The sequence below is a fragment of the Monodelphis domestica genome, chromosome 8 (assembly GCF_027887165.1).
Source record: "Monodelphis domestica isolate mMonDom1 chromosome 8, mMonDom1.pri, whole genome shotgun sequence".
In the NCBI taxonomy this organism is placed as follows: Eukaryota; Metazoa; Chordata; class Mammalia; order Didelphimorphia; family Didelphidae; genus Monodelphis; species Monodelphis domestica.
In genome coordinates, this window is record NC_077234.1 from 59,621,777 (window position 1) to 59,765,955 (window position 144,179).

General features: G+C 36.6%; 1 protein-coding gene and 1 pseudogene across 1 annotated transcript; both read right to left on the minus strand.

Moving 5' to 3' along the window:
• Positions 1-1,982: 1,982 nt before the first annotated feature.
• On the minus strand, positions 1,983-78,179 carry LOC130455951 (TBC1 domain family member 16-like; annotated as a pseudogene).
• Positions 78,180-78,803: 624 nt separating this feature from the next.
• On the minus strand, positions 78,804-102,452 carry LOC100021085 (thiamine transporter 2-like). The gene is made up of 5 exons (XM_007502144.3): positions 102,016-102,452; positions 97,274-98,093; positions 94,739-94,931; positions 91,308-91,449; positions 78,804-79,860 (listed from the first exon to the last, which is right to left on the minus strand). Exons 1-5 carry the CDS (start codon positions 102,160-102,162, stop codon positions 79,693-79,695), a joined length of 1,470 nt encoding a protein of 489 aa, XP_007502206.1. The 5' UTR covers positions 102,163-102,452; the 3' UTR covers positions 78,804-79,692.
• Between the last annotated feature and the right edge of the window lie 41,727 nt (positions 102,453-144,179).

Here is a 144,179-nt window from a genome sequence, read left to right on the forward strand (position 1 = left end):
TTAAATCAGGCATTTGGGCTCAAGCAGACCAACTAGAGATTAAGTTTCTCACAGCAGCCTCAGGCGGGCTCACTACTCTATCATTCTAAGGCAGATGAAAAGTCCTGCTATTTTTATAGTCTTCCAGAATCTTTTCACGCTTCTCAGAGTAACCCACTCAGAATTTAAAGAACTAGAACTGTTAGTACTTTTTTTCCCAATTAAGTTTTCACACCCAGTTTTCTTCTCCTTGGGTTAAACATTATACAAGTAAAATATACTTTGCACAAATTTTGGCCTTTTGGATCCACTCATATATTTAATTTTGTGTCTATGTGAATGCATTGATATGCACATATAATATATGTGGCATGCAGTTTTACTATATATAATATATGTTATACATTTATATGTAAGCATATAGAGATGTACATAAATGGTAGACATCTATATATCTATTGCCTATTTCTATATAAACATGTATGTGTAAACAACAAACTTGATGTAGCATCTGAGGGCTTGGGCTCTCTCAGATTCAAAGTGCTTTGTTAATACACTTCTATAGTTATAAACTCTAATTTATGTTCCCTTTTACTAGTCATTAATTTTACAATGAATATAAAGAAGTCATTAATGAAATATCATAGTTTGAAAAGAAACAATAGAGTATTTTCCCTTAAAACTTGGTTATATAGTAACACAAAAATCTTAGAGTAGCTTTAACCTAGTTGTGCATTATTTAATTAATTTATTTATTTTAGAATTTTTAAAATATTTTTCTATGTTTACAAGATTCATTTTCTTTCCCTCCACTCTTCCATCCCCACTCCCAGAGCCGATAAGCAATTCCACTGGGTTGTATAAGTGTTATAACTTGATAACTATTTCCATATTATTCATTTTTACCATAGAGCTGAAACCCCAAATCATATATCTGTATAAGCAAGTGATAAATAATAAGTCATAAGTTTTTCTTCTTTGTGTTTCTTCTCCCATACTTCTTTCTTTCAATGTGGTTAGCAATTTTTTTTTCATTAAGTCCTTCAAGAATGTCCTGGATTATTGTACTGTTACTATTTGTGCATTATTTAAATTATTAGAGTTTTAAAAATCTTATAGTGTTCTTGTGAAAAACCACATGACTCAGCATCCCCAAATCAACTGGATTATTTTTAATGGTAACTTTATTGCTCAGACTAGAAGTGACTTTAGGAGTAGATTTTGGTTTCAGGAGGGATAATTTGTACATGATGACTCTCTCTCTCTCTCTCTCTCTCTCTCTCTCTCTCTCTCTCTCTCTCTCTCTCTCTCTCTCTCTCTCTCTCTCTCCCCCACCCCCGTGTGTGTGTGTGTGTGTGACTGTGTGATGTTAGAATATATCTTCCAGTTTCACCTGAAGACTGCTCTTTATCCATGTACTTTCTTTCACTGAAAGTTAAGATTTCTTGGCCTCCCATATACATCTGTCTTCCGAAGTTTTCAAGTTTGGTTCTTAATTCATCTAGACCAAAGATGAACATAGAGGGGGATTACCCTTGAAAATTACTCCTTAGTCAAATATGCAAATAGACAACAAGAAAGGTTGAGGTAATTTGCTACCCTAGGAATGAGTTTACAGTTAGGTTCTCCATTAGAACTCAATTTTCTTTTTGCTGGTAGTCACTCTTCATTCTGTTTCTCCTATTTTTTTGTGCTGCCATTAAAAAAGAAAAAAATATTCTCCATTTTTTCAATGGTATTTTTGATAAATACTACCTCTTCTTTCTTTCTGGCCCACCCTATCCAATTCTGATGCCTGTTAATGAGAACAGTTCTCCTTGAAACATTCCCTCAACTCCTCTACAGCTCTATGAACTGGCCATATTGGCAGGAGTTGAAGGCCCTTATATCTTTGGGTCTCTCTAGCCTTTACTGACAAATTTTAGAATACTGTCTCAGCATAAGGACAACTCTTAGATTCTGATGATTTCAGAACACTCTATATCAAGAATATAACCTCTATTCTATATGCCTGCCCCACAGAGTTTCCAGAGGTCATGTAGACTACATATAGTATCCAAAGCAAGAGGCAAAACATATAGAGCAACTCCTCACCTTCTTGAGTATGAGTTCCCCATTCAAGCACATGGCCAGATTTCCAGTGTTCAGAAGCATCTGGTAGGTGACCAGCTGTTGTTCAATGACATCATCACTGTAGATCACCACAATGACCACATAGATGAAGAGATAGAAGTAGTGTGTCTATTAATGGACCCATGTGCACAGTTTTCTCTACATCAAGGAACTCACACTTAAAACACAGAAGGATTCATAGGGAGCAAAAAAAAAAAGCGTTTATGGGCCATCTTTCCTCTGAGAAACAAAGTTGCTGGTAAAAACATGGATGGGTCAGCTGAAGGTGCTCATGAAGGTATAGTAGTCATTTCTTCATTTCTTCATCTTGAAGAGAACTGACAAAGATCATATTCTGCATCAAACCTTTCAAATACCAGAAGGTGTTTGATTCATCTAGAACCTTAGCCAGGATGAAAGTCACTAGGTCTAACATACCCTGGGAGTAGCTGATGGTTGGTTTGTATATCACATAGTTCCATAAAATTCTCCTCATGCTCTCCATATTTGGGTTGTCTCTCCTTTGGAAGAATGAATGCTCCAAGCTGTCCAAATGATAGCTTTTCCAACAATAAACAACATATAGCATCAGGATTCTCTATGCTTTCATGGCATCATTGTGTTTAAATTAATTGTGGTTGAGACTGAAATATATGAATTAGGTGGTCGCCAGGGATTTTATTTCTAAATCCCAAAATGAATTACTAAAATAAATGGAATTTATAGTAGTTTATTTACAATAGAGGTAAGATATTAAGGAATGAAAGAGAGAGAGACAGAGACAGAGACAGAGACAAAGTCAGAGTCAGAGACAGAGAGAAAGAGAGAGCTCTGGTTTCCTCTGATACCAGTTAGAAATTCTAAGCCCCAACCAGGGGAAGAGAGTTTCAAGACGATGGGCCTTTCCTGGAGGCTTCATGCCTCCAAAAAGGCGGGGTCACTAAGTCAGCCTTTCACTCACCAACTGTGACTGTCTAAATGAAAGCAGTCTGAGGTCTCCTGCATATATTCCTCCAGGGGTCTAGTTCCTCCAGTCCAACCCCGAGTCAGAGTTATCAATCGAATATATCAGCATCTATCTGAGTATCTGAATGTCTGAATCTGACTGTCCAAATATCTGAATCTGAATGAATCTCCTTTTGCCTTTTGGTCCTCTTTTTAAAGATCTTTTTCTCTTGTGTCACCTCCCCTAAATTTCACATCTACCAATTACAGCAGATGATTTTCTCCAGGACTGCCCATTCTTTAGTTCTCACCTTCTCTGTTTAGATTATTTCTTTTGGGGTTACTTAACACCTCTTTTGGTAATGTCACCTTTTGTAGTTACTTAACATCTTTTGTGGTTAATTCACCTTTTTAGTTACTTAACACCTTTTTGTAGTTAAAATCTAAAAATAGATTGTAGCTTACAATTCTAGCTTCACTATAAAGGAAGAGCTAAGTATCTTCATTGTTACAATCAGGAGATAGCTAAATCCAATCTTCACAATTGAAAACCTTTTTTTCATGAACCTCTGAGTATTCCCTGCCTCTTCTGCAACTTCAGTTTGATGTAGGCTCATGGCTGTAATAACACTGCAGGATGGGCCAAATCTCACCCCAGATTGGCACATCAATGCCATCCAATAAAATGGCCTTATGTCGTTTATTTCCTCTTATACCCACCTGGATCACTCAAATGGTTAAGCCCTCAACTTTTCATATATGTTCTTCTTCAGATAGATCTCTGAAGACAGAAGCATGTGACATCAGATGCAGAACTGCATATAAATCTTTTCATTGGAGACCTTGTGTTTGAGATAAGCCTCAATATAATGTTTCCACTGCTGAAAAATTTCTGTTTAACCAAGCCACCATGATGAAAATAACCAGCTGCCCAGTGCTTCAGGCTTCATCATGAAAAGAAAGTTGGAGAGACCTCATTTGTCCCAAGTCAACCTGAAATATCTTGTAGATCTGTTCAATGACAAACACCATTCCCTTTTCATCCCATTGGGAGTGCTGCAATTGGCCAATGTTCTCAAGGAACTGAAGGTTGGTGTAAGGCTGGAAGTAAAGCTGGAAGAAGAGGTCATGTGGTTGTTATATATCCCTGTTTTCATTGTTCAGAAAAACAGAACTGCTACTTTCTGCAAAGGGCTTCACAAAAAGAGGCACAAGGGTAAAAAAAAAAGGCATCAGAATCATAATCAAAATTACTGTCCTGGCTCACATCAGCAGCAGAGAGCTGTTAGAAGCCGTCCTCTTCTCCACACTCTTGTCTTAACTCTTGGCCCTGTAAAGAGTAAATCCCAAATGATAAAATGTCCAAGGCAGCTGCCAAATTTTATGGTGATTTAATTGATATAGTAGAGAAGATTTTAAGAAGGAGGAAAGAAGGGGCTAATACTGGACAGGAAGATAGGAGAACTAGAAAGTAAGGGTTTGAGTGTGAAGGAGGAAAGAATCAGCCTGACCTCCAAAGAGGCTTAGCTAAGATGACTGAAACTGAAGACAGCTCCAGGGCAAACTCAACATCCAACACTCCAAGATGTTGGAATGCTTAGCACACTGCCAGCCAGAGTTGTCTCTCCAGGGAAAGAGACATGAGGCAGGAAGTGACGTCCTTATATGGATGTTTTTACATCATCTTTCTGCATCTCATCTGTAACAATGAGGACCTAGCTAGCTTGACTTAGGACAGCCCAGAGGTCTGTCTTTTATTTTGCACATGTCTGTTTAAGGCCCTCTCCTCAGACAAATTAAATCTTGAGTTTGATGCAGACTTTTAAAATCTTGTCAAACTGAGTAGGGTGGAGAATGCAGAATTTCCAAGACCTGATTCTGTTATTCCAAGTATCTCCATTGTTACTGATCAGGAAATGGCTAAATCACATCTTCTAAAGAATGGTCTGATTAAGGTGGAATAGTTTTGAAATTCACAACCCACCTCTGTCCCATCCAGTGACAATTTTGGCTCCTGAGAATTGATAGTAGATAAGATTCCTGAGTCACTTCAAACAGACTAGACGCCTGGGATGGGACCATTTGTCCCCAAGGCTTAGGACAATTTTTCCTCATCTTTTAATGAGGAGCTTCTGTGGATGTTGTGTTGGAAACTCTGGACCACCACTTAGATGTTCTAATTCTTATGAGTCAGAGGATACTTGGTTCTAGGCAGGAGTGCCGATGAGTCTCTCCAGGACCCTGAGTGTGATAGTCTCATTTTCTTGGATCCTTGCTTTCAGGGGTGATATAGCTTAGGGCTTCTTCATCTTGCCTTTGGCTAGAGCAAGGATGAGAGTGGTCCTCAAAAGTTTATCCTTTTCTACGTACAAGCACAAATAGCCTAGGTGATGCTCTGCAAGGTCTTATAGCACTTTCAGGAGGATAGACACAGACATTGTTCTTAGAGATTTCCTCATCTAGTTCTGAGGGACGGAGACTGCTGCCACTGGGATTGAAGGTCAGGATATCAAATGCTTTTGAGGAGGCTCCTCAAAGGGGTTGCTCTAGAGACATTGCCATGGGAATACTTCCATTATCCATGAGAACATGTGCCAAGTAAAAGGTCAACTTGTAGATGGATGTTAATTGTTACAAGGAATTTGTTGTTGAGATAGAAGGTCTGATGGCCCCTGAATTTATATACTTTAACATACCAAGCCCTATTGCTTTGCCTAGGACCCTGGGCATGTACTGAACTATTCTTCTCTTGCTCCCAGCTCTGAACATGGCCTCTTCCTGTAAAGATATGGTGTGGTCAGACAGGGAGAAGACCAGCACCTGGAGAATGGCAACCTGCTTTCTACCTCCAGCGTAAACTCATTTTTAAGTCAATTATTTAAACTAATTTTTGAAATTAAGTTTAAAACTTCACTAAAGTTTTTATACTCTCTCTAAATGATAGCAGTAAGAAGGAAGAATCCTAGTGATCACCTCAGGAAAGGTATCTACACAGAACACAGATGATGCTAGGATATGCATATGGTGGAACACTTGCAGAGGGAGTGCTGATAGTCAGAGTTCATGCTGTCTATAGCATCCATAAAAAGAGAACTTGGAATCATTTTGGGGGACAAAGAGAAATCCATGCTTACCAGATCTAGAACTAGCAGCAGGGTTATCAATGTGTATCTTTCTTCCCATTGTGACACCTACACTCTTTTGTTATTGTTCAGTCATTTTTCTGTTCAAGCACCCCTCTGCAAATGCCCTTTGTCTTACAGCTTGGTTTCTACTTCCCCTTGTAGATAGATAATTTTGGTATGGATTCTGACAGAGGAGACATCCGGTTCTTGTATACAGCCCAGTATCACAAGATGGAAAAATCAGCAGAGTCAAGGGAAGTCAGGACCTTAGATCTATGAAGTGATGTGAGTTTTACAACTAAGCAAGGAGCTGCCCCAGAAGTGGAATGAGAAAAGGAAATATGGGGAGGAGTGAAGGGCCAGTGAAGCCTACTCATTTGAATCAGCCTCTTCTTCCTGAGCTGTAAAAAGCTTTTTGAAGACTCAACACTCTCTGTCTTTACAATGAGGAAGGGAGGAATTCCTTTTCTAATTAGAGTGATATGTATTTTTTCAGTTCAAAGTAATCTAATTTGGAGTTGGCCCATATTTGAGATTTATGTTTGTTCTGGTTGAGAAATATTGACTTAAAGGATTTGTCACAATTCTTTTTTTTTTTTTAGTTTTTGTTATTTTTTTTAATTTTATAGTATTTTATTTGATCATTTCCATGCATTATTCATTAAAGACAAAGATCATTTTCTTTTCCTCCCCCCCACCCCCCGTAGCCGACGCGTGATTCCACTGGGTATCACATGTGTTCTTGATTCGAACCCATTGCCATGTTGTTAATATTTGCATTAGAGTGTTCGTTTAGAGTCTCTCCTCTGTCATGTCCCCTCAACCGCTGTAGTCAGGCAGTTGCTTTTCCTCAGTGTTTCTACTCCCACAGTTTGTCCTCTGCTTATGGATAGTGTTTTTTCTCCTAGATCCCTGCAGATTGTTCAAGGACATTACACCGCCACTAATGGAGAAGTCCATTACATTCGATTATACCACAGTGTGTTTATCTCTGTGTACAATGTTCTCCTGGTTCTGCTCCTCTCGCTCTGCATCACTTCCTGGAGGTTGTTCCAGTCTCCATGGAATGCCAAAAATTGGAAAACCAGGGGATGCCCATCAATTGGGGAATGGCTGAACAAATTGTGGTATATGTTGGTGATGGAATATTATTGTGCAAAAAGGAATAATAAAGTGGATTTGTCACAATTCTAAGGAGAGTAAGTCCTCTTAGAGCAGGTTGAAGAGGACTTAGTCAGCTAGAGAGGCAGAAGGAAATGAAACTATGACCAGGGAGGAGAATTTCACAGGTCAAAATCATGGAGGCGGAACATTTTTAAATGCTATTTGACCAGTTGTGGTGAAGCAGAAGTGATGGAGATCCTGGGAACTGCAAAGCTTCCCAAACTAAGAGGCCAGGATGCCAAAAATGCCATCAACACTGATCCCAGTCCTCTAATTGGTGAAATTTTTTCTATAATCAGCCCAAACCAGACCCCCTATGTTGAAAGTCTCTTAGATGTTTGTCCCATGTCTTCTATTCCCCACCTAAATCTATGAATACTCTCATTAGTGAAAATTCTCCATAAGTGGCCTAACCTAGACAGACTACTTGCTTTTCTACAGCTATCTTTATGCTCTGTCTTCATCCAATTACCTTTCTGGGGACTTTCCTTCTCCACAATTTTAACTTTGGGAATAGTAATCAGATCAACATTACAATTTTTGGAAAATTCATGACTATTCCCTATGGCTCCATATAGTCGACAAGCATTTATTATGCATTTTGCTGAGTATAGAGACATAATGAAAAATAGTAACTAACCCTGCAGGGGTTGGCATGCATGCCCACAGAGAGGTCTCTGTATGCCATCTTTGGCACACATGCCAACACAGGTTCACCATCATGGTTCTAGACTAAAATATTTTCCCAACTCCATGCATTAACTTTCCTCCTATGTTTGAACAACTAAGGAAATAAAAATCTTTCCCAAGAAATGTGGTCAAAGAGTTCCCCCTGGCTGCAAATCCAGCACTTAAATGTCAGACATATACAGCCCATAGATTACTAACATTTTCTCAAATTCATCAGATCATTGAGCATTAAGGAAATGTTCTGATATTTAAAGGAACATTATACTTTTGAACTGAAAGACAAAAAGTGTTTGGTCTTTTAAAAATGTGGCCATCCTATAGAGAATTAAGAGAAAAATAGTATTTTTTTACATATTCTGTCTTGCCTTCTCTAATTCTTGTTTAATATACGGCTTTGCTGGGAAATAAAAATAAAAGGTGAAGGAAATTTTCATTCTTTTAAAAATTAGTTTTAGCCCCAAAGAGCCCATATTGAAATAACCTCTAATTTTCAGCAGTTCTTTTAGGGCAAATCACTCCACTTCAGATGCTCAAGATATATGAACCCTAATCCACTTCAGAACTCATTGTACTATCTTTCTCAGCATTTCTAATTCTTAATAGAATTTCTAAGTGATCACTTCATCTAACTCATCAAGAAGTTTCCAACTCCTAGAAAATTCTTTGGGGTTTTATTGATTTTTATGTATATTTTTCTTTTTTATAAAGCACATCAGGGGCTGATTTAATATTAAGCTTAGAGGAATGTCTGATTGGCCCATTCTGAAATAGGCTAAAATACTCCCCAACTCCTTTTTATAAAATCATATACTTAGTGTTTGAAGAGATCTTAGAAATCAGCTAACCCATTCCCACCATTTTATAGAAGGTAAAACTGAGACATAGAGAAATTCAATAACTTGCCCAAGGACAGAGTAATAAATGTCAAACCTGAGATTTGAACCCATTGCTCTTTCCATGGCTCCAAACTGCTTCATTCAAAAAAATTAATTAACAGTGATGGTCCTTTGTTAAAAAAAAATCAAACTGCTCTAGGAAATCTAGGTACTCGATTATATGCCATATCACCACCAGCCTCGTAGCTTCAAGGACCCCTGGAGCAGCTAGGTATAATCTTCCTGGGGAACATAAATAACTTTGCTAAAAACAAAATCAAGGCACCCCAGCATATCTTTTCTCTAGGGATCGATGAAAAACAAACAGTAGCAGCCTTTGTTACTTTTGTTCTCTATGAAATACGTTAGCTTCTTGTTTGTTCCCCATGCTGAAAAGGATGATTTAATGGTATGTCTTCACCTTCCTGGCAGATGGTGCCAATTTTTAAATTAAATTGGTTCAATGGAGGTGTTGTATCTTTTGTGACAGCCTTAATTTGATGTTTCTTGGTGCGCCATCAGGTATCCATTCCTCTTGTGAATGTGTGTCCATGCATTCACATAGATGCGCACACACACACACATACATTCTGCATTTGCAGATGCTGGGATATGAGGGGTGACTATTTACTTATAAGACAAAGAAAAAAAACTTTGGTGAACTAGATGTCAATACATATCACTTGGATCACTCACATTTCTAAGTTGAGCTCATAGAAAAAATGCTGAATTTAGAGGCAAAATATTTAATTGGTTTAAATCTTACATTTTCTCCATGGATACTGATGGGCAAATTACTCCATCTCTGTATGACTCATTTTTCTTATACACAAAATGCAAAAAACTGGAAAACGAGGGGATGCCCTTCAATTGGGGAATGGCTGAACAAACTGTGGTATATGTTGGTGATGGAATACTATTGTGCTAAAAGGAATAATAAAGTGGAGGAATTCCAAGTGAACTGGAACAACCTCCAGAAATTGATGCAGAATGAAAGATGCAGAACCAGGAAAACATTGTACACAGAGATATTGTATTTAATTGTATTTAATTTAATTTGATTTAATTTAATTTGATTTAATTAATATTGTATTCAATTGTACACACTGTGGTACAATTGAATATAATGGACTTTTCTACTAGCAGCAGTGCAATGACCCAGGATGATGCAGAGGAATTTAGAAGAAAGAACATTATCCAGAGAAAGAACTGCGGGATGAAGTTATTTGCATGCAGAAGAAAAACATATGATTGATCACGTAGTTCGATAGGGATATGATAGGGGTTTGGCATTAAAAGATCACTCTACTACAAATATGAATAACATAGAAATAGGGTTTGAACAATGATGAATGTATAACCCCGTGAAAATGTTTTTCAGCTCCAGGAGAGGGGAGGAAAGGGGGGAATCATCAATCACATATCCATGGAAAAATATTCTAAATTAAAAAAAATGTTTTTAATTTACTAAATGATTTGTCAGTGTTGTTTTTAATGATATAGTATTTGATGTTATTAGAAACTTCCTCAAATTTGCCCCTCTCTACAAAACAATAACCTTTTCGTTTCCTTTTGTATTTCCTCATACCCACTGTGGAATGAAATTTACTGTAGCTTATGGCCTGTCCTAGAAGACCTAATTCTTTCAAGCTTTAATGAGAAAGTAGGCTGAAAAAATAATGTGATGGCAAATGTCCACTAAGCTTAGAATTTAATTAAGCCTCTGAAACTTATACTTTAGATTGGAGAAGAATTTAAAAAGCTAGACTGCTTCTTGTGGCCTGAAGGGCTAAGGGGATGAGAAAATTGGCTTTTGCTAACATCATACGGAACTAAATCATTATCATTAATACCTGCTGGCCACTTTAAACTTCAGTGAATTATGTATACAAAAGACTGACCCATTGAAAGCTTCTATGATAAAGAAATCATAATCTCCACAAGGTGGCACTACGTCCACACAATTATCCACTGTCTTTTTTCTTTTGAAAAATTCTTTAATAAGAAAAATGATATTTAGGAATTCCTGTTTTCAGTGTATTTGATTTTATAGTTCCCATTCAAAATTTCAATTGTATGTATCAGAAATCCTTTAAGATGTCCCCAAATATGCTTGGAGTACAGGGGGGAAAATTGTACATATTGCCATCTTTAGGGGATATTAGAGGTTATCTCATTCTAAACCTTTTGTTTGTTTTGTTTTGTTTTGTTTTGTTTATGCAGATTAAGAAACTGAAACTAAAACAACTGAACTGACTTGCCCAGGGTCATACGGATGAGCTGTGGTATAGCTAGCTGGGAATTAATCAATAGAAATTATAGCTGAGAGAATCTCCGTTCTCATGCAATTCAAAAGTTTCATTTTATAAATAAAGAAACTGACACCAGAAAGAAAAAGGACATGCCAGTATGACACAAAATAGGAAGCAACAAAGGTTAAATTTGAACCTAGACCCTCCAAAGCCAACACTCCTTCTATTGCACTAGACTGCCTCATACTGGGAATGGATGCTTTAGTAAGTCATTTTTAGGGTAAAATGTCTCCTACTTGACTATGAGTTGTACTGTGAATACAAATGCTTTTGCAAGTCTCAGTTTCTACCATCACATTTCCTTTTAATTACATTTTTCTTGATTTTTACATAATGAGGTTGAAATGGTAATAAATAGAACATCTATTAAACAGACAGCAACAGAAACTATCAAATAATTATCTCATTGGAAGCCGGTTTCCTACCCATCTAACCCATCTTAGAATCCCAGATAGATGCTATAAGGAATCATGAACTGCTTATTTTCTATAAGAACTGGAAAATACTTACATGAACTGATTCAAAGTGAAATGAGCAGAACCAGGAGAACATTGTTACACAGTAACAGAGACATGTGGGATAATCAAATATGATTGACTTTGCCACTAAAAGCAATGCAATGATCCAGGACAATTCCGAGGGACTTAAGAGAAAGAACTCAACTCATAGCTAGAGAAAAAACTTATTTAGATGGGTATATGATTTGGGGTTTTGTTTTTAAAAGATTATTTTATTACAAAAATGAATAATATGGAAATAGGATTTGGGTGATAATATATGTATAACCCAGTGAAATTGCTTGTCAACTCCAGGAGGGAGGAGGGCAGAGGGAAGGGAAACAACAAGAATCATGTAACCATAGAAAAAAACATTTTAAATAAGGTTTATAAATAATTAAAATAAAAAAAACACCTCAGAGCTGGAAAGTCATTTTGACTGAGGGACTATTGTGAAAGGAGAGCAGAGCAGCAGAACAATAATTTGGTCCAGAGAATATACAGAGGAAGCCAACCAAGAAGACTGAAGGGAATTAAAATTAACAGCAACAATAAGTGCTTTGAGGCTTGCAAAGAGTTTTCCAACTCTAATCTCATTTGATCCTCTCAACAACCTGTGAGATTTAAAAGAGTGGGAGCCATAAATTGTAAGAGTTAAAATGGTTGAGGTCTTAAACTGTAGTGATTACAATAGTGGAAGACTTAAATTGTGATAGATATAAGAGTGGATGAGTAAATTGTGACCACAGAAAATATGTTTACACTACAGTGTCTTGTTTAAAATCAAATATAAGGTGGTCGCCAGGGAAATATTCCCAATTATGAATATACCCAAGTCAACTGGGTTTTATAGAGACTTTAATTAATAATACAATGAGGAATTAAAGAAAGAGAGAAAGAGTAAGAAAGGAATAAGTATGAAGGGCCTTAAGCCAACATGGCCTAGACCTGAGTCTTAATAGAGAGATCAGTCAGTCTTTAATCACTCACCACAAGATCTGCGAAGCAAGGATTCTAGTGACATCAGGCCAGCTCCAACTCAGCTGACTTCACCAGCTCCAAGCCTCAATCTGAATGTTTCAGAATGAGTCCCTTGAGCTCCTATCTGAGCTCCTATTTAAAGGGCAATTTCTCCTATGTCACCTCCCCTAAGTTCTTCCATCTACCAATCACAGTAGATGTTTTCCAAAGGACTGACCATTCTTAATTCACATTTTGTTATCACCTTCTTAATTCACATCTTACTCTCACCTTTTCTGGGTAGACTAAAACTTCTGAGTAATTCACATCAGGAAAGCTCTGAGTAAGTTTCTCAGCTCTTTGTTCCTTGTAAACTCACAAGTTGCCTGACCTTTATAGGTACTTAGCACCCCCTTTGTATTAGTTCTAAAAAATAGGCATGACTTAAAGAACTTTTTGCCTCATTATAAGTATGGGTTTAAGTACTTTCATTGTTCAGAAAAGAGTTCACAACTTTATCTTCCCCTAGGGCAGACCCAAGTAGGTGAAGTAGAGTTCTCATATTCCTGCTTTAAGTAGAGTTCACTGCCCAAATGGGGAATGGTCTTGATCCAATCTTATGAAGTAGGGTCTGGGAAATTTTAAGGTTTACAAACCCTGGCAGATAGGTGCTATTCATATAGGTGCTGTTTTAAAGATGAGAAAACCTGAGGTAGACAAAGTAAAGTAGCAAGCAAAGTAGCTTGCCCTCACATTCAGTTAAGCATGACTTGAAGTTCGAGTTGAATTCAGGCCTTTGCTCATTCCAGGTCTAGCACTCTATCCATTGTGGCATTTAACTGTTTCACTCTACCTCAGGTGAAGATTGCAAGTAGGAGGTGAATGAACTGGGAATGTTTAGTCTGGAGAAGAGAAAAACATGAGGGCTGCCTTCAAGAACTTGAGGGTTATAATAAATAATTAATTTAATTACTAATTAAAGAGAAATGTTCCACTTGACATCAGAGAACAGAACTAGGAAGAAGGTGTGAATGGAAGTGGGGAGAGGCAGATGCAAATTTGAGGGAAGGAAGAACTTTATAACCCCCCTGGAGCTCTCCAGAAACAGGGAGTTTAGAGTTAACTCTCATTGGGAATTTTCAAACAGAAACTGTGCCATCGCCTTTCTAGGTCACTTCTAGGCTGCTGAAGAGGTAATCCTTGGTCCTGTGCCAATTGATTTCAGTGGTCTCTGAGACCCCTTCCCATTCAGTGAGCCCAGGACTATAAACTAATTCATATTCAGGCAGTAATAGTTGATAGAGCTTGACTTCTCTGGCCAGTTTGTACAGTTTATCAGAAGCACAAGACCACTGAGATGGAGTAAATCTGAGAGAGAGAGACAGAGAGAGAGAAAGAGAGAGAGAGAGAGAGAGAGAGAGAGAGAGAGAGAGAGAGAGAGAGAGAGAGAGAGAGAGAGAGAGAGAAACACAAAGAGAGAGACAGAGACACAGAGACACAGAGACAGAGACACAGAGAGGAAGAGAGAGACAGAGAGAGACAGAAAGAGAAACAGAGAGACAGAGAGAATGAGAGAGAGATAGGAAGAGAAAGAGAGGAGAGAGACAGAGAGGAAGAGAGACAGAGACAGAGACAGAGAGGAGAGGGAGACAGAGAGGAAGAGAGAGATAGAGACAGAGAGAGACAGAAAGAGAAACAGAGAGACAGAGAGAATGAGAGAGCTAGGAAGAGAGAGAAGAGAGAGACAGAGAGGAGAGAGACAGAGAGACAGAAAGAGAAACAGGGAGACACAGAGAGACAGAGAGAAAGAGAGAGGGAGGTGAATCTTTAGTGGTAGAATAGTTTGAAGTAGAGTGGCAGACTAATGGAGGACTTTTTTCTCCTGACCTGGGAACATTCTATTCTAATAATACACAATGATGGTGACATTCTACTCTACCTATTCAAGAGATCTCTGTGGACCATTTACCTTTGTAATGTTTCCTTTCCCTGACCTCATTTTAGCTCTCACTAGCTACCTCTTAAACATATGCTAGCATTCCTTGAGAAACTGGGTTAGCAAGTGTGACTTAAGCAATGCAAATCCTATTCTGGAAATCCTGAAGGGAAAATTTACTTCTGCTCTAGTCTTCAAAAATCAAATTTCCAGAATGACCAAGAGATCCCAAGTGCAAAGACAAAGGAATCTACATTACACATGCATACATACATACACATATCTATATCTATATATTCACATATCTATAGGCACATGCTTAGATATCTATCAATAAATAAATATTGATAGACATTTCTATATATATATATATATATATAGATTCAGATCTCTCATTTTCAACAGTGCTTGTCACATAATAGGCACCATATAAATTTTAGCTAATAGTAGTAGTAGTAGAGAATATATATTATATGTGTATATAGGTATATATAAATACATGTCTATATCCATCTATTTGGTAAAGCAATGGGGACTGGAAAATTCCACATTTACTCACAAATTATCTTCTATATAGTTTTTCGCCTTTTCCTTAAGCCCAAGATTTTTGCTCTTCAATGATCTTTGTTTAAGGTACTAAATCTAAAATATCTCTCCTATAAAAAAGGTAACATTAAATAATAATAAAACTAAGCTATTCAAATTTTTCAACAGCATGAGCATGTTTCCTTCATTAGTCCTATGAGAGAAGTAGAGATATCTATTGATTGATCAGTCCATTGAAAAGGGAGCAAGAATTACCTTGTTGATGGATGGCCATGTATTATCAGCTTTTGGGATCTTTGCTGTTAAAAATAGGGTTAAGAAATGTTTTCAATGGACAGCTAACCTTAACAATATGATGATTTGGTTTCATTAGAAGACAAGCAAATGAAAAGGTAGCCCATTCATTCAGCAAGCCCTTCCATTTTCCAGGACTTTCCTCAAAAGTTTATTTTATATTAATGTGTTGACATTTATTTTGGAGCATTTGTTTTCTATTTAATTTTTTAGGAATGGTTTTGGACTAGGAATACATTTAAAAGTAATCCCAGAAAGCTGTGCTTTTTTATGTTGATCAATGTGATTCACAAGGTTAATTGTATGATTCAGAAACAAAATAAAACCCAAATTTGAATTTAGGCAAGGTTAATCTATTCAGACTAAGATATGGTAAACTGTAGAGTATGTTGTCCCCAGACGTCATTCCTTCTATGAAAGAACATTATGGATATTTTCTTGGAGGTACAGCCTACTAAACAAATGATCCCACAAGGCTTACACCTCTGTAAATTGAATATTTTATATCAATACTGGTTCATGGATTAAAGTTTCACAGTTGACCACCACACCATGTTAGAAAAATCTTAAGGATCAAGAGTATAAACATGGAACAGAATAAAAATAATCTTGAACAAACTGAGATGAATCTATTAATAGCTCATTGGTTAGTAGCTTTAAACTGCAGTTTCAGCTGCGTTGCCTTGGTGGAATAAGAAATACAACAGTCTGGAAGAAGAGTTGTAGGTATCACAACTGCCTCTGCCATAGGTAGGTAGGTAGCCTTAATCTCAATCAGTATTAGGAAAGCATCTGACATTGTTGATTTCATGGGCATTTGGAAAACATTATTTAGAAATGGAAATAGTGAGATTCTACAAGTAAGATGTTATGTTATGCTCTGTAGGGCCTTCAGCCACAGAAAGTTCTATCCCTAGAGTGTGTATGCAACATTATAGTAGTCCATTCCACTTTGGGATTGCTCTAAACATTAAGAAATATTTCTTTACATCAAGATTGAATTACTTAAGTGAAATCTAACAAATGTTTCTAATTATTTTTTGTGGGGCTAAGTAGAACATTTCAAATTCCTCTATCACATGAAAATCTTCAAACATTCAATGGCATCTATCATGTTATCTCTTTGGCTTTAATTTACCCAATCATGTAAGAGGCATTCCCCATACCTCAATAATTATAAATACTTAATTTTCTCAATTGAATCACTTAGCAGAATGAACTAGGGGTAAGTCAAGATTAGACACTGCTATCTAATCCATCACTCAAAGACCAAGTAAGAAACAATATTTTTAAAAATCCTTACCCTCTGTCTTAAAATCAATATTAAAAATCAGTTCCAAGACAGAAAAGTGGTAAGGGACTTGCCCACGGTTACACCATGAGGAAAAATCTGAGGTCCTATTTGAACCCAGGATATCCCATTCCAGATCTAGCACTCTATTCACTAAGACATCTCGCTGCTCCTAGAAAAAATCTGATGTCAACTGGACAGACTGAAGGCCACTGGATGAAGTGAAATGATGTCACACAGGAAGTGTGTTGGTACTAGCTGAGAAGACTCATCCATTTCCTCTTGAGTATGTATAAAAGAGCGGATTGGTTTAGAACTCAAGAATGCCAGCCAGTGCCACATAAAATGGGTGATTTTTTCAATCATGCCCCTGGGAAGGAATCATGTGGAGCCAGTCTTGGCCATGACTCAAGCTTAGACTCCATCTCCTAAATTTTCCCTTTTCTCCAGCCCCCACTTTCCTTTTTTTTTTTCTGGAAGAAGACTTACGAACTTCAGAGGGCCAGATGATCTAGACTTTAGATGGCATTTATAATCATTCTGTTAATGTATAAAATATATATTGTGATTAGCTACAAATATATAACTTTGGCAATCATGCTCTGATATGAGTTCCCAACTGGTACATGCTATTAACCTTTACTAATTAATGAACATTCATGAAAGCTCTGACAATAGAAAGAACTCTGCATTTCAAGTCAGAGGACCAGGGTTCAAATTCATTTAAAACTTACCTAGCACTGGGCCAAACATTTAAGATCTCTTGGCCTTGGTTTCCTCATATGTAAAATAAGGGGGCTACACTAAAGCACATTTAAAGTTCTTTCAAGTTATATTTCTAGGCACCAATGATATCAATTGGTAATGATAAATCTCTCTAACTCTCTTCTTTCTCTCTAATCTCTCTTCTTTCTCTCTCTCTTCTATCTCTGTCTCTCTGTCTCTTTCTTCTTTCTCTCTCTTCTCTCTCTCTTCTCTCTCTCATCCCTCTTCTTTCTCTCTCCTATCTCTGTGTGTGTCTCTCTTCTCTCTCTCATCTCTCTCTCTCTCTAATCTCTCTTCTTTCTCTCTTCTCTCGGTGTGTCTCTATGTGTATGTCTCTCTGTCTCTGTGTGTCTCTGTCTTGGTCTGTCTCTCTGTCTGTCTCCCCCCTTCCTAACCTCCCCTCCTGTGTTCCAGAAGCAGTTCATGTATATTTGTATTTTCAAGCAGCTCATAATGTGTTTATGTTCTCATTATTCCAAGGAAGCATGAGGTAACTAACTTCAGGGGTTTGATATTTCAGTGGAACTTTTTTTTTCCACACACAATTAGATTTTCAACTTAGTTGCCAGCACTGACTTGTTGAGGTTGCTGAGGAAGGAAAAAATTCTCTGTAATCTCATCTAAAGGCTCTTCTCCTCCATATATTTTATTTCCCTTTCTCCTCTATCTAGGTCAGGGCTCTTTACCAGGACGCCAAAGACTGTGTTCTATGAACTTAGTTGGGGGGGGAGGGGGAAGCCTTTATTTTTCTCTAAACTTTAACTGAAATTTAGCATTTCCTTCCATTATTTTAAAAACATTATCCTGAGAAGGGATCCAGTAGCCTTATAGGACTGGCTGCCAAAAAAGATTCATGACATAATCAAATAGGATAAGAACTACTGAAGTAGACCTTTAAGAATGTTACCAAATATGTGAACCACAGATTATATGATTCCTTTCTCGGTTTGTTTTTGCCACTATTTTCAACCTCTTTTCTCAAAACTCACCTAAAAAAGACAGAATAAAGTGATTGCCCCTTTGTCCATCTGATATTGGCGGTGATTAGCTTCAACACTCCCAGAGGAAATAATGATATTGTGTGGCACAATCTGGAATCTCACAGATTAATCAATTAACATAATTCAGTGGAATACCTAAGCATGACCTATATCATATCATAATAAGTAGTAAACTCATTAAGTGAAGGAACTCCAGCTAATTTAAAGGATCTTAGATTTAAAACTAAAAGAACTTTATAGGTCATCAAATCCAACCTAGTCATTTTAGAGATAGGGAAACTGAGGCTTAGAGGATTAAGTGACTTGCCAACGATCATGGAGATAATAAGTCAAAGAGACAGAATTTGGACTAAGTTCCTTTGACTTTATATCTAGAACTCTTTCCATCCTACCATGCTGCTTCCTCAAAACTTGGGGTTTCTAATAATGCCTAATACTGAGCCCTGCAGTAGTAAAAGCTTACTAAATATTTGTTGAATGTTTCAATGATTTAATGAATGAGTAAATGAATTTTTTCTCAATGTTTCTATGAACAATGGAAAGAGAAATACTTGTATTCTTCTACTTACCAATTACTCCATAACTTTAAAATGAACCATCTTTTCATAATAATCTTGGACGATATAGAGATAGAAAGTCTCAAGAATACATAATGAGAACTAATGAAAACAAGAGTTACCATAAAGCGGAGAAAGTCTACCAGAGACATGTCGATTTTGACCTTGGAGTGGCTTTGAATGAAGAATTGTCTCTAGTCCTCCTACTGCAAATAAAGGGATAAAAGGGAGTGCAAAGGCAAACCCTAGGGGTTAAGCACACAGGCTTAGAAATGGGTATTATTCGTTCCTATGTTTGATAAGGAAGGAGATCATAAAGGCTGCCAATGCATTGGTATTGCATTTTCCTCTCCGTGCTCCAGCCACATAACTTCCATAGCACTTTAACTTTTGTGTCACTAGCATTCTAGGAGATATGTGTTTGAGAAGGGGAATGAACGGCCAGTGTTTCCATGTCTCCTGTCCCATTGCTGTTCTACACAGCTAGGGTGATGGAAGGGTAAGAGACGATGCCCCTTGGCATATCTCTAGCTCAGTCTCTGTAGGATAAACTGCCTCTCCTCTTAAAAGCAAAGCAAAACAAGCAAAAACCAACTCCCTCTTTGGTGGAAAAAAATGCTCTTCCACTCCGATTTTGTTTGCTTCTTCTTTTCCCTGGCTGGGAAGAAATATAACTTCAGAGTCTTGAGTGATTCAGCCCTACCTTGGAAAACAGTCGTTTGAAACTTTGACAGAAGGACTAATTTGTGTTACACTAATAATAGAGATGTGAAAGTAGTTTGGCTTGTTTACAATGAGGCAAAACTAAGCAATTTCTGATCCATAATTCCTCTTTATGTCTTCAGGAGCTAGCTACACAAAATATATAGCATGGTTCTTCCTTAAGACAAACTGTTCAACATTTCAAAAGAGCATTTTTCAGGCATATGCTGGTAAATATTTAACAGCTGGCTCTCTTAAAAACATGTGCACAGAGAATACTTTTAAGTTTAATCTATATTATTAGCATATTTAAATTACTTCTGTCTAGACAATAGAAAACAATAAATCGAGCTTTAGTTTGTAGCATTTGCTGATTTTTGAGGTGGAAATGTTTTCATTAAAATTTTAACAATTGACTTTTCTGAGTTTGTACACACTGACTCCATCATACCACTGGGAGCATCTTCCCAAATTATTTTCTTTATTGGATTAAGAATAATGACTACCTTTATTTTTTTCATTTAAAAATGTGAACTTAAATATCAATGAAAATGAGCATTTCTATATATACATAAAACAGAGGATTGTACATGAAACACTCATTCTTTTTCTAGAGTAATTGCTCTTATTTATTTCAGTATACATAAAATTCAATATATAATTTTCTTTTTTTTCTTTTATTTTTTTTAAATCCTTACCTTCCATCTTAGAATCAATACTGGGTATTGGCTCAAAGGCAGAATAGTGGTAAGGGCAAGGCAAATGGGGTTAAGTGATTTGTCCAGGGTCACACAGCTAGAAAGTTTCTGAGGTCAAATTTGAACCCAGGACCTCCTGTCTCTGGGCCTGACTCTCAATCCACTGAGCCACCCAGCTGCCCCCTCAATATACATTTTTCAAAGCTATCTTGTTTTACTGTGATTCCTTCTGGACTTCCTTTTGTTTTCTTCTATGCAAAAAACAAAAACAATCACAAATGTCAAATGAACCTATTTTCGTTCTTTTCTTTTTCACAGCTTCTTTCATTCCTATACCTCCTACCCAATTTGCCAAAAAAAAGGGGAAAAAGTGAAACCTTCATAGGACTTAGCTAATCAAAATAGATCCCAACACTGGTTATGCTTAAAAATCTATTTCTCATTCTGTGACTTGAGCATTTCATCTCTCTTTCAGGTGGGTAACATGTTTAAATCACTAATTAGTCTTCTGAAATCATGGTTGGTCATAGCATTGCTCATAGTTTTTCAGTTTTTCAAAGTTAGCTTTATAATTTTTTATTATATGAATTATTTTCTTGGTTCTGTTCACATTGTTTTGTAGCAGATCATAAAAACCTAAAGTTTTGGGGGCATTGATTCCAAGACAGGTAAGGGTTTAAAAAAATATATTAGGTTTCTCTGAAACAATACTTTTTGTCACTTCTTATAGTGAAATAATATCCCATTATATTCATATGCCTTAATTTCTTTAGCCATTCTCAATTAATGAACTTATCATTATATTCAACCATCTGATCACTTTTACCTATGACTACTTGGCCTCCTTCTTAAATATCTCTTTTCCCTCTACCTTTCCCTATTTCTTTCCAAATAATAAGTGGGTCCATCCCACTTATCTTTCAATACTTTGCTATAATAAAATCATTTGCTATAAATATTTATTTACATATGTATCCTTTTCAACTTTGATCTCTTTGGGGTAAAAGCTAAGTAGTGGTATTACTATAATCAAAAAATATGCACCGTGTAGTAGTTTTTTGGACTGTTTCAAATTGCTTTCCAGAATGACTGGACCAATTCACAGTTCTCTCCATGGTGCACTGTTTTATTTTGGACTTTTTGCTAATGTTATATAATCGTCAATGTTCACTAGTCTGTTGTTCTTGTTTCTTTCTGAGCTTTGTCTCTCCCCACGTTAGGTGTGAAGAGTTATTTGAAACATAAGGATGTTGGAAGAATCCATTATCATTCTATTTCTGGTCTATGCATTATTACAGTTAATTATTCTTGGAATGTTTTATAAAATACAAAGTGTAAATGCATCTAGTTTTAGGCTTTCCCCCCTCCCACCCTCCTTTAAGGGAAATATTATTGATTAATTTCTTTTGCCTATTTAAGGTTAAACAAAATAATAATTTTATTTTTGTGCTAATTTAATATGTATCTCTTTAAATTCATTATTTTTGTTCACATATAATTGAACAAAATAGTTTGTTTCCTTTATTTTTAATTGTAAATAATATTTTAACATAAAGATTTGATTTTCCTCTCTTTTAAAAAATCATGTGATTCTAGCAAATAACATATTGTTGGTTTCTATTTTCCAACCCACTCTGTTATCCTTTTTGCAATTTTAGTGACCTGGATTCAGGAAAGCCTAGATTGAAATTTAGCCTCAAGTAACACTGCTATATGACCTTGGGCAATTTTCCTTAGTTTCCTCAAATGTAAAATATAGATAAAAGCACTTGCCTCCCCATGTTGTTAGGATGGTCAAATGAGTTCATCTTTATAAAGCATTATAAATGTGAACTCCTAGTATTATTGTTTTATGGGTGAATTATTCCAATTCACATTCACAGTTATGATTTTTGCTTGTGTATTTTTTACTACTTGCACATCATCAAATAGTTTCAATCTTCAGTGTTTCTCTTAATGACTGAATTTAAAAGTCACAATTCATTTCTGTTTTCATTAGGAATTTTTGGAATTCTATTCATTAGAGTTACATTCATTTCCTCTAGTATTGTACTTTTTGTCAAATTGATTATTCTTGGTTGTCAGTCTTTTTTCCTGGTGACTTTTGAATGACTTTTCTAAGTTCTTCTTGCCTTTAGAGTGGTAGCTACCAAGTCTTGTGTGATACTGGCATATGCCTTCTTGGTACTAACTAGGATCGTGTTTTTTTTTTTCTTTTTGGTTGCTTGTAATATATTTTTTAGAAGTCATAGTTTTTGGCTATGGCTTTCCCCATCACTTATTTTGGGTTTTCTTTCTTGAGATGATATCTATTCTTTCTGATTTTACTTTAATGTCTTGTTCTTCCAGGAATACTTATAGTCCTTGTGGCCAGGATATATATTTTTTCATTGAGATTTACTTGGATATTTCATAGAGTCAGTTTACTTTTGATGTTTCTTCTTTTGCTTCTAGGGTATTTCTTCATTGTGATTACTATTTGATTTTGTTTATCATTGTATCCATTTTCCTTATACATAATTTCCATACTCAGTTTCTAGATTGAGACTTTGTGGCTGGGTAAGATTCTAATCTCTCCCATCTTCTTTGATGATGTAGAAAGTCTCTCCTTAATGGTAGCTAAGACTAGAACTTGTTTTTTCATAGATTTCCTTGATTTTGGCCCAAACTCCTTGTGACCTAAGTTTTGAACTTGGCTCCTCCTCTGTCTCTTCTTTGCACAATCCAAAACCCATATTATTTCCACTTCTTGCTATGATCCTGAGAGGCCCCAGCCAAATGGTGTTATATATACCTTGATTCCCTAGTGCTGCCATGGCCCTTTATCCTCATGACTCCTTGTGGCATTTGATGCCTGGGTTGGGCTATCCAGGTGCTGGTATGGCTTTATCTCCTATTTTTCCATAAGTGAACCTATTTAAGTATTGGTCTTGTCACTTTCTTCCACAAGTCTAGGATATAGAGAGCCTGGCACTGGGTATTGATTCTATCCTATTGTCTGTGGTGCTTATAGCTCAGGAGCTAGTCTGTCCCCATCTCTTGATGCATGAAATGACTATTTATAAGTATTCCCCCATACCAGCTTGTCTCTAGTCAGCACTTCTGAAGGATTCTAGCAACCCTAATAAATATTTGTTGCCTTCCTTTCCCCCCATTAAGAGACATTCTACTAGAGTAATGGCATGTACAGATTTATCCTTAATTTTAAAGTATATATTCTCGGTTTAAACTTGATTCTTATTAAGAAAAATAAGGAATAAGGAAAAAGACTTGTACAAGAATATTCATAGCAGCACTCTTTGTGGTGGCCAAAAATTGGAAACTGAGGGGATGACCTTCGATTGGGGAATGGCTGAACAAATTGTGGTATTTGTTGGTGATGGAATACTATTGTGCTCAAAGGAATAATAAAGTGGAGGAATTCCATGGAAACTGGAACAACCTCCAGGAAGTGATGCAGAGTGAAAGGAGCAGAATCAGGAAAACATTGTACACAGAGACTGATACACTGTGGTACAATCGATGTAATGGACTCCTCCATTAGTGGCAATGCAATGTTCCTGAACAATCTGCAGGGATCTAAAAAAACTATCCACAAGCAGAGGATAAACTGTGGGAGTAAAAACACCAAGGAAAAGCAACTGCTTGACTACAGGGGTTGAGGGGATATGAGTAAAGAGAGACTCTACATGAATACTCTAATGCAAATACCAACAACATGGAAATGGGTTTGAATCAAGGACACATATGATACCCAGTGGAATCGCATGTGGGCTATGGGAGAGGTGGTGGGAGTGGGGGGAGGGAAGAAAAGAAAATGATCTTTGTTTCCAATGAATAATGTTTGGAAATGACCAAATAAAATAATGTTTAAAAAAAAATTAAAATTAATTAATTAATTAATTTTTTAAAAAAAGAAAAATAAGGGATAAAAACGGGAAATACATACATAGCCATTAGCCTTTCACAATAAAAGCAAAAAATATGTTTTGTTCTATATCTTTTTTATGTCCACTCAAAATTTCTTTACTTTATCCCTGCTTTCTGTATTTCTTTCTTTGTTGTTTTCTTGTTTTTTAATATAATTGCAGCTATCACTCATTTCCTCCTCTATATACCATTTATATCTTTTGACTAGTGTCCCACTATGGAATATGTATTTGTGCTATTAAAGAAATTGATAAATTCCTTATAGACTCTAGATATCAATATATTACTGGTATTTTCCCCTAAGTCTGTTTGTTTTCTTTTAATTTTAGAAATAAGCCATTTTGTTTTGTAAAATTATAGCTTCAAACATTAAGATAGATTTCAGGCAGCAATTAGGTAGCTCAGTGGATTGAAAGCCAGACTGGCCTATAGAAAGGAAGTCCTGGGTTCAAATATCACCTAAGATATTTCCTAGTTGTGTGACCCTGGGCAAGTCAGTTAACTTCATTACCCAGCCTTTATCAATGTTCTGCCTTGGAACTAATACAAGTATTGACTCTAGGATGGAAGATAAGGGTTTAAAGAAGAGATAGATTCCAGAGAGAATAAATGTGCTCTACAATATTTTGGAACTATTATTAAACAGAATATTACCATGGATAAACTATTTGCTAGTCTCATTTCCTTATTTTTTTAATGCTTTTATGCTTTCCACTGAAGACAAATAGAATTGGAATTACACTTTCTCTACTGAATACCATGTATTGTTGAAATTTTATGAAAATTCCATCATATGGAATTTACAAACATGAAATTTTTATGTCTTGGATCACCACTACTAGAACTCCTATAAGCCAGTGACTATTTTATTTGAATTATAGCAATTGTCATTATCAAAGATCTTGGCATATATTAGGTACCTAATAAATGGCCACTAATTCATTAATTGTGGCTAAAATAGCCAGATAATTGAATACTGTTTTTCATTTTGATATTTCGATATCATGCACAAGTGACCTTGAGATTCCAAGAGTTTTATTTTTAATTTAAGACAGAGCTTCATGACTATGAGGTATATTAACCACAGGTAATTTTTTTAAAAGTATAGAATCCCTTTCTCCCAAATCTTTGGAAAGCCTTATCAGTATGAGATAGCTTAAATTCTATTTGTCCTAAATATGTAGGATAAAAAACAATCTCTGTAAGTATCTATGGTGCTTTCTCATTCCATCAATCTTTGGATCTATCAAATAAGGGTACATAACTTTTGAAAAATAAGGATTTTTAAAAATAACTTTCTACTCTTACTTGTAATGCTGTCATTGTTATCAACCAGGACAATTCCTGATTGATGCCAGTGAACCAGTGTTCTTTATATTGTCCAACCTAGAACAATGATTGGTACTAGTATTTGTGATGATATTGAATCTAGATGGAAGTTAAATTTAGCCATTTTTGAAACCAGAGGACTACAGTCCTACCATGATAGAGCATCCTCCCTTGCCTGAAAAATGATCATTGCCTGGACTGTTTGCAGGACAATCACACTTTTAGTCTTTGGCTTCATCTCCTCATGATTCCTCTTTTTCTTGGACCCAAACTAAACCCTTTATCTTTAAGGTCAGGAATTTGATTCATTTTTGTCTTTGAATACCGAATAGCTATCATATAGGCACTCTGTGGGTTCTAGACCTGCAATTTCATGTTTATAAGGGATTTTCAGATAAGAAAAATCCTTCCACCAATTTAGACTGACCCCTTTTAAACAGCCAAGAGTTAAAGAGTTGCGTGAGGCATTGAGAGGTTGTGACCAGTCTAGGGTTCAAATCATATATCTGAAACTCCCAGGTAACCTCTCAATTCAATATGTCATGCTGCCTGACAAATAGTAAGTGCTTAATGAATGTTTGTTGATTGATTTGGGTTTGAATTATGAATATCTGCCTGACATTAGTCTCAGACTTCTCTTTACTCAAAAGACCCAGATCTTTTAAGATGAGAGCTTCTCTGGCTACATCTCATTGGAATAGAAAATTATACCCTTGGAAGCTGCAGTTGTGTCAATTTAGTTTGATTTCCATCCAAGCTGATTATTGCCAGGATACTGAGGTAGCTTGGTTCATGCTCAGCTTGCTCCTTTAATAATAGACATTCATTTATAACTAAAAATGTTAAAAGATCCTTGTCCATGATGGCAGTAAACTACAAGAGATCTCACATGTCAAGGGCTCAAATAACTATCCTCTCCAGGCATTTTGATTGTCATTATTTACTAAGTTAAAGGTCAATATTTTGCTAATTGATATATTTCTTCCTTGCTCCAAGCTAATATGCATCACTTATCACATTATGTCATTTACCTCTTGGATGAGCCAAGAAAATGATCCTAGAATCTCCACTCTAAATGCTGTTTGGCTTGAGGTGTGAGGGGAACAAATGACTGGCATTTTTAGAGAAAGAAGAGGATTGAATATATTATACACACATATATACAGATATATATGTATTTATACCTGTATATACACATATGCTTATATGTTTGCATGTATAATATAGATGTACATTTCAGTTCTGCTATTGTACACACATGTACACCCACACACACACTTCTGAGTCACTATTTATGTCTCAATTTTTAAGGGAATGGTAGGAACCAGTTCTACATTTTAGTAAAATTTTAGCAGCACTGTAAAATTAGATTTGAGTAAGGGATCTGTAGAGACGTCATTGAATAAACAGTGAGGGATGGCATTAAAAATATCTTCCTATTAAAATGAGATTAATTTTGTCACTTTAATAATTTTTGCTTAAGCAGTTTACTCTTTTAAGAATATCTCAAGATATGGAAATATATTTTCTTTCTTTCATTAAAGAATAAGAGTTTTCATCTATCAACTATAAATGGCTCTAGATAACACAGTAAAGGGAAAAAAAGGAAAGAAATACCCACAAATCCTTTTAGATCCCAGGAAGAAGAGATGTTTAACAACTAAATTATTTCAGGAATCAGAACACAATGATCTGTGTAGCACGAGGATTGTTAACTGATTGGCACTGGGGTTGATATTTTTCAGTGGCCAATATGCTGGTATCCAGTATTATATCTCCTTCTGAGAATTCAATGAAACAGAATCTTTGAGTCAGAAGTACCCCAGAAGTCTTCAGATGCCCCTATAGATAAACAAGTATTCCCCTCTATTATGTACTTGACAAATTGTCATTTAACCTTTTTTTGAGATCTAGTTTCTTTATCTTCTTGGCCAGTGGCCACTCATGGCTGACTCTGAGGTTGATGGTCATGGAATCTTTGTCCAACTCTCTTTCCAAATTAAGTCCTTCTTGGACAACTTGATGGTTCCTTGCTCCCAGAGACTCACCATATTGGTCTGATCAGATCAGCTCTCAAATGGCATTGTGGAGAGAGCACTGAATCTGGAGTCAAAAAGGCCTGGGTTCAAATCCAACCTTAGGCACATGTCAGCTATATGACCCTGGACAAGTCCCTTAACCTCTTTTTGCCAAAATTTCCTTATCTGTAAAACAAGGATTATAATAGCTCCCAGGGTTGTTATAAAGATCGAATGAGATAATATTTGTGAAGTACTTTATATATGCCAAGCATATTGCAATTTATTTTTAAATATTAATTTTTATTACTATTATTATTACTCTTCTGAGCTCAAAGTAATCCATCAATCTCAAACTACCAGCTAAAAAGAAATGATAAGTAAGCACCATTATGCACCTGTTCTTTAAGTCCTCAAGTATAGGGGAATTCACTCCCTTGTGAGGAAGTCTACTATCCTTTTTTTCCCCTTTCATCAATCCTAAATTTATATGATGACTTTTATTTATTTCTTCTCCAGAACCCAATGGAATAATGGTGACAATCCTCCTTCTGCATGCTAACCTTTCAAAAACTTGTGACCTTGGGCAAGTCATTGATTTTCAGTTCTTTCGCATATAAAATGAGGAGAATGGATTAGATTATCTGTAAAGCTGTACTACCATAACATTCTGTTCAAGTTATCAAACCTTCTTATTGGATTATATCTCTCAGGTATTATACAGGTTAGTCAAAACCAAAAAGCATTCACTCTGGTGACTGTCAGTGAAACAATTGACCTATCCTAATCATCTTTATATATACATATATGTATGTATATGTGTGTGTGCAATACACATATGTAGCATATATTCACATATGCATATGCTTATGTACATACACTCATACATTCAGGGAGAATAAAAGTGACTTAGAGGTCAGCTAGCCCGTTCTCTGTCTTTAGGTCAGGCAGCTTTAAGTCATCCCAGAAATGGTATTTTTAGCTAATATTATTCTTTGGTTTCCCATAGCAACCTGTCTTAGGACTTTATCAGTCTATTAAAGGTTGTGATCACGCCGGTATTTTGGAAAAGTTGCCCATTTGGGAATGCTTGGGTCTCAGTAAGAAATTCTCCCTTTCTGAGGAAAACAATTACTCGTATTTTTTGCATGTGGCTCATTACTGAAATAGAAAATTCCTGCGTGTTGCCCCAAATGCATAATGCTGAGGCATTTTTCTATATTAAATCAAAATCCTTTTCAAGACAATACAAGCTGATTTCCTTGTGTCTATTTCCAGTGAGGATGAAAAATCACTCTTTTTATTTTTATTTTTGTCTTTCTTTCCAAATCTATTGCTCTTCACTTCTCCCACCTAGTGAGCCATTCCTAATAACAAAGAATAAACAAAAAAGTCAAAAATACAGATCTGCAAAAGTAAGGCACACATCCACTCCATTTGACAAAACTCTCAATGTTAAATATCCATAATTCCCCACATCACAGAAAGGAAATAGTTCATGTTCACATCTCTTCTTTAGGGCCAAGCTTGACCATTGCATATACACATTATTGTTTGGTTTTGTTTTTGTTTTTTCCCAGGGAAAATAATCCCATATAATTACATTTACAGGGGCAGGGGAAGAAAATAAGCATCTGCTATGTGCTAGGAATTGTAGTAATTACTTTATAAATAGTATCCATTTGATTCTCATAGTAGCACATTGGGTAAACTGAGGCATGCCGTGCTTAAGTGACTTATCCAAGGTCACATAGCTAATAAGTGTCTGAGGCTAGATTTCGACTCATGTCTTTGTAACTCCAGTCACCAGAGCTTTATCTATTTATTACACTCCAAGACCCATTCCCTTTCCACATTGTCTCTTTCTCCCTCCTTTACAAAAGCCTGTAGAACCTCAAAACCTATGGTTAAAAGTACAAAGAGATGGTTTTAGTTATAAGTAAAGTTATGTGGAGTTCTTAGTCCACATGTCCCTAGAAACTATTTAAATTCTTATCGAATCAAAAGAATTTTTCTTCATTTCCCTGGAGTTGAAAAGGATGTGCAGAAGAGAGACCAAATTACTTCTATAATGCTCCTGATTTTGAAGATCCAGCAGTCATTCAATGAGTGAATATTTTGTGATTAAAGTTACTTTTGACAAAGTCATGGGGTGCATGGAAAAAGCTAGTCGGAAGGTCTGATCTCATCTATCTACAGCTGAAGAGAGGAATCCTGTCCTTTTTTATAATTCCAGGGAGAAGTACAGTACTCGCAGCCTTATAAAGGCTTATAAAGTCCTGCTAACCTGGTCTAGTTAGGCAAGAAACTGTAGGGACTGCAACTTTCTTCCATTGCTGAGGGGGAATTTTGCAGAATTGGGAGGGAGAGGAAATTGCACTTCAATCAATTTAGGAGAGACAATTACTTTATTTTCAGCAGGAATATTTGCACCTTGAAAAACAGGAAACACTGTAAATCAGGATTTGATTGATTTTTTTTTAATTTCTAGACTTAAGAAAGTTATGGAGAAGTGTTAATAAGGCAGATTCAACTTAAAAGTGTGTTGTGGTACTCTGATGTACCACCTTGTACCTATCAGATTTGCCAATATGCCTGAAAAGGAAAATGATACATGCTGGAGGAGATGTGGAAAAACTGGTACATTAATACACTGTTGGTAGAGGTGTGGTCTGATCCAACCATTCCGGAGAGCAAAGTGAAACTATTCCCAAAGGTCTCTAAAACTGTGTGCACCCTTTGATCTTGCAATACCACTACTAGGTCTGCTTCCCAAAGAGAGAACATTTTTATAAAAATGTTTATTGCAGTTTCTTTTTGTGGTGGCAAAGAATGGGCTACTGATAGGATGTCCATCAATTGGAGAATGGCTGAAGAAGAGATGTTATATGAGTGTGGTGGTTACACTATTGTGCTCTAAGAATGATGAACAAGATGATTTTGAAAAAATCTGGAAAGACTAACCTGAAGTGAAGCAAAGTGAGCAGAACCAGAATATTGTACACAGTGAGAGGAATGTTTATTTGATGACCAACTGTAAATGACCTATTTATTCTCAGCAATTCAGTGATCTAAGAATCAGGATGAAAAATAAAGGATCTTTCTAGAATTAGATTCATCCAACCAAACCTGAACCTCTGAACATACTATATTTATGCCCATAAGGCAAGCTTCTTAGCCTAACAATAACCCAAGCAATTCCCTATTTTGTGAGAAGTCCATAACCAAATATTCCCTACATTGAAGAAACAAGCATTCCATTCATCTTCACCATTCACCACCAACAAAAAATTCATAAACAAGTCAACCAACATCTATTTAAGAACTTAACATATACCAGGCATTGTGCTAAAAAGAAAAATGGCAATCTCTGACCTCAAGGAGATCATATTTAAAGAAGGAGATGTAGTTCAAACAACTCTGTTAAAAAAAAAAAAAAGATGACTTCCGGTTAAGATGGCGGCTTAGAGAAAGCTGAAGTTCAGATCTCCGGAAAACCCTTCCCGACCAATCTCAAACTAGAAGCTCCTAAGGCGCCGAAATTCAAAACGATCAACAGCACAGACCCTGGGAACCCTCCTCCTGGACCTGGACCCGGTTCAAAAGGTACGGCTCCCCTTAAAAGCCAGAACCCGAGATCACTCGGATCTCAGGGGTAGGAGCGCAGAGTCCAAGGCTCCCGGAAGCGGCAGCCGCGCCGGGCTCAGAGAGCAGGGTCTGAGGAACAACAACCCTCAGGGTCTTCTACCCAAGTCCCAGTCCGGGTGAAAGTTACTGCCTGGGGCTTCCGCTGCAGAGAGCCGGTGGGTCCGGGTGAAAGTTACTGCCTGGGGCTTCCGCTGCAGAGAGCCGGTGGGTCCGGGTGAAAGTTACTGCCTGGGGCCTCCGCTGCAAAGAGCTGGTCAAAACAACAGCAACCCTCAGGGCGGGCAAGACAGCCTCACGGGCTGGATCCTGCTATCCAAGTCTCAGTGAAAGTCTGTGCTCTCCGAGCTTGGGGAAGCGGCAGCCCATCCCCCCGCAGGCCGACGAAACAGCCTCACGGCCAGCGATTCTGAAGGCAACTTCCGGAAATCGAGCCAGGGGGAGAGTGTGGCCTCGTGGTCCGACCCTTCCATTCCAGTTCCAGTGAGGCATATTCAGTTTAACCCAGGGAAAGCTCATAGAACTATCTGCCCAGGACTAAAGCCCCTGAACACCAGAAAGAGACAAGAAAAACTAATCCTCCACATTCAGAAATGGCAAACTCCACAGAACCACAGAAGCCCCAAAATACCAAGAAAAATAAGAAGAAAGGGGCGACTTTGGACACATTCTATGGAGCCAAAATACAAAATACAGAGCAGACAGAAGATAATATAAAAGAAAATGCTCCAAAACCTTCCAAAGGAAATGGAAACTCTCCACAAACCTATGAAGAATTTGAATCAGAAATGACCAAAAAGATGGAAGCCTTCTGGGAGGAAAAGTTGGAAATAATGCAAAAGAAATTCACGCATCTACAAAACCAGTTTGACCAAACTGTAAAAGAAAACCAGGCTTTAAAGGCCAGAATCAGGCAGCTGGAAGACAATGATCGTGTAAAAGAGCAAGAATCAATAAAGCAAAGCCAAAATACCAAGAAATTAGAAGAGAACATAAAATATCTCACCGACAAGGTGATAGATCTGGAAAATAGGGGGAGAAGGGATAATTTAAGAATAATTGGACTCCCAGATAAGCCAGAAATAAACACCAAACTGGACATGGTGATACAAGATATAATCAAAGAAAATTGCCCAGAGATTCTAGAACAAGGGGGCAATACATCCACTGACAGAGCTCACAGAACACCTTCTGCACTAAACCCCCAAAAGACAACTCCCAGGAATGTAATTGCCAAATTCCAAAGCTATCAAACAAAAGAAAAAATCCTACAGGAAGCCAGAAAAAGACAATTTAGATATAAAGGAATGCCAATCAGGGTCACCCAAGACCTTGCAAGTTCTACTCTGAATGATCGTAAGGCATGGAACATGATCTTCAGAAAGGCCAGAGAGCTGGGTCTCCAACCAAGAATCAGCTACCCAGCAAAACTGACTATATACTTCCAAGGGAAAGTATGGGCATTCAACAAAATAGAAGACTTCCAACTTTTTGCAAAGAAAAGACCAGAGCTCTGTGGAAAGTTTGATACCGAAAATCAAAGAGCAAGGAATACCTGAAAAGGTAAATATTAAGGAAAGGGGAAAAATGTTATCTTCTTTTACTCAAACTCTCTTCTATAAGGACTACATTTATATCAACCTATGTATACTAATATGTGGGGAAAATGTAATGTATAAATAGGGGGTAAAGAAAGACCAAATAGAATAATGGTTCTCACACAAAGATTCACAGGGGAAGGGGAGGGGAAGAAAACTCCTATAAGAAGGAGAGGAAGAGAGGGGGGGGGTTTACTTAAACCTCAATCTCAGGGAAATCAACTCTGAGAGGGAAAAACATCCAGATCCATTGGGATCTTGAATTCTATCTTACCCAACAAGGGTAAGGAGAAGGGAAAACCAAGGGGGGGAGGGGGAGAGGGAGAACAAAAAGGGAGGGAAAGAGAGGGGGGAGGGGGAGGGAACAAAAAGGGAGGGACTAAAAAGGGAAACATCAAGGGAGGGGACAAGGGGGACTGATTCAAAGTAAATCACTGGACTAAAAGGTAGAGCCGAAGAAGAAAAGGTTAGAATTAGGGAAGGCAATCAAAATGCCAGGGAGTCCACAAATGACAATCATAACTTTGAACGTGAATGGGATGAACTCACCCATAAAACGTAGACGAATAGCAGAATGGATTAGAATCCAAAACCCTACCATATGTTGTCTTCAAGAAACACACATGAGGCGGGTTGACACCCACAAGGTCAGAATTAAAGGATGGAGTAAGACCTTCTGGGCCTCAACTGATAGAAAGAAGGCAGGAGTGGTAATCATGATATCTGATAAAGCCAATGCAAAAATAGACCTGATCAAAAGGGATAGGGAAGGTAATTATATTTTGTTAAAAGGGACTCTAGACAATGAGGAAATATCATTAATCAACATGTATGCACCAAATAATATAGCACCCAAATTTCTAATGGAGAAACTAGGAGAATTGAAGGAAGAAATAGACAATAAAACCATACTAGTGGGAGACTTAAACCAACCATTATCAAATTTAGATAAATCAAATCAAAAAATAAATAAGAAAGAGGTAAAAGAAGTGAATGAAATCTTAGAAAAATTAGAATTAATAGACATATGGAGAAAAATAAATAGGGATAAAAAGGAATACACCTTCTTCTCAGCACCACATGGCACATTCACAAAAATTGACCATACATTAGGTCACAGAAACATAGCACACAAATGCAAAAAAGCAGAAATAATGAATGCAGCCTTCTCAGATCACAAGGCAATAAAAATAATGATTAGTAATGGTACATGGAAAACCAAATCTAAAACCAATTGGAAATTAAACAATATGATACTCCAAAACCGTTTAGCTAAAGAAGAAATCATAGAAACAATTAATAATTTCATCAAGGAAAATGACAATGGCGAAACATCCTTTCAAACCTTTTGGGATGCAGCCAAAGCGGTAATCAGAGGCAAATTCATATCCCTGAAAGCTCATATTAACAAACAAGGGAGAGCAGAGATCAATCAATTGGAAATGCAATTGAAAAAACTCGAAAGCGATCAAATTAAAAACCCCCAGCAGAAAACCAAATTAGAAATCCTAAAAATTAAGGGAGAAATTAATAAAATCGAAAGTGATAGAACTATTGATTTAATAAATAAGACAAGAAGCTGGTACTTTGAAAAAACAAACAAAATAGACAAAGTACTGGTCAATCTAATTAAAAAAAGGAAGGAAGAAAAGCAAATTCACAGCATTAAAGATGAAAAGGGGGACAGCACCTCCAATGAGGAGGAAATTAAGGCAATCATTAGAAATTACTTTGCCCAATTATATGGCAATAAATACACCAATTTAGGAGAAATGGATGAATATATACAAAAATACAAACTGCCTAGACTAACAGAAGAGGAAATAGAATTCTTAAATAATCCCATATCAGAAATTGAAATCCATCAAGCCATCAAAGAACTTCCTAAGAAAAAATCCCCAGGGCCTGATGGATTCACCTGTGAATTCTATCAAACATTCAGAGAACAGTTGACCCCAATACTATACAAACTATTTGACATAATAAGCAAAGAGGGAGTTCTACCAAACTCCTTTTACGACACAAACATGGTACTGATTCCAAAACCAGGCAGGTCAAAAACAGAGAAAGAAAACTATAGACCAATCTCCCTAATGAATATAGATGCAAAAATTTTAAATAGGATACTAGCAAAAAGACTCCAGCAAGTGATCAGAAGGATCATTCACCATGATCAAGTAGGATTCATACCAGGGATGCAGGGCTGGTTCAACATTAGGAAAACCATCCACATAATTGACCACATCAACAAGCAAACTAGCAAGAACCACATGATTATCTCAATAGATGCAGAAAAAGCCTTTGATAAAATACAACACCCATTCCTATTAAAAACACTAGAAAGCATAGGAATAGAAGGGTCATTCCTAAAAATAATAAACAGTATATATCTAAAACCAACAGCTAATATCATCTGCAATGGGGATAAACTAGAGGCATTCCCAATAAGATCAGGAGTGAAACAAGGATGCCCATTATCACCTCTACTATTTGACATTGTACTAGAAACACTAGCAGTAGCAATTAGAGAAGATAAAGAAATTGAAGGTATCAGAATAGGCAAGGAGGAGACCAAGTTATCACTCTTTGCGGATGACATGATGGTCTACTTAAAGAATCCTAGAGATTCAACCAAAAAGCTAATTGAAATAATCAACAACTTTAGCAAAGTTGCAGGATACAAAATAAACCCACATAAATCATCAGCTTTTCTATATATCTCCAACACAGCTCAGCAGCAAGAACTAGAAAGAGAAATCCCATTCAAAATCACCTTAGACAAAATAAAATACCTAGGAATCTATCTCCCAAGACAAACACAGGAACTATATGAACACAACTACAAAACACTCGCCACACAACTAAAACTAGACTTGAACAATTGGAAAAACATTAACTGCTCATGGATAGGACGAGCCAATATAATAAAAATGACCATCCTACCCAAACTTATTTATCTATTTAGTGCCATACCCATTGAACTACCAAAATACTTCTTCACTGATTTAGAAAAAACCATAACAAAGTTCATTTGGAAGAACAAAAGATCAAGGATATCCAGGGAATTAATGAAAAAAAACACATATGATGGGGGCCTTGCAGTCCCTGACCTAAAACTATATTACAAAGCAGCAGTCATCAAAACAATTTGGTACTGGCTAAGAAACAGAAAGGAAGATCAGTGGAATAGACTGGGGGAAAACGACCTCAGCAAGACAGTATACGATAAACCCAAAGATCCCAGCTTTTGGGACAAAAATCCACTATTCGATAAAAACTGCTGGGAAAATTGGAAGACAGTGTGGGAGAGACTAGGAATAGATCAACACCTCACACCCTACACCAAGATAAATTCAAAATGGGTGAGTGACTTAAACATAAAGAAGGAAACCATAAGTAAATTGGGTAAACACAGAATAGTATACATGTCAGACCTTTGGGAGGGGAAAGGCTTTAAAACCAAGCAAGATATAGAAAGAATCACAAAATGTAAAATAAATAATTTTGACTACATCAAACTAAAAAGCTTTTGTACAAACAAAACCAATATAACTAAAATCAGAAGGGAAACAACAAATTGGGAAAAAATCTTCATAGAAACCTCTGACAAAGGTTTAATTACTCATATTTATAATGAGCTAAATCAATTGTACAAATAATCAAGCCATTCTCCAATTGATAAATGGGCAAGGGAAATGGATAGGCAGTTCTCAGATAAAGAAATCAAAACTATTAACAAGCACATGAAGAAGTGTTCTACATCTCTTATAATCAGAGAGATGCAAATCAAAACAACTCTGAGGTATCACCTCACACCTAGCAGATTGGCTAACATAACAGCAAAGGAAAGTAATGAATGCTGGAGGGGATGTGGCAAAGTAGGGACATTAATTCATTGCTGGTGGAGTTGTGAACTGATCCAACCATTTTGGAGGGCAATTTGGAACTATGCCCAAAGGGCGACAAAAGAATATCTACCCTTTGACCCAGCCATAGCACTGCTGGGTCTGTACCCCAAAGAGATAATGGACACAAAGACTTGTACAAAAATATTCATAGCTGCGCTCTTTGTGGTGGCCCAAAACTGGAAAACGAGGGGATGCCCATCAATTGGGGAATGGCTGAACAAACTGTGGTATATGTTGGTGATGGAATACTATTGTGCTCAAAGGAATAATAAAGTGGAGAAGTTCCATGGAGACTGGAACAACCTCCAGGAAGTGATGCAGAGCGAGAGGAGCAGAACCAGGAGAACATTGTACACAGAGACTAATACACTGTGGTATAATCGAACGTAATGGACTTCTCCATTAGGGGCGGTGTAATGTCCCTGAACAACTTTCAGGGATCCAGGAGAAAAAAAACACCATTCATAAGCAAAGGATAAACTATGGGAGTGGAAACACCGAGAAAAAGCAACTGCCTGAATACAGAGGTTGAGGGGACATGACAGAGGATAGACTTTAAATGAACACTCTAATGCAAATACTATCAACAAAGCAATGGGTTCAAATCAAGAAAACATCTAATGCCCAGTGGACTTACGCGTCGGCTATGGGGGGTGGGGGGGAGGAAAAGAAAATGATCTATGTCTTTAACGAATAATGCTTGGAAATGATCAAATAAAATATATTAAAAAAAAAAAGATATATGCAGGGTAAAGTGGAGACAATCTCAAAAGGGAAGGCACTAATCCTTAGTGGGACCTAGAAAGGCCCATTTCAGAATATAACATTTGAGCTGAGACTCGTTGGGAACCAGGGAAGCATTCTAGGAATGAGGGGACAGCTAATGAAATCAGGAGACAGAATTTCAAGAATAATATTTTAAAACACCTTCTTTTCCTACCTGGTGATTAATTCAATTGTTATGAACACATTAATGATTTTGAATGTTATTATGAATGGGTTAATTTTTTGTAAGGTGACTGATCTGAATCATACTTCATTCATTTTGATGATCCAGAAACTTTGCTGAGAATAATCTCAAAACTATAAAAAGACATTTCAGAAATAATTAGGACGATGGATAATCTAAGAAGAATCATTAACAATAGCTCCTTAAAAAAGTCAATGGACTCCCCAAAAAGTGCCCTTTGGGAGAGGGAAAGGATTCATGATTTTGCATTCATTCAAATGGATATAAAAAAATGACCCCTGATAAAAACAAGTTGGTTTTCTTCATGTTTTTTAATCTCTGCAAATGTTTTTTTTCATTTGCCAACTCATTTTTCTACTCCACACATAAATGTTGCTAGAAACAAGTAAGAAAATTATAAAGCACCCTAGAAAATTGCCTTAACACCTATTAAACTTAAGGATGCTATTTCTGTTTTGTTTGGCTTTAATAATGTCACTTCTGGCTAATTATGAAGAATATTCCAAATTTAGCTGAGAGTGTAAGAATTGGAACGCATCTATTATTGCAATTTCAGAACGAGCAGAAAAGATGTTACCTGACTCTGGAGGAAGTCTCCCTATGCTCTTTTATTCTGCTTGTGTACTGCCCAATTAAGCAAGGACCTTTTGACCCAGCTGAAGACTGCTCTATAGAAATAGAAAGGTACACCAACACTGAGCTTAAAATGCAATATTTTTGCATTTTAATTGGTATCACTGTTGCTAGGGGAGAAGATGTGTCAAATACAACCTTGTGCCCACTGTCTGTTTCTGTTTATAAGAGATTCAAGAACACTCAGGGCTGCTAACTTTCTCCCCTTGTGGCATTTCAGCAGGATAGCTCAACAAGAAAGCTATTGTATATAGAAATGTTAACTGAAAAGTAACTGAAAATCTATGGAGGCAAAAATGATGGGGGTGGCGCAGGATGTCAATACTTGTCTGAGTGGGTATTGTTGAATATTCATAGAGACTTGGAAAAGGTCAGGAATACTAAGGTTGGGTTATCATGGTATTAAATATAAGTCTTCTAATTCCTGGCAGTATTTGTGCACTATGGCAAGTGCATCGCTTTGATTTTCTTTGCTGTGTAGACATAACAAAGCAGTGAGGCATTGTAAGAGTTTTAGACCTCAAATAAGGGGAGCCTTGATTTAAATCCCACCTGTCATGTATCCTAGCTTTGGGACTTTGGACAAGTCACCTAACTTTTCTCAATCTCTGTCAACTCTCCAAGACTTCCCAGTTAGAGATGGGATAATTATTTGTCTCTTTAGAGGAAATTCCCACAAAAAGATTGACCTTCCTCTTTAAAAACTTACATTCCATAGAGAGATAAAAGTAAGAACATTAAAGAAATAAAGGTAGGTGTTGTGGGGGTGAAGAGGTGCGCCCCTTGGGTTCAGGAAGGATACCTTTTGCAAGAATGCAAGACTCCAAAACTTAGCTTAAAAATAAAAGGAGAAATGTATTAATTTAGAGAGTAATGTTGAGAATGACCAGGAGGATGGTACAGGTGGAACAGCAAGATGGAAAACTGCTCCTTGGGAGGACAGCATGGATGGAAAACCTGTTCCCCAGATGACATCAATTCTGGGGATTTTATACTCTTTATTTTTTTTTTGACTTTTTAAACATTATTTTATTTGGTTATTTACAAACATTATTCATTGGAAACAATGATCATTATCTTTTCCTCCCCCTCCCCCCTCCCACCACTTCTCCCATAGCCAGCACACAATTGCACTGGGTTTCATATGTGTTCTTGGTTCGAACCCATATCCATGTTGTTGGTATTTGCACTAGAGTGTTCATTTAGAGTATCTCCTCACTCATATCCCCTCAACCGCTGTAGTCAAGCAGTTGCTTTTCATCGGTATTTTTACTCCCACAGTTTATCCTCTGCTTGTGGATAGTGTTTTTTAGATCCCTGCAGATTGTTCAGGGACATTGCATTGTCCCTACTGGAGGAGTCCATTACCTTCGATTGTACCACAGTGTATCAGTCTCTGTGTACAATGTTTTCCTGGTTCTGCTCCCCTCACTCTGCATCAGTTCCTGGAGGTTGTTCCAGTCTCCATGGAATTCCTCCACTTTATTATTCCTTTGAGCACAATAGTATTCCATCACCAACATATACCACAATTTGGTCAGCCATTCCCCAGTTGAAGGGCATCCCCTCATTTTCCAGTCTTTTTCTACCACAAAGAGTGCAGCTATAAATATTTTTGTACAAGTCTTTTTTCTTATTATCTCTTTGGGGTACAAACCCAGCAGTACTATAGCTGGATCAAAGGGCAGACAGTCTTTTATCGCCCTTTGGGCATAGTTCCAAATTGCTCTCCAGAATGGTTGGATCAGTTCACAACTCCATCAATGAATTAATGTCCCTACTTTGCCACATCCCCTCCAGCATTCATTACTTTCCTTTGCTGTTATGTTAGCCAATCTGCTAGGTGTGAGGTGATACCTCACAGTTGTTTTGATTTGCATCTCTCTGATTATAAGAGATTTAGAGCACTTTTTCATGTGCTTATTAATAGTTTTGATTTCTTTGGCTGAGAACTGCCTGTTCATGTCCCTTGCCCATTTATCAATTGGAGAATGGCTTGATTTTTTTGTACAGTTGATTTAGCTCTTTGTAAATTTGAGTAATTAAACCTTTGTCAGAGGTTTTTATGAACATTGCTTCCCAATTTGTTGCTTTCCTTCTGATTTTAGTTATATTGGTTTTGTTTGTACAAAAGCTTTTTAATTTGAAGTAGTCAAAATTATTTATTTTACATTTTGTGATTCTTTCTATGTCTTCCTTGGTTTTAAAGTCTTTCCCTTCCCAAAGGTCTGACATGTATACTATTCCGTGTTTACCTAATTTACTTATAGTTTCCTTCTTTATGTTCATGTCAGTCACCCATTTTGAAATTATCTTGGTGTAGGGTGTAAGGTGTTGATCTAATCCAAATCTCTCCCACAGTCTTCCAGTTTTCCCAGCAGTTTTTATTGAATAGTGGATTTTTGACCCAAAAGCTGGGATCTTTGGGTTTATCATATATTGTCTTGCTGAGGTCACTTGCCCCAAGTCTATTCCACTGATCCGCCTTTCTGTCTCTTAGCCAGTACCAAATGGTTTTGATGACTGCTGCTTTGTAATATAGTTTGAGATCTGGGACTGCAAGGCCCCCATCCTTTGTATTTTTTTTTTCATTATTTCCCTGGATATCTTTGATCCTTTGTTATTCCAAATGAACTTTGTTATTTTTTTTCTAAATCAGTAAAGAAATTTTTGGGGAGTTCTATGGGTATGGCACTAAATAGATAGATGAATTTGGGTAGGATGGTCATTTTTACTATATTGGCTCGTCCTACCCATGAGCAGTTAATGTTTTTCCAATTGCTCAAGTCTAGTTTTAGTTGTGTGGAGAGTGTTTTATAGTTGTGTTCATATAGTTCCTGTGTTTGTCTCAGGAGATAGATTCCTAGGTATTTTATTTTGTCTAAGGTGATTTTGAATGGGATTTCTCTTTCTAGTTTTTTTTGCTGAACTATGTTGGAGATGTATAGAAATGCTGATGAGTTATGTGGGTTTATTTTGTATCCTGCAACTTTGCTAAAGTTGTTGATTATTTCAATTAGCTTTTTGGTTGCCTCTCTAGGATTCTTTAAGTAGACCATCATGTCATCTGCAAAGAGCGATAGCTTAGTCTCCTCCTTGCCTATTTTGATGCCTTCAATTTCTTTTTCTTCTCTAATTGCTACTGCTAGTGTTTCTAGTACAATGTCAAATAGTAGAGGTGATAATGGGAATCCTTGTTTCACTCCTGATCTTATTGGGAATGCATTTAGTTTATCCCCATTGCAGATTATATTGGCTGATGGTTTTAGATATATACTGTTTATTATTTTTAGGAATGACCCTCCTATTCCTATGCTTTCTAGTGTTTTCAATAGGAATTGATGTTGTATTTTATCAAAGGCTTTTTCTGCGTCTATTGAAATAATCATGTGATTTTTGTTGGTTTCCTTGTTGATATGGTCGATTATGTGGATGGTTTTCCTAATATTGAACCAGCCCTGCATCCCTGGTAGAAATCCTACTTGATCATGGTGGATGACCCTTCTGATCATTTGCTGGAGTCTTTTTGCTAGTATCCTATTTAAGATTTTTGCATCTATATTCATTAGGGAGATTGGCCTATAGTTTTCTTTCTCTGTTTTTGATCTGCCTGGTTTTGGAATCAGTACCATGTTTGTGTCATAAAAGGAGTTTGGTAGAATTCCCTCTCTGTTTATTATGTCAAATAGTTTGTATAGTATTGGGATTAACTGTTCTCTGAATGTTTGATAGAATTCACTTGTGAATCCTTTGGGCCCTGGGGATTTTTTTTTAGGGAGTTCTTTGATGGCCTGTTGGATTTCATTTTCTGATATGGGATTATTTAGGAATTCTATTTCTTCTTCTGTTAGTCTAGGCAGTTTGTATTTTTCTATATATTCATCCATATCACCTAGATTGCTCTATTTATTGCCATATAATTGGGCAAAGTAATTTTTAATGACTGCCTTGATTTCCTCTTCATTGGAGGTGATATCCCCCTTTTCGTCTTTGATGCTGTTAATTTGCTTTTCTTCTTTCCTTTTTTTAATTAGATTGACCAGTACTTTGTCTATTTTGTTTGTTTTTTCAAAGTACCAGCTTCTAGTCTTATTTATTAAATCAATAGTTCTATCACTTTCTATTTTATTAATTTCTCCCTTAATTTTTAGGGTTTCTAGTTTGGTTTTCTGCTGGGGGGTTTTAATTCGATCACTTTCGAGTTTTTTTATTTGCATTTCCATTTGATTGATTTCTGCTCTCCCTAGTTTGTTAATATATGCACTCAGGGATATGAATTTACCTCTGATTGCTGCTTTGGCTGCATCCCAAAAGGTTTGAAAGCATATCTCACCTTTGTCATTTTCCTTGATGAAATTATTAATTGTTTCTGTGATTTCTTCTCTAACTAAACAATTTTGGAGTATCATATTGTTTAATTTCCAATTAATTTTTTATTTGGTTTTCCACGTATCATTACTGATCATTATTTTTATTTCCTTTTGATCTGAAAAGGCTGCATTTATTATTTCTGCTTTTCTGCATTTGTATGCTATGTTTCTGTCACCTAGTGTATGGTCAATCTTTGTGAATGTGCCATGTGGTGCTGAGAAGAAGGTGTATTCCTTTTTGTCCCTATTTATTTTTCTTCATATGTCTATTAATTCTAATTTTTCTAAGATTTCATTCACTTCTTTTACCTCTTTCTTATTTATTTTTTGATTTGATTTATCTAAATTTGATAATGGTTGGTTCAAATCTCCCACTAATATTGTTTTACTGTCTATTTCTTCTTTTAATTCTCCTAGTTTCTCCATTAGAAATTTGGGTGCTATATTATTTGGTGCATACATGTTGATTAGTGATATTTCCTCATTATCTAAAGTCCCTTTTAACAAAATATAATTACCTTCCCTATCCCTTTTAATCAGGTCTATTTTTACTTTGGCTTTATTAGATATCATGATTGTAACTCCTGCCTTCTTTCTATCAATTGAGGCCCAGAAGGTCTTACTCCATCCTTTAATTCTGACCTTGTGGGTGTCTACCCACCTCATGTGTGTTTCTTGAAGACAACATATGGTAGGGTTTTGGATTCTAATCCATTCTGCTATTCATCTACATTTTATGGGTGAGTTCATCCCATTCACATTCAAAGTTATGATTGTGACTTGTGAATTCTCTGGCATTTTGATATCCTTCCATAATTCTAACCTTTCTTCTTTAGCTCTAACCTTTTAATCCAGTGATTTACTTTGAATCAGTCCCCCTTATCCCCTCTGTTGATATGTTTCCTTTCTAGCCCCTCCCTTTTTGTTCCCTCCCCCTCCCCCCTCTCCTTCCCTCCCCTTTTGTTTTCCCTCCCCCCCTTCCCCTGTTGGTTTTCCCTTCTCCCTACTCTTGTTGGATAAGATAGAATTCAAGATCCCAATGGATCTGGATGTTTTTCCCTCTCAGAGTTGATTTCCCTGAGAGTAAGGTTTAAGTTAAAACTCTCTTCCTCTCCTTCTTATAGGAGTTTTCTTCCCCTTCCCCTTCCCATGTGAATCTTTGTGTGAGAAAGATTATTCTATTTGATTTTTCTTTTCCCCCTATTTACACATTACATTTTCCATATATTAATATATATAGATTGATATAAATGTAGTCCTTAGAGAAGAGAGTTTGAATAAATGAAAAGATAGCAATTTTCTCCTTTTCCCTTTCCATCATATTTACCTTTTCAGGTATTCCATGCTCTTTGTTTTTCGATATCGAACTTTCCACAGAGCGCTGGTCTTTTCTTTGCAAAAAGTTGGAAATCTTCTATTTTGTTGAATGCCCATACTTTCCCTTGGAAGTATATAGTCAGTTTTGCTGGATAGTTGATTCTTGGTTGAAGACCCAGCTCTCTTGCCTTTCTGAAAATCATGTTCCATGCCTTACGATCATTCAGAGTAGAACTTGCAAGGTCTTGTGTGACCCTGATTGGCATTCCTTTATATCTAAGTTGTCTTTTTCTGGCTTCTTGTAGGATTTTTTCTTTTGCTTGAAAGCTTTGGAATTTGGCAATTACATTCCTGGGAGTTGTCTTTTGGGGATTTAGTGTAGAGGGTGTTCCCGGGGTCTATTCTGTTGGTTTTTTGAATTTCGGTGCCCTAGGAGCATTTAGTTTGAGATTGGTAAGGAAGGTTTCTGGAGCTCTGAACTTTAGCTTTCTCTAAGCTGCCATCTTGTCTGGAGGTCGATTTTATACTCTTTACAACAGATGTTGTGTCATAGTGTGGACAGGACTCTAGAGTGGTAAACCCTCAGGCATTCAGTTAGGGGTTTAATTATCTGACTGGGGTCTGCCTGGAGACATAGGGAATGACCCTCATAAAAGATTCCTTAGTTTTTGGGAACAGACAGATGTCTGAGATGTAGCCTGATAGAATTGAGGTGTAGCCTGGATTCATTTCTCTGTCTATTTTAAATCTAAAGGAGGATCAAAGGAGGACAATCATGTCAGGGTCCTATAGAGGTCATTGGAAATTTAAGGCTCAGTCATGAGGATGTAAGGGAGCAAAGGAATTTCCCTGATAATAGTTTGCCTGAGCTTCTGGGGGTACAATGCCTATGTCAGTAGGGACTGAAGAAATGGTGCAAAGGAGGGATCAGATAAAGGGCTCTAAGAATATTTTTATTTGAGGCTAGGTGCTGTTATGAATATAACATGTGAGAGACTGGTTTGAGGTCAGAATATAAATTTATCAATTAGACTAATATATAACAAATTGGTAGGTCAAGGGTCCTCTTGATGACCAAGTACCTTAAAGGTCCTGTAGGCAGATCTATAAATCCAGTTTAGGAACTCATTATTCAGCCCCTCCCTACGGCACCCCCAGACATCTCTGATTGATGAATGGTTACTGAGGAAGTGGTTCATTAAGACTCTAACCCTCTTTGCATGGCTGATAGACAATGAGGTCTCATAAGCAGGAATAATCTTTGTTAATTATCTGAGTTTTATTGGGGGGGAACATTCCTAGGCTTTCCTAAGAACAAAGAAAATATAAAGTTCATCAGTCTGATGGGAGTCTTTCTGATCCAGGACCCTGAAACAGGAATTCTCTTTGATCTAGACCAGTTCTTAGGAATAATACAGAATATAAAAAATAAATTGTCACAGAATAATAACATTTGGGAAGAAGGAGAAAATAAGAAGTGACCTATAAGCTACATCTTCAAAACAAACAAACAAATAAACCCTTACCTTCCACCTTAGAATCAACTCTGTGTATTGGTTCCAGGGCAGAAGACTGGTAAGGGGCTGGCCATGGGGGATAAGTGACTTATCTGTTGTCCTACAGCTAGGAAGTGTCTGAGACCAGATTTGAACCCAAGACTTCTCTAGGTCTTGTTCTCAAACCACTGAACCACTTAGCTGTACCCCCTTCCCAGCTACATCTTAATGAAAGATATAGAACATCAATAGTGGTGATGGAAAGAAGACACATTCCAAACACATGCCTCTATAAATGAAGACTTTTATTTGATGATAATGATGAGTTTGAGAAACAGCTGGTAGGTATGGTGAAAAATGGCATAAATAATAAGGGATAAGAATAGAGTTCAGATGTGTGATTTCATTAGTGTAAGGAACTCCCAGTTAAAGAAACTCCATGGACCATTGCAAGTCATCTCTATTTTTGTAATTCATAGTCTTAGAGAGTTGTCTAGAACCTTGAGAAGTTGAATTACTCACCCAGGGATATGCAATCAATTTGTGTCAAAGATAGAACTTGAATTCTTGTCTTTTTGTTCTACAGTCTCCAAAAACTAATGCTGAAACTTTAATAAACAAGGGTATTTCCATCAAGAACTAGCCAGAAACATGGATTGGAGCCAGATTTGGGAGGGCAGGGCTTAAAGATTTCAATTAAGAATTTTTGTTTTATCTAGAGACAACAGGGATCTTCTGGGGGATTTTGATCAAGGAAGTGAAATGGGCAGATTTGTTTGCTTGGACTCCAATAGATTTTTAACCATTCTAATGTCATGAACTCCTTTGGTGGTCTTGTGAAACCCTTGGACCCCTTCTTAGAATAATGTTTTATATGCATGAAATAAAACATGAATACTAAGGAAAACCATTCTATCAAAATACCATTATAACATCTCAAGACAAAACCAAGTTTTCAATTCAGTTTTAATTATTTTCATGCAAATTTAATAATGCCTTAGGAAGATAATGATGATAGCTTTTTAATGGATCAATTAGAGCACAGAAAGGGTAAAGACAAGGGGACCAATTAGGATGCTATTGTTGCAACATGACAATAGTATATTCTATCATTGTTTTTATTCCAAGGGCTAATGCTCTTGTATTTTTCTCATTTTGGATTCCACTGGTAGTCACGTGGACCCATAAAGACTCAGTAATATTTATTTACATCTCAAAGTATTATCATAAGATCATTAAAAGGGACTTTTAGGATCTCTTAGAAGAATCATCTCTTACTGATGAAACTATGGTCCATAGGAATTCAGTATTTTTCTTAAGACTCTTGTTAGTAAATTGTAATGCTGGATTTTGAACATGGGCCTTTTATTTCCAAAGTCAGTGTTCTTTCTTTATACCTAGATGTATATCTAGACTCTCTTAGTATCCTCCTGTATCAAACCATAAAATTAGTATAAATCAAAGGGGTTTTCATAGTTTTAATTAGGCTTGATTTTGGATTTTATAAATTACCAGTTCTTTCTTTTATTTTTTCATCTCAAAAACTAAGAGGCATTTCCTGCCTAATTCTTAATCTGGGGTCCACAAACTTTTAAAAAAATGATTAGATTTCACAGTAATTAGTTTCTTTTCTAATCTTTTGTATTTTATTGTATGCATTTAAACACATTATTCTGGGAAGGCATCTGTAAGTTTCACTCTATTTCCAAAATTGTCCATGAAGCAAAAAAGGATTTCAGAGGGCATGTATTAATCCAACAGAAGACAATCCAATCGCCAGTCTTTTCATGCCTTTTGGGATGTACCTCAATTTTGATTTTATTGTTTCTGTTGATGAATTCCAGCAGGAAAATTCACATTTCAGTACTTGTTTAAATTCTGAACCTCTAACATGAACAATGGAAATAAAAACAAATTACTTTTAGTAGAGATCTCCAATAACAATTTAATGGAAATGTCTCAGTTTTTATTAGCAGTAGACTTAGATGGTGTGTAAAGTCAGCTACTAGTACAGAGTCAGTCTGAGTGTCCCCATGACCTTTTAGACTTTGGGTATATGGGCAATTGCTGGTGGTCTGGAAAATACGCCCCCTCCCCAGTCATTACACTTATCCCATCTCCCTATGATACTGTGAAGGGGGGAGGAACTCTTTACTCATTGTAAATGTGCATCAGTCAGTATTATCTTGCATTATATGGAAGTTATTTACTCCTCTCTATAAAATCAGCTTGCAGTTGGAATTCTGAGCTACTGCCCCCAACTGCTTTGCTGCCTTTTTATGCTAAATAAAAACCTTTTAACTTCCTTTTCCTAAGTTTTCTTCATTGACTAGGGCAAGGCATGAACCATGATTTCTTTTAACTTCCATATTCATTAAAATTTCACTATCATTTTTTGAAGTCTACTTTTTTTTTGTCCATTGTAGATATACAGAATAATTGCTGTGAAATAGTGAGTTATAGGTCCATTAGTACACCAAGGAGCTCTGTAATAACACAGAAATTATTGTCATAAATCATGACGTACAAATGACCGGAGAATGTATAATGAAAGCATAGAATTTTTTTAGACTGCATTTCCAACCATAGATTGATTGTGTAAGGGGGAGTGATTCTTTCTAGCCCACATTCCAATCATATCTTTTGCTTTGACCTTGGATATCTTCCTCACTTCAGGCAAAGAGGAGGAAAAAAATTGACACTTGTAGGCAATTTTCTATTTTCTTAAGTTTTATATGTCATTTGTTACATCTGTTAGCAGATCACATAATTCAACCAGAAGAGTCATTTAGTCCAATTCATTCTTCCAAAAGAATCTCCTCTATAATGTACTCAACAAATGGTCACTCAACCTCTGCTCAACCCAGTCCACCTTGAGATAGCTCCTCTCATTGAGGATTTCTTCCTGATATCAAGTATAAATGCATCTCTTCACAATTCCTACTTGTTGCTCCCACTTTTGCCTTCTAGAGACAAAAAAGAAGGAATCCAATTTCTCTTCCCCATAACAGTCTTTTGAATTCCACCTTCCCACACATTCCTTCTTCTCTGGGGATCAAGACCTTTCACTATCCTACTTGCTCTCCTCTGAATATTCTCTGACTTTTTAGTTCTTCCTAAACTATGGTGTCCCAAACTGAGGACAAGTTTCAGATGTGGACTGATCAGGGCAAAATATAGTGAGGTTGTCACTTTCTAATTACTAGAGATTTATACTTCTATGGTTAGCTAGGGGGCACAGTAGATAGAGTGCCAAGCCTAAAGGCAGAAAGATTGAACTTCCTGAGTTCAAACCAGTAGTAATATAGAACATTTTTTCATGTGGCTATTGATAGCCTTGATTTCTTCTGAAAATTGCCTGCTCCTAACTTTGGACCTTTTATCAACTAAATAATGGCTCTTAGTTTTGTAAATTTGGCTTGGTTCCATATTATCTTAGAAACTGATATGAATTTTCCCTCTGCATTCCCATTTTCCTTCTACTTTTGCCTGCATTCGTTTTGTTTGTGCAAAAGCTTTTTAATATCATGTAATTGAAATTACCCATTTTACTTTTCATAATCCTCCCTACCTGTTGTATGATTATAAACTCACCTTATCTGTAGATCTGACAGGTACATTTTTCCATGCTCCCCTAATTTACTTATGATAACACTCTTTATGTTTAAATCATTTATTCACTTTGACCTTATCTTAGTATATTACATGAGGTATTGGTCTCTCTCTAATTTCTGCCAAACTGCTTTTCAGTTTTTCAAGCAATTTTTGTCATATGTCGAGTTTTTACCATAAAAGATTGGATATTTATTTCTATCAAATACTATGGTCATTTACTATTGTGTATTGTCTAATCTATTCCACTGATCTACCACTCTATTTTTTAGCCAGTCCCAGATTGTTTTGATGATTACTACTTTGTAAGATAATTTGAAATCTGGGACTTCTAGGCTAAAGTCCATTAACTTTGAATTCTAACTTGAAAAAAGAGGGGGACATAGATTATCAAGGCAGAGATTCACTGCAAAACCAGGGATAAATTGGAAGGCAGGAGAGGCCTTAGTTTGAATCCTAACATATTTATTAGTTGCACGACCATTGGGTAAGTCACTTAACCTCGGTTAGCCTTAAATTCTGTTCTTCAACTGTGCCTATTACACTTACTTCAAAAGGCAATTTTTGAGACCAAATCAAAAGAAATAAGAGATGTAAAAAGCAATATAAACATAAATATCACCTATTATTTGGGAAAGGGACCATGATCTAGTAAATTGAAGTCAAGAAGATCTGGATTCACGTCCCATTTCTAAAATAAACTGTGTGACTTTGAGCAAATCACTTCACTTTTTAATGTCCCTAAAACTCTAAAACTCTAAGTTTCAGTGAAGATGCTGACCTGTTGTCAAAGGTTTATCACTTGGAAGTTCCCTTACACTAGTGAAATTATAAGTCCAGGCATATTGATTAAATGAAAGAGAGAAGAAATAGGAAGGAATTCTACCTAGAAAAGAATAATATGCTCATGGGTACAGAGGGAGAAATGGACTCAGAAAAAAGAATAAATGAAGATACATCTTTGGAAGATATGCTTCAGTACAAGATAAATGATCAGTTCTTTGGGATGGCATAGGAAGTATCTGTGCATTAGACTAGGTAGTTTGATGGAATGACCTTGGAGTTTCTAAGGTCCTTTCTAACTTTAAAAATCTGTGAATCATTCTGGGGAATTTTGTTCTCATCTTCATGATGCTCATTCTGTAGGCTCAGCTTGTGGGTTTAATTTAAATGAAGGAGCTCTGGTCACATTTTAAAATGAACAGTCATAAAATGCTCCAACTGGAAAAGGGCCTTAGTGAGCACTTAATCTGGCACTTGTTTTAGAGATGAGAAAACCCATCACTCCACAGACATTTTATGTTGGGAGGAGGATGGCCACTTTGGGTAGCCAACAACCTTGCATTTTTCCATGTTTCCATCCAGCTCTAAGACCTCAGATGCCCTCAATTTTTTATTCCTTGATTTCAAGTGATTTCTGAAACTTTCATTGTTTGAACAAAATCCCTATCATTTTTTCTGAAGAAAATCTATGGAGATTGGGAGTAGGTAACCATGCCTCCTAAAGTAATAGTCTGGATTTGTTTATTAGATTGAAAGATGCAAAGAGTAAATTCTGAGGGAAATAAGAAGGAATGGCATGGAAGTGACGATTACCTAGGGAGAGCACTTCAATAGGTGATAGCAGCTAGATGCAATAGGGTTGGAGGTGGTGTCAGAAAGACATAAGTTTGAATCTTTCCTCAGATATTATCTATGTGATCCTGGAGAAAAAAATTCCATCTCTCTCAGGTGATTTCCTTATTGCCAAAGTGTAAGAGAGAGAGTGTGTGTGTGTGTGTGTGTGTGTGTGTGTGTGTGTGTTAGTAGAAGTACCTTTATCCCTGATGAAATAATTTATGTGAAGCACTTTGATAATGGGAGAAATGTCAGATTTGCAGAATAGAATGAGACCCTAGTAACTGGCGAAACTGAGGATTCAGGGTAAAGCCACACTTTGGGAAAGTCATAGAACCAACTGTTTCAGAACTAGCAAAGAAACCTCTGAGGCCATTTTTCCAACATTTATTTTACATAAAAGAAAACTGAGGCTACTGGAAATAAAGTGACTTTCTCAAGCTGCCATATCTAGAAAAATTAGAGCTATATTCTTGAACTCAGGTCTTCTGGTTCTTATTTTAGTGGTTCAAAGAAAAATGTCCTGTATCTAAAGTCAGAGAATCTGGAATCAAATTCTTTGTTTGAGGCTCACTTCTGTGATCTCTGTTGTCCTCAGTTTTCCAAAATGTAAAATCATAGTTTTGTACTAAATTTTTTGAAGCTTTTCAACTTCAAATCTATTATCCAATACCACAGTAGCACCATACTTTATTAATTTAACCACATTTCCTAGCACTCACACCCAATTCTTTTTACCTCATCATCTCCAATGGTGAAGGGATCCTAATACTTACAAAATGGATCTTTTGCTGAATATTTTCACACTACATAAGCAGGAATCATACTGTTGGTATGGAAAAATCTGAGATTTTTTAATTTTCCCTGGATAAAAGGGGTCAAGTTAATATAGAAAAAATATAATAAAATTTATCCTATTTTCATAACAAAATTGAATTAATACAGACTGGCATAAGATAGTGAAGGAACCTTAGATAATATTTAATCCAACTTGTTCACTGTATTTTTGATGATAAAATCCAGAGAATTTAAGGAACATTCCCCCAAATCAATCAGCCAGATAATGGGATCATAGATGTAAAATGCTTAGTAAGCTTTAAAATCCTACCCAAAAAATCACCTGGGAGAGGTAGCATGATCTAGTAGATCAAAATCAAGAAAATCTAGGTTCAAGCCTTACCCAAACATAATTGCATAGCTTGTGGCTGGAACCCACATTTGCTCCATTTTCTTTCCACTACACCATGGTAGGTTTCAAGTAACATGAAGGAAATTTCCATAGATATCAGCAATCACATTGTTGGACATTTTCCATATAATATATGCCTTAATCCACTGTGGTAGCAACAACATCCACTCAGGCTAGGTTATTTTCCCCCCTAAAAAGTCAATAAGACAATCCTTGATACTTAAGTAGAACAAGAAACAAGGGCTCAAGTAATTGATGTAGCTTTTGGTCACCTAATATATAAAAAAAGATGAAGCATTGAGTCTCCTTAGGTATAATGCAAGGGAGTCAAGACATCCTCCTGACTAGCTATGCCTCCCTGTGGAAGTGATGGGAGCAGTGTCCAATTGAATCAATACTTTATCTTTAATGCTGACAAGTAACATTCTTCTGTTAAATATTATTTGGCCAGAAGTGTCTCATTTTATTCCAATTGTAAGCCTGAATCACCAGAGCAACCAGTCAGTTTTGCCCCAGAACTCATCATTAAGGCTTTCTTAAATAATTTTTAAGTTGCTATCTATAGATCTTTTTTATCTAGGATTTAATAAAATATTGAAACAAGAAACTTTTTGATATATCCATAATTTCATGTGGAACTATGCTGTCATTGATATAGGGACAGTCTGGAAGTTCAACTGGGTTCAACTTTCTCTGAAATGTATTCTGTATGATCATAGAGAATTTCACTTAACTCCTCAGTGAACTCACCAAAACTCACGGTATGAAAAGATGTCTATTTTTGCCAATTGAAGGAGTCTCTATGCCAATGAAATCACAGGTCAATATTCCTCAAAGTCATATTTCATGTTTTTGAGGGCAAATATCATGAGCATTGTGATGTTTCCTTATAAAAACTATTATGTGTAGGATTATAGTATATAGTTTGGAAAATATTAATCAAACTATGTGCCTTCCCTTCCCATCTTCCTCTTTCCTCCCCACTTCCCCACTGCACATACATATCTATTTTCCTGATTATGGATTTCTTTGTCATGTACCAGCAAGAATAGAACTCTGGTTGTCCATTTAATCTGCAAGGTCTGCCACACTCTGATCATAGATTAGGTTCGCCTGACTTGCTGACAACTACTGTACTTTGTCTCATCCAGTTAGATTGTATTCTTGACTTTCTAGGCCAGAAACTATTTATTGGAGGGAACTAAATAAATGTGACTTGATGTTAATGATATTCAGCCGCTCATTTCTGTGACACCACAATTTAGACTAGCAATAGCTGGCATATATAAATGAGGGGGTAGAGTGTGAATCTTAAAAATTCCCAGACCCTACTTCATAAGATTTGGTTAAGACCATTCCCCATTTTAAACAATGAAGGACCTTAGATCAGGAATGTGAAGACCTCTACTCCATCCCTACTTAAGCCTGCTTTAGGGGAAGAAACTCCTTGCTGAACAATGAAAAATACTTAAACCCATACTTATAGTAAGGCAAAAGTTCTTAAGCTGTGCCTGTTTTTAGATCTAATACAAAAGGGTGCTAAGTACCTATAAAGGTCAGGCAACTTGTGAATTTACAAGGAGCAAAGAGGTGAAACTTACTCAGAGGTTTCTTGAGGTGTGAACTTAATCAAAAGTTTGTCTACTCAGGTGTGGACTAAGAATGGTATGTCCTTTGGAAAAATGTCTACTGTGATTGGTAGATGTGAGAACTTAGGGGAGGTGCCATAGGAGAAAATTCCCTTTAAAAGGAGGGCAAAAAGGAGGTCTTGGGAGATTCAGGTGGGAAAAGCTGAATTGGAGGAGGCAGCTGGCCAAAGCTGCCTTGAAGGACTCTCTCGGGTCTCCCTCTCAGAGAATTCTCTCTGGAGATTGAGCTGGCCAAAGCTGAACTGGTGTCTCTCTGAACACTAGAATCTTGCTTGGACAAATCTTGTGGTGAGTGGATAAAAGACTGACTGATCTCTGAAAGAGTTAAAATTGGTGTGGCCATAAGTTGTAAGAGTTAAAATAGTTGGTTGTCATAAACTGTAGTGATTAAAATAGTTGAAGATATAAATTGTAGTAGATATGAGAGTGGATGAGTAAATTGTGACCACAGAAAATATGTTTTCACTACAGTGTCTTGTTTTTAAATCAAATATATAAGGTGATCACCAGGGAAATATTCCCAATTATGAAATATACCCAAGTCAACTGGGTTTTATAGAGATTTTAATTAATTAATATAATGAGGAATTAAAGAAAGAGAGAAAGAGAAAAAAAGAGGGAATAATGAGAAAGGGATAAGCCATCCCTGGCCAGTCCTGGCCAACCCAGGCCTAAGCCCTAAGAGAAAAGATCAGTCAGTCCTTAATCACTCACCACAAGATCTGTCCAAGCAAGGATTCTAGTGACACCAGGCCAGCTCCATCTCAGCTGACTTCATCAGCTCAATCCTGAATCTGAATCTGAATGTGAATCCGAATGTCCCCAAGAGAGTCCCAAGAGAGACAGCCTTTCCCAGCTGACTGTCCTGAGGGAGACCCAAGAGAGACAGAGTCTCCTCAAAGGGAGTTCCAGCCAGAGACTGTCCCAAGAGCCTATTTCCAGAGCTCTCTCCCAACAGCCTCCTTAGAGACTGTTTTTTAAAGAGCCTGTCATCTCCTTATATAGGGAATTTTCTCCTATATCACCTCCCCTAAGTTCTTCCATCTACCAATCACAGTAGACATTTTTTCAAAGGACAGACCATTCTTAGTCCACACCTAAGAAAGTGTAAATTTTTGAGTAATTCACACCAGGAAAGCTCTGAGTAAGTTTCTCAGCTCTTTGTTCCCTGTAAATTCACAAGTTGCTTGACCTTTATAGGTACTTAAATGAAGAACTTTTTGCCTTATTATAAGTATGGGTTTAAGTACTTTTCATTGTTCAAAAAAGAGTTTACAACTTTATCTTCCCCTAGGGTAGACTTAAGTAGGTGAAGTAGAGTTCTCACATTCCTGATCTAAGCAGAATTCACTGCCCAAATGGGGAATGGTCTTAATCCAATCTTATGAAGTAGGGTCTGGGAATTTTTAAGGTTCACATCTCTCTCTTAGGGTTTTCAGCCTAGGCTGGCTCATGCTGGCCTAGGCTGGTCTAGCCCTTTTTCTCATTATTTCCTTTCTCTCTCTCTCTCTCTATTTCTCTCTCTCTCTCTCTCTCTCTCTCTCTCTCTCTCTCTCTCTCTCTCTCTCTCTCTCTCTCTTTCTCTCTCTCTCTCTCTCTCTCATTAATTCCTCATTTGTATTAATTAAAATCTCTATAAAACCCATCTGACTTGGGTATATTTAATATTTGGGAATTTTCCCCTGGCAACCACCTTATATTTGATTTAAAAACAAAACACTGTCTTGAAACCATATTTTCTGTGGTCAAAATTTAAGCCAACCACTCTTTTATCTGCCACAGTTTATGGCTTCCACTATTTTAATTATTACAAGAGACAAGTCCTTTGTCATTCAATGCTTAAATTCAATTTATTGAACACATTTCTCCAAGTTTTTCAAACTATGTCTTGATCATATACTTCCTAGCTGTGTGACCCTGAGAAGGACAGGCCTCTGTCTTAGTTTCCTTCATAAAATGGGTAGAATAAAAGTCATGTAGGGTTTTCATGAGGATCAAATTATGTACTATATAAAGCATATTGCAAACTTTAAAGTACCATATAACTTGTAGCTATGATGATGTATATTATTGTAACATAAGAAATGACAAATAGAATGACTCCAATAAAACCTGAAAAGATATATGAACTGATGCAAAGTGGAGTGAACAGAATCAGAAGAACATTGTACACAGCAGGTACCATAATAAATAATGATGAAGAGTTGTTGATGTTTAAGTTAGAGCTGAGGAAGAACTTTCTAATGCACAGGGCTCTTGAATCCAGTTGGGGATTGTAAGGATAATTTTAGGGTTGTGACCTAAACTAAATTAATTTTGGTTGCCAGGGGATATCCCAAATAAAATACCCAAATCAGCTGGAAATTTATGGTGATTTTAATTAATATAGAGGAAGGAAATTAAGGACAAGGGAGAGGGAAAGGTGTAGGATTTTTCCCACCTGACCTGTGCCAGGGGGAGTTAAAATTAGTGGTTTTTAAGAGAATAATGTTGGCAGGTAAAGGAGAAAGGAATCAGCCTAAACTCCAAGAGGGCTCAGCTAAGATGCCTGAACCTGAACTAGATGCTCAGCTTCTCCCAGTATAGTATCAAGGGAAAACTCACTGCAAAACCACACAATAGCTACCACCATGCCAAGATGTCAGAATGCTTAGCACGCTGCCAGCCAGAGCCACCTCTCTGGGGAAAGAGGGCAAAGAGAGGAAGTGACGTGAAATATATAGACGGTTTTACATCACTTTCCTGCATCTCATCTGTACCAATGGTAGTGTTAAAGATATTTTTAGGGTTGTGACTTAAAATCTAGATTTAATTTGGTTGCCAAGGAAATCCCATAATAAAATACCCAAGTCATCTGGAAGTTTATGGTGATTTTAATTAATATCGAGGAAAGAAATTAAGAAAAGAGAGAGAGAAAAAGAGTTAATTTAAACTGCTCTGGCTCAGGCTGAGCCAGGCAGGAGTTTAAGGCCTTGGCCAAGGGGGCCTCCCCTGAGAGCCAAGGGAAAAGGGAGTCAGTCTTATCACTCACCACGTGACCATCTCAAGGAAGCTGTCTGAGGGAGCTCCTCCAGACTCGAGTTCCAGAATCGAACTGGTGCCCAGGCCTGCTCACAGGAAGTGACCAGTCAGAGCCACCTCTCTGGGGAAAGAGCCAGAAGGTTCTCCTGGAGAGAGCCAGTGATCCAAATATATAGCCCCCTTACTCTTGTGTCTCCTCCTCTAAATGCCCAGTCTTTAGTTCTCATCTTCTTTGATTAGATTATATCTTTAGAGTTACTTAATACTTCTTTGTTAAGTTCACCTTTTGTGAGTTACTTAAACTTTTTGTGATTAATTTAATCTTTATAGTTACTTAACATTTTTGTATTAAGATCTTAATATAGACTTAACTTAAAGTTCTAGCTTCACTATAAAGTAAGAACTAAGTGCCTTCATTGTGCAATCAGGAGATTACAATTTCATCTTCTCCATAAAGTAAGATCTAAGTAGGGTGGAGTAATCTAAATTTCACAGTAGCTTAAGCTTGACTTAGGACAGTCCAGGGGTCTGTCAGCTATTTCTGTTTTGTCATTTGCTAGCACATATCTATCAAAGGCCATCCTCCTAAATACTTAATTCTTAAGTATGGGTGTAGACATTCCTGATTTTGGTAGACTAAGTAGGGTGGAGTAATGTAAAGTTCACAAGACATTCCTGATTTTTTGTTAGACTAAATAGGGTGGAGAAATCTAAAATTCACAGAATCCATATATCTTATACTCTGATTAGTTTACTATTCATACTTGAAAGCTCAGCTCAAGTACTACCTCTAACCTGAATGAAGCCCAGTAGCTAAGTAGTATGGCAAAAGGGATATGAAGAGGGAAGTGGTATTTTAAGAAAATGTATATCTCTGTATGTTCACCAAAAGGACCTGATTAGCATCTAGCCAATTCAACTAAATGCCTACAGATAATTGATATCTTACAAGATTAGCAGAGGTTGAGATGGAAAGAGGTAGAGTATTAGAATTGATTTAGGGTGACATCATAGAAATCCTTGTAAATGAAAGTCTAATAAAGAAGAGGAAGAGAATATGTTAGTTGCAGCACCAGGTTCCAGGAAGAAGCTCAGATGATTGTAGCTAGAATTGATATGCAGGAGACAGACACTGAAAAAAACTGTTCTAGTGACCTGGAGGCTATGTGCTATGTTTATATTCTTGCCAGAGGCATCCACCAATTATATGGGCTAGAAATGCAAGCTGATCTTCTTGCTTACGGAAAGTAGGAAACTGCCTTCCTATATTCCAGATTATTTGAAAGGATGGAAGTCTCTTTCGCAGAATGGAAGAAGTAATCCAAAAAGTAAACCATAAAGAAAAGTATTCTAAAGTTGTAGCAGGGTATTGAAACCAATTTTAAGAAACCATTGAATTGAAGAATATGATTCGGAATAGAAAAACCCATTCAATTTAACTATATAATAGTTTAGATAGCCATCTTTTCATAGTGAATTTATACTTTCTATTGAAGAATTCTTCAAGGAGTAGAAAAAAATAAATATGCTTAGCAAGCATACCACTCTCAAAAAAAAGAGATGTCTTGGTAGTTGGTGATTCATCTCCCAAGGGTTATAGAAGTTTCCATATGTAGATCTGATGTGGCCAATCAGAAAGAACTCTGTCTTCCTAACCACCTGATCAAGAGCCTGCCAAAACTTCTCAAACTTCACTAACTATTGCTGATGTGTATGGTTCCTTTGGAAGAAAATAGAAATGAATTTTTAGTGACTTTCAGGTGCTAGAAAGAAGACTTCAACATTTTGACTAATGAGTTAATGGTGAACAAAATGTGGTTTATTGAATCATTGCCTATGGAAAGGGATGTCAAGGAATCTAATTTCAAGAAGTGTGTGCCAAACTATAGAGGAATCAATAATAAACCATTCTAGTTACCAGGTCTAATGAAGTTTTTATGAAATTATTTTGCCTCAGCTTTAGTTACTGGATTTTTTTTATTTTCAAATACTCTTTACTTTATACTTTGATTTGACATTCTTTTACACTGTTGATATAAATAATCTTTGAAATACTAGCTTTCCCTGCCCCAACAACAACAACAACATTTCTAACAATTATTTAAGGGTTTATGGGTGTTTGGGGGTTAATGGGTTATAATGTTTTAACATTTTCTTGAATTAATAAACAGTCTTAAAAACTGAAGAATGAAAGACAACAATAAACTGTGTTATGACATGAATTCTAACCCTCCAGTGAAAGAACTAACTAAAAGTGAAGGTAAAACTTTAGGTGTACCAAAATTAAACCATATCAAATTATTTGTTCCAAGTAATGTTCATGTCATTCATATCAGGTTACATGACAAATTCAATGCAGAAAATAAGAAAAAAATTATATCAGTCCCAAAGAGATCAAAGATAAGGGGAAAGGACTGACTTATACAAAGATACTTATAGCAGCTCTTTTTGAGGTGGGAAAGAATTGAAGACTGAATAGTTGCCAAACAGTTGGGAAACAGATGAACAAGAAGCAGTATTTGATTGTGATGGAATACTACTTTGTGTCAAAAGAAATGACAAATAGAATGATCACAAAATACCTGAGCCATTAAAAAAAAAAAACAGATAAAATAGATATCATGATGGTTAATATGGTTTAAAAAAAGCAAAGAAGAAAATCAAACTATCTTCATCAAAAATAAAAAGGGTAAATTCAACACCAATTGAAAGGACATTAAAGTAATCACTAGGAGCCTTTTTGCCCAATTATATGCCAATAAACCTGATAACATAATTGAAATGGATGGATATTTACAATAAATTAAATAAAATATAGCAGTATACATTGTCCTTATTAACAAAAGAGGAAATTGATTATTTAAATAATTCTACATCAGTAAAGGGAAGTGATAAATGTTGAAGGGTATATGGCAAAATTGGAACACTAATGCATTATTGACAGAATAATAAATTGATTTAATCTTTCTGGAGGACAATTTGGAACAATGCCCAAATGGCCTATAAAAACTGAACATACTTTTGATCCTGTAATACAATCATGAGGTCTGTATCTCAAAGAGATCATGAAAAAGTGGAAAGGACCTACTTGTACACAAATATTTCTACCAACTCTTCTTTTGCTGACAAAGAATTGAGAATTGAGGGGATGTTTATCAATTCAGGAATGGCTACACAAATTGTGGCATATGTTGGTGTTGGAGTACTGCAGTCCTACAAGAAACAATGTGCAGGATGACTTCAGAAAAAGAATAGAAAAACTTGTATGAACTGATGTATAAAATGAGCAGACTCAGGAGAATATTATACATAATAACAGCAATATTGTATGATGATCAGCTATGAAATACTTAGCTACTTTAAACAATCCAATGATCCTGGAAAATTCTGAAAGACAGGACAAAGAATGTTATTTACTGTCAGGGAAATAACCGCAGAAGCTGGAATACATATCAAAGCATGATATTTTTCAAATTAGTGTATAATTGTTTTTATTTGGGGGTTTTGGTTTTATATGAATATTCTCTTATGACAATGACCAAAATGTAAGTATGTTTTGTGTGAAAATTCACATATAACCCAGATTAGCTTGCTTAACATCTTTGAAAGGGGAAGGGAAAGGAAGAAGGAAGACAATTTGGATCTTATAATTTAGGAAAATATTTGCTGAAAATTGTTATCATGTGTAATTCGGAAAATAAAATATCTTTAAAAATCCTTAAGACTATGCTAGTTTCCAAATATATATATTAAAAAAAAATAAAGAGTTTGTTTATATTGCATTCCACAAATGTTGAGAAGTGAGAAACCACTTAATATCTATGATATAGAATAAAGGACACAGTAAGTGATTTAAATTATATGCAAATAAAATATTTTGCCAGACAAAAATCAATGTAATACACCTGCGTGTTTGTGAGTTTGTGTGTGTGTATGTGTGTTTGTTGATCATTTGTTTCAATCCTATTCACCTCTTTGTGGCCCCATTTGGAGTTTTGTTGGAAAATATACTGGGGTAGTTCATAATTTTCTTTTATAGTTCATTTTACTGATGAGGAAACTGAGGCAAACAAGGTTAAGTGACTTGCCCAGATTCATCATATAGCTAGTAAATGTCGGAGGCTGGATTTGATGTCAGGAAGGTGAGTCCAGGTCTGATGTTCTATCTACTGTGCAACCTAACTGCATGCTTATATATATATATATATACACACACACATATATGTATGTATATAACTTTAAGATTCACAAGCCGCTTCTGATGTAGTGGATATATAATCATGCTCTTTTTATAGATGAGGAAACTGATTCACAAGGTGATTAAGTGAGTTCACATTAGAAAAAAAGAACTTAAAAAAGACTCGGGTGGGGGGAAGTATTACAGTAAATGTCTTCAGATAAACTTAACCTCTCAAATTTATTTTTTTTAACTTATAATAATAAGATCAATTTATTCTCCAATACAAACGTTGCCAAATGATATACATAAGCAGTTCTCTCTCAGAATAAGAGACACAAATCAATAAACTCCTGGAAAGGTGTTGAAACTTCTGGTAATCAAAGAAATTAAAATTAAAATGAATTCAAGAGATTTTACTCATTAATGATCATGGATCTTAAAAAGAAATAAAATTCAGTGGGGGCCTAGCAGTGTAAAAATTGGTATATTATTAGACTACTGGTAGAACTATCACTTAGTTTAATCTTTCTGGAATGTATTTTGGAATTAAGTAATGAGTTAGAAAGCTGTTCATGGTTTTTAGTCCCATGGGTCCACTATTGTAACTATACCCTAAGGAAATTATTACTAGGGAGGACAAAGATTTCTATGTACAAAAATATTCCTAGTAGCACTTGTATGCTGTCCTGAAAAGAGTCTCTGAGTATACCAGTTGGGGAATAGCTGAATCTGTAAAACAATGTTATTTTGCCATAACAAATAATGACTATAAAGAATGGGAAAAAATAGAAATTTGTGAAATAATAGAGAATGGAAAAAGCTGAAATGAATAATAATACATATAATGAATATACCAATATATTTATATATATACCCATGTATTTATATATATCTACACAATAATAATAAAATCCCTATATAGGTGTGTATATATAGATATGTATATATACCAAAAAATATTTAGAATAATCATGGAATCAAATGGGAGTGGTTACTACTTTTTAAGGTGAATATATATGTATATATACACATATATATTAAAGGGATATATCTGTATGTAGTACATACTTTATCTATCTACAGACATATCCTTTAAATATATCTATATTATATCTATATATCAATTATATATATAAATATATATGTGCCCATAAAGCTATATATTCCTTAGATAGGTTGTAACTAACATATACCATTTTCTTCCATGATTATGGGGAAAATGTGTGTACTATATATTGTCACTCTCTAATTCTATATCTCTACATAATATATATCAAATACATACACGCATTTAAAAGGGATAGATATTCACATACATGCACATTTTTGAATAATCAATATAAAATGGGATTTGATGGTTACGCCATGATTTTCTATAGTCTCATTCATCTTATCCTGAAGTATAAATTGACATTTTTTGTTAGTTAGATGCTTCTGCAATCTCATGTGGGAGTTATTTCAGGAGCCAGAATTAGAGACCCTCATAGTCCAATTCAAGTTGCATTCTCTTGGTCATGATCCCAAGTCAATTCGGGTCTTCTCGTATCGGTATATCTACATACTGGTTCAAAAGACATGGCTCCCTTGGGTGAACTGCAGGTTGAGACCAAGTCTGATTTTTGGTCTCAGCTGCCATTACTGCTCTCGGGACTGTAGAATTTGAGAAAGTTTTTCAAAACTTCAAGTAACCTGTGATGTGGGCAAATGAAATAGAAAAGTCAGGTTTTAACAATCTCCTTAGGGAAGTAAACCATGAAAGCAGGACTCTGGCTTGTATTTTGAATTCTGAATACTAGAATCTTAGAGCTGGAAGGAAAATTAGAGATCATTTAAACCAGCCATTCTCTACCCATTTCCCAAAACTCTTTGCAAAATGATGACAAGTAGTCAGCTAATGTTATTTACATATATTGGAATAGGATATAGGAAGAAAGGAAAAAAAGAGACATTTGTTGAGCCCCTATCCTGTGCCAGGTGGCATACTAAGCTCTTTAAAAATATTATCTCATTTAAAAATATAAAAAAAAAAATTTTTTTTAATGCTCACAACAACTTTGGGAGGTAGTTGCTATAATTATCCCTATTTACATTTTAGGAAACTGAGGAAGATGAGGGTTAAGTGACTTGCCTAGGGTCACACAATTAAGTAAGTGTCTGATCTTAGGTCTTTCTTACTGTGAGGCAGGCACTTTATCCAATTTGCCCCCTAATTCCTTCCAATAGAACAAATTGATCTGTTATTTCAATCATCCCTAAAACTACTGACAAGACTCCATTAAAGTTCTGTAGGTTCTCTCCTAGAAACAGCAAAATGGGGGAAGGAGAATTAAGGTTTTAAAAGGGAAGATGCTGTTTTTGTGAATAAGCATATTAATTCCCAAATGACTCCACACCTGGAAATCCATAACTCTGATGCTTGTAAAATCTCCTAATTGGACATTCTGATTAAAAATAGCATTGAAATGGAAGAACCTTGCTTTTCTACCAGTTCTCTGTGAAGATATTTTAGAATTTTAAGTTTAGATTTTTTAAATACCTCTAAAATGCCTCCTTTACCTTACCTTAAATATAATCTATGCTATGATCAGCAACATACATTTTGGATACTGTAATTTAAATTTCAACAAAATGTTTATAATAATTTATATTTCTAGAGTGATTTTAGGTGGAAGATGACTGATAGCCTGCATGTTCTACTTCTAGCCTTATGATTATTATAGAAAGTGTGGAAGTGCTTTAGTAATTGACTGTTTAGGGTGAATTTTTTGGTGAAGTGGGACAAGCTTTCATGCTTTCCTCTTTGAGATTGCAATTTTTGTACCTCCAGACCTTAGCACAGTGCCTGGAATATAGTAGAAGCTTAAATCCATGTTGTGTTGACTTACTCTTAACTTGACAAGAATAACAAAGAAGAGGAATGCACAGATACATTGAGATCTACATTATTAGAGAGAAGTAAATAAATAATAAGCCCCTACTATGTGCCAGTCATTGAATAAGCACTTTACCAATATTTTTTTTTAATTTTATCTTAACAACCTTGGGATGTAAATGCTATCTATAATTATCTCCATTTTATCATTGAGGAAGCTGAGGCAGATAGAAGTGGCTTGCCCAGCATCACATAGCAAGTAACTGTCTGAGGCCAGATTTGAGTTCAATGTCTGCTGGGAGCTATCAAAGACAATGCTGTTTGACATGGTCCACATGGAGACTGGGGACTGCAAAGCAGCCACCAAGAAGGATGGAAACACCCACTGAAATTCCCCTAAGTGACTTTCCTTATTAACATCCTCTTATTATTGGAATTGCTATGATTATTATTCTTACTTAGCCCTAGGAAAAATAGATGAGAGCAACATGCTTGTAGGGTTAATACAGATGTCCCACTTTGTCCCCCCAGGATATCATCAGGAGACCCCACTTACAAAATTAAACCTAAAGGTTCTTATATACCCACTTAGATAGGACCCTCTTTTCTAGGCATAAAAACTTCTGGCAAATTTGTGCTCTGAATTACAAAATACTTAGAATTGATGCAGCAAAGTTATAATGGGACCAAGTCTGGCCCCAAAAAGAGATGAAAAAAGTGCATTTCTTCAGCCCCTACCCTAGCTTCATTGCCAAAATGAGGGACTATGGTTATGGGATGCCTTGAATAACTTCTGAACTGTTCACCTTTCCTTCTCTGGGAGGGAGGGAAGCGAAACATTGGGAAATGTAGGTGGAAGGGGCTTAGGGGCAGGACCTCTGATTTCACTTTCTCCTAAAAAAGAAAACTCCCTCTCCCAATAATCGTTTGTCTTTTTCTCTATAAATGAGAGACTTAAGTAGCTGCCTAAAGCACAGAAAGATCTTTCTCAATAATTATTACAGTTTTTGGTGAGCCAGCTAGGATTTCCAGGCTGTTTTGTCAAGAATTTGGGAAAAAGAAGGCAGTTGGAAGTGTCAGAGAAGTTTCAGAGAAACTGGACCTACATACATTTCAAAATCTCTGTGACTGCGGAAAGCAGCCATTTTGAGAGCAGTGTTGAGTGCAACTAATCTGCCTAGTAACACCACAGCCAAAAGAAACCACTCCTTCTGAAGGGAGGAAGCAACTCTTAAAAGGCCAGACTTAAAAACATTTTTTCTGTTGCAAAAGGGTTTTCAAGAATCAAAAAGGCAAAGAAACTATTACTTGCCATGGGTTATCTAGCCTTGATTGGACATTTCTTTTATATGGTTTACAACTTATTTTTTGTCAAGATTCAAGTTTAGATTTATTTTCTGCTTACCATCTATGAAAGTTTTCAATGACTGAAGATAAGTATAAATCGCTTGATTTCATTCATTCCCACATCTGCTGGAGCATTATTCTTCTTAATCCAATTATACGATACCCTAAAAAAAGGTGTGCATCTAATTTATGGGAAAAAAGCAAAAGACAATGAAATGACTGTAATGATTTTAGCCATGAGGGAGGAGATGACACAACTAAAGCAATATAGTAACACACAACAAGACATACATAAAAATAACAATATAGCTGAGCAAGAAAAGACAGATGGGGTTGAAGGTGGAATATCAACAGTGCCACTAAGAGATCAAACAAGCCTACAACCAGATAGCAACATAATTCATATTAAAACACATAGACCATTTACAACAGTTGACCTTGAAAATCTGAAAAAATGGATGCGTTCCTGGTTTTCAAAACCTGTGAGACGTTTGAAAGAATTTAAAAGAGCGATTAGACTTTGTGATGCAAATTTCCAGGACACTGAAATTCTTCTCTCAGAATTATTTTCAAAAAGGGAAAAATAACAATTCATTGATGAAAGTAGAAACAATCTAAATTTAATATCATGGCCAGAGGAAGGAACAGACTTAGAGTTATCTAATAATGCAAATCTACCTTATCTAAAAAAGGCCAGAGAAGATAAATTAGAGGCAATGAAAAGTTTTTCAAAAAGACCAGATACTTGGTGACAATTTGAGAAATTGAGACAGGAAAGTGGGGACTATCCATCTAAGTTCCTCAATAGAGTGATTGAAGTAAGAGGATGTGCTTGGATTTGAAAATTTAACTGAACAAAATCTCCAACACATAAGGAGACAATTTGTGAAAGGCAGTAACACACCTATTAGATCATATTTTAAACTTCAATGCCCAGCCTGGGAAACACTAAGTCTGGAAGATTAAAAAAAAAAAAAACTACAAATTACATATTCACAGGCCATAAAGAAATCCTAGAAGAAAAGGATGAAATAATAAAAGAGCTTAAAACCAAGCCCAAGGAGACAAATAACACAATTAAACATAAAGAAATTGAAGAAATAAAAAATCTAGCCACTTGCCATAATACAAACCCATAAGAAAATACACACACAGCAATCAAAGGAGAAATGTACCCAAATGTATCCTAGGTGGAAAAATGGGTCACATGTTTCAAGACTGTTATTTAAAGGCATAATTAGTCCAAGCTAACAACAAACAGAGATCCTGGAAAAGCAACAGAAAATATAGCAATCAACAATTTCAGCAAAGTTGCAGGATACAAAATAAACCCAAATAAGTAATCAGCATTTCTAGATATCTCCAGCCCATTTCAGCAGCAAGAATTAGAAAGAGAAATTCCATTTAAAATCACCCTAGACAATATAAAATACTTAGGAATCTATCTGGCAAGACAAACACAGGAACTATATGAACACAACTACAAAACAGTCTCCACACAATTAAAACTAGATCTAAACAATTGGAAAAATACTGATTGCTCATGACTGGGACGAGCTAACATAATAAAAATGACAATCCTACCCAAATTAATTTACTTATTTAGCACCATATTGAACATAGCACCCATTGAACTACCAAATGTTTTTTACTGAATTAGAAAAAAACATAAACTTCATTTGAAAGAACAAGAGTTCAAGGATATCTAGGGAAATTATGAAAAAAAAAATGCAAAGGAAGGAAGACTTGCAGTACCAGATCTCAAACTGTTCTATAAAGTAGCAGTCATCAAAACAATTTGGTACTGGCTAAGAGACAGAAAAGAGGATCAGTGAAACAGACATGAGGTAAATGACCTCAGCAAGACAGTCTATGATAAACCCAAAGCTCGCAGTTTTGGGGACCAAAACTCACTATTTGATAAAAATGTCTGGGAAAATTGGAGGACAGTATGGGACAGATTAGGTTTGGTTCAACATCTCACACCTGTAATAATTAAAATGTTTGGGAGCAAGGGAAATATATATATCAATTATGACTGCTGAAATATGTTTTCTACTGTATCTTGGTTTTATATAAATATAAGATGGTCGCCAGGGAATATATTCCCAATTTATGAATATGCCCAAGCCAACTGGGTTTTATAGAGAAATTTAATTTATAATACACTGATTAATCAATAGAAAAAGAGAGAAAGTAAGAAAGGAATAAGAATGAATAAATCAGTCAGTTGGTTTTATCACTCACCCAAGATCTCTCTAGGTAAGGCTTCTCATGCCAACCTCAGGCTCCACCTTCAAGAGAGCCTCCTTTCAAGAAATGTTTCCAGAGAATTCTCCTCCTTCAGAGCCAGCCTTCTCTCCTTGTCCTCCCACAGAGCAACTTCCTCAATCCTCCTTCAGAGCCACCTCGCTCAGAGCAAAACCTCCTCCTTCTCTCCTCAGACCCTGCTATCTTTAAGGAAACCATCTAAGTCCCCTCCCCTCAGTTCTCACATCTACCAATCACTGTCGATGTCTCCCCTGTGCCAATGGTGGCTCTAGCTTAACCCAGGACCGCCCAGAGGTCTGTTTCCTTTGCACATGTCTGTTGTAGGTCATATTCTCAAATAATTAAATCTTGATCTATGTTGCAGCCCTTCCTAAATTCTGTTAGACTGAGTAGGGTGGAGATTGTAAGTTCCAAGACCTGGTTCTGTCATTCCAAGTATCTCTATTGTATCAATTCTAAAATCAATCATGACTCAAAGAACTTCCTGTTCTATGCTTAAGCATAGGTCAAAGCCCTTTCCATTGTTTAGCAAAAGGTTTCTGTCCTAAAGTAGTCTTAAGTAGGGAGGAGAAGGACCCTCCCATGCCAAGAGTTTTCACATTCCAATAGAGTTCTTACTATCAGTAGGAAATTTTTTCCAAGTATGAAATTTCCCAATGGTGAAATTTCCAACATTCATAAGTCTAAGAAATTTTAAGGTTTACATACCCTATACCAAGATAAACTCAGAATGGGTGAATGACCTGAATATAAAGAAGGAAAGTATAAGCAAATTAGTCGAACACAGAATAGTATACTTGTCAGAGCTTTGGGAAAGGAAAGATGTTAAAACCAAGCAAGAGCTAGAAAAAAATCACAAAATATAAAATTCATAATTTTGATTACATCAAATTAAAAAGGTTTTGTACAAACAAAACTAATGCATCCAAAATTAGAAGGGAAGCAACAAATTGGGAAGCAATCTTAATTACAAACCCTCTGACAAAGGTTGAATTACTCAAATTTATAAAGACCTAAAGCAGTTGTACAAAAAATCAAACCATTCTCCACTTGATAAATGGGCAAGGAACATGAATAGGCAATTTTCAGTTAAAAAAATCAAAACTATTAATAAGCACATGGAAAAGTGTTCTAATTCTCTTATAATCAGAGAAATGCAAATCAAAACAACTCTGAGGTATCACCTCACACCTAGCAGATTGGCTAACATGACAGCAAAGGAAAGTAATGAATGCTGGAGGGTATGTGGCAAAGTAGGGACATTAATTCATTGCTGGTGGAGTTGTGAATTGATCCAACCATTCTGGAGGGCAATTTGGAACTATGCCCAAAGGGCGATAAAAGACTGTCTGCCCTTTGATCCAGTCATTGCACTGCTGGGTTTGTACCCCAAAGAGATAATAAGGAAAAAGACATGTACAAAAATATTCATAGCTGCACTCTTTGTGGTTGCAAAAAAACTGGAAGATGAGGGGATGCCCTTCAATTGGGGAATGGCTGAACAAATTGTGGTATATGTTGGTGATGGAATACTATTGTGCTCAAATGAATAATAAAGTGGAGGAATTCCATGGAGACTGGAACAACCTCCAGGAATTGATGCAGAGTGAGAGGAGCAGAACCAGGAAAACACTGTACATGGAGACTGATACATTCAATCAAATGTAATGGACTTCTCCATTAGTGGCAATTCAATGACTCCAAACAACTTGGAGGAATCTACAAGGAAAACCACTATCCACATCCAGAGGAAACACAGTGGGAGTAAAAACACCAAAGAAAAACAACTGCTTGAATACATGGGTCAAAAGGATATGGTTGGGGATGTAGACTCTAAATGAACATTTTTTTTTAAACCCTTACCTTCCATAAGGCAGAAGAATGGTAAGGGCTAGGCAATGGGGGTTAAGTGACTTGCCCAGGGTCACACAGCTGGGAATTGTCTGAGGCCAGATTTGAACCTAGGACCTCCCATCTCTAGGCCTGGCTCTCAATCCACTGAGCTACCCAGCTGCCCCCCTAAATGAACATTCTAGTGTAAACAACAACATGGGAATAGGTTCTGATCAAGGACACAAGTAATACCCAGTGAAATTGTGCATTGGTTGCAGGAAGAGTGGGTGGAGGGGAGGGAGGGAAATAATGTGATTATTGTAACCAAGGAATAATGTTCTAAATTGACTAAATAAATTAATTCAAATGGAAAAAATTATGAAAAGATAAAAAAAAGTTATATTATCTGTGTCTTGGCTCAAAATTTGTGCAAATAAACTCGTGCTTTCCACGTAACCCTGGACAGACAACTCCATGTATATGAGAGCCCTTCTAGGTGAAAGCAAAATGCCTGGTGTGGAAAGGACCTAGACTAACAGTTGGTGGGGGAAGGGGCAACTGGGAGTGGCAGTTGAGTCTTGTGACTAGCATTTCCTTCCGGCTGGGTTGGACTTCCTTCCTGGTGTTGGAGGAGGAAGGAGCTTGTTCAGCCCAGTCTGGTATGGTGTGCCTCTCCTTGCCTCAGCCTGAAGATTCAGGCCCAATCATTTCTGAAAGTCAGAACTGTTCTTGTTTGCTTTCTGTCTACTGCTAAGATTCTGAATTAGACAAAGCAGGACTGATATAGAGTAGGCGGGAGGTGGGAAGAAACCCTCTGCCAGCCTCTGGGACCAGGCCTCAGCTCTGAAGCTGAGAAAAAACTCCAACCCCAACTGGTTAATCAACTTTATATTATTTGAATTCACAGTCAGATAAGTGGACTATCTTTTCTGGGCATAGAGGGAGCTGAATTTCAGTCATTCAACGACAAACATACCTTAGTGGACCCCTGCTGCTTTCTCTCGGCTGGGGGCATCTCTCTCCTTTGCCACACCAAGCAATATTCCCTCTCTCAGGGATTATTATTCCCTGGTCAATTAATGAGTTTATTACTGGGGTAATACACTCAATTGCCTCTTTTGAGAGGGGATACTGAGGAATGGAAGGAGGTGGGCTGGATTTAGTTTTAATCTGCACAGGAAGAGCAAATTGAAGTAGGCCTACATCTGAAGAAGATGTGGCCCAAAGAGACTCCGGTATACCTGTAGGTATTTCAAAGGTGAGAGACTCTTTTGCCTCCTGGCTCTCTGAGAGAAGTACAGGGAGTAATTTTAAAGATTCCTCAGGTACTTCCAATGATAAGGAGCCATCTGGGGCACAAATTATTGTGGCTTGTAGTTTGTATAGTAACTCCCTCCCCAGCAAGTTTGTGGGGGATCCAGGCATTAAAAGAAAAGAATGTTCAACAGTTAGGGGTCCTATATATACCATGCAAGGAGAATGTTTTGGGACCTTTAAAGGTTTTCTTGATACACCTACTATATTTAGAGAGCCAATAGAATCACATTTTGCATCTGGTTTGCTTACAAAAACTGACCTAGCCACCCTGGTGTCCAAAAGACAATCATAGTATGAATTTCCCACCTTTAAAGTGACATGAGGTTCCTTACTATGTGGGGGGGGGGGCATGTATAGGGATTACTGGGATTACAATATCAGGTTCTGGAAAATCAAAGGTTTCACTCTTTGATTCCAAGGCCCTCAACCCCCCCCCACACACACCTTCATAAAGGTGCTTGGGCATTTTTCTGGGATCCCCCATGCTGATGGGGATTTTCACCCAGAGTATAGAGTGGATGAGCTCCATTTTTGATATATTGCTGTTGGGCATTGTGTGGGGTATTATCATTTTCCTCATTTGGAGCACTGTCATTATTTTGATTGGCATTACAATTCCTATAGTTATTATAGTTATGACTATCAGTTCTAAAGTTGTGATTTCTATGATCATTATCATAGTTATTTCTATAGTTATTATGTCTAAAGCTGTTAGTATTCCTTTTTTCCCATAGCCAGCTCTTACAGACCATCGTTGCATGGCCTCTCTTCCCACAGAAAAGCCATGTTAATGATTTATCTGTGGATTCCTGCAAAGGGGCTATGGTCTCTCCCTTATTTTTCAATTGTCCTTTAACATTTCAATTTATTTCTTTAAGTCTTCCATTGACATATTGTGTTCCTCAAGTCTTTTTACACACCCCTTATAAACATAGTCTGCTACTCTCCTCAATTCTTCAAGGTCTATAAAGTCCCAATTAGGACAGCTAGTTTTAAAGTAGGCTTTTGCCACTGAACAACAATTCTCAATGAATTGCCTATGTATTTGCCTAATGTCCCTTTCTCTGGATAAATCAAGGTCCATATATGTATTTCCTATGTCAAGAAGTCTGTCCATAAACTGGGAGGGGGTCTCATCAGTTTCTTGTTGGGTTCTTTCAAATTTTGACCGTTTTTCAGGTCTATCAGAGCAAGGTCTCATGGCTGCCAATAATGCTTCTCTGGCCTTGTTTAGTTTTCTGTGATCTAGTTCAACATTGGGATTCCAAAGAAGATCTTCAGTTGGCCAATAATTTGCTCCTCTACCTCACTTCAGATTAGCCAGAGAGATGACATTATTTTTCTCTCTCTTTGTCAGAAATTTTTCTAATAAGTTTTCAACATCTATCCAAGAGGGGTCAAAAGTTCTGAATATGTTCTCCATTTTTTATGATTAATATTGGTTCTCCCTCAAATGATGGAAGGTCTTCCTTGAATTTATTAAAATCTTCAGGATTAAAAGGTGATTGGAGTCTTATAGATACCAAGTTCCCATTTTTATTGAAAGGTGGAACTTCCCTTAAAGGAAATAAACTACCTTAATTTTCTCATACTCCTGTCTCTAGGATTCTTGCTCCATTCTCAATGGGGTAGCTGTGAGAAAGGGAAGGGTTGGGTATGCTGAGGGGTAGGGTTTGGTGTTGTCCCATAGTGCCAGTAGGATCAGAGGTAGAAGGGTATGGGAATTAAATTAGGCAGAGTGGGAAGGAGGGGCAAAGGAAGAAGGTCAATAGCTAGGGGAAAGGATGCAAAGGAGTTAGGGTTGGAGACATGAGTAGGGTGTGAACTTAGGGTGGAGGGGGTGGGGTAGAAAGCATGGGCAGGGTGTGAACTTTGATGTGAACTTAGGGTAGAGGGGTTAGGGTGGTCAGTATGGGTGGGGGGAAGAATGCGTTGGGTAGTAGTAAGTTGGGTGTGAACTAGGAGCCATATTGTCCAGAGCTGGGTGGGACAGAGATTCTGATAATGAGGAAGTATGGAGATATAAGTCACTCTTATTCTGGGATGTTCTTAACTCTCTTTTAATACTTTTTATAGAAGCTATGATCTCCCCCAAACTTTCCTCTATAAGCTCAAACCAAGTATTTAGTTCTGCATTTTGTTGAATATTAGAAGGAGTAATTGGTTGGTTCAACTGGGAAATGGGTTTTTCAAGGGGAGACTGACCTGAATCTCTTATTTGATTTCATATCTTATGCATGGTATTTTTCAGAACTCTCTTAGAGAGAATTAGATATATTACAGCTCCAACAAGTAAAATCTCAACCAGAAACAGTGTGTAGTATAGCTATTGCCACACATAGTTCAATCAGGAGATTACAACTTTATCTTCCCCAAAGTAAGGTTTAAGTAGGGTGGAGCAATGTAAAGTTCCCAAGACATTCCTGATCAAGTATCACCATTGTTACAATCAGGAAATAACTAAATCAAATTTTCTAAAGTAAGGTCTGAGTAGGGTGGAGTAGTTGTAAAATTCACAGATGATATTATAAAAGAACATACCAATGACAAAAGAAAAGTCAAACTTAAATCCTTATTCTAAAGAATTTCAACCAATAGTAACTGCACAATAAAAAGCAAACACAAGCATTATCATACCATCTTTAAGTCTCCATGATAATGCAATTCCATTGCAAACTGGTGATGGATTACAAAATGAATGTTCAAAGCAACAAGAGGTATCTGTGACTGAAGAACAAAACTGGGAAATCATAGCAGATCCACAGGAAGGAACAAAACAAGAACCAAATCTATCAACACATAACACAGAGTTACAGCATACTAGGCAAGAGCTTGCAAAAGACTTGGGGAATATAGAAATCACCAAGAAAGAGTCAGTGCAAGACACAAATCACACAGAACCATTACATATAATGATATTTGACTCAAAAAGTGAGGAAGACCAAGAACCTTATGAATATATCAAACTTTACAATCAAGATCACCAGGTTTTACAAGAGTGGGAGACAGATGATTATATTAACAATTCAAATCAAATAACAAACTATCCAGTCAGAAGAGTTAGTTCAGGACACAGAATACACAAACTCATTAGAAGAAATGCTGGCAGCATTGGGAGTTAGGAATTATCAAGAAGTTTATGAAAAGTATGAGGTTAAGGAAGAAGACACTGAATTAGAAGTAGAATAAAATTATATACCTGATAGAAAACAAACAGAAGGAGGAAGAAACTATGTAATGATCCCATCACACCTTCCTTTTTCTGAGTTAGAACTTCTCACAGTCAATTAACAAAATATTTACAAGCTGACAAACAAGAATGGCAGAGTTGCATGAAATGGGCTTGATACAAACAGTACCACAGGATTACAATTTGCACAACATCAAACCAGGAGACATAGTATACTTTTAAAATTTCTATAGAAAATTGGCTACAGATATAAAATGGACTGGACCACATGAATAATTGCTTACTAACCCAAAAGCTATAAAAATTAAAGGGAAAGACTCATGGTTCCACTGTTCCCACGTAAAACCAAAAAAATTCAACAGCACTGTAACAGACATAGAAGATAATTAGACAAAAGGTAGTGCTGAGAAATGAAAACAAAAACTGATTAACATCAAAAAGTACATCACAAAGAAACAATAGTGACACATAATGTTTGAGACAAGAAGATCCCATCAGTCAAGCATGCCACAGCAAGAAGATTAGTTTCCAGCCCAGAGGAAAAGCATCAAGAAAAGCTGCTAGAGAAGGAACAAAGAGGAAAAGCTGAAATGAACAGCTAAGACTTTGAACTTTGTAAATTTGTTTAATAGCTACTAGAGAGAAGAAACAAAAGAGAAAAAAGCCTGAAATAAAGAGCTAAGACTTTGAACTTTGTAAATTTGTTTATATAAGAAGAGGACAGATAGAAAACGAGACATATGTAAGACTGAGTGTGTTGAAATAATAAAACAAAATTAATTTCACATATTAGGGAAATAGCATGCAACATTACATAACTTGGAAGAAGAGATTCATCAGTCAACAGGAAAAGTGGAAATCTGAAGAAATTTGACAAGTATGAATTCAACACAACACTATGAGACACAAAACACAAAATCACAAACTGGCATATATTGGGAGACATTGTTTAAATAAACAAATGTATTTATGCAAAATGTAAATATGTATATAGTTAGTTCAATAAGTTCTTAGGCAAATATAAATATCAATATATATTTCTATTTGACTGATATCAAGATTAGGAAACTATGTATGTTATTGTATTATTTGTAAATAATCTATATATAATGTAAATACTATAATTAGGCTAGTAGAATAGTAATAGAGTTTGTAAATATTTAGCATAGCATGTTTATATGTTGTACATAAGATTAGGTTATAGATTAGACTAGAGACTTACATAATAGTTATAATAAATAGGGAATAGATTAGGAGTAAGTTAATTTAAGCATAGCATAGACAGTTATACATAGGAATAGACTTGAGCTACATTTGCAGATAGTAAACTTTTAATTATTTATTGTAAAACTGATGCTGAAATTGTGTTTAATGGGAATGTATAGATAAAATAGTCTGCAAATAATAATATATATACAAAATAGGAAAACTATTTGTTTTAGTAAACTTAGCAAGAGTAAGTAGTATTAGCACTAAAATTCAAATTCCTTTGTAATGATTTTGTTCAAACACTTATTGTACTGAATTTATTGTAAAACCCTAAAACTACCCTTGCCTAAATGGTCCTGCATAGAATTCCTTAGAGTAGATAAAGTTAGCATAGAATAGTGATAGAGTAATTGAGGGAAGTTTATTATTTTGGGGGAAGTAGTAAGAAATTAGATTTAGTAGATTAGTAACTATAATAAAAATAAGTGACCTTGGGAAGGTCACAACAAAAAAAGGGGATGATTGTGGAAAGGAAAACTAAAACAAGTTCTGGACTTTCTGCTACTGAGTTGAAACCAACAGCAGTTGGAATTTGAGAGAGAAGATATTGACAAGACTGACAGTTTGTGGGGGAAGGGGCAATTGGGAGTGGCTGTTGATCTCATGACTGACTCTTCCTTCCTGGCCCTGGAACTGGAATGTGCCTTTTCCCTGTCTCTGGATAGAAGTGTCTCTATTCCTGAATTTCCCAACCATGTGCTCTACCTGGATCCCTGTGATCATATTCATCAGAAAAAAGGACTGAAGGGAAGCAGTTTGGACTGTAAGGCAGGTCTTTAGGATGTCAGCCTGAAGAGACAAGCCCAACCAGCTCTTAAGGTCAGAATTTTTCTCCATCTTGCTTTCTACTGCTAAGACTTTGAATGTAAAAAAAACTAGCACACATTAGCGTAGACAGGAATAACAGAAACCCTCCACCAGCCTGTGAGGCCTGGCCTCAGCTCAAAAGCTAAGAGAGACTCAAATATCATCTAGGGAAATCCTTCTTCCCTCTTCCCTGATACCTCCTCAATCCAAACTTGTGATTAAAATTTATCTTGAATATCGCAACCAGATAAGAGGACTAACATTTCAGGGACATTGAGGGAGCTAAACCTCAGGACAGTCATTCAACTATAAATGGTCCTTATTGGACCCCTGCTGGGCGACCATGTTCTGGGGAGGCTTGTCCCTCAGGAGGGTCTATGCTTACCAGCTCTGGGGTATCTGCAACATCATTCTATAGAGAAGATGTCCCCCCAGGCTATAATAAGTGGCCCATTTCTCAGGAACCCCATTTTTCAAAAAAAGCCTCTCAGCAGGAGGCATCTCTCTCCTTTTACCTCACTGGCAGCCATATTCCCTCTCTCCCTTCAACTCCTCCATTCCCTATTACAAAACCTTCCATATCCCCTGTTCATCAATCCTGCCCGTTTTCCCTATAAAATCTTACAATATAATTCAAGTCTCAGAATACATTTGCACTGGGCTCTCCCCATTGTTGGGGACTGATTACTCAATTCTGTTGGCTCAAAGTTGACAAGGGCTTGAGAGAAGAGAGATCCTGGTTTTCCAAGTTCTAGCTTTAAAGAAGACTTATGGCTCCAGACTCTCTTCAGGTCCCTGAAGGGAAGAGAAAGGCTCTGTGAAGAAGCCACCATGTAGAGGGCACTTCAATCATGTCTGTGTTTCCATATTATTACACTAGATATTTAGGGGAAATTCCTTCTTGTGTGAGATAAAGTACTCTCTTTGTTGAGGGGACATATTGTCCATAGAGGAAATGTTCATTTATTCTGTGTGTTGTCTGAGAGTACATATTCTCATCTGTATACATTTTCTCACTTCTATTCGCTAATGGATTGGATGGTCAATTTCATTCACTATTTACTACATGTACTCATTGTGAAACTCCATTCAGTGGGAAGGAAGTCAACACTTGAATATATGGATTGGGACATTCCTTCTACTCCTACTACCCATAAGAAGTTTACAGGCTAATAAGGGTAGGAATATACCAGAGCCAGATCAAACTGCTGCCTCAACACTTTATTAGATTTTCATTGTAAACAATTACACCTCAGAAATTGGCACATGCTACAAATCAGAGCTTGGCTAATTGTTTTGATTGTCTAGACTTGAGAAAGTGATGAAGAAAATGCTAATAATGTAGGTTAAATATACAAGTGTGTCATGTATATGTCCCTCTCCCAAGAACTGGTTTTAAACATTTACTAGCATACCCCTGACTAGGGTTATACTATATATATGTATATGTATGCTATAATACTAGTGTATTGATTTAGAATCTTGAACCCTAGAGACTACATTTCCCACAATGCCATTTTCCTTTCCCATTTTGTGCATTTTGTGCGTGGATTGAGGTTGAGTTTCTGTCTCTGCCCAAGCAGTCTTTCTGGCTGGTATCAGTGTGGAGGAGGGAGCGGGTTTTTGCCTTTTTTTTCTCTCTGTTCAACATGGATTTTAAAATACTTGGAGTATCAAATATTAATTTTAACATTTTGTGACTCTATGAAGGGACTTTAGAACTCAGAGCTTTTTTTTTTTTAAAAGCTGGTAGTTTCTGCCCTTGCTGTACTACCAGAGTGCAGCTGCAAGCAATTGGTGTTAAAGCACCAGCTTGCCTAAACCCCATGGTTTAAAACTGCCTGGTTTGCAACCAAAAGCTGCTTTACTGCTTGGAGTTTTCCTCTTGCTCTCCTTCCACCTTCTGAGCCTCTGACAGCTGTATGTATTTCCACCCCATCCTGCTGGTCACTCTCCTACTAGCCTAGCTGCCTTAATTTGGGGAACTTAGTGGAAAAGCCACTCCTTGCCCACACCTGTAGAGTAGCATGACCAGCCTGATCAGCCATTCTTGCCCACAGCTTGGCCATACCCCGACTAAGCAGCAGGCCCACTTCTCCCCCACTGCCTTGATCTGCTACCCAGCCACAGCACCCTGGGCGCACTCCAGTGTTGCTACTGCCTCCTGCAGCTGCCACACCCCAGAGCTTTCTGCTGCTTCTGCAGACCTGTTCCTGTTGAAGCTGGTGAGTATAAGCTTCCCTTTCCCTAGCCCAGCACAGAAGGGAAGCCCCTTTTCCCTGCTGGGCACCTGATTTCCTATTAGCCTCTACCAGGCTTTTTGCCTTGGCAGGGAGGGTCATGGCCCAACAACTCCAGACCCCTCCTTGCTTTACCAAACCTACCTCATTCTGTCTCTCAGACCCCACTCGATTTCATAGTCATATCCTCCATTTTTGTTTCTGGCAGTCCCTAATCACACCCCTTACCCTGAAACCCTCCTCTAACCATGCCCCTTACCCCCTCACAGTTGTAGTGCTGCCTCTTGGCCACTAGAGGCCAATACTGAGCACTTTACTTGAGTTACTTTGATGTGTTTTTTTTTATTTTACCTTCACCCCTTATAATAATAATTAGAAAATAAAAAATATTTTTTGATCAAAATGTTAAGCAGCATAAATGCTACCATGCATGAAAGTCTTCTGCTTTTTGCCCAATTAAGAGGCATGTAAGATTCTGAATTCCCTCCTCCTTCAATATTAAGACAGAGTAGAATGGTGTTGTACTTGCAAACTGCTTAATTAAATTCTGGCTAATTGGGTTCATTGTTGGAGTGAGCATAAAGAATAGCTAGACCTTACAGTCACTGTTGGGGTTCTCTCACAGTTGCATACTCTTTAGAGTATTTGTTTTAGCTATTTCCAATTTAATTTGTCATACTGCCTTTTCAGGAGCAAGCCCTAGTGATCAATAAAAAGTTACCTGTGGAAGGTTAGAAAAAAAATTTTATTTGCTACCAACATTCATTTGAAAGTGAAGGTCAATAAATAACTAAGAGCATTTTTTGAGGGAGAATTCAATAGAGATTTCAGAAATTCTTTCCAGTAGATCTTGGAAGTGGTTTACCATCCTTCTCTAGTGTATCCAGTGCATCCTTTTACTCCATATTATTTTCCTATTTTCCATGTTAGGAAAATGAAGAAGAGTCAAACTGAAACTTATGGGTCACTGTGGAGCTGAGGCCAGAACCAGATCTAGCTAAGGAATTTCTGAAATTTATTCCTATGCTTTAGTATCCGGTCAACAAGGTTTGATAGATGAGGAACAAGTTGCTGGGGACTCATTGAGTGATGACAGTTTCTCAGCAACATTTTAGCATTTCAGAGTTCAGTGGGGTGTCCTTCAGACACAGGCACAAAAAGCTGCATTTCTCCAGAAGAATAATAAGTAGTACAGAAGGTGTGCTTAATTGCAAAGGAAGATTGATGCAATAGCTAACATTTTCTTGAGAGCTATTTGTTTTGGCAAGAAGATCCTTAGGTTGTCAGAAAGCTTCAGTTGTCCTGATGATAAACTATGGCTCGTAAATAGTGCAATTAGGATTTGGAGACCCACTTCTTCACTGGATCACCGTGGATAGGCTCTATTAATCAGGGTGACCAAATCTTTTGGTGACACCCAATTTGACCTGAGGTTAGCTAATACTGATGTAGCAAAACTGAGATTGATGGCAGTTTGGAGCAAGTCAACTAGAATTTAATCAGCTCATATATTTTGATTCAGGGCAAAACATAGAAATCTAGTTTTTCAAACTATCACATTTGCAGTCAAAGTAATTTTCTGTTTTTCTGTAAAACAATGAGACCAGTGTGGACACTAAAGCTTTGTTGATTCGATACATTTCTCTGGTTTTCCTTCACTTGGGTTCAGATTGGTGATCGTCGCTCTTTTCTCCTTTTTGCATTTGATGGAATAGATTATATAAATACTTCTCACTATGAAAATTCCAGCAATGACAAAAAAATAGCTTCCATAAACTAGGAACTGGGGGGAAAAATAACACATACTTGTTGTCAGTGTTTTACTCTGCTAAAGCATAATGATCCTGTTGGCTTGCTTAAAGTATAGGGGTTAATGAGACCAAGATCAGATGGAGGATCTCTTCAAGGGGCACAACATACTTGATCAATAAGCATTTCTTAAATATTCCATATACTGTGTTAAGTATCAGGAAAAATAGAAAGGCAAAATTAGGTTCCTGCACTCAAGGAACTCATTCTAGTGGGGAGATAGCATGTAAATAATAATGTACAAAGATACAGACAGTGGAAATGGAAAGTAACCTCAGAGGAAAGGAATTAGAAATGGGAAAGACTGTAGGAAAACACTTAGAGAAGTTGAAATTTGACTTGGAAGAGACTGGAAGGAGCCAGGATAGTGAATTGATGAAGGAGGGCACCCAGATATAAGTGACAATCATTGAAAAAGGCCCAGATTTGGGAGATGGAGGAATAACAAGTAGGCAAGTATAGATTATATAGATGGTTAGTAAAATGTTAAGAGAAATAGAAAGGTAGTAAGGACACAGTTTGTAAAGTGAACATAGTATTTAGTTTTCCCCTCAATTATATGTGAAAACAAATTTTAACATTTACTTAAAATTTCAAGTTCCAAATTCTTTCCTGGCCTTCCTTCCCTCCCTGCCCCATTGAGAAGACAAGCAATTTGATAAAGGTTATATATATGCAGTCATGCAAATCATATTTCCATACTAGTCATGTGGTTATACAGAAGACAGACCAAAAAGTCTCCCCCCAAAAAAGTAAAAAATATTATACTTTGATTAACATTTAGGCTCCATCAGTGCATTCTCTGGAGGTGGATTGCATTTTCTATGAAGTCCCTTCAGAATTGCTTTGGATCGTTGTATTGCTAAGAATAGCTATGTCAATTGCCATTCATCATTATACAGTATTGCTGTACAATGTTGTCCTGGTTCTTCTCACTTTACTTTGCATCAGTGTTCCCTGGATTTTTCTGAAAGCCTGTTCATCATTTCTTACACACAACAGTATACCATCACATACCACAATTTATTCAAACCATTCCCTGCCTATTCTAACCTTTTTCACTCCCTTATTGCTATAGTTAGCATTTAGTAGTGATAATGGACATCCTTGCTTCACTCCTGATTTTATTGGGAAGACTTTTAGCTTATATCCATTAAAGATAATGTTTGTTGATGGTTTTAGCTAGATACTACTTTGCCTTCAGCTCCTTTAACATGGAAACATCTATATTTTTGTGTCATAGTCATAAAATATTTTTTTACACAAATAATCACAATGATCTTAGGCAAAGCCCAAGCAAAAATAGATTGAATTAAAGGAGTTAAACAGGGAAACTACATTATGGCAAGTTACCATAGACAATGAAGTATTAATACTAAAGATAAAAGCACCAAAAGGCATAGCATCCACATTCCACGCTCGCTTCCTTTGCAATGATGTAGCAAGTATAGTGGTAAACTAAGCATGAGGATTTTAAATGGGCATGTGAATTTTGTATCTTTATTCCTTAATTTCTAATAATCCTCAAACCTCATGAAACATTTTTATTATTTGAAATATAATTTTTACAAAATTGAAGGATATAGAACCAGGAGAGCATTTTTATATAGTAATGACAATATTACACAATGCTGAAGGACTTATGAAAAATACTACCCAACTCCAGAGAAATTATGGAGTATGAATGCAGATTGAAGCACACTTTTAAAACCTTTTGGCTTGTATTTCTCCTTTAGTAACACGTTAATGTTGTAAACCTCAAATTTCCTTAGACTTATAAATGTTGGAAATTTCACCATTGGGATATTTCATACTTGGAAAATTTCTTACTGATAGTCTATTGGAATGGGAACCCCATTGGCATGGGAGGTTCTTTCTCTTCCCTTCTTAAGATTACTTTAGGACAGAAACCTTTTGCTGAACAATGGAAGGACTTTGACCTATGCTTAAGCATAGAACAGGAATTTCTTTGAGTCTTGATTGATTTTAGAATTGATACAATGGAGATACTTGGAATAAATCTCCACCCTATTCAGTCCTAATAGGATTGAGTAAGGGCTGCAGCCTAGATCAAAATTTAATTATTCCAATCTCTACCATACTCAAGTTAACAGGATTTAGAAAGGGCTGTAACAAAGGAGTAAAGATTTAATCATTTGAAAAATATGACCTTCAACAGACATGTGCAAAAGCCAGAAACCTCTGGGCGGTCCTGGGTTAAGCGAGAGCCTCCATTGACAGGGAAATTGATGAAGAGTGATTGGTAGATGTGAGGACTGAGGGGAGGCAACTTGGATGGTTTCCTTAAAGATAGGAGGGTCTGGAGACTCGAGGGGGGGTGGTTGAGTTTTTGGTCGGTGTGGTGGCTGGGCTCTGAGGAAGCTTGCTCTGAAGGAAGCTGAAGGTGGGGGCCTCTGAGACTGTTTCTCCATTTTGGACACGTGAGTAATAGGGACTGATCTCTTTTCTTTGCCCCAGCTATCTAAGGGCTTGGGCCTTTTGGCCCAGCCTAAACAGAAGGGGTATTTAAGCCCTATTCCCTTCTCTCCCCTTTCTCTCTCTCTATATATCTCTAATTCCTTTCTTGCTCCTATTGTAATTAAACTCCAAAAAAGGCTGACGGCTGACTTGAGTTTTTCATTTAGGAATTACATAGCTGATTCCTGGGCGACCTTAAATTAATATATATCAGTCTTTTAAAGTGATTCCCTTGTAACATTGTGGCTGACCACACGGGAGTCTAAAGAATCCTCTCAATAAAACTTTTGAAATTCCTTGCCTTTTTACTATACCGTCTCACCACTTAGTCCTTTTTCTTTTTAACAAAAAACTTGGCTTAAAGACACAGCTGCTAGAACACGTGAGTATAAAAAACTTTTTCTCTTTTCTCCTTAAGTTAAATTGGAATCAGCAGTTTTTTTCTTTTTCTTCCCTTTAATCTTAAGGGACAGCTGGGTAGCTCAGCGGATTGAGAGCCAGACCTAGAGACAGAAGGTCCTGGGTTCAAATCGGACCTCAGATACTTCCCAGCTGTGTGGATTAGAAAAAAAAAAACCCTGTGGAAAGTTTGTTGCTTTGCCCTGCTCCCCACGTGTTTTGTGAAATTACAAAATATACATATAAAAATGAGTACTACATTCTTTGACAATTATATGGCAGCTGAAGAAGTAGGGGCATTGAGGAATGAAGGATACCTCCAAATTTTTATATTAATAGGTACTGTCATTTTTGTACTCCTCAATACTATATTTAGAGATGAAAAAATAAAAAATATTTAGGATAAAATAAAACAAAATGAGGATAAAATAAAACAAAATGAGGATAAAATAAAACAAAATGAGGATAAAGTAAAACAAAATGAGGATAAAATAGAAAATATTGAGGATAAAATAGAAAAAATTGAGGATAAAATAGAAAAAATTGAGGATACAATAGAAAAAATTGAGGATAAAATAGGAAATATTGAGAATAAAATAGAAAAACTTGAGGATAAAATAGGAAATATTGAGAATAAAATAGGAAATATTGAGGATAAAATGGGAGATATGGAAGATAAAATTGGAAAAATTGAAGATAAAATGCAAGCCCAATTAGAAGATCTAAAATGTTTCTTACAGGATCAATGGGCAAACACCCACTCTACCAGAAACAGACCTGTTTCTGAACCTTTGAATGAGGAAATTTCCTTCCCTGAAATAGAGATGGAAAACACCTTCCCTATAGCCCAGTTAACAGACTGCTTCTCTCGTGTAGTGCAAATCTTGTCTGAATTTAATCCCCAAAACCCTTCCCCTGCAATCCCAGCTTCTCATGTTCCTTCTCCTACAGAAAACCAAATTCCAATGCAAGGGAGATCTTGTCCTCCTAGAGAAACCTGTCCTTGTCAAACTGACCCACAGGTGCAAAATTCAACTAGAGGCCTGTTTCCTCTAAGAGAAGTACCTGAAATAGGACGAAATGGGGATGTGGTGACTTTAAGACATAGGATACCGTTTACTCCCCAAGAAATAAATGAATTTACACGAAATATCCCCACATATGAACAAGATCCTTTTCTAGTAACAAAAAAGATGGGAGACATATTTTTTCAGTATAATCCGTCTTACAAGGACGTTGAGAGCTTACTACAGGCTTTTTTAAGTGAACGTGAAAAAAATAAAATAATTGCTCATGTCAACAAAACCCAGGGGCGTAATGCAGCACATTGGCCATCTCAGGATCCCGAATGGGACTATAATAATCCTGAGGACTATCTACAACTATACCGTTGTAGAGAGGCCATCCTCACGGCCATGAAGGAATGTGCGGACAGTACAGATAAGTGGATGGAACTGGAAAAAATTAAGCAAAAGGAAAACGAAACACCCTCCAGATTTATGGACAGAATTATCGAGTTTGGGGACATATACTTAGATTGGGACTTAAATAAAGAGAATAGTTTAAGACAAGTTAGAAGAATCTTTGTAAACAATTCTTGCAAAGTAATTAAAAATTATTTTAAAACACAATGCCCAAGATGGTCAGATATGGACCTTGAAGAATTGCGAAAAACAGCTATATATGTTTTTAAGGGAAACGAAGAAAAGGAGAAAGAGAATAATGATGACATGGAGGAAATGAAGAAAAAAATGAGATGTGTAATAGATAGGATAACTAAATTAGAAAGTGGGCATGATAATGAACCAACAACAATTGCCCCTCTCCAGAAATCCAATTATCAATCCATTACTTGCCACTTCTGTGAGAAGAAGGGCCACAAAATGATGGAATGTAGAACCTTTCTTAAGATGTTTGGAAGGAATACACAGTTTAATAATGGTTTTAGAAATAATAACTATAGAAATTATGATAATGGTTATAGAAACCAGAATTCTAGAAATTATAATAATGACTATGGAAATAACTATAATGAATATAGAAATAAGAACTTTAGAAACCAGAATTATAGAAATAGGAATTGGGAATTTAATGACAATGCTCAAATTGAAGAAAATTTTAATGATAATACTCAACAATATATGAGAAATGGCGCTCGTCCAAAAATTACTCGAGGTACTAATGACCCTCAGAGAGGTGCCCTTCAGGGGGGTGCCCAAGGAATATCCCAAACAAAATGATGGTGCCCGGGGCGGGCTGGGGCACAGGAATCAGAGGATACAACCTTTGATTTCCCAGACCCTGATGTCCTACTACCCATTGTCCCTATCCACTGCCCTCCCCATACTAATGAACCCCATGTTACCTTAAAAGTGGGTAACACCTATTATGATTGTCTATTAGACACCGGAGCTTCCTGGTCTGTATTAAAGAGAACACCTGATTTACAATGTTATTCTATTGGCTCAGAGAATGTAATGGGAGTATCAGGAATAACCCAAAGAGTTAAAAGACTTCCTCCTAGAATGGTGTCTGTAGGACCCCTAGAGGTACAATACTCCTTCCTTTTGATGCCTGACTCCCCTTTAAATTTGCTGGGGAGGGACCTTCTATGCAAACTCAGAGCCACAATAACCTGCTCCCCAGATGGCTCATTATCATTAGAAGTACCAGAGGAATCTTTAAAATTACTCCCTGTACTTCTCTCGGAAAACCAGGAGGCAAAAGAACCTTCCATTTTTGAAATACCTAAAGATATACCAGAGTCTCTTTGGGCCACATCTTCTTCTGATGTAGGCTTACTTAAATCTGCTGTTCCTGTGCAGATAAAAACTAAATCTAGCCCACCTCCTTCTATCCCTCAGTATCCCCTCTCAAAGGAGGCAATTGAGGGTATTACAGCAGTTATTAACTCATTAATAGAACAGGGAATAATAATCCCTTGCAAATCTGAATACAACACGCCCATCCTGCCAATTAAAAAACCAAAAAAAGGGCCCGATGGCAAGCACATCTATAGATTCGTACAGGATCTAAGGGCAGTGAATAATCACGTTATAAAGAGATACTCCGTAGTTTCTAACATACATACTATTATTTCATCTATTCCTAGCACAGCTACATACTTTACAGTAGTAGACTTGTGTTCAGCTTTCTTTTCCATACCAATACATGAAAACTCCAGGCATATTTTTGCTTTCACCTGGAAGGGCTCACAATATACCTGGTGTCAGCTGCCACAGGGTTATGTCGAAAGTCCGAGCTTATTTGAGCAAATTTTGAGCCAAGACACAGACAATATAACATTTAAAAATAGCAAATTAATCAAATATGTAGATGATCTACTCTTGGCTTCAACAGATGCAAAAACATGTCAAGAAGATAGCAAACACCTTCTTTTGGAATTGCACAAAAGAGGACATAAAATCTCTAAGGATAAAGTTCAGTGGTGTCTCCAAAAAGTAGAATATTTGGGATTCATCTTGACTGCAGGTGCTCGTTATATTTCTCCAAAACGAATTGAGAACATTCAAAAATTGAGTGCTCCTACCACTAAGAAACAGCTGAGAGCAATTTTAGGAGCAACAGGGTTTTGTAGACAATGGATTCCTTGCTATGGGGAAATCACTAAACCCCTTATAGCATTAACAAAGGATTCGGTTCCTGAACCCCTCAAATTAGAGCCTGAACACTTGTCAGCTCTTTCAGATTTGAAAAAGGCTATCATGTCTGCCCCTGCTCTAGGCATCCCAGATTACAACAAGCCATTTACCTTATATGTGCATGAGCGAAGAGGAGTAGCCTCTGGTGTGTTAACTCAGACTTTGGGACCTTCTCAGCGCCCAATTGCTTATTATTCTGCCCAACTAGACCCAGTAGCAGCAGGAGCACCACCATGCCTTAGAGGAGTAGCTGCTACAGCCTTACTAGTAACAAAAACCGTTGATTTAGTATTGGGATGTCCATTAACAATAATGTGCCCACATGAGATTGAAGCATTATTGGTAAAACATAGAACACAGGCATTCTCGGATCAGAGAATTACAAGGTATGAAATAACCTTATTAAATAGTGAAAATATTACCTTGAAACGCTGTTCAACTCTTAACCCTGCCACCTTGCTTCCAGATTTACCCACTTCAGGAGAACCACTACATAACTGTGAAACATTAGTGTCCATGGCAGAAAAGCCTCGAGATAATCTCTTGGACACTCCCTTAGACAATGCAGATCTGATCTTATTTACCGATGGTTCCTCTTTTATGAGGGATGGCATACGTTACACTGGAGCTGCCGTAGTCTCAGAATTTGCCACTGAATGGTCAGCTTCACTACCTTCTAACATTAGCGCTCAAGGAGCAGAACTCATAGCTCTAAAACAAGCTTGTATAATTGCCAAGGATAAAAAGGCAACAATTTATACAGATTCTAGATATGCTTTCGGCATTTGTCACTCAGTCGGGATGCTATGGCTCCAAAGAGGATTTTTAACCTCAGCTGGAAAATCCATAGCTAATGCAGAAATTATTAATGAAGTTCTTTCTGCTCTCAAACTGCCTAAAGCCCTAGCTGTAGTTCATTGTTCTGCCCATACAGGTGGCTCTGACCCTGTCTCTAGAGGAAATGACCGAGCAGATGCCGCTGCAAAACTAGCAGCCATAGAAGGACCTGGATTAATTTTAACATTCACAACCACTGATAATTTAAATTTATCACTCTCCTATAATGAAAAGGAAGTGGAAAAATGGAAACAAAAATTTAAAGCAAAACAAATTAATGGAGTATGGGTGTCACCTGAAGGAAAACCCCTGCTCCCTAGAAGTTTCTATAACCAAATTTGCCAATCTATTCATAAAAATGGTCATTTTGGCACCCAGGGCATCGTGGACTCTGTCAAGAGAGTATGGATAGCCCCTGGTATAACTACTGTAGCCTCTAAAGTATGTTCAGCCTGCCCTATTTGCCAGGCATACAACCAACATGCATATCGTGGAAAAGCCTTTGGGGGACGTCCTCTGGCTTACACACCTTTTGAACATCTACAGATAGATTTCATAACAATGCCAAAGGCTGGACGTTATAAATTTTGTCTAGTAATTGTAGATCAACTAACCAGATGGCCGGAAGCATTTCCTACAACCCGAGCCACAGCAGATTTTGTTGCAAAGATACTTTTAAAAGAAATTATTCCTCATTTTGGCCTACCAGCACGTATTGACTCTGATAGAGGGAGTCATTTTACCGATTCTGTCTTAAATCAAATATATTCTTGCTTGGGGATAACTCCAAAATTCCATGTTCCATATCACCCCCAGAGCTCAGGCCAAGTGGAGAGGATGAATAAAGAACTTAAGACTATGATTGGCAAATTATGCACTGAGACCCATTTAAAATGGCCTGAAATTCTCCCTCTGGCCCTATTTTATCTTAGAAGCAGGCCTAGAGGAGACTTACATATTTCACCATTTGAGATGCTTTTTGGACATCCGCCTATACAGGCTAAGCCTTTCTCCCCGGCTTATACATCACTATTAGGGGGAGATATTACTATTGCTTCCTATATACAGGAGTTACAGCACAAACTACGTGAACTTCATGAATCCGGAGCTGCAGTACAAGCTGGACCATTAGACTTTTCTCTGCATGACCTGAACCCAGGAGATAAAGTTTATATCAAGAATTTCAAGTGAACTGGAGCAACTGAACCTTCATGGGAAGGACCATTCCAAATATTATTAACTACTCCAACATCTATAAAGATTGGAGAAAGAGACTCTTGGATTCACTGCTCACATGTGAAGAAAGCATCTTCTGCTGAGACTGATTGACTCTATCCTATCATATGAATTGTGACTCTATCTTATCATATGAATTGGAGATAATAATCCATAGACAAATGGATGCTGTTTTTTTTTCAAGAATATATTGAATTATTGATTTTTTTCTTGTTTTTTCTTATTTCTTTTCTTTTATTTTTTGATCAGAATATTTGATTTTTTTTCTCATTTTTGTACTGAAGGTACACATAATTAATATTAATATTTTTTTCCCTGCAGTAATACAAGTTAATATATATACTCTTGCTATAATATCAATACATGCCTAAAAGCTTTAAACTATGGGAACCTGCCATTTATTGATAAAATATTATAGGACTGTGATTAATGTTTGTGTCTGATTCCAGGAAAAGGGATAAAAACAAGGAGCACAGACTAAACCTGAATAGTGCCAATAGAGCACACAAGAAATATTAAAGTGAGACTCGAGGTTGCGACACTTAACTTATGTTTAAGTCGTAGGACTTCCTTGTATCTACACTCTTTTCGAAGTACTCAAACAAGTACAAAGCTTGACTATCATGCTGGCTCCCTATATCTCTGAAGGAAAAAAAAATCAGACAAGGGAATGACATTTCCCCATCAAAATAGAATTCTAATTCTTTTCTTCTTATATTATGGCAACTTCCTGTAGTCTTGGCTACAAATGGCTAAGTGAAATATTACTGCATTCTGTCCTACATACTTGTGGGATAGAAATTACTTTAACCTGGACCTATACAAGGTCTATTTTGAATTTTTCTTATGTTTTTGATTATTTTTCTATTCTTTTGATAATTTGACACATATACCCCCATAACTGAACATTGCATTCTGAGCTAAACTTGATATTTTTTTTAAATACTTACTTCAGGGGGAATTGTATTTTAATTTAAAATCTAAGAATTTTTGAATTTTTTTTTGTTTGAGATTGTATTTTTATAAAAATCCAAGACTTTTGTTTAAGATTTTACTGTTATAAAAATTTCAAAGATTTTGATTTTGTTCGAGAAAAGATCTTCAAGAAAGAAGCTTGAAACTTTTATATCCAGAGAATGAACTGTTGCAGAAAGATGCCAAAAACCTACACTTCATCAAGAAGATCAAGAATGAACTTTGGATGTGATTGATTGGACTGAACTTTTGATTGAACATTTATTGTAACATTTATGCCAAAAGGGACTGCCCCTAATTTGGCTTTCTGTCAATGCAACTAGCAAACATTGGTTTTGCTTTCTTTTCTTTCCTATTTCCTCTCTCACTATTCTAATTTCTCCTAGAAAATAGAAAATATTGTGTATATCTTTAGTTAGAAGTGAATTTAGAACTACAAAATGATTATGTTAAATGATCAATGGGGAGACTAGTCTCCCAATGATCATCAGGGGGGATTGTAAACCTCAAATTTCCTTAGACTTATAAATGTTGGAAATTTCACCATTGGGATATTTCATACTTGGAAATTTTCTTACTGATAGTCTATTGGAATGGGAACCCCATTGGCATGGGAGGTTCTTTCTCTTCCCTTCTTAAGATTACTTTAGGACAGAAACCCTTTGCTGAACAATGGAAAGGACTTTGACCTATGCTTAAGCATAGAACAGGAATTTCTTTGAGTCTTGATTGATTTTAGAATTGATACAATGGAGATACTTGGAATAAATCTCCACCCTATTCAGTCCTAATAGGATTGAGTAAGGGCTGCAGCCTAGATCAAAATTTAATTATTCCAATCTCTACCATACTCAAGTTAACAGGATTTAGAAAGGGCTGTAACAAAGGAGTAAAGATTTAATCATTTGAAAAATATGACCTTCAACAGACATGTGCAAAAGCCAGAAACCTCTGGGCGGTCCTGGGTTAAGCGAGAGCCTCCATTGACAGGGAAATTGATGAAGAGTGATTGGTAGATGTGAGGACTGAGGGGAGGCAACTTGGATGGTTTCCTTAAAGATAGGAGGGTCTGGAGACTCGAGGGGGGTGGTTGAGTTTTTGGTCGGTGTGGTGGCTGGGCTCTGAGGAAGCTTGCTCTGAAGGAAGCTGAAGGTGGGGGCCTCTGAGACTGTTTCTCCATTTTGGACACGTGAGTAATAGGGACTGATCTCTTTTCTTTGCCCCAGCTATCTAAGGGCTTGGGCCTTTTGGCCCAGCCTAAACAGAAGGGGTATTTAAGCCCTATTCCCTTCTCTCCCCTTTCTCTCTCTATATATATCTCTAATTCCTTTCTTACTCCTATTGTAATTATACTCCAAAAAAGGCTGACGGCTGACTTGAGTTTTTCATTTAGGAATTACATAGCTGATTCCTGGGCGACCTTAAATTAATATATATCAGTCTTTTAAAGTGATTCCCTTGTAACAATGTTGAAATAATGTTTTGCATGACTGCAGATATTTAACCTATATTAAATTGTTTGCCTTCTCTAGAAGAGAAGGAGGTAGGGAGAGAGAAAATGTAAAAAATGTTTATTGTTGAGAAAAAAACAATGGTAGATCTGTTTTAGATCAGTTCCTCCATTTTTTGAAAATAGGAGAAAAAGCTCTAGTTAACTGCCACCTTACTATTGGTATCTGCAGAAGACACATTAATTCACTCCCCTAGTGTTACATAGCTAGTAAATTTCTGGGGCAGGATTCCATCTCAAATCTATCCACTCTATCCACTCCCTCATCAAGCTGCCTAGTTACAGCTCTACCACCCCAGTTCTCAGAAGCTCAAGGAAACTTACCTGAGTTTCAACAGGCAGACTCAGACCTTTAGAATCAACCACGATAAATGTTATTATGGTCTGAATCACCAGAGCCATAAAGGTGTTGACTCCAAACACTAAGGCATAACGCTCCATGCTGAGGTTTACTGCAATCTGAAAACTAACACGACATAAATGGTCAATAATATCACCAATATCAAAAACACTAATATCACAAAAAAAAAAGGTAACAGCAAAAGACAAGATTCCTTTGTTGGTCGTAGGATCAGGACTTTCAGGGTAGATAAATCTTGTCCCAGTGGGGATGTCTAGCCTACTTTTAGTCATCGTCTAGAAACAATGAACAGTGAGGTGGAGGGAAAATTAAGGGGATAGAAGAAGAGGGGAAAATTGGAACTTACTGAAGCCCTATTCGTTATCTTTGGCACAAACTTAAAATCCTAGCTCTTGGGCAGGCTGATGCTGATAAATCTAAGCTTGGGAGGTCTGAGCAAACTGCATCAATAGAGTGACCCTAGGAATGGGGGTCTACCAATTTGCATTAGAAGGGACAAAACATAGCTCAGAAACTAGACAAATGAAAGCTTTCTTGCTGATCAGGAATGAGTTTGGGCTGTGAGTAGCCTGTCTTTCCAGCCTGGGCAAGACCCTAATCTCAAAAAAATTAAAAATTCTATTCAAAACTGAGAAGTAGTAGCATAGAATTATTTGATACAGCGCTAAGATTGGAATCAGGTAGTCCAGGGTTTCAATCCCACCTGGGACACAAGTTGTTTAATTTCTCTGTGCCTTATTGTTTAGCTGCTTTTGGTCATTCCCAATTCTTTATAACCCCATTTGAGTTTTTCTTTGCAAAGATATTAGAGTGGTTTGTCATTTCCTTCTCTAAATCATTTTACAGATGAAGAAACTGAGGCAAACATGATGAGTAACTCATCCAGAGTCACACAACTAGCAAATATTGGAGTTAGATTTGAACTCAGTCTTAGAAGCCTAGCACTCTATCAACTGTGCCACCTACCTGCCTTCTATGCCTTATGATTTCTTTACTAAGTCAGACTATACACCTTTCAAAGGAGGGATCCTCATGAATCACAGATTATTCATATATTCAAAATTCCTTTTGAAAATTGTTCCTAACTGTTTGTTACTTATCTGTTGGGAAATAATCTAGATGTTGTGTAGCTGTGTTAATTTCCCCTGTATTTTGAATATCAACCTTTTATCAGTAATATTTAATACAAACATTTTTTCCTATTCTAATCTTTTTCTATTTATTTTTAATTCTCAGTCTTTGTAGATGATAAACTCCTAGGGAGGAAGAATGTTATTGTATTTCTTTTTGCTTTTTTCTCAGTGCTATTCATATAGTAGGGTATTAATTTGTCAAATTAATTAATTGAGGATCCCAATTTAACAACCAACAACTCAAACCATATATGAAGCATACAATTAAACCAGAATAGGTCACCGTCCCAATGAAAAATGATACCTATCTCTTTCTCTTTCTCTATCTCTTCTAGTATTCTATCTATAGCTCTGCTATTTCTTATTTTCTTTTTTAAACACTTAAATAACATTTTATTTAATGTTATTAAATAAAAATTTTCTTCAAGAGATATTAGAATGCCTTTTCTCTTGGTATGCAGATTGTCCACAAATGTTTAGACATCTAACCCTTATCAGGTCTAGACAAGTTTTATAAAGGCAATGACTTATGAATTCTTAGAAGATCAGCCTACTGTCACTGTGGGTCCTGAAATGACCAACTTGATGTTTTGGGGTTTTTTTGAGTACATGAAATTCCTTGCCATCAGACCAAAGGAAAGGTTTAACTTCTCTTGAAGGATAAGTAATTTGGTGAGAAGTTTGGAAAACAAAGAAGTTGGAAAACAACACAACAGCCCAAAGGGACAGGATACCTTAACCTTGATGAGGATTGTTACACTCATATATAAACTCTGTGCTGCAGTTAACTCTAAATATGGAAAAAAACACTTGGATACTTTTCAATGTTCCAAGTTTTATGGACAAGAAAACTGAATTTATAAGCAAAAGCACTGTGTGAACTTTTGCATAAGATTTACTATTGGAATGTCACTGATAAAAGTCTGATATCCAAGATGGGTAGGGAAATCACTTTAATTTATAAGAACAAGAGCCATTTCCCAACTAATAATTAGTGAATCTATCAAAGACTCCTAATCACTAACACTAAGAGAAATATGAATTAAGGCAACTAAATTTTCTAATTGGCTGGCACATTTATATCTTGTTGGTCAAGCCACAAATAAATTAAACCCTTTTGGGAACAACTAGGAAACTAGATGGCCTCTGAGAATCCTTGTAGCTCTAATTTGCCATCCTTTTTGCCAATTTCCCTCCTATATATGTCATATAATATATGTCATAAAATAATTTTACTCCAAACTCATTTTTACTATAGAATTTGGACTGACAGAGAAGACCACAATACCAAAAGCTTGTTAAGACCTTAGCCCTTGTCACAAAGGAAGCATTTAACAAATTTTTCATAATTCCATTAAAAAACTGAGAAATGTGCCAAGGGCTGGTATAAGTGTATCACCTATCTTTCCTATTTTTCATCTAGGTTCTGTGACTAATGGAAAAGAGTCTCTATCTTCCCTGCAGAAGCCTAAGTAGGTTTCCTCCATCACACAGCTTTAAAACATACCCTGCAGCGCAGGAGACAGGGAATAGGACTGATATTACTTCTGAGTAGATCATGGAAGGGTCATTGGATTATAGATTTAGTGTGCATGCCCTAAACCAACGTTATACAAACCACTGAATGTCAGATGCTATTATCGGATAATTATTTTATCACTGATCAGAGTTACCAAATAGGAAGCTGTGACCAATGAATAGCTGATCCCTTCAGGTGTTTTTTTCCTGGCATCATGGAGCACTATCTTCATATCTTTAACACTATTAATGATTTCCTTATAGCATATTTTGACTTTCCTTATGAATTAGGGAGGACCTTGGCTTCTATGCTTTAAAGAACATCTGTGGGATTTTGATCTTTAAATAATCTCTGTATCTAGGTCTCTACAGGGTATCTTTTATTTCCCTTTCCTGGGAACATTTCTAAAACTGGTTTCACAGATAGATGAGATATCCTAGGATTACCCAACCAGAGATTGGGAGTGAAAGAAACCATACCAGTGTTATGATAATTTGCAAAACAAAACAAAATCAAATCAAAATCCTTGTCAAAGTGACTGTTCAACACAATTCATTGTCCACAGCAAAATTCAGAGAAAGTAGCAAGGTAAATCATTGCATTGCCACTGAAAATAAAACAATAGATGCATTCAAAACAGATCTCAAGTATGTAAAATAGTGCTGCTATCCAAAGAAAGAGAAGGATATATTTCTTAAATTAGACATTAAGAAAATTTTGAGGGAAACATGGTAATACTTACACTGCAATGGTTATGAGAAGCATATAACCTGATTTGAAAATCAAAAAGCCGGCATAACACACCCAGATATTGCTGGTGAAACGCATGAGGAGTACGGAAGCAGCATCGAGGACTGAGAAGATTCCTAAAGCCAATTCTCCCCAAAGATCCCAGTTGATTTTTAGATATCCCACAGCCAAGGATGCCAAAGCACCTTCAAGGAAGAGAATAAAGATTATCTCGTTATTTGTGCCAGTCTAGGGAACATCTATTTTTTTAAAAAATCACAAATTATGTTTAATAATTCATGGATGATCAAATCATTGATCTAGAGCTGGAGGGGTCAGAGTTAGTAGATGATCTCCTTGATAGAAGAAATGGAAGCTTATGGAGGTTAAGTGACAAGAACAAGATCACATAGGTAAAGAGTGTCAAGAGGTAATATTTGAACTCAACCATTTGATTCTGTAATACAATACAAAGCACTTTCAAATAGGCAAGAATACTAACAAATATGAGGAATAGAAAAGACTTTCTGAAAAAGGTGACGCCTGGCCTGTGCTTATTAAAGACTAAAGAAATTCTATGAGATGAAAGTAAAAAGGGGTTACGTTATTCCAGACGTGAAATTCTATACAAATGCATGGTATAAAATTATGGATGTAGGACCAGACTATAGTAAAAAGAAAGATTTGGGTTTGACAAACTAAAAATTCACTAAAAATTCCTCTCTATTATTCTTGTCCATGATGAAATGTTTCCTTTGTAGTTTTGTTTCAGGGTACAGTGAGACTAGAAGATGGTATTATCTCCAAGTCCAGAACCCTCACTATTCATTTAATTAAAGTATGACCCAGAGACTGAAGCCTAGGTATTAAGTAACTGAGCCAGGACTAAAAACCTGATCTACTTAGAGTCCCAGTAAGTGCTTGTTCTGAAAGGGGGGAAATGTAGGATACATTTTAAAATTTAATTTACTAAAAATTTCTCCATCACTTTCTTAAGTCTAGACAACTGACAAAATAATGAGTCAAAAATGTTAATTTAAAAAAAGCAATCAAGAACTAATTTGTAGCATTAACCCTGAAGACTTAGCAATCATATTTTACAAGTTTGTTCTAGCTGGATCTAGCACATTTCTGCTTATTTTACCCAAGGTCCAAAGGTTTTTGCTTTTGACTTTTCCAAGTTCTTTACAATTGCAAGATTTTGTTTATACTTGCTCTCTCCTCAATTTCAGTATCTAATCCTCTGAATATATGGACTAGGACTGAGGGCTATGCAGTCTTTTTTTAGGTGAGATTCTTATTAGTCCTTTGTTTGATCCCTTGTAGGTGTGGTCAAATTTGGATGAGATCATATGTATTCATTCTAATTTTACAGTTTTCTTAGGAAACTAATTAGAATTATTTTCTGCTCTCACATCTGTGTTTAGAAAATGAAAGACCTTTAAAGCCAAGCTTTTATGATTATGTAAAATTTTTGCCCTTTCTAAACACAGGTTAGGTAATAATGTCTGTTAAAAAAAATGGAGATGACTTCTGTCCAGAAACAGGTACAAAAGGGAAGGAAATGAGTTTAAGTGAAGCAATCAGAAAGAATGGTCCAAGACTACTAAGGTTCAAACTACACTCTCCAAGAAAGGGGTCAAAAGAATGAGCTTTACAATGGGTTTCCTGAAAATTTCAATAGAGACATGGGTGTGGAAGCTTCTGTCTTCAAAGTCTCTTTTGATTTTGAATTAAGAAAATAAATGTCTATTGTTTAGTTAACTTCTAATAGATTAGTCAACTAATCAGTCAATCAGTCAACTAGTATTTTCTAAGGACCATACAAAATAAAATTAAATTTTAAAAGCCCTGCTCTCATGGAGTTCACAGTGTAATGTGAAGACAGCATACAAAAAACAGGCACAAACAATAATAATAGTAAATTGGTGGTAGTCTCGTAGGATGAAAGAAAATTGAGATCTCATGCAGAAGGTTGGAATTTTAGTTGAGACTTTAAGTTAGAAGGCAGAGATGAGGAGGGAGAGTGAGAGCAGAAAAAGTGGAGGAACCTATTGTAGAAGTTTTTTTGAGCTAGTTTAGTTACAAAAGACAGAAGAGATATAAGACAATAGTTATCAGGGAAGGGCGGATCATTTTTAGGAAGAGACAGGTATGTCTGTAGGCAGTAGGAAATGAGCCAGAAGAAAGAAAGAGAATGAAAGTAAATGATAAGAGTAGGGATGACAGATGGGGAGGCAAAATAGTAGTGGTAGTAGTAGCTGGGGACACATGGTAAATATGGGACAAAAAAAATGGTACCTTGTATACATTGATCATTTCATTTTTGTTTTTATATAGCTCTTTAAAGCTAACATTTATATAGGGTCTACTTACTTACCAGTCCTTACTATTTATCAGAAATTGTGCTAAGCTCTTTACACATATTATCTCTTTTGAGGTTATTATCCCAATTTTACAGTTAAGGAAACCGAGGCAGACAGCATAGACAGAACCTGGCTCCTTTGTATCCCCAAAGACTGTCATTGTCTTTGTTTAATTGACTCACCTCCAAATGTTGCAACAGCTTCTACTGCTCCATTATACACTTGAGAATTTTGAGATGGTGCCTTGTGATCCCATAGAACCTGGACATAGTTTAGCACTAGGTTAAAGCCAGCTGTGGAAGAAGCCCACCAAATGGACCAGAATAAAAGATGTTTGGTCAAGTAGCACTCCTTCAAGTCTTGGCACCACTGCAAAAACACCCTCAGCATCAGGTTTTTATGCTGGAGGCCAGGAGGACAGCTTTCTTGCTGTATTCCCGATTTCGTTGGTGATTCTGAAATGATGCCACCTTCTAGGCTGACAGAACTTCCATGACTAGGTGACTCTTCATCTGGAGATCCTGGAGAACTTTCTTTTGCAGTGGGTTTTTTATGGAAGAACATGCTTCTCTGGGGCATTGGCAGAAAAAATGAGGAAACTAATGCCAAGGAGAGACAGACCATGGTTATAACGTTGAGGTAAAAGTAAGTTACGTTTGCCAGGGAGACCAAGAGTTGTCCCAGGACAGAAAAAGCTGTGAAAGCCACTAGTGTGATGCTTCTACAGTAACTTGTTACTTTCTGGTAATGTTCCACATCAACCACACTGTAAATGTAGGAATAATAGGCCACCTCTGTGGCAGTGGCCATCCCATAGAAAAATTCCAGAACCTGCATAGCTAATAATCCTCGGGAAAATACGAGCAGCACCCATGTGATCACATAGCTAACTCCCTGTAAGATGATGACAGGTTTATACCGAAGGTAATCAGTCAGCACAAACACAGGGAAGAGCAGCGCCAAGTAAGAGTAAGTCCAAATTGGAAACATATGATTAGAGACCTGTGAGATACAGAAAAAAAAAAGGGATGCATAACATGACAATGAGGCAACTCAAAGCTTCAAGTACACGAAAGACAGTGAATTAATTATAGCTAGAATTTCTATAGTACCCTCTATGTGGTAGGTACTGTGCTGAAGTGCTTTACAAATTTTATCCCATTTGAGATGAATGAAATCAATGAAGACTAGATGGCAGAGCTTGGTCCAGTGTGACATTTCTCCTTTGATTTAGTACATTTTTTATTTCTTCCCATCCATGAAAAGATGGGAAAAAAACAAGATGGAAAATAGCCAGATTTGCAGAGTTGACAGACCCATGTCAATCATTTCCATGGTGTATTCTGCAGTTATCAAAGGAGAATTCTTATTTTTGGAAGATTCTTTCCTGCATTACTTTTATCTTCCTCTGTAATCTACAGAGACCATTATTATCTAGGTCTGGAATGAACTCCTTCCTCACTTCTGCCTCTTTAATTGCCTAGGACTTCTTTCAAGACTCACCTTATATTTAAAAACCAAACTTTTCTTGACTTTTCTGGGTGCTCTCTCCCATATATTATCTCATATATAGTACCTGCTTGGTAGCCACTTCCTTCCCATCCCATGTAATTAGAAATCTGTTACCCTAAAAAACTATGTTTCCTGGGAACCCACTGACTTCCTGTCCTTATGTACTTCCTGTAGACAAGAATTAATATATATTATATATTATTGTTCTGGTCTGGCTCTTTGCTTCCTGTCAGTGAACATGGTGGTGGTAAGCAGGGATTTTGAACAGGCTGATTAGCCATGAGCATGTGGTTTTTGTTCTGATTCATTTCTAAGGATTATTAATAAATCCCTTAATATAATATTTTTATCATTTGAGATTAATTTTACTTTTTACAGACACTCCCTTAGGGTAGAGACGATTATTTTTGTTTTTGTATTTCTCCCAGAGTCTACCATTACGTCTGCTATACGGTGGGAGTTTGATGAGTGCTTCTTGGACTGGCATTAGTTTAGATTAATTTCTAGCATTTAGAATTTGGTTAAGAAGAGAATGCATTGAGTAAGAGCAGCACTCAGAAACCTACCCTGTAGAAATGCAGCCTTGGCAAGATGCTATTGTTTTTGCTTTTTTATATATGTATTTCCCTATAAAAATGAAGCTTTGTCTTTCTGGTCTGGTTCCTACCAGGGTGGAAACTAATTTGCTAGACTTCTCATTGATGTTGGTTTGCCCTTTCATTAGGGACTGCATATCTATCCATCTATCTATCTATATATCTATCTATCCATCCATCCATCCATCCATCCATCCATCCACAAACATCTGTCTCATCTACCATTCTCTCTCCACACATATGCATATACAAATATATTAAACACACACATATGTATATAGAAACACAAATCTATGTATATTCCCTTATATACACATGCAGGCAAATATGTATGCATGAAAAGATACAGATACAGATCTATAGCTCCATCTAAGCCTCTAGAGATCTAGTTTGTTTTCTAAATCTATGTAGAATTGTGCCCATTTTTTCTTTCTTTTTAAAAATTTTTTTCTTCATTGTTCTCTTTTGCCAGCAAACCAGTCTAGCATAGCAGATAATAAACTAGCTATGGATCCAGAAAGACCTGGGTTTAAGCAAACCCTTATTAACTCTGATTATAGGCAAATTAACTAAACTTTCTGTGCTTTAGGCAACTACTTAAATCTCTCAGTTATAGAGAAAGACAAACCATTTTTGGGAGAGGGAGTTTTCTTTTTTAGGAGAAAGTGCAATCAGAGGTCCTTCCCCTAAGGCCCTTCCACCTACATTTCCCAATGTTTCCTTTCCCTCCCTCCCAGAGAAGGAAAGGTGAACAGTTCAGAAGTCATTCAAGGCTTTCCATAGCCATAAGTCTGTCATTTTGGCAATGAAGCTAAAGTAGGGGCTGAAGAAATAGACTTTTTTCATCTCTTTTGGGGGCCAGACTTGGTCCTATTATACCTTTGCTGCATCAGTTTTAAGTATTTTGTTCTTTCCACCAACACTGTATGATTTATTATTTATATATTTAGTGTCCTTGCTGTCTTTAAACTTGTTTGTCTTTTTCTAGTCTCAAGAAACTCTTACAAGCCAATAAAGCAGTGATATCCTCACAGTGTTCTCTAATGTCTAATATATCAGAAATGGCTTGGTGGTATAGTGGATAGAGCACTAGATTAAGAATAGGAAGACCAGAATTCAAATTTAGCTTCAGACACCTACTACTTATGAGCAACTCAGTCTCTTTTTGCCTCAGTTTCCTCATCTATAAAATGAGGATGATAATAATAGCACTCATCTCAGAGTTGGTGTAAGGAACAAATGAGATAATACTTAGCTGTGTCTGACACATAGTAGGTGATATATAATGTTAGTTATTAGTATTATTAGGTTCATCAGGAGGTTAAATTAGCTGATAAAATTTCTCCCATAGATCTAGCCCTCCTGCAAGAATTAGTTCACATCTTAGAACCTCCTCTAGGGTTTAAGCTTGTCAACTTGGAATCTAGAAATCCCCAGTTATTTAGTTTGGAGATAGAAAGTCCAGGTTTTGACCTTTTCACAGGAGTTTTCTCCCTGAGGGAAGGTCCTATTTAACCTTCTCAGGCTAATAATAGACATCAAAGTAGTCTGAGGTGGAAATAGCTAATCAGATGTTAAGTATCATCTTTTGTCCCAGTGATTTCTCCCCCTAGGCTAAAGTCCTTTACTTTGGTGGCCCAGCCCTGATTTGGGGCTTTCCCTGTGGTATCCAAGATTAAGCTTCAGTCACCTTCTAGAACTCTTCATTTTCCTTTGTTACCATTGTAAAGTCAATCAACTTTCCCTCTCACCCTAAGCCCCAGGTTTCACCTAGAAAAGTATTTAAGCTCCCCAACTTTAATGGCTCTTTGGGATTGTCATTCTCCAAAGATTGGCATTCCCAGGGGTCAGTGAACAGGGCAACCAAGTTCAATCCTCAACTCTGCACAGCTCTGTGTTGGGGCCTACTAATGCTGAAGCCCTTTTGCCCTGGATTAAAGAGTGATCTTGACTATTTAATAGTCCTGTGTTTTTTCCCAGTCAATAAACTGAAGCTCTGAACCCTAAAACCAGAGGTGGAATCCTATCTCAGTCAGTGTGACAGTGGACAACGTCTTTGTGTTTCCCCAGGGGGAGGAGGGTGGAACCAGATGACCTTTAAAATAACTTCTAGTTCTAGAGGCACAATCCTAAGAAAATGGGCACAGCAGCATTTTTCTTTTTCAAGTTTGCTGCAAACTAAAACTGATGGAGGAGTTAAGGAAGACAAGTTGGAGAAGTCCAAGGATAGTTTCAACTTTTCTTTGCAGCATCCAAAAAATGTTGTAAATACCTAGAGAATCAAAGGCTTCTCCTTATCTTTGCCTGTTTTACAAAACAATAGAAAGGCTGCCAAGGTGTTTTTACATCATAAAGAATGCTTAACTATATTATCTTCTTTTTTTTTTCTTGGGGAAAATTCCTTGTGTTGGGTTACCAGGTTTAGACAAGTTCTTGCAACCCTGAGGTGGCTTTTGTTTGAGTGGAGTAATGGAATCCAACACTTTTAGGATGAAGCAAAGATTAAATTATCCTGGGGGTTCTCCAACTTGTCTTCCTTTCCAGAACCCCTGATGGCTTAACTCCTGCATAATGAAGGAGGAGCCCTAGAGGTGAGACTTTATTGGGGTGCTTTGGATCCCAGTTCTTTTTGAAAGGAGTAGAGCCATTAATTTCTCCCAGAAAAATGCCAGAGAATCCTTTAAGGCCCTCATTTGTTTATCTTAACTAAAGTTGAATCAAAGTCCCAGATTCTTGGTTGTAGAGAGCAGGTAGAATTCAGTTCATGTGGAACATGAATACCCCCCACCCCCATCATGCACACACATTTAACTTACCTGACTGAGTGTCAGATTTATTTCAGGTCCAATTAAGTAAGGTATGATAAATGGTTCCGAAGGTCTAGCCATGGAGAAAAATCCATAGATACAGAGAATGACAGTGGGGAAAATCCAGGAATGTTGCTTTGTTTTAGAGCAATCCATGGTTACACTAGAAAAATACGGAAGATCACCAACAGAGAATGATGCTCCAAGTTTCTTCCTTAAAGATAAAAAGTAAATTACTTTTCACAAAAATTCAGGATTAAAACTTACCTCACACTTTTCCTTTCTTCTCAATAATGAAATGAGCCCAAAGTCAGAGGGCAGAAATTGAAAGAAGAGGTTACTCTTCCTAACTCCTTGGATACAAATAGTAACTTCACAAGGTTGAAGGTATTGTTACATGTATTTCTCAGCCAAAGTTAAAACAGATTCCTGAGGAGTGACTACTACCAAGTAGAACCCCCTTTTTTTCCCTTTGGTTTTTTTTTTCTTTTTTCACCCAGCATCATAAGATCCTAAAAATCTTGAGAAAGCTCAGCAAGTTCAACCTCATTTTACAATTAAAAACAACAAAGGCTCAGGAGTAGAACTGATGCCCTTAGGGCAGAAATGATACAAAAGAAAGATAATAAGGTGAAAGTAATATTGAACCACATTGAATCCTATCCCCCTGGTCACCATTCCTGCCTTGCCAACCCTCAGCCCTTTATTATTCCCATTGTCTCCTACATGTGCTCCTATGCTGTGACATAGCTGGAAGTGGGCCCTTACTGTAGAGTAGCAATCCTGCTCGTCCTCCTAATTAAAGAACTCACTCAGCACACAGGTCCCTTTTCTTCCTATCTTCCCTGCTAAGATCGGCCTCATATTTTACTGAAAAATAGAGACTATTCTCCAAGTTTCATTTTCCCCTCCTTATCTTATATTCCTTCCCACCTCACCCCCCAACATTAAGTTGCTATCTCCTTCATTATTGCTGTCTCACATAAGTGGCCCTTCCCATTCATTGCCCTCTACATGAAGCAGATTGGCCCCCCTATTGTTCCCAATCTCTCATATATCTTCAATCTCTATCTATTTGCTGCTTCCCAACTGCCTACAATGCTCATGCCTGCCCCATCCTCAAAAAACTCAATTCATTTTTAAAATAAAAAATATCTATATTCTTTGGAAAAATCTTTCTCTCCTACTTTTGGTGGTTATGGGCCTTGAGAAGACAATCTATAATACTTCCTTTCCTCTTACTCTCTTATAGTCTGGTTTCAACAGAAATTGCTCTCTCCAAAATTGCTATTTCCTAATTACCAAATCCAATGGTCTTTGATCATCCTCATGTTTCCTGGAACTCTGATCTTTTCTGGTTCTCCTTCCTTTTGACCAATCCTCCTTAGCTGGATGTTTATTCTGTTCCAACCAGCTAACCAAAGGTTTTTACACAGTCTGGTCTCTTCTCCCTCTCTTACTTGCCTTGGTGATCTCAGGTGTCATGGATTCACCTGTCATCTCTATGAAGATAATTCTCAAATTTACCCAGTTCCTATTTTCTCTAGTGATCTTCAGTCTCCCTTCTTCAATTGCCAATTAGACATTTTGAACTGAGGGTCCTATAGTAGCATTGGCAAAGGTTTGAGTTTGAGTGCAGAGGGCAAATTCAGGCTGTCAGTAAGACAACCCCCTCCCCCATTACCCAACAGAGGAGAGACAGAGACAGAGAGAGAGACAGAGATAGAGGGTGGAGAAAGTGCTTAGCTTTGGGCAGCCAGACAGAGGTGTGGGATATGCCAAAAAATGTGTGACCCTGGGCAAGTCACTTAATCTTCATTGCCTAGCCCTGACCACTCTTCTGCCTTGAAACCAACACAGAGTATTGACTCCAAGACAGAAGGTGAGGGTTTTAATTTTTTTAAAAAGTCAGTTTGGGAATTTTATGATGGTCTAATTAAGATAGAGGGAAGGAATTAAGAAGAGAGGAGAAAAGGTGCCTAAGATTTCTCTGGCCCTAGCCTGAGCCAAGGGGAGTTCAGAGACCTTCCAGCCAGGAGGCCTCGTCCTAGGAGGATAGCAGTTTTAGGAGGTAAAAGAAAAAAAGGGAATCAGCCTAACCTCTGAGAGAGCTCAGGGAAGAGGACTCACCTGACCCAGCCAAGATGCCAAAAACGCAGCCGGGAGCCACACTGATAGAATCCAAGGGAATGTCTCAGGAGAGAGAGATATGCAGAGCTCCAAACCTCAAGAGCAAGCTCTCAAGGAAGAGTGAGAGGCAAGAGGAAGTGACCCGAATATACACTTTTTTTACATCACCTCCTTTGTCTCACCTGCACCAATGGGAGCTTAAGCTTCACTTAGGACAGCCCAGGGGGTCTGTCAGTTATTTGTCATTTGTCCCTTGTTAGCACATGTCTGCCATAGGCCATCCTCCTCAGTACTTAATTCTTAAGTACAGGTGTAGACATTCCTGATTGCTAGGCTAATCAGGGTGGAGTAAGTCTAAAATTCACACCTGGTTCCCATGGCTAGGAGGTGTCTGCGGCCACATTAGAACCCAGGACTTCCATCTCCAGGCCTGGTTCTCAGTTCACTCAGCCACCTAACTGCTCCCATAGAATATCTCTTGCAAATACTCCCTTTTTCCCTCTGATATTGCCAGCATCCCAGTGTAGGTTCTGATCTCTTGATGCCTGGACTACAATACCTTCCTGGTTGTTCTACCTGTTACAAGTCTCTCCCCACTTTCCCTACTCAGCAAAGTGGTTTTCTTAAGCCACAGGTCTGACTGTCACTCTCCCTCCTCAATAAACTCTGGTGGTTCCCTACCACCTCTAGGATATATAATAAAAATGTCATTCAAGACATTTCCAAGCTTACACTTAACTCCTGCCCGTGTCCTCTATGAGCCAATGATACTAGTCTTTGGGATGGCAAGAGATGGCATGGGTTACTGAGTCAAAGAGGACATGAGGAATTCTCCCTTTCTCCCATCCCTGCAGTGCTGGTCCACCACTTAGCAATCAAAGGAACTGTATGGTAAAGAGGATCACTGAGAGATACATTTCCTAGCATTCCCCCAGCTTCCTGACCAATATGGATATGTGCCTTCTGTTTGCATCTCAGACATCAAATCATTCCCAGAAATCTGCAATTCACCCTCCTTTGTGTCCAGGAGCATCTGAGCTTTTCAATGAGGACACCTGGGCTTTTCATCCCACACCCTCCACCCCAATTTTTGGGTCTATAAAATATAAAAACCACTATCACCTCTTTTCAGGGAGAAAGGCCTTTACCTGATCCTGGCTCTGGGTCATTCAAATTCATAAATCTTTCTATTTTTAATATAATCCTTGGAGCCCCTCATTCTTAAGAGAGCCACCTTTCCTGAACCTAGGGTGATCTCCAGCTCTCCCTCAACATACTGCTCTTCAAACATGGCATCCCAAGCTGGGGTGTTTTCACTTGTCCTTCATGCCTGGAATCCTCTCCCTCCTCATCTCTGTGACTTCCTTTAAATCTCAGCTTAAATCTCCTCTTCTACAGGAAATGTTCCTGATCCCTTTTAATTCTTGTACCTTCTCTCTGTTGATTATTTCCAGTTTATCCTGGATTACCTTGTTGGTATATACTTGTTTAAATGATGTCTTTTTGTGCACTCCTTGAAATTAGAGCCTGACTGTCTTTTCCTTCCTCTGCATCTCTGGCATAGTGCCTGATGCACTGTAGGTGCCTGATCATCTTTTGCTTATTGACTAACTTTTGTACTGTATCACCATCCTAGGGTGACACTCTCCATTTGCCTCACCTCATTGTCCCTTGTAACTATGCAGCATAATTGCCAATCTTCTAGTTTCATCACTGGGGCATTCCTTATGGGACGGGGAGTCATAGAGAGATCCCAGATCCGTCCTTTCCCCTCTGTGTGACTTTGTGAAAGTTAACAAACCTTTCAGAATCTCAGTTTATTTACAAAAATGAGAGGGAGTAGAAGTCTACTAGCTGGTTTCTGAGGGTCTTTTTCTCGATCTTTTCCCATTTCTATTTCCATTCAGTGCCTGTAGGAATGGGAGACAAACATTCCATTCTCTGTTCCATGGAAGATTGTCTTCTTTGCCAACCCTGAACTCCTTCCACCCATGCCACTTTCAACATGGAATCTAGGAACCCCAAACTTGTGGCCCCATGGGATCTGTTGAACCCCAAGTTTTAGGGCTAGCTTATAGGTTGGAGACTCCAAAGCTGGTCCTTGTTCCCTTTTCCAATGGGAGTCCCAGGCTGGCAGTTTCAGACTGCGTGGGAGGGACTAAGCATATGCTAAGGACCCTCTCCCTTTGAGGTACTTTCCTATTGTATCAGCCCCTTTCCTAGGAAGATTCACACCTGGGCAGGAAACATCCTTTAGTATCATTGAAAGTAGCCCCTCCTCCTCCATCCTAGCCTCTAGCTATGAGTCCTTTCCCCAGCTTCATTGTATACAGTCAACACTCCCATTTCCTTTATTGCTATAGTGATGTCAATCATCTTTCCCTGTCCCGGAGACCCCCCCAAATGGTATAGAGGGTCCCCAAATTCTTCTGTTCCCTGGAGTTCATCTAGCTCGGTGGCACTTCCAGGGGTCAGTGGCCAGAGTGGCCAGAGTTCAATTCTAACTCTGGGCAGTCCTGTGTGGCAAACAGAGCAGCTCTTGTGGAGCCTGCTAGTCCTGAACCCCTTTTCGCCCTTCATTAAAGAGTGATTTTGAGTATTTAATAGATTTTGGGTGCCTGTGTTGGTGCCTGTGTGAGTGCAGCCCTGTCTGCTAGAGGTGAGGGCCAGGAGAGCAGTTCAGAGGCATGAATGGTTGGCTGAGAGCTTTGAATGGGAAGCTTGGGCTGGAGAGTGAGAGCAGGAGTGTTCAGTTGAGGGGCTGAGTAACTGCTTTAAGCTGATGAAAATGTTTCTCCATGAATTAAAGTTCTATGGCTTAAGGTTTAAATGGTCATAAGTTTGTGAAAGAGCTTCTCATAGAAGCTTCAGTTCTGGAGTTTCTATTCATTTTCTGTGGGCTTTTGCTTATCTTGTATGTCTAACGTATTAGGTGGAGACTTCACTGATGATCTCAAATGCTTGTGATTTAAACATTAGCAAATAACGTCTGAAAGTTGATAACAATGAATTCCTCCCAAAAGTTGAAGAGGCGAGACTGGAGCTGGCGATCTGGATGTGGGAATATCCAGCAGGAGACAAAAGGAGGTCCAGAAATTCTTAACTTTAAGGTCTCATTTTTTCTTCCCAAAAGTTTTGGTATGATTAAGGTGTGAAATATTGTATATCAAGTGCAGTTCATGTTGGTAATGAGATGCATTTTATTCTAGGTATTCAATTGGTTATTTGAGTGCTAGAATTTCACATTTTATTACACTGTTAATTGATTTCCAAAGAGCAAGGTGTGTGTGAGTTCTGGCGTAAAGAAATTTCATTTTAGGATGGTCAACTGCAGACCTGATTGGTCATTGAATTGTTGTAAATGACAAGAAATATTGGGGAAAAGGCTTTGCTTTAAATGGAAGGAAACCCTGAACTTTTTGAAACTGACCAACAGATTTCCACTCTAGGAGAGGGTTTTAGCCTTAGGCTAAGAGAAAGGCAAATTTGGAGACAAAAGTAAATTAGAGTAAAAAAAATAATAAAGAGAAGGGAATTGTAGAGGGATCCAGAGAGAAAGGTGATTTTTAAGCTTTTCCTTAGTAACCCCGAGTTTTGTGTTTGGGGAAAAAAACGGCTTTTACTTTTTGAAAAGGTAAAAGGACCATGAACTATAACCTGATTTTTGGAATTTTCAATGTAAATTTCCAGAGTGCAACCATTACAATAGAAAAGTTTTTGTTTTAAGACCAGTGAATACTGATAACTAATTTTCCTTTTTAAAGTGGAGAGAACTAATGGTTTTGTGATCTTTATTTCTGATGATCATTGGCACATGACTGCTGATAGAGAAAGGAATTTCTCACCTGGGAAACTCCTACGAAATTTCTAGGAATGCCCTGTATTTTACCACCCCAGTTCTGGAGTGTGGGTGAAGTGATTAAAATCTATTGAAGTTAAGTTTTACCTCAAGATGGTTCTTAGGAGCCAAAAGCCTGGACCAGATTTTCCTGCAGCCTAGAATCTGAAGAATTCCTGAAGACATCTATGAGAAATCCGAAGGATCCCCCAAGATAATGAATCCGGATAAGTGTTGTCTCTCATCGTTTTCATTGACTTTAGAAATATTTCTGTAGCAGACATAAACTGGCCATTTTATTTCCCCTGAGCAAAGTCCCTTTAAGTAGAGAACCTAGAAAGGACAGAGCTATTCCCCAGATTCAGTTGAAGTGGGAAAGTTTAAATAGGAGCATTTTACCTGGTTAAGGTTTGAAAGTAACATTTGTTAATTTGAGAATTTGCAGCAAAGGTTCCAGAGTGCTAGTCTGTCTCAAAGTAGTATCAGAAGAAGTTAGGAAAGAATGATGGAGCCTAAAAATAATTGTTAATAACAGAATGTAATTTTAAATCTGGAGCCTGGTTAGAGAGAATTGCCATCTAAGGAAGGGTGAGTTGTATGGGAAGATAATTGGGAAAAAAATGCTATGGAGGAAATTGGTTACTGATACAGTCACAAGGGTGAATGGAAGGGCTAAGTTTCTGTCAAGTTCTTCAGTTGACCAATTTACCCATGGCATTAATATTCCAAATTATGGGAGCTTTTCTCCCTCATGTTAAGCTACTTCCCACTTTTCTCCTATTAATACCAAATTTTCTGTAATCATATGAAGAAGGAAGCCTCAGGAAGGCAAGGCATAGAATATGGAAATTGTGGAGTCAGATAGAAATTTTTAGCCATTATGAATGAGTAAGGAAATTCAAAGAGGTCCCTTTTCTTAAAAGGAAGAGTTTAGATCATAAGGAAAACCTGGCAAAATATCAGTGCCAAAAAGGGGGGAAGCCTTGCACATAAATAATAAACAGTCTAAGCAGCATTTTTAATAAACAAGGTTCTGATAGAACACTGAATTGCTCCCCAGTACGAGTAGAGTTAAAATATTTTGGAGCTTCAAGACAGGAACAATGAGATTAGAGAAAGCCTTTGTGTCTAGGAATACTAATGAAATCACCTATAGACTAGACCTAAGTTAAGTGGCAAATGAGCCCTTATTGCCAATGAATAGATACTCAGGAGATTTGAATTGTTTACAAAACTAATTTAGTTGAGGCTAGAACTCAATCAAATCAGAAGAATTATTTTAACAATAATTTTTATCCATAGACTTTACATTGGCTGGCTCAGTTGCAACATTATTTTTTTCATACTAGTTAGTAAAAGTAAAAAGCCTAAGCTATTTAAGCATGGTTATGGTTGTTAAGTAGTTAAAGGTGAATGAAAACAGTTTCAAAATCCTTAGCATCTCAACCTCCCCAAAGGGGTGTGTGTGAGGTGTATGAGAGGTTTTAAAATTAAAAGAAATTTAGAAGCATTTTTAATCTTGAGAATTTTTAGAGCTAATTTCAATATGGAAACTTTTAAATTTGAATTTTACTTAATGCTGGATGATATTTTAATTTTTGTACATGATCAGGAGGTAGGGCCACTTCCAGATTTACAAAGTTCTGAATAACCTGTGATAAGGATTTTGTTTTTGCCTTTATACTTCCATAGTTTGTAGGGTTTTTATATTATTATTTTGGTTAAGTAAGCCAATCTTTCTGATTAAGCATGTAAATGACATAATTTTATAATTGAGGAAAATATATTACTAAAATTAATAATATATAGGATGACAGATTTTAAGGTTAGCTGCATGGACAATCTTTATAGTGAGTAAGTATATTGGGAATTGATCAAATCCTGTTAGAGAATATGTTTATGGATTTCTCTTGCAGCAGCAGTGAAGCTGTCTGGTACAAAAGGAATCTGAGGGAGAGGAGGCTGAAGGCATCATATCAGGACCTGCCAGATGTGAAAGACTTTAAGACTTTGGGAAAATGGGGTAGTGTTTTGATTGTTAGTTTTTGCCAAAGGCAGACTTGCCTGCCTTTCTGGCTCGAATTGTCAATGTGCTGGTGGCACTGGGGAATGCCCCCAAATGCCAATTACCCCTACCTGTATCGCTAGATTTTCCCACCTTTAGTGCTGAGTTCAATTCCATATAGCATTACCCTTTTGTCCATTTGTTTGGTCAGCAATGTCTGGTCTTGACCAAAAAGGGAGGGTGGGGTGTCAACATGTAATCTAGGAACCACAAATTTGTAGCCTAGTGGGATCTGGTGAACTCCAAGTTTTAGGACTAGATTATAGGTTGGAGACCCCAAAGTTTGTCCTTGTTCCCTTTTCCCACAGGAATCTACCCTGAAGGAAATCTCAGGCTGGCAGTTTCAGACTGAGTGGGAGACCCTCAGGAGAGTGACAATCCTAGTTGAGTGGGACTAAGCATATGCTAAGGACCCTCTCTGTTTTAGGTACTTTCCTATTGTATCAGACCCTTTCCCAGGAAGATTCACACATGGGAAGGAACCATCCTTTAGTATCATTGAAAGTAGCCCCTCCTCTTACATGCTAGCCTTTAGCCATGAGCCCTTTCCCCAGCGTCATAGTATCCTGTTAGTGTAGTTTGAACACTCCCATTTTCTTTTGTAGCTATAGCAACGTCAATCATCTTTCCCTGCCCCTGGGTTCCCCCAAAGGGTATATAGGTTCCCCAAATTCTTTTGTTCCCTGGAGTCCATCTAGCTTGGTGGCACTCCCAAGGGTCAGTAACCAGAGCAGCCAGAGTTCAATCCTTTGACTCTGTGCAGTCATGTGTGGCATGCAGCTCTGTTGTTGAGGTCTACTAGCGCTGAACCCCTTTTACCCTTGATTAAAGAGTGATTTTGACTATTTAATAGTTCTGTGTGTTTTTCCCAATTATTAGAATTGCTATGATTATTATTCTTACTTAGCCCCAGGAAAAATAGATGAGAGCAACATGCTTGCAGGGTTAATACCAATGTCCCACTTTGTCCCCCCAGGATATTATCAGGAGACCCCACTTTCAAAATTAAACCTAAAGATTCTTATATACCCACTTAGATAGGACCCTCTTTTCTAGGTATAAAAATTTCTGGCAAATTTGTGCTCTGAATTTCCTAACCTGTATCTAGGTCATGTTGATTCTACCCTCTGATCCTGCTCTTAGCAACAATGTTTCATTGACGATCTCCCTAGGCTTCCTGTCTATTGTTAGGTTCCATGGAAACATGTATGTTGAGAATGAAACTGTGTGCCAAGTAGATGTGTGATCATGAGTGTATAAAATAAATCCAGGCCTCAGCCAAGGTAGAGCAGTTTATCATATGAAACCTATGCTGCAGGTTGAATGTGAAAGCTGTGTCCCATCCATCATTTCACCAACACTGTCCCACCTCCAAGACCCCATCACCTGTGGGAGGCTGGATCACCCCACAGCAAATGTCCAGTGTATTTATCCCTTGTCCTACTGTGAATCTTAAAAATTCTCAGACCCTACTTCAGAACGCTTTGTTAAGACCATTCCCCATTTTAAACAATGAAGGGACTTAGTCAGGAGTGTGAGAATTCTACTCCACCCATAAGTAAGCAGACTTTAAGGGAAGATAAAGTTGTAAACTCTTTACTGAACAATGAAAAAGTACTTAACTCATACTTATAGTGAAGCAAAAGCCTTAAGCTAAGTCTATTTTTAGGAAGGTGCTAAGTACCTATGAAGGTCAGGCAACTTGCAAACTAGCAAGGGACAAGCTTAACAAAAGAGGTGTGAGGTTTTAGTCTACTCAGGTGTGAATTAAGAATGGACTGTCCTTTGGAAAACGTCTACTGTGATTGGCAGATGTGAGAACTTAGGGATGGTGACATAGGAAAAAATTCTCTTTAAAAGGAGGTCAGAAGCTGAGAGAGAAAAACTCTCTTTGAGAGAACTCTCTCTGGGAATTCAGTTTGCCAAATCTGAATTGGAGCTCGGACTAGTTGGAGTAGCTGGGTCTCTGTGAACACTAGAATCTTGCTTGGGACAAATCTTGTGGTGAGTGGATTAAAGACTGACTGATCTCTCTCTTAAGGCTTAAAGCCTAGGCTGGCCTAGCCTTTTTCTCATTGTTTTCCTCTTACTCTCTCTCTCTATCATTAATTCCTTATTTGTATTCATTAAAATCTCCATAAAAACCCAGCTGACTTAGATATATTTCATATTTGGGAATTTTTCCCTGGCTACCACTATATTTTTGATTTAAAACCATATTTCCATGGTCACAATTTATGCCAACCACTCTTTTAACTATTACAGTTTAAGGCAACCACTCTTTTATCTGTAACAGTTTAAACCAAACACTCTTTTAAATGTTACACTACCCAGCAGTCTCTGGGAGAGAACAACCCCTGATACACTGGAGTATTATAAGCCTGCTGAACCATCTTTAGCATTACCAATTGGCAACTAATTACCTTAGAGTTTCTTAAGATTGTCATGGGAATATTCCTTAGAATTGCTTGGAATAGTTTTGGGGGAATATAAAGAAAATGACTTGCCTCTCCAAAGAATCTCAAACAAAACAAAAGTTTTTAGGAAAGATCTTTCTCTATAATTATTACAGTTTTTGGTGAGCCAGCTAGGATTTCCAGCCTATTTTGTCAAGAATTTGGGAAAAAGAAGGCAGTTGGAGGTGTCAGAGAAGTTTCAGAGAAACTGGGCCTATGTACATTTCAAAAGCCTAGGTGACTGTGGAAAGCAGTCATTTTAAGAACAGTGTTGAGTGCAACTAATCTGCCTAGTAACACCACAGCCAATAGAAACCACTCCTTCTGAAGGGAGGAAGCAACTCTTAAAGGGCCAGACTTAAAAACATTTTTTCTGTTGCAAAAGATTTTTCAAGAATCAAGAAGGCAAAGAAACTATTACTTGCCATGGGTTATCTAGCCTTGATTAGACATTTCTTTTATATGGTTTACAACTTATTTTTTGTCAAGATTTAAGATTTTATTTATTTTCTGCTTAAGATCTATGAATGTTTTCAGTGCTTGAATATCAGTGTAAATCACTTGATTTCATTCTTCCCCACATCTGCTAGAGCATTATGCTTCTTAATCCAATTATACTATGCCCTAAAAAAAGGTGTGCATCTAATTTATGGGGAAAAAGTAAAAGACAATGAAAAGGCTGTGATGATTTTAGCCATGAGGTAGGAGATGATGCAACTAAAGTGAATGATTAAGTAACTGACTGAGGAGAAACAAAGTGGCAAATATATTAACACACAACATGACATACCTAAAAATAACAATGTAGTTAAGCAAGAAAATACAGATGGGGCTGAAGGTAGAATACCAATATTTCCACTAATAGATAAAACAAGCCTACAACCAGATAGCAGCATGATTCATATTAAAACACATAAACCATTTACAACAGTTGACCTTGAAAGTCTGAAAAAATGGTTTCCTGGTTTTCAGAACCTGTGAGATGTTTGAAAGAATTTAAAAGAACAATTAGACTTTATGATCCAGATTTCTAGGATACTAAAATTCTTCTCTCAGAATTATTTTCAAAAAGGGAAAAACAACAATTCATTGATGAAACTAGAAACAATCCAACAATCCAAATTTAACATCATGGCCAGAGGAAGGAACAGACTTAGAGTTATCTAAACAAATCTACCTTATCTAAAAAAGGCCAGAGAAGATCTATTAGAGGCAATGAAAAGTTTTTTCAAAAAGGCCAGGTACTTGGGGACAATTTGAAAAATTGAGACAGGAAAATGGGGACTATCCATCTAAGTTCCTTGAAAGAGTGATTGAAGTAACAGAGGATGTGCTTGGACTTGAACATTTAACTGAACAAAATCTCCAACACATATGGGAGACAATTTGTGAAAGGCAGTAACACACCTATTAGATCATATTTTAAACTTCAATGCCCAGCCTGGGAAACAGTAAGTCTGGAAGATTTAAGAAAAACTACAACCTACATATTCACAGATCATAAAGAAATCCTAGAGGAAAAGGATGAAATAATAAAAGAGCTTAAAACCAAACTCAGAGGCAAATAGCACAATTAAACATAAAGAAATTAAAGAAATAAAAAAATCTAGCCACTGCCATCATACAAACCCGCAAGAAAATTACACACAAAGCAATCAAAGGAAAAAATATACACAAATGTTTCCTATGTGGAAAAATGGGTCACATGGTTAGAGACTTGTTATTTAAAGGCACAATTAGTCCAAGCTAACAACAAACAGAGGTCCTGGAAAAGCAACATAAAGTATAGTAGCAACAATACACAAACAAATACAAAATGTTCTAATTGTAATTGCAAGAATTAATTGCAAGCACCAAATTTAGAAACCATGGAGAGATACATCCAACAAGGAGCAAAACCACGTTATTTGCAAGTAGTCTCGGGTGCTGCCAAACAAAGTCAGTTATAAAGTCAGGTGCATGGGGTAACATCAAAAAGGCAAGATTGCAAAGGAAATGGGGAAAATGAAAAGGAAGGAGCCTGCATGCAAATAGAACTTGGGGATCCAAAAGCACAAAATAAAACTAAAGAACAGACAGAAGAAGAAATCCAATTAAATAATGATGTAACAGAGAATAAAGAAAAAAATTTTGGAACAGTGGAACAAGCTACAAAGAAAGAGGACAGAACAGAAATGCAACAGTCTGTAATACACAAACCTTAAACTTATTAGAACATTATAACTTAAAAAGCAAAGAACATGAAAGATTAGAACCAAGCAACAGTGATTTGCAACATTTCTCAGCACGAGACAAAAGTAACTTAGCAAAAAGGAAAGAAAATACTTTAGAAACAGGAGATATAAAACCAAAAACAACCATATGAGACACAAATAGTAGAGGGTTATAAAGATTCTAAACAAACTGCAAATGAATTAACTGAAGCACATGAGCAAACAACAGAAGGGTTCAATGGGGAGGAAAATGCAATAACAGAGAACATTCAAATTAGCAGACCTGGAGACAATGACAATGAAGGCAGGGATGATATTACAAAAGAAAATACCAAAGACATAATAGAAAAGTCAAACTTAAATCCTTATGCCAAAGAATTACAACCAATAGTAACTGCACAGAAAAAGCAAGCACAAACAGTATTATGCCATCCTTAAGTCTCCATGATAATGCAGTTCCATTGCAACTGATGATGGATTGCAAAATGAATGTTCAAAGCAACAAGAAAAGTCTTGTAAACTTTAAATTACTCCACCCTAGTTAACCTTACTTTAGGGGAAGATAAACTTGTAATCTCCTGATTGAACAATGAAGGTACTTAGTTCTCACCTTATAGTGAAGCTAGAACTTTAAGCTATGTCTATTTTTAGTATTCTAATACAAAAAGTTAAGTAACTATAAAGGTTAAATTAATTAAAAAAAAGGTCAAGTAACTAACAAAAGGTGAACTTAACAAAGAAGTGTTAAGTAACTCAAAAATCTAATCAAAGAAGGTGAGAACTAAAAGTATGAGCAGTCCTGGAGAAAGCCTTTGATGTGATTGGTAGATGTGAAAGTTAGAGGAGACACAAGGGTGAAAGGTCTATATATTTGGGATTTTTTTGTCTCTCAAAAAAACACTCTCCTTCCCTTATTGGCAGTGGAGAGTTAGCTGAGAGGAGCGTGCTGAGCCTTTCAGCATTTTAGCGTGGCTACAAGCTATTGTCCAGTTCAGTGAGTTTTCCTCCTTTACTTTCCAACTTTATCCTCTTAGAAGCCTCTAATCTTCTTCAGAGACCTAGAGGCAGGGATTTTAAATTCCCCCCTTGCAAGGCCAGGCAGGAGAAATCCTATATCCCCTTCCTTCCCTCTCCTTAATTCCTTCCCTCTAAGTTAATTAAATTACCATAAATTTCCAGACTGACTTCAGTATTTAATGTGACAAATAATTAAATCTAGATTTTTAAGTCACAACTCTAAATTCATCTTTACAGTCTGTAGCTGAAGAACAAAACTGGGATTTGAGCAAAATAGAAATACATTCACCTATGGTCCAAGTATGCCAACAAAATGAGAGCACAGATCCAAGAGTCATGATAAAAGTGGGTAATGAGATCTACCCAGCTCTGATCGACACAGGGGCAACAAAATCTCTTTTAAAAACATCTCCTAAAGACAGCCAAATCACAAGTTATGTACAAATAATGGGGGCTAGAGGGGAAAAAACAGAGTACCAAAACTAAAATTAAAAAATGGTAACTCTAGGACCCCTAACAACAGAACACACATTCTTGTTATTCCCAGAATGTTCAATCAACCTTTTTGGGAGAGATGTTATTGTGTAAAATTGGAGCAAACATTCAATGTGATAAATTGGGGAAAATTTTTCTACATCTACCCAAAGAATCTTTAAAACATTATCCATTGCTGTTCATGGGGCAAGTGGATGATAAACAAGTTCAGAATGAAGGTACAATATTTGAAATACCAAGTGATATACCAGAAGGACTTTAGGCTATACATTCTACAGATATAGGGATTTTAAAGTCAGCAATACCAGTAAAATTAGAAGTTAAAGAAGGGACACCACCAAAGATACCACAATACAAACCAAGTAAAGGAGCCATAGGTTGAATCAACCCAATTAGCCAAAGCTTGTTGGATCAGAAAACTTTAATCCCAACAATTTCAGAATATAATATACCAATAATACCCATAAAGAAAACGAAATGTGACTCTGAAGGAAAAGTTCAATGGAGACTTGTCCAAGATTTAAGAGCAGTAAATAGCTTTGTAAAAAAGTCCCATGTAGTCATTCCAAGCCCATCTAAAATAATTTCAGAAAATCCAAGTAAATCTAGATATTGTACTGTTGTTGATCTGTGTAGTGCTTATTTTAGCATTCCAATTGCAAAGGAAAGCCAAAAATCTTTGCTTTCACTTGTAATGGGACTCAGATGACATGGGGAAGATTACCAGTAGGATTCTGTGATAGCCCAACAGCATATTGCCAAATCTTGCAACAAGATTTAAAGAACATCCAATTCAAAGAAAGCAAAATCATGTGGATGACATTCTTCTTGCATCCCTATCTGTTAAAGTTTGTTACCAGGACAGTAAAAAACTTCTCCTAGAGCTATATAAGGCCACAAAGTTTCCAAATCAAAGCTACAATGGGTCATGCCTAAAATGGAATACCTAGGATTTATCTTGGAAAAGGGGATGAGAAAGATTTCAGAGAAAAGAGTAGAGGACATACAGAAGCTCAGCATGCCAAAGATTAAGAAACAACTGAGAGCCTTTTTATGAGTGACAGGTTCCTGTATACAATGGATCCCAGGCTATAGCCAAATGACAAAATGCCTTATGGACTTAACCAGAAACACAGTCACAGAACCTTTGAAACTAACAAAAGAGCATTTTCCAAGCCTTGTCACAGCTCAAAGAAACAATCAGAACAGCTCCAACCTTAGGTATTTAAGACTACAATAAAGAATTCCATCTCTTTGTACATGAAGCAAGAGGAATAGCTTCTGGAGTGTTAGTCCAAACTTTGGGACCCAATTTTAGGTCAATGACATATTATAGTACAAAGCTGGATATAATTGAGAAAGGAATGATTCCCTGTTTGAGAGCAATTGCAGAGCCAGCAACCATGATTCAAGATTTGATATTAGGATCAAAACTTAATCTCTACTCTTCACCAACTAGAATCCATATTGAAGAAATGTCATTTAAAAGCTTGCACACAGCAAAGACTTTCTCAATATGAAATTATGTTACTAAGCAACGAAAATATCACTTTAAAACATTGCCCACCATTGAATCCAGCATCCTTGATTCTTAATCTGCCATTTGAAGGGAAACCCATACATAATTGCCAATTAACAGTATCATTGGTAGAAAGACCAAGAAATTATTTAAAAGACACTCCCATGGAACAACCCAACAGTTAAATGTATACCGATGGTTCAAGCACAATTGTTAATGGAGAAAGGTACACTGGAGAGGCAGTAGTAACACAAACAGAGACATTATGGTATGCATCCTTACCAAAGCATGTGAGTGCTCAAGGGGCAGAGCTAATTGCTTTATTAAATGCTTTGCAAATCGGGAAAGATAAATGGGTCAATATTTACACAGATTCCCAGTACGCATTCTCAGTAATTCATGCCATAGCAGAAATTTGGAAACATAGAGGATTTTTGACAAGTGTAGGCAAAGAGATCGCATTTGCCAAAGTAATAATGCAACTTTTTGAGGCCATACAACTGCCCAAGGAAGTGGCAATAATCCACTGTAGATCACACACAGGAGCTAATGATCATGTGTCCTTAGGAAACCATAGAGCTGACATTACAGCAAAATTTGGAGCTAGAGAAGTACCTCTACATGTATTGAATTTCTCAATAGTTGAACAGGACAATCTAACTAATGCCTACAATGAACAGAAAATTCAATGATGGATAAAGAAGTTAGGGGCAAAACAAACAAGAGGTATATAGTTTTTGCAACTAGGCAAGCCCATCCTGCATAGAACATTATTTTATCATGTGTGCAATGCAATACATGCACAAGGACACCATGGATCCCAAGCTATGATCAATTCAGTGAGATGATTTTGGACTGCACCAGGAATATCTTCATATGCCATAAGAGTTTGTAAAAAATGTAAAATTTCTATGTAGTTCAATCAGGGAGTTTATAAGACCAAAGGGTTAGGAGGTTGTCCCTTAACATATACTCCATTTGAATGCATACAGATAGATTTTATCAATATGCCAAAAGATAAAGGGTTTAAGTATTGCCTTGTCATCATAGACAGACTGATTAAATGGCCAGAAGTTTTTCCTGCCAAAAAGAACAATGCAGCATTTGTGGTCAAAATCCTATTAAAAGAAATCATACCTAGATTTTGGATTCCCACAAAATTGAACTCAGACTGTGGAAGTCACTTTACTCAATCAATATTAATGAAATTTATAAAAATCTAGGAATACAAGCAACATACCACACACCGTATCATCCCCAAAGTTCAGGGCAAGTGGAGAGATTAAATAAAGGCATCAAAACATTGATAGGAAAATTTTGTGCAGAACCACACCAAAAATAGACAGACATTCTGCCATTAGGTCTGTTCCATCTCAGAACATGACCCAGTGGATATTTGCACATCCCTCCATTTGAGATGCTATATGGACACGCAATTTGGCAAGGAAGGACTTGTAAACCAGCTTACATTGCAATGATAGGTGGAGACTGTCAATTAACAAAATATATATAAGCTTTACAAACAAGAATAGCATAGTTGCATGAAATGGGCTTGATACAACAAACAATACCCTTGGATTACAACTTGCACAACATCAAACCAGGAGACATAGTATACTTTAAAAATTTCAATAGAAAATTGGCTACAGACATAAAATGAACTGGACCACATGAAGTATTGCTTACTACCCCAAAAGCTATAAAAATTAAAGGGAAAGACTCATGGTTCCACTGTTCCCATGTAAAACCAGAAAAATGCAACATCACTGGAACAGACATAGAAGATAATTAGACAAAATATAGTGCTGAGAAATGAAAACAAAAACTCATTAACATCAAAAAGTACACCACAAAGAAATAATTGTGACACATAATTTTTTTTTAAACATTATTTTATTTGGTCGTTTTCATACATTATTCACTGGAAACAAAGATCGTTTTCTTTTCCTCCCCTCCCCTTCCCCCCCCCCCTTTCCCTCTCCCATAGCCGACGCATGATTCCACTGGTTATCACATGTGTTCTTGACTCGAACCCATTTCCCTGTTGTTGGAATTTGCATTATAGTGTTCATTTAGAGTCTCTCCTCAGTCTTATCTCCTCCAACCCTGTAGTCAAGCAGTTGCTTTTCATCGGTGTTTTTACTCCTACAGTTTATCCTCTGCTTGTGGGTAGTATTTTTTTTTTAGATCCCTGCAGATTGTTCAGGGAAATTGCATTGATACTAATGGAGAAGTGACATAATTTTCGAGATGACAAGATCCCAGTAGTTAAGCATGCCACAGTGAGAAGACAACTTTCCAGCCCAGAGGAAAAGCATCCCAGATGAAAAGCTTCTAAGAAAAAAAGCATCCCAGAGGAAAAGCATCAAGAAAAGCTGATAGAGAAAAGAAACAAAGAGGAAAAACTGAAATGGACAGCTAAGACTTTGAACTTTGTAAAGTTGTTTAATAGCTACTGGAGAGAAGAAACAAAGAAAAAAAAAGCTGAAATGGACAGCTAAGATTTTGAACTTTGTAAATTTGCTTATATAAGAAGAGGACAGAAGGAAAATGAGGCATATGTAAGACTGAGTGTGTTGAAATAATAAAACAAAAGTAATTTCACATATTAGGGAAATAGCATGCATCACTACATAACTTGGAAGAAAGAAGAGATCCATCAGTCAACATGAGAAGTGGAAATCTGAAGAAACTTGATAAATATTAATTCAACACAACACTATTAGACACAAAACACAAAATCACAAACTGACATATTGGGAGACCTTATTTAAATAAACAAGTGTCTGAAATTGTATTCATGCAAAATGTAACTATGTATATAGTTAGTTCCATAAGGTCTTAGGCAAATAGAAAGATCAATAGATATTTCTATTTGACTGACGATGTGGAACAATGTATATTATTGTATTATATGTAAATAATCTCTATAAATACTGTATATACTATAATTAGTTTAGTAACAGTGATAGAGTCTGTAAATATTTAGCATAGCATGTATATTTGTTGTATATAAGATTAGGTTATAGATTAGACTACAGACTTAGATAATAGTTATAATAAGTAGGGAATAGATTAGGAGTAAATTAAGTTAAACATAGCATAGACAATTAGTTATACATAGGAATAGACTTAAGATACATTTGCAGATAGCAAACTATTAATTGTTTATTGTAAAGCTGATACTGAAATTGTGTTTAATGGAAATATATATAGATAAGATAGTCTGCAAATAACTATATATACAAAATGGGAAAACTATTTGTTTTAGTAAACTTAGCAAGAGTAAGTAGTATTAGCACTAATATTCAAATTTCTTTGTAATGATTTTGTTCAAACATTTATTGTACTGAATTTATTGTAAAACCCTAAAACTACCCTTGCTCAAACTTTCCTGCATAGAATTCCTTAGAGTAGATAAAGTTAGCATACAATGGTGATAGAGTAATTGAAGGAAGTTTATTATTTTGGGGGAACTAGTTAGAAATTAGATTTAGTAAATTGGTAACTATAATAAAAATAAGTGACCTTGGGAAGGTCACAACAAAAAAAAGGGGGGATGATTGTGGAAAGGAAACTAAAACAATTTCTGGACTTTCTGCCACTGTGTTGGAAAAGAAACAATGGGAATATTAGAGAGAGAAGAAATTGACAAGACTGACAGTTGGTGGGGGAGAGGAAACTGGGAGTGGCAGTTGGTCTTTTGAGGAGGACTTCCTTCCTGGCATGGTAAGTGTGAGGAGCTTTTCCTTCCCAGTCTCTGGATAGAAGTGCCTCTATTTTCTTCATCCTGAAGAGACAGGCCCAACCTGCTCTTAAGGTCAGAACTTTTCTTGTTGCTTGCTGTCTACTGCTAAGATTTTGAAATTAAGAAAACTAGCACAGATATAGTGTAGACAGGAATAACAGAAACCCTCCACCAGCCTGTGAAGCCTGGCCTCAGCTCCAATGCTGAGAGAGACTCAAACCTTATCTAGAGAAATCCCTCTTCCCTCTTCCCTGATACCTCTCTGACCAGAACTGGTTATTAAAATTTATCTTATTTGAATATCACAGTCAGATAAGAGGACTATCTTTTCAGGGGGCATAGAGGAGTGAACCTCAGGACAGTCATTCAACTATAAATGGTCCTTATCGGACCACTGGGAGACTAAAGTCTGGGGAAAGGCTTGTGCCTCAGGAGGGTCTGTGTTTAGCCTGCTCTGGGGCATCTTCAGCATCAATCCATAGAGAAGACATCCCTGCAGGCTATCATAAGCGGCCCATTTCTCGGACACCCCATTTTTTTTCAAAAATAGTCTCTCAGCAGGGGGCATCTCTCTCCTTTGCCTCACAGGCAGCCATATTCCCTCTCTCCCTTCAACTGCTCCATTCCCTGCTATAAATCTTCCTATACCCTGTTCTCCTTATCCACCCATTTTTCCCAATAAATATTAAAGAGTCATGAGTCAAGGTACTGAGTACCATGCAAGGATATAACTTTCTGTGGAGTACAGAATCCTCCTTATTTAAATTCTGATAATCCTTGAAAAGGGGAACACCTCTGTTGCTCCTCAAATTTAGCATGGAGTCTGGAACACAGATGGTATGATGCTGCCTCAAACACTTTATTTTTTTTTTCCATTTGAATAAGTTTATTTAGTCAATTTAGAACATTATTCCTTGGTTACAATAATCACATTATTTCCCTCCCTCCCCTCCACCCACTCTTCCCACAGCCAATATGCACTTTCATTGGATATTACTTGTGTCCTTGTGCCTCCAACACTTTAGAGAGTTCTAACAATCTATTTATATAGAGGCTTTTGTAGGAAGGAAAATAATTCCACATTTTCTAATTAAATTAGAAGCAGTGGATTGGACTTAGAAGATGAACAATTCTCCTGACTGGTTATTTGTCTCTTTAGTTCTGTTTCTGGTGAGCAGGGTAGCAAGCAGAAGTACTGATTTTTCACTTTTTTTTATCCCCGTCTGATGGGAAAAGCTGCATGTAGTGACATGCTCCTCTGGTGGACAAAGCAAAAGAGCATCCAAGACAGATTCTATTTAATTCATTCTATCTCTTTTGGTTGATTTTGAATGAGAACTCATGTTAAAGTAATTATAGTCAGACTGGAGAGGTAAAGGACTGTGATAATCTAATCCTATACTTTTGATAGAAAGGCTTGTATTTTGTTTTTAGGCCTATTTTTAACAATTATACTCTCAATTTATAGAATTTGTTTTTAAAATTTTGCACTTTTCCACTCTGAGCTAGAAATTTCCATAAAATTTCACATGGTTTCTAGTCTTCATTCAACACTTCTCTGTCTCACCTTGGATAAAATTGCTTAATTATTCAGCAGTGTTCAGCCATCTAAGATTCTGCTGACAATTTGTCTATGAGATTCTGAGTTATTATGTAGTAGAAGTGTGAGGTAGTTGTCAATGAAAATCCATTAACAAAGAGATCTTTTGATTTATTTTCCCAAAGTTCCATGACTAATCAGAGTTGAGAGAAAATCCAGATCTGATTCTAAGTCCCACCATCCTTTCACATCTTTGACCTCTTATGTTTATGAGTTGTAGGTGTCATCACATGTTTCTGGGTAGTTTTCTATCCCTTAATCACTAAAATTTTGTGTTTTCACAAATCTTCAGCAAGGAGACAATGCTGAGTAAATCAGTCCAGTACTTATTTTCTGAATTTGTGGAAATTTAAAAAATTTTGCTTTAGCTAAACTCTCACCTTGTTTTATGACTTTGATTCTAATTTGTAAATTTCATAGATTTAAAATATCATTCAACAACATATATATTTTACAGAAATAATATTTAATGTTGGAGGGGATATGGAAAGATAGGGACACTAATATATTGTTGGTGGGACAGTGAACTGATTCAATCATTTAGAAGAGCAATCTGAAATTACATTCAAAGACTTATATAGTTGTGTATGATTTTTGATACAGTAATACCTCTATTAGGTTTGTTTCCAAAGGCGATCAAGGAAAAAAGGAAAAGAAATTATAGGCTCTAAAGTATTTATAGAAGTACTTTTGTGGTAGCAAAGAACTTGCTATTGAAGGAATGCCCATCAGTTGAGGAATGGATGAATAAATTGTGGTATATGCTTGTAATGGAATACTATTGTGGCATAAGAAATGACCAACAAGATGATCACAAAATATCTGTAAAGACTTATATGAAGTGATGCAAAGTGAAATGAGCAGAACCAGGAGAACATTGTACAAAGTAACAACAATGTATGATGATCAATTGTGAATGATTTAACCATCATCATTGAGGCAAGGATGCAGGACAACTCTAAGAGTCTCCTGGCAAAAAAGGCTATCTACCACCACAGACGGAACAGAGTCCTAATGCAGATTAAAACATCCATTCTTCACTTTGTTTCCTCTAAGAATTTTCCTAAACAATATGTGTCTTGTTTCACAATATGACAGACAGGGAAATATATATCATGTGATAATAAATTTATACAACCTGGATTATATTACCTGCTTTCTTGGGGAGGGGCAAAAGGTGGAAGGGAAGGGAAAAAAGAATGAGATATATTTTTGGACATAACTAGTGAGAGATTTTTTTCTCTTGGATAAACATATTTATTTATAATTTATGACATATTTATAACAAGTCACATGTATATTATTATGTTATATATAAATTTAAAAGGCCCAAAATAATGTTTTTGAGGGTCACAGAGGAAAAAAAAAACTTGATTTAAAGGAGCTTATGTTCTATTGGGTGAGGCATATGAATACAGAAACCCACACTAAGTACAAGATAATTTTACTTGGGACATTTGTAATTATGTGGGTTCAGTAAAGACCCCACTTATTTGGGGCCATACCAATCAAACTACCAAAAAACTTTTTTATAGAATTAGAAAAAATAATAACAAAATTTATTTGGAAGAACAGAAGATTAAGAATATCAAGGGAAATCATGAAAAAAAAGCGAAGAAAGGTGGCCTAGTAGTATCAGATCTTAAACTGTACTATAAAGCAGTGATCATCAAAACCATATGGTACTAGCTAAGAGACAGAAGGAAGGATCGGTGGAATACTTGGGGTAAGTGACCTCAGTAAGACAGTCAATGATAAACCCAAAGATCAGATTTTGGGAAAAAAATCCACTATTTGACAAAATCTGCTGGGAAAATTGGAAAATAGTATGGGAGAAATTAGGTTTAGATCAACATCTCATACCCTATGCCAAGATAAACTCAGAATGGGTGAATGACTTGAACATAAAGAAGGAAACAATAAGTAAATTAGGTGGACACAGAATAGTATACTTGTCAGATCTTTGGGAAAGGAAAGATTTTTAAGACCAAGCAAGAATTAGAAAAAATTACAAAATGCAAAATAGATAATTTTGTTTACATTAAATTAAAAAGTTTTGTACAAACAAAAGCAATACAGTCAAAATTAGAAGGGAAGCAACAAATTGGGAAAAATCTTTATAACAAAAACCTCTGACAGAGGTCTAATCATTCAAATTTATAAGGAACTAAATCAATTATTAAAAAAATCAAGCCATTCCCCAGTTGATAAATGGCGAAGGGACATGAATAGGCAGTTTTCAGATGAAAACCAAAACTATTAATATACACATGAAAAAGTGTTCTAAATCTCTTATGATCAGAGAAATGCAAATCAAAACAACTCTGAGGTATCACCTCACACCTAACAGATTGGCCAACATGACAGCAATGGAAAGTAATGAATGTTGGAGGGGAGGTGACAAAATTGGAACATTAATGCATTGCTGGTGCAGTTGTGAATTGATCCAATCATTCTGGAAGGCAATTTGGAACTATGCCCAAAGGGCGATAAAAGACTGTCTTCCCTTTGATCCGGCCATAGCACTGCTGGGTTTGTACCCGAAAGAGATAATAAGGAAAAAGAATTATACAAGAATATTCATAGCTGTGCTCTTTCTGGTGGCAAAAATTGGAAAATGAAGGGATGCTCTTCAATTGGGGAATGGCTGAACAAATTGTGGTATCTTTTGGTGATGGAATACTATTGTGCTCAAAGGAATAATAAACTGGTGTGGAGAAGAGAGAAATTATAAGAAAATGCAGCAAGACAAGAAGCTTGAGATTGATCAACTGTCAATCAAATGAAAATTCTGTTTGTAATGTTACCTGGAAAAGCAGTTTGAAGCCAAGCCAAGGTGATTGATTTTCTGGGACGTGGCCGAGGGGTTTGGGCTGATGGTGGTGATTTTGAAGGAAAAAGCTGGGTTTATCTCTGGGACTTGGGATAATAAAGTTGGAGGTGGCCTGGATGAATTGAAGGCAGAAGAAGGACAATAGTTCATATATATCTCTGTCTGAATTGCTGCTATTTCTCTCAATATCTTCTAATCTAAGACTCACTTGTGAATTTTAAAACTGCTGAAACTGTATCTTAGAAGATTTGGTTAAGCAAATTCCCCTATTGTAACAATGTGAGAACTTTTAAAATTACTCCACCCTGCTCAGACAGTGCCTTAGGGGAGGATAAAGTTGTGAACTCCACATTGAACAATGAAAGTCCCTAACTCATACTTACAGTGAAGCAAAAACCTTAATGCAAAAGGGTGCTAAGTACCTATAAAGGTTAAATTAATTACTAAAAGGTCAAGCAACTTACAAAAGGCAAGCTTAACAAAAGAGGTGTGAAGTTTTAGTCTACCCAGAGAAGGTGAGAACTAAAGGGTGGTGAGAACTAAGAATGGGCAGTCTGGGAAAAGTCTACTATGATTAGTAGATGTGAAAATTTAGGGGAGGTGACACAAGAGAAAATTTCTTTAAAAGGAAGGGGAGGGGGTTGCTGGGTGGCTCAGTGGATTGAGAGCCAAGCCTAGAGACGGGAGGTCCTAGGTTCAAATCTAGCCTCAGACACTTCCCAGCTGTGTGACCCTGGGCAAGTCACTTGACCCCCCCCATTGCCTAGCCCTTACCACTCTTCTGCCTTGGAGCCAATACCCAGTATTGACTCCAAGATGGAAGGTAAGGGTTTAAAAAAAAAAAGGAAGGGGAGTTCGAAATTGAGAGTAGTTGAGTTTGGAAGCTGAATTGGAGGGTCTCTCTGAACACTAGAGCTTGCTTGGAATGATCTTGTGGTGAGTGATTAAAGACTGACTAGTCTCTCTTAAGGCTCAGGCCTAGGCCATTTGGCCTAGGCCCTTCATACTATTTTCTCTTATTCTCTCTCTCTCCTTTTCCTTAATTCCTTCATTTGAATTAATTAAAATCTCCATAAAACCCAGCTGATGGGTATTTTCATATTTGGGAATTCTTTCCCATGGCGACCACTTATTTTTTATTTAAATCAAGACACTAAAAATTATCTTTACAGTTTGGCTGAAACCTTTACAGTTTTGGCAATTCACAGTCTTGAACCCACATTTTCGCGGTTACACACTGTATATAATAGGGAAACCTCCACCTTTCTTACCTCCATCCTTCATCTTTTCCTGTTTTTCCCAATAAACCCTTACTTGAGATAAAGAAGAGAAAAGAGTATTTCCTCTGAAACATCATAGCTCACCCTGTGTGAATTAGAAGGAGGCAGTAGAAGAAGGGGGAAGGGGAAACTGAAGGGAAGAAGAGGGGAGGAAGGAAGATTGGAAGAGGGAAGAAGGGAGGTATAAAAGGGAGGAGGGTAAGACGATAACTACCTGATCCATTAGTTATCATTTATCCATCAAATATACACCCTCCAATATAATCTATTACACTGGAGGAATTCCATGAATTGATGTAGAGTGAAAGGATCAGAACCAGGAGAACACTGTACACAGAGACTGATGCACTGTGGTAAATTCAAATGTAATGGACTTCTCTACTAGAAGCACTGCAATGATTCAGAACTATTTGGAGGGACATATGAGAAAAAAATGCTATCCACATTCAGAGAAAGAACTGTGGGAAAAAAAAAACATAGAAGAAAAACAACCACTTGATCACATGGGTTGGTGGGGCTATGACTGGGAAAGTATACTCTAAAAGATCACCCTAATGCAAATACTAATAATAAGGAAATGGGTCTTGATCGATGGCACATGTTAAACCCAGTAGAATTTTGCATCATATATGGGAGGGAAGGAACATGAGTCTTGTAATCATGGAAAATTATTCTAAATCATCTAATTAAATAAAATTTTTAAAAAAAGGAAAGAGATGATGAGGACCTACATTGGTGGCATAGGGGGCAACCTTGTCAAAGGGGATAAAGTGATAGTTAAAAGAGATATTGTGGAGATAGAAAAAGGTGACAAGACTAGGAAACTGAATGGATATGGTGTCATGAGAAAGACAAGTCAAGGGATTCTAGGTTGTAAACCTGGGTGACTGCAAGGCTGGTAGTACACTCAAAAATAGGGAAGCTGGAAAAGGGAATTATTTGGTGGCTGGGGAAGAGATGAGTTCTCTATTGGATGTTAAGTTTAAGATGTCTATAAAAGCATCTTTTGGGGAATTATAGGTTCTTAGATCTAGAGCTGAAATAGATTCAAAGATAATCAAGTCCGACTCCTTCATTTTAGAAATGAGGAAATTGAAGGCAGGAGAAATAAAATTATTTGCCCATGGTCACGCAGTTTGTCATTACTCCATTCTAAATCTAGCATTCTATGTGATGTGACCAACAGGAGCTAGTGATATAGGACTGGAGCTCAAGAAAATTACTAGGACTGAATCTCTAATTCTGGGGAACTTTTATACAAAGATGAAGCTGGAACATGGGAACTAATGAATATTATGAATTTCTGGAAGCTTTTGGTCTTTATACTTCTTCACAAACAATGGATACTAAAAATTCAACTATTGCCATTTGTTTGGGATTACTTTTAATTTTTTTATTAAAAATTAAAACTTTAAATTAAAATTTTTTAATTTGAATTTTTAAAAAATAAAAAGTATTCCTCATGTTCTAAATGTTTCTGAGGCTTGAGACAACATATGCTTTAAGATCTGTTCTAGCTCTTAGTACCTGTGGATCCAAGAAATCAAAAGTATGCAAGGATATAAAGAATTGCTCAGGATAGACATTCCATTCCTTTACCTTTTCCCTTTCTATTTCAAGTTGCTTCATCTGATTCTTCCAGGTAGTTTCTTTGGCTAGGAAAAAAGGTCCATAGCCCTGGATCAACAAAGTGTTAGTCACCTGGCTCACCTCCTTAGGATGTATAGTATGTAATTATATAATGTTATGGGTTTTTTTAAATTTTTTTAAACATTTTATTTTTTCCTCCATCATATGTAAAAATAATTTTTTAACCTTCATTTCTTTAAAGTTGAGTTCCATATTCTCTTCACTTTTCTGACCCTTCTTCTCTTTCTCTCTCCCCCCTCTCCAAGATGAAAGGAATCTAATACATATTTTACTTGTGCAATCATATAACATATATTTAAATATTCAGGGGTGATTTTTGGTGTCCAAATTATATATATATATATATACAAGAAGCAATCATCTGAAACAAATTTCTGTCCATTAGGCTGAACCCAAAATTCATCTTCATTTTTGAAATGAACAGGTACACATCTAGGCTGATTCTATCTTCTATATACCACTCACTGGTTCCTTTAACATTCCCTTCTTCATAAGTATAGTCCTGGGGGTGGTCTCTGGCTGCCAGTGTGTCCATTTTTAAGGGCTTCAGCCCACAATAGCTAGACCCCCTATATTCAAACATCACTAAAATAGTTGAGTCATTTCTTAAGATAAAAGTTTTTTTTTAGTCTCAGGTGTTTTATCTGTCAAGTAGAAAAAGGGAAAGAGAAGAGTACCTAAAAAAAGACTACCACATTCATGAAAAGAGTAAGCTCTGAAAAAGAAAGTGAAGCCAAATGTGATTAACTCAGGGGAAATTGAGATTAGAATTTTTAAATCCCCAGTTTTTAAACTGATTCAGTCGTCCATGAGCAACAGGTCTTTGTATAGTGTACTTGTCATACCAGCACAGCTCCTTGTTGAATTGTCAATCACTGTGGAAAGGCCAATGAATAAAAGAAAAGGAAGAATAAAATTCATCTTAATGATGCAAAAATCACTCCATGTCCAAGGTCAGATGGCAGGCGAGGAGGATATTATTGCTACTGTCTGTTAGACATTGACTATGGTTTTCATCTTTGCTGTTATCAATCAGCTTATATATCAAACACTATATCCTTTGGCTGACCTTACTCTTAAGCAGTCATTTAATATTTGGTAAATGGAGTTCTTATATTTATTAACAGAGTACTCTAAATGTCAGTTACATAATAACTAGATGCTGTCCTGGTGAGATCAGATTTTCTTTAACTTATACAAGTATAGACTCCAGTTAAGACTTCTAATGTCTCTTCACAGTGTGGAAGTAACCCCAAGTTCTTAAAGATTTTTCAAATAGAATGTAAACTTATGAGATTTGCCAATTTTAGCCTAGCTAAATTTGGAAGCACACCATTACCAGAAGATTGGTCCCCAAATGATCAAGGGTTTTGGCCCCAGAAATTCATTAAAATAATATACCTTTTGGGTAAATATCATTTATTTTTGTGGAGTGGTGAGATTGTCATCACTGTCTGTGGATAGAATAGTGACAAAGATCTCAGGTCTTTTGGAGAATTGAAGTAAAAAATCTTCTGTGTTCAACAAGGTCTAACACAAGAGAAAGTTAAGAAAATTTTCACCTGTTATATGGATCACTCATCTATCCTTTTCAAAATGAGATGTTAATTGGTCTTAATCTGAAAACAATATGATGTCATATTAAAAAAATAAAATGAATTACATAAATCCAAAGTGATACTATTTTGGAACTGAACTTATGTGGGTACCACCCCTTCCCCTGCCCCTTACTCCATAAAATTTTGGTTAAAAGTCTAATATTTCTTCTGACATGGGATATGCATCTTTTTTTTTTCATTAGTTAGCAGCTCAGCATCTAGAAAGCAGTGAAACAGAGCACAGGCTGTTGCCATGGAGACCTCAAATCTATTATTGAAAAACACATCTTGAGTAAGAGCCCACATTTGCAAGTTTATTTAGTGTATTGGAAAATGGCCTTAACAATGCTGGCTTAAAGCAGTGTTTGCACTTCATTAAGTTTTCCTTGTAATACACACATGTACATAATATATATTTAAATAGCTAGATCTAATTTATACTCTAATATTCAGCTGAATTTGTTCATTACTATGCTTCAGGTATATAAGTAATGTGATCTATAACAAAGGAATACCTTATTGTTCAGTTGTCTCAGACCTGTCCAACTCTTTGTGTCCCCATCTGGGGACTGCCTACAAAAATAAAAATAATAAGGACCATTTATAGGCCCTTTAACTTTAGCAAAATGCTTTACACAGGTTAACTTATTTGGGATTCACAATAATTCTGTTGAGTGGGAATTGTAGGGATAAACACTTCAAAACTCATTACTTACTTTTCCATAAACAATTAATTACAAACTTTTTTTTTTTGCATTTACATACTTAGAAAAATACAGTGTTATAGTGGAATCTCTGAGGCATTTTGGATTTCCAGAGGGGAAAAAATATAATCAAGTAATTTTAATAGTTGTATAGCCTGAAAAAACAATCTATTTTCATTTCTTAACAAATCCTTTGAAGCATTCAACAGGGAACTCATTTATTATTTCCTCTAACATCTCCATGGGTTCACCTTGTTGAAATGAAACCTATCAGCCTACAATGGATTGGGCCAAGGTGAAAGAAAGGTTTACATTTTACACTATTTTAAAAACACATTCATATTTTACAGAAAAGGAAACCAAGGCTTAGAGACATTACATTATTTGATTATGGTCACGGAGTTAGTAATTGCCAAATGACAAGCCTTGAATGTAGATCTTCCTACCTCCAAAAGCAGCATTCAGTACACTGTACCATAACTGTTTAAATATGAACACAGCATAACGAGGGATGCATATGAAATAAGAGAACCTTTCCTTGAGTTCTAATTCTGTTAATGACTGTCTATGTCTTAAGGCAGAAGACAATCTCTTTGAATCTCATTTTTTTTCTTGTCTCTAAAATGTGTATATGTGGGGTGGGTGGACCTCTAAGTTTCCTTTAGCCTCTAAATCTTGATCTCAAAGCTCTTATTCTACCTGTCTCTCAGTAATCATAATCTTCATCAATGCTCTAATTTTTGACATATAGCATTTTATCTTGAGGAAAAATAATGACCTCCTCTATTCAGAGAAACATTATGTCCACCTGGGAAATGCTAAAAGCAACCAGGAGCTACTCACAGCTGAAGCTCATTCAGAGCAATGAATGGTGTAAGTGTCACACTTTTATTAAGTTAATTTGTGAACTCCTTTTATGACCTTAACTCAAATTGATTCCAGATCTCTAGGGCTCCTCCTTTTCTCCCTTGGTTCTTAACACTGCTCTATTACCAGTCCATTTTTCTAGACTTGGGACCTCTTATAGCCCTACTTCCAACCTACTCTTCAAGCCTCAGTTTCCTCTTCTGTAAAGTGTAAATGTGCTTTTGAAATTGAAAAATATAGAAATTACTCTTTTCACCTTGAAAGGGCCCTGGATTTTTAATCCTGTGCTATTAGTTCTTTGTATTGAATCCTTCCCTTCCCTTCCCTTCCCTTCCCTTCCCTTTTCTTCCTTCCTTCCTTCCTTCCTTCCTTCCTTCCTTCCTTCCTTCCTTCCTTCCTTCCTTCCTTCCTTCCTTCCTTCCTTCCTTCCTTCCTTCCTTCCTTCCTTCCTTCCTTCCTTCCTTCCTTCCTTCCTTCCTTCCTTCCTTCCTTCCTTCCTTCCTTTCCTTCTATCTCTATAGATCTATTGATTTATCTCTCTATCCATTTATTCATCTATCTAATGCTTGGATTCTCCAGTAGTGAACTCTCATTCCAAAGAAGTATTTTTTTATATATCATGAAATAAGCAGTTATAAACAGACATGAATATTTCATTATGCAAAGAAGAAATAAAAGCATTCTGAGTGAAACCCCAAACTGGTTACTATTTTTTTTTAAAGGAAGCATATAATTCATGTAATAGTGGCAGCACAATTACCCTATCTCTTTGCTTTCTAAAACCTATATTTGTTTCAGAATTTGGTGATTTCAAAATTGGTGATTTGAAAGCTGAACTCTGTTTGAACCTTCTCTATTAAGCCGCAACTCTTCAGCCTGAAACTTCACTCCAGACCTGAAATTCCCATGCTGGAAATATCCTCTGTCACCATGACCTCTCCTTCTAATTGCACAGCTCCACAAAGAACTTGCAGTTAATGAGAGCGCCCAATAGGCCAGCCTAATATAGTATAATGAATAGAGATTTGTTCTTGTAAACAGGAATTCAGGTTGAAATTTTGCCTCTGTCACTTAGTTGTATTACCTTAATCAAGTCATCCAACTCCAGAACCTCTCAAAGGACTTTTCAGTTAAGCATTAGATTGTTGGGATTTATATTAGAAGGAAAAATTCCTTACCACAACTCTTTCCATCTCATACTATGTTTGGGCCCTTGAAATATAGTTTTAGCCATTTGTATATTATGTACAGGAAATATGACTGTTATTCTTGGGATTACATTTCATAGTATAAACTATTCAAAGGCTCCTTAGGTAGACTATAACTCATTAATTTTCATCATAATAAAGGGAAATGAAATCTCACAAAGATGAATAAATCAAATTGCATGTTGAAACAAAGCTGCACTGTTAAAATAACTCAGCTTACAGTATATGCACTATCCATTGCCATTGAAAAGAAATTAGATCCACAATTTCATTATTTTAATGATGAATTCAAAATATGTTTGCTCAAAAATAGAAACATCCCCAGAGAAAATTGATGTAAACAATAGGACAATCAATAGGCAAGGATATAGTTGTACAACTGCTAGTGTAAACATTGTGGGTTCTCTTGGAAATCTGGTGTGACCAAATAATTAAGAGTATTATTTTTTAAAGTTTTATCAGGACACATCAAGAAATGGAGAAATTAGTGAAAGTTTGTATGCCCTAAATGTTTTTACCTAGTGGTGAATTTAAAACCATTTCTCTTACAGATTTCAAGCCCACAGCTTATTAAAATGATGATTCAATATCAGTACATTGGGAAATTAAAGCAGCAATGGTAAAACATGACTTGATAGTCAACAGTTCATCAAGAAGAAGAATATTGTCATCTAATTCCCAACATAGAAATGCCTCTTTTTCTTCTTACCAAAACATCATTACAAACAGGATATTATAGAGTAATCACTGACAAAACAAAAACTATACTAATTCTCAGTCCAAAGATTCCATTAAATATTAATAAAAACCTTCATCTTATTTTTCTACTTATGGGTTAATACATAAAGAGCCAGGGTTTCATTTGTATGGGATCTCCTAGAAATGGAAGTTTCAGTACAGTCAAAATGTAATAGAGAGGTCGCATAAAGTCCCTCAAGCTGAGAGTTTTTTGTGTTCTAAGAAAAATAATATAGTTTCAGAAAAATCTAGGAAGACTCATATGAACTGACAGAAGTGAACTGATCAGAACTGGGAAAACATTGTATATAATAACAACAATATAGTAATGATGATCAACTATGAATGACTTAACTACTCTGATCAATATAGTAATCTGAGAAAACTGTGAAGGACTAATGATGAAAAAACAATGCTATTTACTTCCAGAGAAAGAACTGATAAATTCTGAGTGCATATGAAAGTTTAATGTTTTTACTTTATTTTATTGCTTTTTTTGCAATATGATTAATATGAAAAAAGTTTACATGATTACACATGTATAATGGTATAATTACATATCTTCTCAGTGGGTGGGAGAGGAACTAGAAAGAATACAGAACACAAATTTTTTCCTAATGTTAAAAATAAATACAAAAGTTTTGGGGATTTTTAAGCTAAGAAGTCTAGGGCTTTGTAGCTAGTATCAGAAATAAGATTTGAATCCAGATCATTTTGACTACCACTCCAGTGCTGCCTCTCTCCCATGATTGCATTGACCCACAAAGGGCTGAAAATTGAATCAATATGGCATGGGGCAATAATCTATCCCCTCACCCCTTAATTTAAAACCTAATTTGAACTAAAATCAAAGAACACAAAACTACTTGAAGGAGCAAAAGGTAGAACAAATATTGATGTAACATCCTTTTAAAAAAAACAGAAATGACCCAAGCTTATGCCTACAGAACACAAAATGAGATAGAGATTTGGCAGTCATCTGATTAATTTAGTCAATGTAGAGAGCTCTGCTTGATGATTTTAAATGATTTTAGTTTGACATGTCTTCAATGACCAAATTCAGTGGACAGTGTCTTCTTTTTTTTTTGGCTTTAAATGTGTAATAGTTTAAAACATTTCCCCATATTACTCATTTTGTGAAAGAGAACTTGGACAAATAAAGAAAAATGAATAAAGTAAAATATGGCATGTCTGCATTCAGATTCCATTAGTTCTTTTTCTGGAGGTGGATGTTTTTCATCATGAGTTTTGAGGATTGTTTTGGATCTCTATATTGCTTAAAATAGCTAATTCATTAATAAACACTCACCAAAACAATATTATTGTTTCTGCATACAATATTCTCCTGGTTCTGCTCACTTCAATATCAGTTCATCTAAGTTTTTCTGGGTTTTTCTGAAATCATCTTTCTCACCATTTCTTATACCACAGTAGTATTCCATTACCATCATATACCACAATTTGTTTTGTCATTTCCCAATTGATGGATATCCTCTCCATTTCCAATTCTTAACCACAACAAAAAGAGTTGCTATGAATATTCATGTACAAATAGATTTTTTTTTGCCTTTAAAAAATAACTTTGGATAAAGACTTAGTAGTGATATTATTGGATCAAAGGGTATACTCAGTTTTAAAGCCCTTTGGACATATTTCCAAATCACTATCCAGAATGTTTGTATTAGTTCACAACTCTACCAGAAGTGCATTTGTGTTCTAACTTTCCCACATCTATTATTTTCCTTTTCTGTCATATTAATCAATCTGATAGGCATGATGTGGTATCACTGCTGGGTTTGTACCCCAAAGAGAGAATAATAAGGAAATAAGGAAAAATACATGTACAAAAACATTTGTACCTCTATTTTTTGTGGTGGCAAAAATTGGAAAATGAGGGCTTGTCCATTGATTGGGGAATGGCTAAACAAATTGTGGCATCTGATGGTGATGGAATACTACTGTGCTGAAAAGAATAATGAACTGGAGGATTTCTATGTGAACTGGAAAGACCTCCAAGAATTGATGCAGAGCAAAAGGAGCAGAAACAGGAGAACATTGTACACAGAGACTGATACATCATGGCACAATCAAATGTAATAGACTTTTCTACTAATAGCAATGTAATGATCCAGGAAAATCCAGAGGAACTTATGAGAAAGAATGCTATTCACATCCAGAGAAAGAACTGTGGGAGTAGAAATGCAGAAGAAAAACATATGATGAATCACATGATTCAATGGGGATATGATTGGGGTACTGATGTTAAAAATATCACTCTCTTACAAATATGAATAATATGAATATGGGTTTTGAACAATGATATATGTATAACCCAGTGGAACTTCTTGTCAGTTCCCACAGTGGGAAGGGAAGAGGAGTGGGAAAAACCATGAATCATGGAATCATGGAAAAGTATTCAAAATAAATAAAGAAATTATTGTATGATGGATACAAGAAGCATGAATTTAAATAAATGTATGCAGAATGAAATAACTAGAACTAAGAACACAATATGCAAAAATAGCATAACAATGGAAAACAGGGAAACAAACAAGAGACAATTAAAAAATTAATGTTGGAAAATTATTTTAAAAAGCATGTTCCAAAGAAAAGAAACGAGATACCTTCACTTCACTTCTTCGAAGAGTTTAAAAGGTCCATGTTTGTAGCACACTGAACATATTTTCAGACTTTTTCAATGTATATATTAGTTCTGCTGATTGTTTCTTTTATTCTCCTATTTCTGTAAAAAGTATTATTTGTTACATGTCATCATTCTCAGAAAAGGAAAATAGGGGAAAGATACTGGGGAAAATGCTAGTGATGTAAAAAAAGAAACAGAACCACATCAACCATTTAACATCTCTCTCTCTCTCTCTCTCTCTCTCTCTCTCTCTCTCTCTCTCTCTCTCTCTCTCTCTCTGTCTGTCTGTCTCTCTCTGTCTCTGTCTCTCTCTCTGTCTCTGTCTCTCTCTCTGTCTCTGTCTCTCTCTCTGTCTCTCTCTCCTACCTCATTGAGTAACTGAGGCAAGAGGCAATGTGAGACATTTAAGATATTTCCACCACCATCAAGACTATGACTTGAAACCTGTCTACTAATCCTTGCTCATCTCTCAGCCAATATTAGACCTCAATGTATTAGTTTAAAGACATTGCCAGTAATTTAGATAATAACATGACATCCTCCAGAGGTGAAAATACTAAGTTTTGTTGATGAGAATGGTAGTTTTGAGGCATTCCATCAGATTCTTATTTCTTTCCTATGCCAATATTGGTGAGTCACTAAATAATTTTTCTTGCTAGGAGAAATGACTAAAGAGGGACTAGAGCCAAAACTGAAAATATTCCCATAAACTGTTTTTCCTTGATTATTTGGTGTTTTGTTTTGTTTTGTTTTTGAATAACAAATGTGAAAGATTGACTCAAAGGACCAGAAGTTTCAGATCAGTTACTTTTCCAAAATCACAGTTTGAGTTAAAGATCTTTTCAGGCATGCAGATTAATCAGCACTAAGGGAAAACAGCAGAATATTGATCTCTGGCATAGCTAAGAACAGCTGGAGTGTTCGTGTTCTTTGGCATTAATTCTGTTATCCATTGGGGAGTATCCTTTCAAAGGTTGTTCATTAGCTACTAATGGGGTATAGGCTCATTTTAATGCATAAATTATTTCACACCATGATGCATCTATATCCCAAAACTAAAGAGACCATTTGGTCTACTGATTAGAACAGGATATTATAAGGAGACAGGCTCTCAATGAAGGTTGAACCAAATGAAAGTAGATAAAAATATAAATGTGGACTCAAAGTTGGAATGGACCTTAAAGATCAGCTAGCCACTGTGTTTTGCAGAGAAGGAAACTAAAGCCTACAAAATTGCTAATTTTCTTGCCCCATGTTGCTCTGGGCATTGAAGGCATAGCTGAGATTTGAACTATAACCTCTTGATCTCAGTGATCTTTCTACTATATGATACTAAACATATAAGAACCAATTTAAACATTTATTTCAACTCTGAATTATGGAAAAATCTAGAATTTAAAGTATTTAGAGGAAGACTAGATTTATTTTCTTTTCTTCCATTTTTGTGATGTTAGAAAAACATTGAAGGTGAATAAAGCTATGATCAAAATGTGCCACGTTATTTTACTTACTTGTCCTAGAGCATAAAAAGCATTAGCAAGCTTGAGAAAAACTGCATTTCATGCAGTTTGAAAGTCATATTTTAGATAAATCATGAGTTGAGTGAATGTTGAACTCTGGTATGATTTCAAGTATTCTGGGAAAGCTTCTTTCACCATGTTAACAGGAACCTGAAGTTCTGTCATTACAAGCTATTCCTTCAGCTAAAGGTAAATTAGACCTTTGTTCTCTCTGAAAATACAAAACCCAGGAGAGGGAACATACCAAACTTGACCAGCCATCTTATTTCTGTGTATGTGAGAAAGAGTTTAAAGATCCTTTCCTTAGAGAAAATTTTATTTTGAGAGAAAAGGAGAGAAATTTTATTTAAAGGTTTTACTTTTAATTCTCAGTTCTGTTATTTATTATGTTATGTTGACAATTCAGTTTACCTCTCCAAGATTGTTTCCCCATCTAAAAATGAGGAAGCTATTAGTAGATAATCACTAATGCTGCTTACAGTAAATTTGGGATCCTGTGAAAAAATGAAGACAGAGTTCCAAAGAGAATGGCTTCAAGTCCATCAACTGGATAAAAGAATAAAAGAGATAGAAGGGAAAGCCTTCAGATGCCAAAATCTGACTTCATCTACTTCACAACTTTACCTAGGATGTGCTTTCCAAAAGCAAATGTGGATGTTTCTTGAATATATTTACATGAGCATGCATGTTTATCTGTGTCATGTAGCATACATATTTGTCCTCTTATTTATAGACAGGATCCATGAAAGTAGAATATGTTAGCTTATAATATCAGATTTTTTAATGTCATTGATTTTATTCAATTTTTTCTTTTACTTTTTCTTAAATTCTCTATTAAAAAGCATGGTTCTTTGGAAGGAGGTGGAGGAGGGACAAAATTAGATAATTAAAAACATAAGGTATTGATCAAATCTACTTTAAAAAACAAAAAAACCAGTGCATCTTTTTGAGCCCAGACAAGTGTTCCTCTGAAATAATCTTCCCCTAGGAACCTACCTTTTTATTTTCTCATAGAGAGCATCTCTAGCTAAATGATGGCATATAGCTTTATGATTATAGAGATTAATAAGTAATGATATTGAAATTTTATCTGATTTTCAATTTATATTGCATTAATTTCTCAGACTTTATCTTTGGGCATAGAACAATTTGCTTCACACATTAGGTGCTTAATAAATGTTTGATTAATTGCATTATTTACATATCAGTTGAACATGTAGCTCTATGGATTTTAATTTTTTTTCCCAGATTTTATACTTTTATTTTTAGCATATATTGAAGTCTTATCTACCATTTCTATACCAAGGCATTAACTCAATAGAGGAATTATTTAAATTTTTTCCATTTGAATTAGTTTATTTAGTCAATTTAGAACATTATTCCTTGGTTACAATAATCACATTATTTACCTCCCTCCCCTCCACTCACTCTTCCCACAGCCAACAAGCACCTTCATTGGGTATTACTTGTGTCCTTGATCAGAACCCATTTCCATGTTGTTTACACTAGGATGTAGTCTACATCCCCAACCAGATCCCTTTGAGCCATGTATTCAAGCAGTTGTTTTTCTTTGGTGTTTTTACTCCCATAGTGTTTCCTCTGAATGTGGATAGTGGTTTTTCTCATAGATTCCTCCTAGTTGTTCAGATCACTGCATTACCACTAATGGAGAAGTCCATTACATTCAATTGTACCATAGTGTATCTATTTAAATTTTTAAAAGAAACTTAATTAACAAATGTCCAAGAAAGAACTTTCAGTACTAATTAAAATCTTTGATCAGCTTTCTAGTAAAACAAAACAACTATTAGATGAAACTACATACCTAAATTAAGTCTACCTCTACCAGGAGTCCCTAAGCTTTCTAATTAGGGGGAAAAATGTTGTTCACAGTTATGTAACAAAGTGGGAAAAGTGCTATATTGGAACCTGATGATCCAGATTTGGATTCAAGCTTTGCCATTTGCTACCTGTGTGACCTTGGGCAAGTCACCTCAACAATCTGAGCCTTAGTTCCCACATCTTTAGGTAATGCTACTGTGGTTGAGATATCCTTCTCTCTCTTTTTCTCCCTACAGTCTCCTTCTCTCTATGTCTCTTTAAATCTCTCTGTCTTTGTCTCCGCCTGTGTTTCTTTAAATATCTCTGTCTCTCTGTGTGTCTCTCTCTCTGGATCTCTATCTCTGTCTCTTAGCTTCTCTGGGTTTCTTCAAAATCTATCTCAAATAGAGAGCCTTTCCTAGCATCTCTCTAAACCCCTCTATCCCTTCCCTCTGAAATTATCTTCTACCTCTCTCCATACATCATGTATATACATGATTGTTTGCATGTGGTTCCCTTTAGAATGATGCTCCTTAATGTCAGGGATCATGATTATGCCTTCTTTATATTCTCATCCCTTAGCTCCGTGCCTAGCATATAGGAAGTATTAATAAATGCTTGTTAATTAATTGATGTTCATACAGTTTTTCAATAGACTTTTTAAAAGATTCAACCTTATACAGCGAATTCTCTTTTTAGTACACCCTACAACTGCTCGTAAGCCCAGGATCTTTAATTAGAGAACTAGCAACCTTCTTCTCAGACATGGCTATGTTTGAGAGTTAAATGGCAACTTCTATATTATATAGATATATTTAGACAAGGGATAAAACTGTGAGATTCAAGTGATCCATGATTCCCACTGTCCTTAGTGTGGAAGTGTTAAATCAGACAATAGTGACCAAGTGAGCATTCTGTAGGATTAGTTCAAATGACCTTGTTTTTTGCTTCTTGACAGTACTTCTAGCTGCCTATTGTCAGTGACTGCATTTTCTAGCTAATGAAGAAAGACACAATGAGTAGAGGAAACAAGAAACTCAAAATACCAGATAGCTACCATCTTAGCTCAGCAAAAATCACTCAGTGAGAGCCTGGCTAGTCAGCTATTATCTTTCCATGATCATCTCTTTCTGGAATAAGTGGTACTAGGGAGAATAACAGGGAAATGCCACCTCGTTTAATAAGCATTAAACGTTTAGTGGTGTATACAGTAAGTATTTAGTACCTAATCACTGGTCTCTGTGGTAGGAATAGAGATAAAAATGAAATAGACCCTGCCCTCAAGGAGTTTATATTTTATTAGGGGTAGTGGTAAATAGACACATATAAGCACATATAATATTTTTCTTCTCTTTCCCTCTCCCTCTCCCTCCTCCTCCCCTTCCCCTCCTCTCTCTCCCTCTCCCTTCTCCTCCCCTCCCCTTCTCTCTCTCTCCCTCCCCCTCCTCCTCCCCCTACCCTTGTCTCTCTCCCTCTCCCTCCTCCTCCCCCTCCCCTTCTCTCTCTCCCTCTCCCTCTCTCTTTTTCCCTTTCTCTCTCTCTCTCTCTCTCTCTCTCTCTCTCTCTCTCTCACCCTCCCAATCCATAAATCCCATATGCACATGGAGAGGAATAAACCAAGCATTAGAATTTGTTTAAGCACCAAAATTTATTAAGTTAACAAATTCAATTGGGAAAATGATTAAAAAGATGAGCTTTTTGCTTGGAGATCTAAGAAAGGAAAAGAAATTTTCCTTGCAATATCACATCCAGGTGGCATTGGCAAGAGATGTCAAAAATGTGGTTGTTGGGTGGAAGCCAGTTGGCAGCTCTCCAAAGTATGGCTGAACCAGATTAAAATGTAGTTGGAAAATATTTAGGAAAATAAATACTAATAAAATAAAACATAGTTAATATTAATATGTAGTTTTCTAAGTCAATAAGTGACATACAAGAGATTCTTATGTATGGGTTAGTGCCCCCCCATTTCAATTTTAACTTGACACAACTGACTTTGGCGGTATCTATATACCGTTCTGCCTTGAATAGTAAAGTCAATTTTTAAAAATTGTAAGGTTGATAAAAATTTTTGAAAATACAGCCTCACTACCTGTGAATTAAAGATTTTTAAAAAGGTAAGGACAAATATTCAATTTATTTTGACTGTCTCCACTGTAAAAATGGTCTTATCAAAGTTTTTTCTTCCTCTATGTATATGTGTGCATTTTAGAAACAGCCCTGCATTCCTTTACCTCAGTTGAAATTTTAAAGTTTCTTCTCCATAGATGTTACAGATTATTCACTTTTTTCTACTTGGTCCACATTTTGAGAGTCCTTGTATATTAATTCAGGCTTTTCTGAAGATTTTAATTTTTTTAAAAAGGATGCATCCATGAAGCTCATTTTACCAGTTTTTGAAATAAACACTTTTCTCTTTAAGTATTTGTATACCTAGGAAAAACACAGATTTGCAACCTTTCTGCTAAAAAAAAAAAATTTTATTTCTAGGCAAATTAAATGTTGAAATTCAGAATATCTTGATTAGCAATGGAACCTATTTGGGGAATTATAATTGTTAAAAAGATCCTCATAGTCCACGCAATGGAAGCCCTATCTTTATGGATACCTTCTAAAATATCTCCAAGCCATCATCTAGCATTGGACTGAATACTTTTGATTCTTCCTAAATATACAAAAACTTGCTGAGAAAGCTCTAGGTTTGCTACAATGTATTTCTACATTAACAGCTCTACAGATGAGAGATTCTGAATATAGTTTTCAAAATTGTAGACCTTTCTGCACTTTTCTGGAGCTGTAAAAATTTTTTTTTTTTCACTGTGCTTAGTTGGTATTAATTGCAGCCTCATTACTATGAGATAGAGGAAATCATTTCATGTTCAAGGACTATATCTATCCTGCTAAAGAAATTCATTTTATGAAATACCTCCAGAAAAGAGGGACAGGATAAAGTAAGAAGGGAGTCGTAGTTAGGGAGAAGTGAAGAGGAATGGTAAAATGATACATTGACCAACATTCAAAGAGGGAAAGGGCTGCCTTCAGGACAAACTTAGAAAATTACCTTTTTTTGTTTGTTTGTTTGTTTGTTTGTTTGTTTTGTAGGGGCGGGAGTGGGAACTATGCCTCCAGTCCCTGACTTTCCATAAAGATTTGAGGTAAATAGGATCATTACTTGCTGTTTGTAATAATGTAACCCTTGTGAGCAATTTAGTGAAGGACTGTTAAGTTGTGGGAGTAAGAGAGTGAAAAGTATCCAGGCTCTTCACATACTTATCAAGTTACATCAATGAGAAAGAAAATAATAAAATTCAAGAAAATAAAAATCCTTCCAAAAAAAAAAAAACTGAGCAAAAAGAAGAAAGCCAATACAATTAAAATATATTATGAAGTGACTGAAACTACTGGAATCTGAAAAATATTTTATTTTTATTTTATATATTCTACATTTTCTGTATATTTTATAAATTTCTATGTAGTTCTATAAATTCTATAGTATTAAAATATTAAAAACAAGATATTAATATTAAAAATGAAGCTGGAAAAAATAACCTCAGAATTTATCTTGGAGGGTATTTTCAAATTAATAAATGCCACATTCAAAGAAATTAAGCAATAATTGGCATCAGTAAGAAAATTACAAGATAAAATTGAAGAGCTTGAATGAAGTTCTTTTTTTCAAAAACCAAAGACAGAAATAAACCTTGAATTAAAAGGCAATGGCCATATTCACTTTTTGGAAGTCTTCAAACATCTTCCTCATTTAGCCAAAAAAAAAAAAAATCACTAGTTTTCAGGAGGATGTTTCAGATTAACAGATGAAAAAAATGAAAAAATTAGAAAAAGAGGCAATATAATGCCAAAGGAAAGCCCTTATCATGTATAAAATGGAAATGTTAATAGATGTCTTGGCACAATTTTAAGGTAATATTGGAGTCCTTGATTTACACTTGTTTTGTTAAGTTAGATTTAATAATAAGGTATGAATAAAAACATTTCCCTCCAAAATAGAAGGATTTAAAACAAGAGAAATCTATTATGCATAATAATAATATAAATGGACTGAATTCCTTTATAATATGAGAAACTAACATTGCATCAAAGAGTCTAAAGAGGAGGAAAAATGAGACTAATTAGAAAAAATCACTGCAGATGCACAAGGAACTCATTTGATGTTCACTCATTTTTCAGTTGGGTCCCTCTTTTCATGATGTCATTTGGGATTTTCTTAGCAA

Excerpts from the sequence above, each read along its gene's own strand:
- LOC100021085 (XM_007502144.3), bottom strand. The coding sequence starts at position 102,162 with ATGGATTGCTCTAAAACAAAGCAACATTCCTGGATTTTCCCCACTGTC. Across the intron at positions 98,094-102,015 it reads TAAATCTGACACTCAGTCAG|GTCTCTAATCATATGTTTCC; the intron begins GTAAGTTAAATG and ends TGTATCTCACAG. Across the intron at positions 94,932-97,273 it reads AGCTGTTGCAACATTTGGAG|GTGCTTTGGCATCCTTGGCT; the intron begins GTGAGTCAATTA and ends TCTTCCTTGAAG.